The sequence below is a fragment of the Pezoporus wallicus genome, unplaced genomic scaffold (genome assembly GCF_028554395.1).
Source record: "Pezoporus wallicus isolate ANWC-B61680 ecotype Strahan unplaced genomic scaffold, APGP_CSIRO_Pwel_v1 contig_5104, whole genome shotgun sequence".
In the NCBI taxonomy this organism is placed as follows: Eukaryota; Metazoa; Chordata; class Aves; order Psittaciformes; family Psittacidae; genus Pezoporus; species Pezoporus wallicus.
In genome coordinates, this window is record NW_026637335.1 from 616,682 (window position 1) to 760,860 (window position 144,179).

Below are 144,179 nucleotides of genomic sequence, written 5' to 3' on the forward strand. Positions count from 1 at the left end.
GGGGCAAACACCAGGGGAAAACTGTGGTATTTTGACCAGTTTTCTTTATTCTTCACTTACGATACAGATTTGAGAACCCAGCCAACTGGGGAGACAACCACTTGAATCCCTTTTTCTAGTACTGTCCTTACTGCCATAACCTCCTGCCCTCTTGTGTGCTGCATCTGGCTTTCCTAGAGCCCAGCCTTGGGAAACCCATACAAGTCAGCTAGAATTCTCTTACCGAATACTTTCCTAACCCCAAAACTACTGTCACCTTTCAATTCAGATAAGTAAGCTCTGGAAAATTATCCCAAATTCAGTTTCTGGTCTTATAAGCAAGTTTAAAAACAAAACAAAGAAACAACGTGATTGGTGGTGAACAATTGTTGTGCCTTTGGACTTGACTACACTTGCACCGTATGTCAGGTAGGAGTGTTCTGAAAGCTTTTTGTGGTGGAGGAAGGTAGTTCTTGGGGGAAATATTTCCCTAAAGACTTATTTTGGTCAAATCTCATTGTGGTATACTATATAACAATGAGCCCTTGTTAGTGATGTTGTAATGAAAGCCTCTCTGAGAGCATAGCTTTAATGGCAAAGGAGAAAATCCCTCCTAGCAGGTGCCATGCCAAGGGGAGTGGGTTTTCCCCAGACTGATGGAGGCACACACAAAACTTGCACTACTGTTTAAACAGTTGCACTATTTTATCATCACAGAAACCATCTGACATCAAACACTTTCTCCCAAATGCCATCAATATGCAGCAGAAAATGCTTTTCATGTATTTGAAGGTTTCCATCCTTTTAAATGTAAAGTTAGAGAGCAAACCAGCATTAATTACTAGGATGGAAGCAAAAGCAGCGCACAAGAGAGGGGAGCAGATGAAGCTGGGGTTTGACACCAGCTTGTCCTCCCTTGGGTTCAGAGAGTTCAGTGGCCTCTCACACTCTGGTTCATGCCTTTCTTTTTCTGACAGCTTTTTCCCCTGGCTTTTCTTCCTGGCAGGTGCAGCGCAAAGTGCACTTTCAATGCAGAATTTGATTAAAAATATTAGTTAAAGCTAGTTATAAATTGCATACCAGAGATTAAGATTTTTTTCTTATATGTTTGCTATTTCCTCTTTCCTTCCCCCCCCATCCCCAACATGAGAAGAAAATTATTGCAATCTATTGGTAGGCATCAGCATGGGCTGGGAGTGATATTCTAGCATGTGTTTCTCTTGTTAAAATACATCCAAGTGCTGCTGGTTTCTGCTGTGTCAAAGATGACTGATCTTGCTGAGCAGCTCTGTGGGTTGTTTTCTCATGATGGCTTTTTCAAATGAATATAACTTCTTGGATCAGACAGAATTTCAGTGTATGTATTTGCTTCATGGTACTTTCTAATCTGTCTAGGCTGATTTGCAACTCAAATATTAAGAAAATATATTTATGAATGTACTCCTTAATGGAACCAAAAGAGATTTCAGAGGAAATATTCAGAGACAGCCAATACTTTTGCAATGTAAATGTGCTGTGTTTCTCCTTATTTTCTCTATTCATTATTACACTTGCAAACAATCCATTGTTGATAATTAATATTAATTTCATACACTTAATTGACAGTATTACCAGGGGGTGACTAGATCAGCTTCCCAGTATTAAATAATTTTTACCAATTTGTACTGCTCAGCTTGCTGCTTTGCTGATTTCCCAGTTGCTTCATCTCTTCTGCATCTACAGCCAGACACAGGGGGAATCAGAGCAGTTCAAAATCAATAGATCAGCAGCCAGAGCAAGTAGAAAGATGCGCCTTCACTGCGTGACCGTGCGTCTCCGACGGAAGAGCGATGAGCCTCGCTGTATTTGATCATCCATCCACGTGATCCATCTCACCGCTGGAACACCAGATATTTGCACAATATATCGCTCGGATACATCACATAGATGTTAAGCACCGTTAAGAAAGTACAGTTTTTGTCTAATCATAAGCTTGTGTGCTGAGCTCAACAACCCTGCATCTTCTGTATGCTCCTCATTGCCTTGGCTCATACTGGTATTTGCTGGTTTGCTATGGGAGCACATTAATACTTTCACATTTGTGTGGGATGGCAAAAGTTAATGGTCAGTCTGAATTTGTCTATGTCTCTTTGGAAGAGTTATGAGATAACACCCAAAAAATTAACAGATAAAAATATTTGTACTCTAGAATGGACATCAAATATTCTGCTTCGGACATGGGAAGGCGTTTTAGGGTTTTTTGGGAAAAAAAAAAACCAACAACTCCTACTTAGGGTTTTTTATTTATTTCTTTATTTATTAAGGAATTGAATTTGTAAAGGCTGTTTTTCTGTAACATAAGAATAATGGGTCACCCAAGGAAGTTGTGAATGCTCCATCCCTGGTGGTGTTCAAGGCCAGGCTGGACAGAGCTTTAGGTGACATGGTTTAGTGTGAGGTGTCCCTCCCCATGGCAAGGGGGTTGGAACTGGATGATCTTAAGGTCCTTTCCAACCCCAACTATTCTATGAATTACTCCTTATAGCACATTCAACATTGATGATTTTACTACACAGATGATTCTGGAGCACAAAGACCTGTGTTAGCACCACAGAAGCCCAGGAACCACCTACATTTCATGCAGCAGCTCAATAACAGCCCCAAAGCATTGCTGTCTAAAGCCAGCACTGCTGTACACCATGGAGCATCCCTATCATGCTTCAGCCCACATCCTAATTCCATCCCTCTCTTTCTCCTCTCTTGGTTTTGCAGAGCAGCAGGAACTTTCCTTGCCTGGGATATGAATCTTGCATTTCTAAGAGTTCATCTACATATTGTTTTGATATATATGATATAGTAACCATCAGTTCACTTATACTTTAATAGGACCCTGTCAGCACAGGCTGAGATGCCTCGTGTGGGGCAGTCGCCCTTGGGAAACCTGGCCCTAATGGGGAATTACATGTGTGTCATTCCTCTTGGAAGAGCTCCATTCTTTCTATCCTCTTCTCCTGTGTCAAGGAATCTCAGTCCCTGCTGGGTACCACATATTACTTAACTTGAAATTATGTATTTCTATTTCTGCGATACTAATCCTGGTTTGGTGCCTACACAACGTTTTTAATCCTTTGGAGCATTATCGTGTTTTATGTATATAGTTTTTTAATACGCTATTACAAAACAAATAAAAAATCATGTTAGTGACATAGTGGAAAGTAAAATAAGTATCAATAACACTGTATTTTATGTTTTGCTTTTACTTTTCATATACTTGTAATAACTGCCATTTTAACAACCTGTTATGTTCATTAACAACTATCAGGTCTGAAGTGACTGTAAAATGAAAAAATAGTGTAATTTTCTGAAGTAATTTGTTTGAGGTAATAGTGGGGGAAAATACAATTACTGACTTTGCATGTTTTATTTTCACAGCCATTTTTAAACAGAAGTTACTTCAAGTTCAGTCTTTGAGTAGCTCACAAGAGCACAAGGCTGCTGTTTGTTTGGGAGGCTTTACTTCCTGAAGGGATATCTTCATCATTTACAGCAAGCAGAAAGGAAAGTTATGTCTATTCTTTGGCCAGGAGAATTTATGTGTAAATATAGCAATTTGTGGTGACAATCAGAGGTTTAACAGTGGAAGGATGAGGCCTTTTTAAGGCTGGTTCACACTGACAGTTTCCTGACATGAAAATACTATTTGAGCTTTGCAAATTGGTGACTAAATCTTTTGCCCTTCACCCCATACATTGATTCGGGGCACCACTGGGGTTGTTGCTGTTTGTGAGTTCAATGTTTGTGAGTTTACCTGAATGAGGAGTGACAGTAGGGAAGTTTAATTTATTTTTTCCTTCAGTCACCAGGCATACCATGCTGTTTCCGAAGGGATACATTAGCAGAATACTGCTAATGCTTCTTTTTGGGCCCATCCTAAAGATGTTTGCTTGTAACCTGTTGACCAATTGGTTTCTGATTTTTTACCCCCTCGTTGTTCCCTTTTTGCCCAGTTTCCATCACCTTTCCAGGTCCCAGTAATCATTAGGAGGTCTGCAGTCACCCAGTACTCTTATTTCTTGGTGTAATATCAACCATGCAAACATCAGGATCTTCCAGGTAAAGCTAGTGTGTGTTGTCTTCTCATCTCCATGTTCTAACCCTGGTCTTGCATTTGTTCTAAAATGCAAGTTGGCAGTAGCAGAGGACCCTGAGTCATTTTGTAGGCAGCTTCGTACGCAAAATGAGGATCATTCCCCAGAAGAGTGGTGATGGTGTTTAAAGGCATTATGGTACGTGTAGATAAATTACACAGGTATTGGAGAAGTTGGTCTTTGTGTTCAGAGCTGGTCAGACCACAGTACAGATTTTCCTGGGGAAGAACAGGCTGTCCATTGCAGTCCCGAGAGCCATGAAGCTTGTGGCTTTCACTGATATGGGGCACTCCACAATAACACCCACTGGTGTGTCTCAGTAGCACTTCTCACCTTTCTTCTGCTGTGAGAAATGTAGACCTTCACTAACAGGGCAGAAAGGTTTGGGGTTTTCTTATTGCTTTGGGGGGTTCCTTCTCTCTCCATTAAGGTTTCTGGCTACTCCCTGGCCATCAAAACCTGGTAATCTGTGGGGTGCATTGAACTGAAGCCTGCTGGTATCCCACTTTTTGGGGGACCTTTTGAACGACCATCAGCGTCAGCTGGATGGCCTCCAAGCCCTTCCTGGCTGTGAGCTTGCTGGCTGCACTTAGGCTGGCTCCGTTGATCCTCTATGTGTTTACATGTGCCTGTCTGTCTATTTATGATTTGATATCACCATCCACTGTAGTTCAAAGAAACTTTGTTCTCCATTACTTTCTCCTGCCTTGCTCCTCATGCTGGGGAGGAATTCTCCATCACTAGCAGCAGTGTTCATCTTCAGGTTTCTTTTTAGATTCAACCCTTGTGCTGCCCAAGGAGCACTGCTGGGGACTGACCTGCTGGCATGGTACGGCTGGTGCTCATCACATCATCACATCACTCTGGCTGAGATTCGAGGACATGGGACCAGAGAACTAGTAAGTCACACTTCATCACTTCTCATGTAAAATTGCTCAGGAATAGCAAAGACCCTGTTTCACCCACCCCTTTTTGCTCATGGTAGTGTCTTCCCATGTATTCATAGGATTGTATCTATCTAGGGGATTACTAATGCAGCCTAAACTGGGGAATGTGGGGCTGTTAAGTGCCTGGCTGAAGAAGGTGTAAATTGTCCATGTTTACGGGCATTCATTAATGTACTGTAACCATCTTACAACATGCAGTGAAATTAAAAGGCGATATATTTAGAACAGATGAAAAACCCCCAAACAACCATGTTAAGTGTTTAATCAACCTATAAAACCCACTGTTCTGTATAAAAGCAAAGCAGATAGATAGCTTATGGTGGTTTGAGCAGGCATGGAGGAACTTGCTGGGAACAGGAGTGGTGTCCCCAGCAGCATGGCTCTGTGCCAGTAGTCTCCAAAAGAGTTTTATTTTTTTCAGTTTAGCTTAAAAACTCTGACAACTGATGTAGATGTTTAGTCTCTCTTTAGGTTTTCCAATATCCACTAGAGCATCCACTGCCGGTCAGTGCTGGAGATGGAAGGCTGGGTACGATGGGTGGCTGGCACCTTCTAGCTGGGCAATCTGTTGCTCTGTCATGTTAAGTGTGTTTTATGTGCATGGCATCATGTCTTCCTTTTTGACTATTCCAAAGGAGCAAATTAACACTGTGCTGGTTTTGTACTCTCACTGCAAACGTTGCCTTCGGAATGGATTTGTGCTTTGCCATTTTCTGGTCTCGTTACAGTGTTTGTTATGAGAATGAGCTATCATAATTTTAATGCCCAGTATAGCCTGTGAAAGACCATAAACATTTAATAGACTCATAAACATAGACTTTAACCTTTTCAATATTCCATAGCTGGATTGGCTCCCACTGCACTGCATCCCCACAGGTTACTGCTGTGAACACGAGGGATGGCCGCGGTGAGTGAATCAAACAGCAGAAACCAGAAAAGGTCAAAGCAGCGCAGTTTACTATTATCTTCTTTAGAATATATGAGGCGTTACAACTCTGATACTGCATTTTTGTGGCTTAGATTGGGGCAAGAGGGAGAAATGGTATGACATAAATCTCTTCTGAAGACAGTCATTGTAATGTGGATGGAAACAAGCACCCACTGAACTCATCCCTTTTAACTCTCCTACAGCCATGCTGGGTGTCTGCCCTTCTCTTGCCACATCTCCTGCTTGTCCTACCTTCAATACACACAATAGGTAGCAGCAACTCAGAATGCGGTGTTTTCAGGAGATTAGGAAACCTCAAGAATTCTCTGCTGAAATAATTGTTCCGTATTCTTTCACTGGATGTGCTTTGTTTTATATCTAATGGCAAGAAGTATTCTGTAGTCAAGGATGAACAATGTTGTAGAGCAGGAAATGTTTACAGTGAGTTTGATACTTCAGATGTGGGGTAGCTGGAGATCATCTGAAATTGCCATGCAGCAAAGTAAATGGGCAAAAAGCTCTGCAGACTTCAGTTTTCAATCTGGATTTAGAGTGAAGGTACTGTAACGGGTGCTCTCTTTAACTGAATTGGGTTTGAATTGCTCCACACCCTATTTTTGTCCAAGAAATGGTGTTTGGAAAGATTCAGTAGTGCCTGTTCCTAGGAAGGAAAAAGGGCCTGCACAGAGGGTTGAGAGCCAGCCCTGAATGTTAAATGTGCAGATTGTTGTACCTCGAATGACCAGCACCATGGAGTCAGACTCAGGAGAGCACAGATTGCAGGGAGGGGAGCCCAGGACCTGACCCCCCAGTGTGTTGCACTCATCTGAACTCAGTCTTGGGATGGCAGGAGCAGAACAGAGGCCACGGTTTTCCCAGGTCCAGCTGAGGCAGGCCCAGGTGATGCTTAGTCACAAAGGGTCTCCACCATGGGGAAGTGCAAGCTCAAAAATCAGTTTGCAACTTTCTCATATACCTTCCTGACAAATCTTTGAACTTCAGCTTTGTACTTGAAATCTAATCCTGTTATAGCTATCTTACTACATAACTGCATGGCTTTTCTGGGAAAACCATTGCCAGTCACATTACCGTGTATTCATTTCTGTACAGATCTTGTTACCAAGGCAGATTTTCTTAGGCTGTACAGCTTTACTGTGCTATGAAGAACACACAATAGTAAACCCTATACTATAACTTTTCCATTACAAAGTTATAATGGCTGTATAATTTTGGGGCCGTGTTGCATCCTCTCTCTGCTGTGGTTATGAGACCTTTTGGCTGAGCAGGGCAGGGTTTCATGTTTGTAAGGTGCTGCATGTCTCCTGCACTCTTGTTGGCTTTATCTTATGATGTCACCTACAGAGAGACTGGTCTGCTCTATTAAAAAAAAGGATTGTACAGAAGGATTTGACTCTGCAGAAGTTTAATGTGGACAGAATTCCCACTGCTAAACTGTTTCCTTCATGAAGAATCTATATGAAAGGTAATAAAGCTTTAAATCAATAGTCTAAACATATGCAGAGCTATAACCTTCCTGTGGGTTTAGTAATCCCCCATGACATTTACAGGACAGTTTCTGCAAACTCAGAATTCCAGCACTGAATTAGCATTTCTTAGGTCCACAAGATCCATTATGTCCATACAACGTGTGTGAAGCTAGGAGCAGCAAAGTATCACAAACTCAGGTTTGACAGCGTTTCCACTGATGCATCAGCAGCTCCACTTTCAGGATGCAGGGGCAGGGCGAGAAGGCTTTGGCTGATTTTCCCCGGCTCCAAGTGTTTTCTGGCAGGATTTGGGGTTTCTCCTTCCCTCCTGCTCCAGTACAGAGCCTTGGGAAGCCCCATGCAAGGCCAGCCCCAGCTTTTCCCCAGTAACTGCACAGAGTCGGACCCCCAGCACCTGCTGGGCGCCTTTCAAGCTGCTTTAACTGGATCACAAATTCCTAACTGCAGATAGATGTAACAGAGACTAATCCCGTAATCTAGACAGAAGTACAAGCTCTGGATGGGGAGCAGCTCATGTTGCCTCCATTTGCACTCCAGCCGACATGGCAGGAGGAGTTGAGTCGTTGCATTCCCCTCCCTGAGCCGTTCCCTGGTAAGTTAGATCTGCGGGCTGATTTTCTGTTATGCTATTTTTCCTTCCCAAAGGCCAAAGATAAATATGCAAAACAAAACGTCACGCTTCGGCCAAAAAGGAAAACAACTTCAGTTCAGAAATGGTGTTTCTACGTTGAATAAATATTATTTGTACTCAAGGCGCAGAACTCGAGGACTGGCATCATTTAAAATAATAAAATAAAACCCAGCAGCAGAATAATGGGGCCACATTTTCAGGTTTTTAATAGTACAAGAGGTGAGAAAGGGGCTGCTGCCCAGCTCCTCACAGTCCCTGCTTGAAATACCCACATTTTAAACCACACTTTCGCTGCAGCCGACTCCTTGGTGTGGTTTCAGCGCTGCCCTGTGCCAGCAGAACATTGATCAGGAGCCGCTGCAGAGCCAGGACCCGGCGATCGATTGCACCGCAAAAACAGAGCCAGCAGAGATGATATTTGCCATTAGCTTTTTAACTTCTTGTTGACAGGCTTTTAGCAATGACAGCTCTTCCTCGCTCTCCTCTTTCTATCCCTGTCCAAGATTTAATGCTGTTTTGCCATTTTAATTAGGGATGTGGTTCTACAAACATTTACAAGCTGGCGTAGCAGGCTGTGAATCAGCAAGCCACAGATCCACGTGCAAACCCTTCACAAGCGTGTGTAAACCATGGCACCACTCACATCACCACCTTTAAATCCTGTTGCTTGCCCTCTTTTCCCAAATCTTAAAACCTCAACAAAAAGTCCATCTGGGGCATTAGAAGTCTGGCTTTCTTTTGATGACATTAAACCAAAAGTTATTTAGTTGGGCCCCTTCCGTATCTTACAGCGCTAACAAAAATAGATGCTTATTGCTTTAATAAAGATTTTGATTTGGAAATTATTTACCATTTAGACTTTGTATGCTCTAATTGCTTTTGATTCTTCAGAATATATATAATGGAAAGCAGCTGAAATACTGGGGCTTAAAAATGGGCTCTTGCACATTTGAAGTAAATTTTATCCTGCAATCAGTTGTAAAGATCTTAACTGCAGCTATCACATATCCTAAATATGTAATTGCTGTGGAGCCTTTCCAGTCTATTGGTTACAGGACACTAGAAAAAATGGAAAGTGAGTACAAATGTAGGCCCTGATCTTTGCAAGTATATTATGGAATACTCACTGGGACTGGTCACCTGCCTAAAGTATTGGATATACATTTTTTATAGGATGGAGCCTTGGAATTAGACTGTGCAAAGACACACATGAATAATTTCATTTGCACGAAGCAGCTCACTGAATTACAAGGAAGCTGTTCTAGTGATTGAAGTGATGAATTGTAGCTGGATTTTTGAGTCAGACCCTTGGCCAAAGGGTATCCCCATGGCCCTGCATGCTCCCTGGCTCCTGGGGGAAGGACTTACATTTTAAATGGACCTCCACATGTGGATCTACCCTAAAAATCAGTGGTACATGGATGCAGGAACAATAGGGAAAGGTGCTCTAGTCCGCTTTGGCTGAACCTATGAAACTGCTGCTTAAAAACAAAGAAAAAAAGTTCAAAATACTTATTTTTGAGGGATTTGGAACACATCTTGGTCAAGTGCAGTCTAGGTATGGATTGAATGGTCCGTATTCCGAATGACTGATAAAGAATGCTATAAAGTGAAATAGCATCTCTGCTTACTTGTAGTAACTTTTGCTTTCAAGTGAAGCCCCTCCTACGGTCCTGGTTGTCTTTAGAGGGGAGGAGAACAAAGTTCAGAGAGAGAGTTCAGCTTGAGAATATTCGAAATTAAAACTTGAAGGGAAGCCTCAGGTTCTCTTCTTTCCATACAACTTAAAAAGCAAAGAAAATTCAGCCTCAAAAATTGTTTAAGATGTTTAACACTCCGTTAAAATCACAAAAATGGTGTAATTCATTGTTAAAAGATCGTGTGAGGTATTTCCATACTACATTATTACCTCCCATTAGGGTGAACGGCTGCTACGTCCACACCACAAATTCTTCATACTGGGAGACATGCACGGGCGAAGGCCGCAAAGGCAAAGCTGCTTGGGTCCTTGAGGAGAGCAGAGGGAGAAGATGCTGAAAGCCCTGAGGTTTGCAAGAGGCTGCTGAGATCAATGCTTGATCGTAGGCAGCTTACATAAAGCCTGGGTATGCTCGTTCTGGATTTATTTTATTACAACGAAGACCAAATTTGGAGTCTCTCGCTCTTATGATCATATCCCGTGCTTCTTTCCACCCCCTCTTGTTCTTTTTTTTTTTTAGATAATTTCCTAAATTCAGAAGATAACCTGATCCGTGACGGTGAAGCTGAAGTTTCTCTTCCTGCCCTTGGCTTCATTGGACTTTTGGACTCTGAGCATTCCCAGGCACCCCGCTCTGCCTGGATTAACTCAGCACCCTGAGGCCTCCCCACGCACGCCATGCACGATGGGCAGCAAAGAAGACAACAGTGATCTGTACTTAACATTAGGTGGCACAAAAGAGTTTCCTTTTGCTCACAGTAATACTGGAATATATGGGCAATAACAAACAGATTTTCTTTTCTTTAAATGAAATTTCCTTCCCTATTTTTCTTCCAGCTTTCAAGTATTCTTTGAAGTACTTCTGTTCATAAACTCACTTGATTTCGTCTCTCATTGCATTTCTTTTGTCTCTTAACATGATTTCTTTTAAAATCACGCATAACCCAGCCCCTGCTGTAGTTGTATTTACAGAACAGCCACAGGGCTTTAAAACGGGCTCATTTCAGTGAAATACCTTTTGTCCTTCCTCCAGACCAGTGCTGCCTTTAAGGGCTTCACCTCTCCACACCCTGCCTGTTCAGAGCCAGCATGACCACGCAGGGCATGTTCTACTGTGAAGCTTCTCCTCCGTGTCCTCGGCTGGGGCTATTTACAAACCGCGGCCATTTACTCCTGGTTTGGTACCCACGCTACTCGCTGCACGTTTGTTTTGTTTCTGCTGTTGACTTGAGAAATGGGATTTGGGGGGAGTTTCTCTTCTTCTCCTGCTGTCATCCTTTCTGAGGCAGTGGCAGGTTGGTGTCCCGCTGCAGAGGCAGCCAGGCTTCACTGCCCAGCACAGGGGCAGCTGCAGGCCGCTCACCCCAAGACCACGGTGTCGGCGCTGTGCTGCAGCTTGCAAAGATTTACAAGAAATAAATCAGTTTTATGGTTAAGAAATAAAGCATTGCCCACTGTGTACATCCCAACGCCTCTCACTAACAGGTACCGGGCTATGGTGGTTGCAGCCATGTGGGAAAGTGCCTGTCCACTCGTCCTCCTGCTGCTGGGTTATGGAGACAAGAGACCTCACTCTGCTCTTGGGTCGCTTCTCAGGACTCCAAAAGGTAATTCTTGCCTCCCGTACACTGTTGGCAGAAGGGTTGGTTATTGTTTTCCCCAAGGTTCCGCTTCAGAGCGGGGAAAAGGAGAAAATAACAGCCTCTCTGGCTGGTGCTGCCCTGAAGTTTGCTGTTTTCCTGCCTCTCCCCAGCAGCCCCCCCCTCCTCCCCGCGCCCTGCCCGGCTGCCGGGACTGGAGCTTCCCCGCTTCACCCCATTAGATGTGATTAACTGTTATTGTTCCTCCCGAACACTCCACGTCCCGCCCGGGGCGGGGGGGGGAGCGGGAGGCAGCCCGGGGGGATGTTGTGTAGGGGGGGGGGTCAGGAGCAGGACCCGCGGCCCCTCTGCTGCTGGGAGTGGGGAGGAAGGACGGAACAAAAGAAACTTCCATCGCGCCCCTCCTGCAGCTCGGGTTGGGGGGGACGGGGACACCCCCCCGACGCTTCCCCATAGGCCGCGGGAACTGCGGGAGGCAACAACCGGGCAGCGGCGGCTGCGCGGGCGCGCAGTACCGCGGTGCGCTGGGGCGAGGCGGGGAGGCAGCGCTGCTATACCTTCTATATATATTGATATACACACACAGATATTTACACATGCAGTATATATATACGCCACCCCCGAAAAAGCCTTTCCCACCCCAACTGCGCATTTTCCGCGGGGCCGCGCAGGTGTAACGCGGCCGCACTGCGCGGCCGGGCCCGGGTGCAGCCCCCGCTGCGCGCACCCAGCGCACAAACCACGCAGCGGAGCTGGTCAGTATAATTATTTTTTTTTTTTTTTTTTGTAAAAATGTTTATTTAAACCTTTTTTCATTTTTTTTTCCTTTTACAACAATAAAATATTGCGTCAATATAAACCCCTTGACTAAAACCTCTCGACAATCAAACGTTACAAGCGACTCGTGTGTTTCGTTATTATTTTTTCCGACACCCATTCAGGCTTTTTGCTTTCTGAAACGTCTTTTTTTTTTTTTCTTTTCTTTTTTTTTTTCTTTTCTTTTTTTTTCTTTTTTAACATAATGCGGAATTTATTGAAAATAAATAATTGTTGGCAACTGCAATAGGCAATTTTGGATAAAATAGTTGAAAAAAGCAACCTTTAATGAAAATAGCGTTTATTATACATCAGTTACTAAATGAATAAACTAAATGATCTTTCTTTAAATTAATAACTTCCAAAAAACGTTTAATATACAAAACTGTACAGTTATAAAGTTGGCAGAAATAGGCAGGTCCTCAGTGTCGAGTTTGTTTTTTTTTTTCTCTTTGTTTTTAATTTTTTTCTTTTTAATTTTTATCTTTTTTTTTTTTCTTTTTTTCTTTTTTAGCGCTTACTGAAAAATACTTGAAAAATATAAATGTTGAAAGGAAAAAATCTGAGCGCCGGGGAAGGATTGGGGCTGTGCGGGCAGCCGCGGAGAGGGAGGCGGATGCAGAGCGGGGCCGCACCGGGCCCCTGGGGGTCTTGCGGGGACCCGGGGGGTGCCCGGCCCGGTCCATACCCGGCGGCCCCGAGCCAGCCCGGCCGTGGGGAGGCTGCGGGAGCAGTGGGTTATCGCGGCCGTGCGCTCCCGCACACTCACCCGCTCAGCAATACCCCTTTGCGAGTGGGTTTGTGGGCGCTGCGCGTCCGGCCCTGTGTGCAACACAACTGGGGGGGGGGGCAGCTCCAGGTCAGCACCTCCCCGTGCCCAAAAACTGCGGTGGTTGTAGCATTTTAGTGACTTTGTTTTGTTTTTTTTCCTCCCTGTTCGTGGTTGCGGTGTTTTGTTTTTGTTTTTCTTAATAAAAGCTTTTCAACAAATCCAGCATCTCCCTGTGACGCGGAAATAAGCTCAGCGTGAACCAAATGCGGGTGTTTGCTGTCCCTCTCCCCTCCAAAAAGAAATCATGAGCCACCCCCCACCCCTCCCATTCCTCTTCACTATCGAAACAAAATACAGAGAAACCGATTTCCGAAGCCAAAGCGCAGGAGTATAAAGGTGTTTTACTACAGACCTCTCAGTCTGGCGCTGATTAAAAAGCCCAACTCATCTTCGGAAAGAAAGCGACTGGCAAATGCCACGGGTTTGTTTGCGGTGCTTAATTTCGGATAAATCTCTTTTAAATAATTACTTTTATTATTTTTCTTTTCCTCGGGAGAAGAGGGGAGAGGTCAGGATCGGAACCCGGCCGGTTTACGGTGTTGGGAAGCTCTTGGAAAAGGAAGAGAAAAGCTGCAACAAATAAGCCCGTTTTTCAGAACAGCGCGGGCAGCAGTGGGGTGCGCGGGTCTCCGCGGGCGCGGAGGGGAACCCCGTTCCTCGGGGGGGGGGGGTGGTGGTGGTGAGGGGGAAGGGCCGCAGCCGCCCTGCCCCGTCCCCACTGGGTGACATTGCCGGTGCGTGGGGAAGGGAGAAACGTTTTGCCTGCTCAATTCGATACAAATTAGGTCACAAATATTGTGTACAGTTTGTAGTAAAACACCTCAGACATTTAAAAACGCTATATAAGTCTTTAAAAATGCAAAACTAGTCTATTGTAAAACAGATTCACCTGAAATACAGCTGATATAACCAAGGCGCTGGAAGGTTATTCATAGGCACACATCTGTCTTTCCTTTTCTGTCGGTTTTCTTTTTTTTTTTTCCTTTTTCCCATGAGTTTTTTTTCTTTTTTCTTTTTTTTTTTCCCCGTTTTATGTGTGTTTTGTTTTTGTTTCTTTCCCCGTTCGTCTTAGTCGTGACCGAAACCAAACCTTGTCTGCGAGTAAACACCGTGCACTGATCAGCGGAAAGGTCGGAGAGAGAAAAAATATTGCCCAGGCGGCGGGCGGGGAGCCCCCGCTCCGCGTCTCCTGCCTCTCGGAAACCATAAGTTAAAGCCCCGGCGGAAAATCCGCGCTGCCCGCAGTCCTGCCTGCCCGGACAGCCCCGGTCAGAGGTCGTGGCAGGCCGTGTCCGTTTTCACGCCGTGGGAATAGACGTCGTGCTGCGGCTGCTCGCCCGGCGGGGTCATCCGCTTCTCCTTCTGCCGCCGGTTGCAGAACCAGACCCGCACCACCTCTTTCTCCAGCTGCAGGCTGTCTGCCAGCGAGGAGATCTCCTGGGCGGCCGGCTTGGGGCACTTGAGAAAGTGCGTCTCCAGCACGCCCTTGACACTCACCTCGATGGAGGTGCGCTTCTTCCTCTTCCTCCCCTGCGCCGCGATCTTGTCGATGCTGGTGGGGCTGCCGGTGGAGGAGTCGGCCTCCTCCAGCCACTTGTTCAGCAGCGGCTTCAGCTTGCACATGTTCTTGAAGCTGAGCTGCAGGGCCTCGAAGCGGCAGATGGTGGTCTGCGAGAAGACGTTCCCGTAGAGGGTCCCCAGGGCCAGCCCCACGTCGGCCTGGGTGAAGCCCAGCTTGATGCGCCGCTGCTTGAACTGTTTGGCGAACTGCTCCAGCTCATCCGAGGTCGGCGTCTCCTCGTCCGAGTGGTCCTGGCAGTGGTGCCCGCCCAGCTCTCCGTGATCCCCGCCGCCCTCGCCCCGCAGCCCCGGGTGCAAGCCCTGCGCGGCGGCGGGCGGCGGGGTCAGCCCGCCGTGCTCCAGCATGCCTCCCACCGCGAAGCCCGCCTGCGAGTACACGTTGAGGGGCTGCCCGGCGGCGGCGGCGGCAGCGGCTGCGGGGGGGGCCAGCGAGGCGCTGTGGGCCGGGCTGGCGCCCCAGGCGCTGGGGTGGTTGGCGTGGGGCGAGTGGTGGGAGACGTGGGGCGAGCGGTGGTGGATGATGGCGCCCAGCTGCAGGTCCTCGCGGCCCGGCTTCACGTCGGGCTGCTCCAGCGGGCCGCCGGCCAGCGCCGAGGGCCAGGGCCCGCTGTCGCTGAGGCTGGTCACCCAGTGATGCCCCAGCGGGTGCCCATTGCCCGGGACGCCCTGCAGGTACTCGCTCTGCAGCAGCTTCTGCGGGTTGCGGAAGGGGCTCCCCTGCTGCATGCCCGCGCCGTCCGCATGGGCGAGCGAGCCGGAGCCGAGCAGGCTGTAGGGGTTGGAGGCGGCTGTGGCCATGGCCGCCGCGCAGCCCCCACGAGTTATACTGTGGCGGCGCCGCCGCTTCAGCCTTTGACATCCACCGGCACGGCGGCCCGGGCAGCGGCCGACCGCCGACTGGCAGCAGCGCCGCCCAATGGGGCCGCGCCGCCGGCGGGGCCTCGCCGCACGGGCCAATGGGAGAGGCGGGGAGGCCGGCCGCGGCGGCGAAGGGGCGGGGCGAGGGCGCCCGGGGGCCGCGCGGGCCCGAGGCAGGAAGTGAATCACTCCGCCGGCACCGGGGGCCGGGCGCGAGGCGGCCCCCTCCGCTTAACTCCTTCCGCGCCGCGCTCCGCGCCGGGCGGGGAAGGGAGGGGAGGACGCGGGGCACGGCTTAAATGGGGAGCGATTAGCGCAGGGGGAGCGCGCGGCAGAGGTTAAACGGCGGCGCCCCGGCGGCAGCCCCGCGGGACCACCCCTGCGCAGCCGGTGCCGGCCTCAGCCGCGCCTCCGGGACTCTCGCTGCTTCCCCCCCCCCGCCCCCGCCCTGCCTGGCCCATCGGTCCGGGCGGGCTGCGCAGTCCGGTGCTCGGTGCCCGCGTCCACTTCCCCGCTGCGCGCATCCCCCGCCTGCCCCGGGCTGTGCGCTCCGAGGTGCTGTCGGAGAGGCAAAACCTAGGTGGAACCCCCCCACACACACACTAAAGATAATAAAAACAGCCCCAAAAGGCTCTTTCCGGTAAACCCCGGTGGTGCCTCTCCTCAAAGTTCGCAGTACGGAACGCACGGGCGCGGTGCGCTGCCGCTGCGCGCCTGGAGTGCGGTCCGCGGGGAAGGGGGTGTGTGTGGAAATTACATTAAAAATCCCCCAAAACAAACAGAGAGAAAGTGGAAAATAAAGGGGGGGGGGGAAGCGCGTGCGGTCCCCAGGCCCCACCAGGGGGGATGAGGGGTGGGTAGGTGGGGGGAGCTCTGTGCCCCCCGGCTCGCCCGGGCCCGGCGGGCAGAACCCCAGCGCCGTTCCGCACTCGCGGAATCCCGCCGGGGCGGCAGCGGGACCCTCCGCGGCGGCGGGGCGAGGCAGAGCCCTGGCACCCCCGGCCCGCTCCCGAGCTAAAAAATGACCTTTCCCTGCATAATTTTGGAGGTAACCTAGCTGCATAATTATATTTGCACTTACAGAAGACTGCATCAGAGTTCCCTTATTGGTTTGAAATTCCATTAAATATATTGCAAGAGCTCCTAGGTTAAGCTTGATTTAAATTTGCATACATTTTCATATATTTAGCAGAAATAAAAGAAGGCTTGCAGCTACCAGAAAGTCATTAAGGCATTAGTTTCTCTGAGAAGACAGATCTGAAGAAAATTCAAGAAAATGAGAAAATAGATATAAATAAGGTGAGCGCTTCTCTGATTCCTTTATAGCCGGGTAGCGTCGCTTTCCTCATTATAATAATAATAATCGCAATAATTTCTCGCCGGGGCTCGGGCAGGGCGCAGCGTGCGAGAGGGGGCAAAGACAGGGATGGCCCTCAAAGAGCAGGGGGTGCGTGGCTGGAGGCAGATCGCGATATATCGGGGAGGCGGCGGGGCCGCCGCTGCGCTGCGCACCCGCGGCAGCTCCGCGCCTGCCGCAGCCCCGGGGGCAACTTGGAAAATAAATGAAAGAGTAAAGTTTGCCGGGAGAGGGGAAGCGAAGAGGAGCGGGAGGAGGGGGGATTGGGGGCGGGAGGTGGAAAATGTCCCCGGGAGAGCTCCGCGGCGAGGGCTGGGAGCGGAGCGGCGTAGCCAGCACCGCGCCCGCGGAAGGCGGGAGGGCACAGAAAGAGTTATATCAGCAGCCCTCTTTCTTTTTTTTCTTCCCCTTTCTTTCCATTCTCCCCCCCACACACATCCCCCCCCGCCCTCCGCCTTTACAAGCTTCTCGAAATAAATATCACCGGAGCGGGTGGGAGAGAAAAAATAACATAAAAATAAAAAATGCGCACCGTATAAAAATGTAACTAAATTATTTAAAATTAATTTGCACTTTAACTTCCGAAAGCATTTTTCAAATCCCATTGCCCGTGAAAATAGATGTTCGGATCCGCCGTTTAATTAAGACGGAGTCTCTTAGCAGGGAAATAAAACCCCGAACGTCCCATTTTAATATTAGTTGCGAATGTGTCTAAGGCAGAGCCTGGCTCCGCGGCACTCCGCTCCTGAGAGCGGAGCCTCTCATCCCGCCTGTATGGTGTATTTTATAGTGTTTTTATCTGCATATAGTTAAATCTTCTTGCTGTTCTAAGTAATCTGCTGGAGAGGGTTTCTTTAGCTCTTTCCTGTCAGTCTAACTTCCCAAGTGTAACAGATGCCGCTCTCAAGCGGTCCTTTCTGCTGCTTTTCTTTATTCAGCCTCGCATATTTCTCCCCATGATCTGGGTTTCCATAGAGAGAGGAATAAAAGGGGGACCATGGCCACAAATCCCCTGCCCCATGCAGAATAAAAGAGCCTTATTCAATAGACGACCCCGTCTGGACATGGGAGAAAAATAAGTACATGCAAAGCTACTGTTGCAAGAATTTGTAACTTATTTTTCATAGACTGAAATCCATTAAAGTTTGGGTTTTTTTAAGGAAAAAAAAAAAAAAGAAAAAGAAAAAGTTTCTGGTTTGGACCGGGCGCTCCATCCCTCTGCCCCCGGGAACCTCCGCACCGGCGGGACCCGCATTTCCGCGACAAATAACTCCCTTTAATATCTATTTTTTTTTTTCTGCTAAATCTTTGGCATGGAAAAGATCGCACAATGGCTGAAGGCAGCCTACCGTCTTGGGGCATCTAGAAGTCGCTATAGAGAAAAACCCCCGCTTTGAAGTGGAGGAGCCGTGATTGTGCCGGGTCCCCCTTACCCGGAGGAGGCACAGGCGGGACCAGGGGTCCGGGGCTCCCCCGCGTCCTTTCCCCTTCGTGGGCAGCGGCCCCCAAGCGTGGAGCCGGAGGGTGGGTGCACCTCGGGGGCTTTTCCCGGAGGCAGACACACAGATGCCCCTTTAACTGAAACGCGGGGGTGCGTGTGTTGCGGGTGTATGTGTGTATGTGTTTGTGTCCCTAAGCGGCTCTATAGGCTCTTCTCCATAGGTGGGGACCTAGGAGAGAGCGAGCCCAGAGCAAGAGGAACGGGTTTATTATCGTGGCAGAGCTGATTTTATTGTATTTTTTTTTTCCCCTCATTGTTCATCTGCGGGAGGGGAAAGGAAAAAAAAAAAAGAGGGAGTCTAAAAGAGGTTCGTTTTGATTGTGTTTAATACAGCATGAAGCTCGGAGCGGTAAGCTGTGGCTCGGTGTCATGACCTCTATATTGAAAACTTCACCTTCAACACAAGTTCACTTTAGAGACAGGACGAGTTAGATTGCGCTTGGTGGGAACAAGTGCAAATTTAAACCCAGAGTCAATCAGAACTGGGGTGGGGGCTGGGAAAGGGCAATTTAAGCGGTTCTGAAGGCAGGAGTTAAGGGTTGCATTGTGTGCATCGAGGCGCTGAAGCCCAGCACCCATCACCTCGGCGAGCAGGGCTGGGAGAGCAGCTCCTGGGTCTCCGGAGATGCTCTGTGAAAACCCAGCCTGCATGGGGGACGGTTAGGAAAAGAGGAATTTGCAGGGTATTAACAGAAATTAGCCAATGCCGACACAAGCTCAATTAGTCCTTTTTTCTTTTTTTCTTTTTTGGTCTCTGTTGGCTGCTCTTGAACGTGAGTAAACGCTGTGCAGGGAGAGAGGAAGGGAGCCACGGCCAGGAGATGGACTGACAGATTGCAAATTCAAATAGTCCTAATGTAAGAATGAATGCAGCCCCCCCCCCCCCCCCCTCCCCTCTCCTACCCCCCAATCTCTCTGAGCACCACCAGCCCGTTAGTAATAAGCCCGGCACGGAGGGAGCGTGGCTGCGGCGGGGCTGGTCCTGCGCCCGGAGAAAGGCTAGGGAGGGACAATAAAGCCAGTGCCGGGCAGAGAAATCACAAGGTAAATGGCATTTGTATTCTAACTGCTGCGGTTTCTAAAGCGTCTGGGGAGGCTCCTCGCTCCCCTGCTCGAATCGCCTATTATTATGATTACCATTATTATTATTATTATTATTATTTTCCACACTGTTAATGTTTGAAAAATGTACTTGCTTGAGAAAAAAAAAAAAAAAAAAAAAGAGAAAAAAGAAAGAAAAATGTCGTTCATTTGTGCTCTACCACGTCCTGTTCAGGTCACTGTTATTTTTTAGCTGTGTTGGTTTGCATCAGGTCTTGTCTTGAACATTTGGTTGATTTGCAGTCGAGAGGGGAAAAACCCCGTAGTGTTATATATATATATTCCTGGAAGTGTCTCCAAAGTGCGTATTTTTACCGTGGGACCGGTCTTGCCGTTTATTAAATCCACGTATGGAAGCGTCGGGGTTTGTTGGGATTAATGGAGAAATGTGGCTGGCGAGCGGGGCTCCGGCACAGGGTCCCTTCCCTGGGCGGTTTTTGGCAGCTTTTAAGGTCACGTCAGGAGTTAATAGCACCGCACAACACCGCGGAGCGCTACTTCCCTTTTACGTAGGCACTTTCCTCCCCGCGCCGCTCACACGGGCGTGATGATAAGGACGCGCTCGTTTCACCCCGGCCCGAAATCCCGGGTGGGTTTTTGCGAGGGGTCCTCACCCACCCGCACCATCCCCGGCACCCACCGCCGGGCACCCACGGGCGGGCCTGGGCGTGGATCCCGCTCCCCCCCCCCATCCTCCCAAACCAGAGGCCGTTCTGTCTGTATTTTAGCAATAATCCAAACAGGGTTCCTGAAGGGACAGATTTCTGCTCAGACATATTTAAACGGCTGGATTTGGAAACGCACTAAATGGCGTGTTATCTAACCTCTGCTGGCCAACGAGACACTGAATAGCTCCATTCCTTGGATGACAAATACCTGCGCTGTTGTTTGTTAGCTTGCTGAGCAATTTCACTGCGGTCGTTTCTTTCTGTTGCTGTTTTGTTTAATTTTATTTATTTATTTCAACCATACGTTTTCGCGGCTTTAACATTCAGCATGCAAAAGCATCCAGGGATGCTCCCGATTCTGCAGGGGGGATCTAAACGCCTCCTGCATTTTGAAGCTCTTCGTCATTGCTAAGTTCACACGTATAAACACACGTTATAAACACGTAGATGGTACTGCTAACTCTTTGTTTTCTCGCAGGAGAAATTGTCACGCCTTGTTGGAAAGTTTACTCCCAGTTTCAGCCAGGTCGCGCCAGTCAGAGCTGTTATAAACCCTGAACTTTCAGGCCAGGCTGTGCTGATAAAAGGTGTTTCCTTCATGAACCGCGCTTGGGCGAAGCACAGAAGCTTTGAGGGGCCGGGACGCGGATCCAGGGCCCTGACGGGCACTGCCTGGGCCCGGCGCGCCTCGGGCGGCCGGTGATGCTGGAGCGGCCCCCCCCGCCCCGCCGCTCCCTTCTATGCCGCGGCCCCACTGTGGTCCCCAGCAGTAACCCGGCCCCGCAGAGAGAAGCTGAGGGGCTGAGCCCTCTTCAGCCGCTCCTCCCCCGGCGTGAGAGGTCCCCTGGCATCTCCTGGTACCTTTTCTCATCCCCTACTCCGCATCAAGGCACAGGCCGGTAAAAGCCTCTGGAGGCTGTAGAACCCCTTTCCCGGCCCTTCCCCTCCTTGCTTTCCCCTCCGGAGGTGTGGGGGCCGGACAATAAATAAATACACCAGCGCGGTCCCCGGGACAAATTAAAGCGCGTTCGTGAGAGTCGCCATCAAAAGGGGGAGAGGCAGCCCCTCGGCTGAGCCGCCTGTAAGGAATAAATAGAAACAATTCCAAGTCGAGGGTGCTCGGGGGTAGGGAGGGAGCCGCGCCGGGGCAGGGGTTGCCCAGTGCCGGTCCCCGTTCCGCCCAAGACGTGCACTCCGCAAACTTGTGATGAAATCACGGGCGGTATCGATTTTTGGTCCTTTTTTTATCATGCTTCAGGCACTGGAAAGTGTTCCTCTTGGGGATGGAGGAGGAGGGCGGGAAGGAGAGGTGCAACGAAGGCTCTGTTGGCCATTGGGACATTTCATAGTTTAGAATATAAACAGCGTGCCCCAGGGTCTCCCAGAGAGCACAGGGACTCCGCGAGGCTTGAGCTAACGCAGTGGAATTGAGGGTTTAGCGATGCAAGAGTTGCAGGTACCACTTTGTAGGCCCTTCGCGGACCCATCGGGGCACCCGCGGGATGGTGAACCGTGCCCGGGCCGCTGGTCCCACTCGCCCCGGGAGAGCCGGCTCCCCGCCTCGGACAGCACATTTTTGAATTGCCACTTTCAAGTGTCTCCTATTTGCTGCTCCTCCAAACTGTTTAGAAATTACTAGTAGTGGATAAGTAAATTGCAAGTAAACCTAGTGAATTAGGATGATTCTCTATCAGTTTAATTTATGTTTTATAGTTAGTTTAGCCTTCTGATTTGATTGCCTTAGTAATGTGAATTGCCTACAGCTGCTGATGATACAGCTTTAATTCTGTTTTAAAGGTCATGTAAACATGTGCCTGTAGCATAAGGAATGCAAATTCAATTCCCTTTTAATGCTTCCTCACATTCACTTCACAGCCTTCACCTAGAAAATTAGCAGGATTTAATAGAAATCCGTTTGGATGCAGGAAGAGCCCCTCACCCTCACGGGCGGGGCTCCCATGGGGCCACCCCACACCCGTGACGCCAACACCCGTGGGCTTCCCACGCCCGTTTTGGGGGAGATGGAGGCGGGACAGAGCCATAATCAATCATCATCTCGGAGCTTTATTTAGCTGCAGGTAAACAACACCAGCCTGGGGTATACCGGGGTACATTGCGAGTTGCCCTACCGAGGAGTGGGAGCACCAGGCAGGTGTAGACCCGTGCGCTGGGCTGCTGTACAGCTGCGTGTTCCCCTTACGTCACGGGGAAAGACGGTGCTTGGAAAGAGAAATTGGGTACAAATATTTGGTTTCAGGTGAGGTGGGGCGCGGAGGTTTTCCGCATTAGCGGGAGGAGAAGCTGTGCCGAGATGCCAAGGTGATAGGCTCAAATGCGAGACGCCTGCGCCTTGAAGACAGGCATTTCCAAATTAATTTTTAAACACAGGCAGCCCTGAGCTCAGGAGAGATGGCTTCACCCGCGGTACTCCAGGGGAAAAGAGGGAAAAAAGGAAAGAAAAAAAGAAAATTATATCTTCCCCCCCCCTTCCCCCTGTTTCAAAGGGTTTTAGTGAAGTTGCTGGAAGTTTGGCCGGGGGAGCCTTTGAACGGACGGGCTCTAACGAGTGGGGAAGGGCGTCAAAAAAAGACTCTGGAGACGCTTTGAACAGGGAACGATCTGTCGCTGCACAGCGGAAAGGGTGAGGCGGTTTCGGTGGCCCCTCCCGCCGCTGAGACCCGCGGGGGGTCCGCACCCGCGGAGGATCCGCACCCTCGGGGAGACTTTCTCAAGAGGTATCCCACTGCTTTTGGTAACGGGGTCTTTCCCTGCTCGCTGGGAGTGCTGTGCGGCCCCCAAACGCCTCCCGACCGCTGATGGGGTGCGGGAGGCACCCCCATCACCCCTGGCTCCCTATCATCCCTGCCTTCCCAGCCCTGCCTGTGCCCCGTTTGCCGCGGGGATGGTGTGTTCTCCCAGAGCTCTCCCCCTACACCCCCCGGAGGTTGAAGGCACCTGCCCCCCTCTCCTTTCCTTTCCAGGCTGTGCCCAGCTCATCCCTTTGCAAAAAATAAGTGTTTATTTTTTTTTTGCAAAAATCTGAATACTTGTAGTAACAGCTCATTGGTGATTCTGTTAATGTTGCACACCTCATTAAATAGCCCCAAACATAAGGAGGTTTAAATGGCTTTACTGAAGTAAAAATAGCATAGGAAACCACCTATGGTACTTTCATCAAATAATTACTGTAAACTATATACATATCGTGAGAGATTCCTTTTAAGCAATCTATTCATAGAACGCACAGGGGGTTTACTTAATGGCTGAAATAACTTAGAGCGGCACAACTTGCTTGAAACATCGAGCCACGCTCATGCACTTCCTAATACGTTCCTATATGTTTCCCTGAGTGTTTTTCTTCCTTATCTTTTTTTATATCTGAAGTTCTATTCCCCTCCTCTACTCCATGTATTTGATCATTTTTTCAAGTCCCTTGGCTGAACCAATCTCTTTTCATGCAGAGGATAAAAAGAGAAAAACTTCAAAGTAGGTTCAGGTAATTAACAGCTGAGGGGAATATAATCTAAACCATAGGCCCTGCTTTGCACCCAGGTCTGCTTTCAGAGCCAGCCGGCAAGGGAGTGCCTATTCCCTATAGCATCCAAATCTGCTTCCTCTGAACAGCTTTGCCAGGCCTCCAGTTATCACATCTGCATTTCAAACACCATGTCTCTGGCATTAATTATTAATTAGCCTACAGTCACCCCAGAGGATTTAAGTTCCAGCCTGCACATACTTATTCATTGACCTCTATCTTAGTTTTTGTTGGAAAAAACCCACTAGAATGCTTAATAATTTCCTTTCTCTCAGACCCTCTGTTCTGGTTTCATGGAGGGGAAACAGTATATTTTCAGAGATGGAAAATCACAGGGTCGTCTAGAAATTTGTTTAGAGCAAAATGCTACGTCAAGAGTTTGAACAAACCATTTCAAAAGATTTAGAAGGAATTTTGTGCAAGTATTTTTACCTTTGGCAAACGAATTTCTGGATTCCCCAGAACCAAGAGATGGTGGATGCAAATACCACACAGTTTGGCTCTGTGTGGAATATTAGTTAGTGTGCACTTTAAAAATACAAACCGGATTTAATTACCGGGTAACACATTTACATGACCAAACTAATGCAACCGTTTATTTGAAAGCTCTGGGGTTACACTGCTGTTGGCACTAGTAAGAATGAAAATAACGCGGTCACAAGGCACATGAGTACTTGGGCATTAAATCTGCATTTCGTCCTCGGGAATATGGAACTGGAGAAGTATATTTTGTAACTCTTTTGCATCATTACCAAGGTAGTTTGGAAGATGCTTTTTAGCCATTAGAATAAGAACGTATCTTAGTACTGCTTTCTTGGCCATCATGTATCTTGATATTAAGGTTCCAGAGGTAAAAACATCTCAGTAATTGGGTAGGAACTAGGTTATATGATTTTCCTTTTTGCAATGCTACATGAAGTTCAAAGTGATTGCTACCGTTTGGGCGAGCTGTGTACTGGGTACTGCCTTTTGTTAATGTATTTTAATACTGCAATGTCCCAACCCTCTGTTTGAGTCCTGTTTCAATGCTTTTTGCAATTACCCATGGATAAACTTCCTTAAATATTGCATGGTTTCTCATTTTTTATAATGCGGTAGTACTATCCCAAATAATCATTGAAACATAAAATATTCCTCTACTTTGTTTCCCAAGGAAGTGTTTAGTCTGTAATCACGAGGTCAGACTGGTTAACTTCTATGGCAGCCTACAACTGATTTTTGAAACAATTTAATCTGTGCCTCAGACTCTTTTAAATTTCTGCTTATTGAAGAATATGAAAAAGAGGTCTGGTGCACAAACATAACGCAGTTTATGGGCTATCTCAGTAACCAAGAACTCATTTTCCCAAAACTGCAGCCAAACCAGCCCCTCCTGTAAAATCCTAAGTCTTGTGTGCCTGTGCTTCAGCAAATGGTCCCCTGAAAATAGATGTAGGGACTAATGCTGTTGACTTCCATGAGGGATCTCTCTCCTTGACTTTCCTGAAAATTCTAGATTTGGCTTGTTAGTGCTCTTTCATTATTTGCACATTTTATGAGGAGATCAGGGGAGAGTTCAGCGTTAATGGTGAATATTCTTGCCTCTGCTTCAAATATTCAGAATAATCCTTACACACAATTTTAAAAGTACCTCTTTCAGAAAGAAGAGAGGAATACTTCACATTCCATTTCCAGAAAGATTATTCCTGTTTATAACATAACAGAATGTATCTTGATGGTGAAGAGGGGAGTAGATCTAGACTATTTTAATGAGATGCCCAGGACCTTTTAATCCCTTCCACAGTGATACTAATACCAGCAATAGCAGTGATAATAGGAAAAAAAAAATCCTAGTGTGAAACCAGGGCTGGAATCTGTTCTTTGTAAATGTCAGAATGTTTCTGAAATTAAAACTTAGCTGTTAATGTGGCTCTATACCCTATGAATATTAAAGAGGAATAAGGAATAAATTTCTTCCACAGCAGAGTGAGATGTTGTTTTAGAAAACAAATCACATGGCAGCTTGCTTTGCAGTGATATATCTGGTGTGTTTTTAAAGGATGGCTATGGCTAAGGGCTGCTGGGTTGGGATCTTGCTGGTTTGAGCCCTCTGATGCTGTCTTCTCTTTTTCTCCTGTTATTTTCATTTATTGACTGGGATTCCAGGTTTAGCCAGGTTCTTGAGACAGAGGTTCCATACCCCAAGATTGGAAAGCTCCCATTACCAGTGTCATTAAGTTACCTTTTTCTGTGGTTATAGTGCTAGAAATGAGGAAAGCATGAATGTACATATTACAATGGGTTTGACATGTTGTGAAATATTTGTACTGTTCTTGTTATGAGACATGAATTTCCATAAGAAGCCTATTTTATGGTTCATTTTATATATATTTGCATTTATAGTTTTCCATTAAAGTTTAAGCATTTTACAGTGCTGGTAAGACCTCACCCTTGGCAAATCTGGAAATGCTTTGACCCCTTTCATACCATACCCTTCGCTTTTTCCTTTTAAAATAACTCATGCAATAGTTTTGCAGTAGTGACTAGCATCCACCAAGGGCTGAGCTGTGACTGCATTCTGTATTTTGAATGTTTCATGTGAACATGTTTTGAATCCAGATTTGTAGGTTGCAGATCACTTTTTACTTAGAGGCGCCAAATGGGTAATTCTGATTTTCAATTACTTGGAGAGTGATTACAATAAAAGGCTGTTGATGTCTTGTGTGCTTAAAGTCCACAAACATCTCTTGATAAAGTCCTGGTTGCTGTGTTGAAGGAGTCTTACCCTGTGCAACTTACTTGTAGGTGGGGAAAACCCCTCTTACACTAACAAGAGTAGGTGAATGTAGAGATCACTGTAGATATTACTGTGTCAGCAGAGATGGGTTCTTATAAGATTAAGAAGAGTATGTGGGGCCTGACCTTCAGCTGACATAAATGGGCATTTTTGGGGAGCTAGGCTGGAGATCTGTGTAGTCTAATGAAAAGATTGTAAGAGTGATTATCAGATTTACTTTGCATAACGTCTGAAATAATCTAAGCCCTTATAAGATAGTTTGACTCCTTTGTGGTGTGGTGTAGTAACGAAGCCTGACCTCTGATGTGCAGAGTATGTAGTGTTCCGAATGCGATGGGAGCATGAACAGAGATTATCATGAGGAGTCAACAGACACCTGTGACACAGACTGTGTGACAGCAGCAAGTGAATGGTGACTTTGGCACGGTGACCATTACCTGAGGTATTCCTGCAAGTGCTGTGTGTGTGCTGGTAGCTCCAAAGTCCACCTTGAACTCTCCGTTTCCCTGAGTAAAACCATATCAGGGCTATTCCTACTCCTAAACTTTGCTTTTAGCTATCTCAGTCCTAAACCCCCCTAAACGTAATGTCCTTAGACCCCTTGCTGACCCCAGCCTGGCACTCCATCTCATAGCATGAAAGCGGTTGTGCTGTAACTCTTCCTAACGAAGCAGTGAAGTGCTCTGGGGCTGAGCCTGGCAGTGCTCCAGCCTGCAGCCCCCCTGCTTGCTGTGAGAGCAACCTGCAGCCGGGTTTTGTGATGGTTCCTGCCAGGCAGCGCCTTGGTACAGCCGAATACATCCTGTCTCTTGACCTGCCAGCTCCACCCCGAAACACCCGGTCATCGTCCCTGGTGTGCAGGGCTTCCAGGGCCATGCTGTGGCAGTCCTCTGCAGCCTTCCCCTGCCCAGAGCCTCTTTGTAAAGTTCTAAAAGACTTTATAGAGTTTCTCTTCCTCCATCATATAAGTTTTCCTCTTTCCTTTTTTTTCTTCCCTTTCTTTTATTTTCTCAGTTTCTTTTTTCCTCTCTATACATAAATCACTGGGACTCCATTGACTGCCTTTGCTGTGGGTTTGGCTTTGTCATAGGATGAGTTAATGGGGCCAGCCAGACACTTAAGGTAAATTCTCACAGTTTGGGTGACTTTCTATCAGCTGGGAATCCAGCCCACTGGTTGCAAATAACACGCTTACTGCAATTAAACACTTCATTGCCAAAATGTGAACAGCATATTTGATAATTGTTTGTATACATAAAACAGCTTGCGCAACCCAAAGAATAAGAATGATCTTTGGGATTTTTTGCCTATCATTATTATTACTGTAAGTTTTTAATCGTAAACCAGAAAGTATGTGTGTGCCATGTAGCTGCCGCCATCAAATCACATGTAATGCTCAGTGGTAATTGTGTTCATAATTATGGAGTTAATTAAATTTCTGTAATAGTAAAAACTGGTATATAAAAAGTCTCTCAAGATTAAATGTTTTACTTAGGGAGGAATACAGTTATTTGCAATATTTAATGAAAAGAAAGTAGTTCTCATATGCAGGTGAGTTTTAGATTAATAAAATAATCTTCCCAAATGAACCTTCATAAACACTATTCCAAACAGAGTATGGTCTCACACAAACCCCATGTATTCTTGGAGCACTCCTGGTTTTGCCCTCTGAAGGAAAAGCAGTGTGCATTGAGGTATTTGCAAACTGGAGGCACATCTTAAAGGAGCCTTCTGCTGCAGCTTCAGCATCTGCATCTGCCAAGCTTATAAGCTGTGAGAAATGCATTAGAAATGCACTGTGGCAAAATTAGCACTGCTACTAACAGTGTAGTGTGGTAACAACATCATGTTAGAAGTCAAATTTGGCGTTTCACCTTAAAGGAATGGTATTTTATTTGCTTTTTTATGATCCACTGGATGTTTTAATGCCACTTTAGGCTAACTTCAGGGCTGATTTACAGATCACTGATTCCACAGGGGAATCACAAGATGGAATACAATACAGAATGTGGACCTGTATGTCTACTATCTTTATCCTGTAGATTATCAACTGATCTATTTTTGGAGAGAAAAGAATAAGAGTAAAAACTCCCACTTTGTAAGGTATTGTTTGTAAGATATTATATACCCTGTATACCTCACCATGGGCAGGGTCATCCCCTTGAAAATGAGAAAGGATTGATAAAAATGTATTGGAATGCTCCTTTCTTCTCTTCTCCTCTCTTCTCCTCTCTTCTCTTCTCTTGCTACACTGTGGACAAAGGAAAAACATAAGGGAGAAAAAATTGCTTTACCCATTATAGCTCCAAGTTCAGCTGTAATTTATCATCACTAAGAAAAATAATTCCTCCTTTTTCCTAGGCAGGAAAGTATCTTTTTAAGTATACTTGTTGCAAGAACAGTTGCAGTTAAACATTTTTAACAATGCAATAGTATGTATTTTGCAAAGAAAGAGTCCTATGTCAGCTAACACAGTAATGACTCGGCCCTGTAGGAAATCGAGCTTTAGTACCCCTTTTCAAAAAGGGCACGTATTGAGTTTCATTATTTTCTACTAAGATTCACAGGAGACTGTTTCTTTTAATATCCTGTTTTTACCTACTGACAGGATTGGCTCGAACACGTAAAATATAAAATATTGAGAATTAGACCTCAGGTCCTTCATCTTTGGCAATACAGAGTTTCCGTTTGCTGTTCTTTTGGTTAAAAAGTTGCCTGTTTGTATTCAGTTACTTGACCGTATTTTCAATATTATTGATGTGAGCTGATGTAATAAAAAATGGTAAAGTCGCCCCAAACTGACCCAAAGTGCAGGGGCTTTATTTTTGTTATTTCTCCCTTCCAAGAGTGGCTCCCCTCCCCCAGCAGCCGCACTACAAAGCTTGTTGTACAGGGACTCCATTAATCCTACATTTCCTAGATGGTATCTGAGGCACAGTGGGTTTCCACAGAAATTAATTTGTCCTGACAACAGGCCTAAAGATTGGAGTCCAGGGATCACTTGGCAAATTCCCTTTAAACTGAGCACAATAATAAACAGAAAGCTGATAACGACAGTTCTGAAAGACCACACAGAGGAAGGACCCCGAGTAGAGTTGCTCGGTGTGGATCTGCGAATACCTCCGGTAACTGGCAGCCGGGAGCTTTATGCTTGATAGGAAAATGAGAGCAGTGATTTATGCACACTTTAATGTCACAGCACCGGGCAGAACTAACTTCTTCTAGTAATGTGCATGATCAACTCTTTCTGGAACAGTAATAAAAGTTAGAGACCGATCTGTTTTAGTCCATTCTTGTTTGGTATTCGTATGAATGGCTCTGTGGCCATTTTCCATGTCTTCTCTATTTTAACGTAGCTCTAATTTGCTCAGTACTTCTTACGCTTGTAAACTCTAACAGAAGCTGAACAGTGGTAACGTAACAACAGGAGGAATGAATCTGGAAAGTTTGCCATCTATTGTAAAGATTTTTTTCTTCAAGATTCTGTTAGCTTTTGGGTTCAGTCATCTTCTATGCAGTAATTCCTGATTAAGAATAGCAAAAAGCATTTTAGACAGCATTATTTCCTGTTTGCTTGTTTTCATTTGTCTTTGCCTTTGGTACATATTTAAACGCAGTTGTTTTCCTAAAGTTAAGGTATGGAAAATGGCCACGTTGGAAATACAAACTAATACAGTAAGTGAATAAAGAAACATTCACTGGATATTTTAGAGCTTGTCAAGATAAGAGCGCTTCAATCTCTGACTTTTGCCAACACAGAACTTAGAGTTTTATTGATAATTAGGATTTGTGGTGTGTCAGTAAACCTCTGCCAGCTGCATTTCTGAAAAAAGGCCTCGTAATATTGAGTTAGGAGCGATAGAGGGATGTTCAGTAAGACACATGCTGCGTAACTTTTCACTGCTTAAGTTTATAGTCTGTAATAATTTAAGTAACAAATTAAAAAAGGAGGACATTTTCAAAAGCTGTACAGAAAATGGATTTTGGTTACTGAAAGACACCTTGAGAATAAATTCTAATTTTGTTCTCGATGTCCAAAATGCATTTGGAAATAACAGCCTCTTGATACAGAGAGGTCTACGTAACCATGTTAAAAGAAGGCAGCTAGTGTGCAATGGTTGTACACCTAAACAGCATGAGTCACGTTTGATCTATTTTAATAGCCCAGATGTTTCTCCAAAGATGGAAATTCAGCACTCGATATATCCAACCTCAGCAACAATCCTTAAACGCAATGCCCCCTCCACAAACTTTTCCGTGTATAGAAACACGGAGGCTGGAGATGAGCAGCAGTACTGAAGCTGCAGATGGGCTGTGCCCAGGGAAGGCAGGAGCAGGAAGGGGACCCAGTTCCTGTCCCTCTGTCTCTGCTCCATGGTGGGGTGGCGGGATGCCAGCGGCTGGGTAGTCACGGGCCTGGAATGCTGCTGCCCTTGGCATTGGTGGTACAGAGAGCTTATATAAAAAGTTCTGCCTTGCATGCTTTTCCAGCAGAGCTCATGGCAAGACTATCCTTGACTTTGATAAGTGCAGCATCCGACTTGCTATTTAAGAGCTTAACAAGCTGAGAGGTGGGGCTCTATTATACTGTTGGAGTGGGCTGCATGTACCACACCTCCCTGCTGAAAAATAAAACCTTTTGCTCTCATTATTGGCTCTAAATTAGTTTGTACACTACAAATTAATCGATTACGGCCAACCTACTTTGGAAATGAAATTCAGGATGAGAAGCGCAATTTGTGTTTGTCACACTTAAAGAGCTCTATTGTACTGAAATGCAGAGGATTTGAAAACAACTAGTTTTAATGCTTTCTAGCTCCTCTTTCTAGAGTCTGATGCAAGAGCAAATTGGCTTGCTGTGCCTTTTAGTTCTGTAAAAGAAGAAACTGAAATACAACCCTCTGCTTTCTGTATCAGAATTGCTCAATGCATTTCAGTGTACAAGCTATTAATTTTTCTGAATTTGGATCAAATCAGACTTTTTTTCCCCCAGCAAATAGTTCTCTGGCTTGCTTTATACATTTGATTCAAAGGGCTGTGTATTATTTGATGTTCTTAGGAGATAAACAATAAACTTTTGAATATGTTTTTTCCATTTGAATACAAGCCTAGGGATGCTTCACCCTGCATCCTAAAGCCTGATTTCCCCTGGGACTCATTATCATGCAGCTCACACGTTCAGTCACCTACACTGTTGAACTTACTATCAAATAACCTTCGAAATGTTACTAGTTATTACGTGTCAGAGGGCAGATTTATGATAAACTAACTTTGAAACAAAATAATGAATTCTTAACGTTCTGTTTCCAGCAGCATTTCTGATAATTTTGTTGGATTTAAATTTTAAAACAGTAAGTTGCCTTTTTCTCTTATTCTATCTTATAAAGCAGCTCCCTCCCCTCATGAAATTTCTGCCTCCTTAAATATGGTTTATGATGATTTGAGCACTGCCTATAAAGAATAAAAATGAGAACATTCGTCTGTGAGCTACCAAACTGCCCACTGGAGTTCATTTGTGATTAAACTTTCATAGCTTTCTAACTTGGTGAAAGTTAAATTAACTTAACCCTTAGCATAGCCCACCGGTGTCCAAAATACAGCTGTGTAAGAGGTGTTTAAAAACAGAAATATTTTCTCCTTGCACTTATTACTGCCAGTATTTTGACTGGCAGTAAACTTGACAGTTTCAAGGAAGGTTCTTGTATTGGAGTGGCAAAAATCAATAGTGTCAGCTCCTCAGATAGCAGAAGCATGGTTTACAGCAGACAAGAAAGGCTGCCCAAAAAGGTTTTCCAAAAGGGTGCCCTGAATTTCAGCCCCCAAAGCCCATATTTAGGGATCAAAATAATTGGCCAGTTTTCAAGAAGGGCAAGTATGACTTCAGGGGATCTATAGGCACTTGGCCTCTTTTAAAGGGTAGCCAGAGAGATCATGACTTTTAATGAGATTGTTTCAGAGGGATGAAATTCAGGTAGATAAATACTATACAGGCATTTTTGAGGTGATCAGAGTAACAAACATCTGCAGATGAAATCTGAAAGTAGACTATGTCAAAAATTAAGTCTGGCTAATTTGGAGAAAAATCAGTGTAGCTACTCTTGTTATCAGTGGAATGGTTTTTTTTGTATTTCAGATAAGTATCAGGCAGATTAATGTCTATAGTATTTTCATCTTCTACTAGACAAAGTGTAGGCTTTGAGATACTGCTCATCTGTGATACTGCATGAAAAGTGCTTGACCTAGGGTAGCTCTGTGAAGCTGGAGGATAGAGCCACCATCTTCAGTGCACTCTCTCATCTCTTTTGCTCCACTTGCCGTGATTATGGTTCTCCAAGGGCATTACGGGCAAAAGTTCCATATCAAGCTGCCTATTAATATTTATGCAGCAATTCAGGAGGTAATGCATTGTTAAAATACAAGTTGGAAATGAACCAAATTTAATCACTTTTAGTGCTAGAAATTATCTATTTCTACATCAGATAGAAAAGGAAGGCGGGCTATCATTACAACATTTCTTTTTCACCAAGTTATTTGCAAGTTCCACCATGGCTTGTGTTAAAAAGGCGATAAATGCTACTGTGTAGATCAAGTTTATTAAAGGAATGCAAGCTCTATGTTTGAAATGTAATGCAAAGAGCTACAACACATTACAAGTAAATATATACTATGTCTGTATAGTAGTGCCATGTCAGTCTGTCCCTGTCCTCGTAGGTAAGGACTGCTCACACGCACGGAGGCCAGCGGGATTTGCCCTTTGCTATATGCAATTCCTCCTGCCTAAATGTAGAAAGAATATTTTTATCAGTGATATCACTTCATTTTTGCAGCTGTCTGCACTCATCAGGTTAGTAATATAAACTCTGTCAAAGACCAATCTCTCCCTTCCACAGGCTACAAAATCCACAATTATTATTTAGAGTTAAACTCCTAAGAAAGTGTTTCGTATTTAAACTGTTCAGCCCCAGGAAGAATTGTTAGCTATTGTTATCTGAGGACCTCTTACAGTCTTGCCTTGGTTAAATAAGACTCCTTTTGTTTTCAATAGGAGGTGTTTTTTTTTTCTAAGAACAAGTTCCTAGCTTTCATGAAAGCAAAATAAATCCAGTGAAAGTAAAACATTAATTAAAATGTATAAAAAAAATGAACCCCAAAATGTTCAAGAAAAGCATGGAGCTCAAATAGAGCACTTTTTTTTTTTCAGGTCACTTGGCTTTCTGATGTCATTTGTGGCAGATTCGTTAGTGTGGCTCCACCACGTTCTGTTCTGAACCATAACGTGATGGGAGATGATCAAAGTGAGAATGCTAAAGGCTCAGGACATTTAAAAAATGTTCTATTCTGGAAATTGTTCTAAAACTATGAACAGATTACATTAAAAATCTGTGGTTGCTCATCGCCCTTTTTTAGAAGGAGCTATTGAGGAGTTTGGGTAAACAGCCTTTAAGTCTTTATGATGGCAGGCTGAACATTTCTCCAGAATTTTAGGCAACCCAAGCCTCTCTGAAATGTAAGATAACCCATTTCTGCTGTTAGGCATGTTGTTTTAATCTTTACACTTGAAAGTGGTAAGCATATGGGTCAGATCACCCACTCCTGCTAATGGACACATTTCCGTGGACTTCAGTGTCCAATTATGCCAGCTAAAGATCTGACTGTTGCGGGATTTTATTTCCTTATTTTTCTTGTCTTCCTGACCTTTGACCTTTTATCAAAGGAATGCTGTCTATAACATGATAATAATATGGAATTCTGAGCTCAGTTCCTAACAATATATATCCCAAAGAATTGTAAAGATGCTCACCTTTATACAAAAAGCAGCTGATGAGCCATTTCAGCCTTGTGATTGTCTTTGCTTGGCACAGGGGCAAGACACAGGTAACTGCCTGGTGTTGCGGAGGAATATTAAATGTTTTTGCATTTCCATGAAACAATTGCTATGTGGGATGAATGAGTAAATAAACTCATTGGCAAGTCAACAAAATGACAGGTGGCCATTTTTCCTAATTTTAGATGCATTTTACTGCTCAGGAAAGTGAGAAATTTTTGAATTTTTAAGGGCTACACACTCTGGTGCTCTTAATCAGTGCTAGGATGTGGCTGAAGCTGGAGGCAGAAATATATAGGCAGTATAACACCTTAGGTACATAACGGAGCTACACAAGAGTATAAGAAGGATTTAGATCTATAAGCAGGATTTGACTATCTATTTTGATTTATGGGCTGAATATAAGTGTGTATTTTAAGGAGCCATTAGAGTTTGTGATTTGAAATATGCGGAGGGCAGGCTTCTCCTCAACATTGCATATGAAAGGGTGCCGCAGGCTTATTGCACAGGCATACATGCTTCCTTATAGTAGAGAAAGAGGCAGAAAATAGTCTGTAGCAAGAAACCCCTTCACATTGAGACCTTCTACACCAAATAAGTGATGGAGTGTTTAGGAATGACATGATCCATCACTCGCTGCAGCACTGGCTGAGAAAGTAGAAAAGGAAAGAGATAGGGAATACCTATGTTGTACTTCACTGTAAAACATGTAGTCCAGGTGTATTTTTAATGTAAACGAGTGTTGTTGCTGTTGGTAGGGACACACAAATGCTTGAGAAGGGCTGGGTCTTGTAGGTGCAAATAAAGAAAGGAATGAGTAACTGCTGGGGCACTCGGCCAGAGCGTGTCTAGAAACTTGGATGTACTGAATATTGCTGGAGGCATAAAGGGGCAATCACTTGAAAACTATAATGAGAGATTTTGGCACTTCCAGCCTCCCCTGTCCCCCATCCTGCTGCAGACATGTAGCTCCTCTTCTTGGGTGGCAACAGCAGTTGCAGCTGGTGACCCTCATTTGGTGCCCTCTGGCTCTGCCTTTGCTGAGGCTCTTATCATTTGGACAAATGCTGCTCTTGTTTACAATAATGTAAATTTGGAGTAACCCCTCTGCCATTTCTCCAGTGCAAATATTGCACTCTGTGTATTTCCCATCTCCTCCTTCACACAGATGGAGCCTGGGAGTCGAGGGAGGAAGGCTGTCCTTTCCGAATATCCGTGCATCAGCCTTTTCGGCTGCAAGCCCCAGGTGACTGCACCGGCCATACATTCGATCTTTGTAGATATGGGAGCTGCTGTTGGTCTTTTTACCTCCCCCTTGTCTAACAGCACTTCCCTTCCCAGCTCTAAACCCAGCTGTAATACAGGAACCATGGATGCAGCCCGCAGTTTCTTTACTGCACCTCATTACTGCTGCTCCAGCCCTGAGAACAGGCTGCCTGGCCATGACAAACCGTGTGCTGGCGCTGTGATTTGTGTAAGCTCAAATTTTCCACTAATTCACTTATATATACTAGATGGAAAACACAGCCTCGGGGCTGCTATAAACCATGCTGCTGTAGCCACAAAGGGCCGTCCTGCCAGCTGGGGAATCGCTGGAGCATGCCGAGTGCTGGGACTGGAGGAAGGAGTGGAATCGAGTTTATGCACTTGTCAGAGGAGCTGTGGCATGGGAGTGGGTCCGGCCCCTTTGTGCAGTGGTTACAGCCCTGTCAACTTGGGTCCTTGCACCGGAGCTGGCATGGGGACATGCTGGTTGCATCACGGGCGGGAGCAAATGCTGTGCCATGACCACAGTGCCGACTCTGGGTGAATGGTGACTGCCTAAAACGAGCCATTATTTTGGGAAGCTTGTTGGAAAACATTGTGACCTCCTCTCCCCTGCTTTTCTGCAGCCTCGATCCACCCTAGTGCTTTGGTTTGTGCTGCAGTGCAATTCTGCAGCTCTAATTTTCTGTATAACCCACCAATAGATAATTTAAGAGTGCTTTCTTTTAAGAACAGCAAGTGTCACATTGGTTGACTCCCCAAATGATTGCTTGTCTTGTTACAGATAGCTGTTGACCTGTTCCTTTAATGTTACAAGTCTGCATCTAACTGCTGTCTTAATCCAACCAACTTCCTTCTTTTTAATGAAATTGTCCCTTTAGCCCTTTTCCAGGCTGGCTTTTCAACAGTAACGTTAGAAACAGCCTGCTCAGTTCTTTCCTCTGCTAACATCTTGCCCAGAGCTAACTTGCAGCTTCACTCTGTCAGCTGTAAGATATAGATATACTGTTGTCTTAATTACTCATATTTCTCCTGCTGCTCATAATTCTGCTTGTTCCACCAAAGAGCTCTTCAGAGAGCTTTACTGCTTCCCTTTCCCTTTCTTTGGGGGTTTAAAGGATGTCTGCAACATCCTTGCTGCAGAGCTTTGGTGATGACAGTGTCCTTTGTGGAGAAGATTTAGGGGGATGGGAGAGCTAAATACGAATGCTTTTAGACTGCATCTCTGTTAAAAGAGAGAATACATATAGTACTACCTTGCATAACAGAGCATCAGGGAGTGTGTTTGGCAAATCCCTTCTCTAATGAGCAGCAAGGCAGCTGTTTCTTCTGCAGCTTAAAGTGTAGATGCTGACTGTCAGGGGCAGGGTTTTCTTTACTCTCTCTGCCACTGATTATCCATGTCTGTATCTGGCCAACTGCTATTCCCCTAAAAATACTGCTGAAAAGGGACTGGACACTTAAAAAAATACTGCTGTGCCATAGAGAAACTGCAGTCCTTTGTGGTTTCAGCTCTTTCTGTTATGGTTATATGCTACTGTTTCTGTTATCTAAATTAATTCATCTGTCTGCTGCTGCAAGTATTGCATGTTGAGTAACAGAGCAGACTGACGATATGATGTCCACAGCTTTTTGGCAAAGGTTTGAACAAGTTCTGTCATAGAGGTGAGCTCTCTAGTGGGGTACACTTTTGGTCAAAGTCCGTCACTCCTGACTATTTAGGGTCTACTTTCAATTCTAGCAGGCCTCAGGTCTTGCACGGTTAGATAGGTTAGTGGCAGAATGTATCTTAGTATGCAGCTGGTTGTCTTAGTTCAGCTGGCTGGCAGGTTCAGGAAGCTGTGCTGTGGGTTTATTGTTAATTGAATATATTAAGAGCCTGTCAAACTGCTGTGGTTGAGCCTTTTCCATCATAAAGCTTGTCGTGCTAGTGATATGGTGGGAGGTGAGACTGGCCAGGCTCTGCTTTCCACAAGTGGGGCTGGAATCCTCCACTCTAAGTTTTATTGTGGTTGCTTTTTAATAATTACCTGGGGAAAATGCTGTGCAAGTATATAGGAACAAATGTTTTGGCATCAGAGCAGTGAGAGATGGCAGCACCAAGGATAATGCACAACTCCTAAAGGTTTATGCTGACTTAATAGCAGTAATAGCCTAATGAACAACAAGCTGCAGTAAGTCATGCCCAAATTCTTCCAGTAGCACGGATGTGACTAAAATGTCTGTTAAAGGAAGCAAGTGGAAACAGATGAGTGAGCTCAGTGAGAGGAATTAGAAATAAAACATACTTGGGTTATGTATGGAGGAATAGCATGGAGAAAATAATTCTTTAAGTTAGCTCTCTGCTCCTGAAGAGCTGAAAGGGTTCAGAATAGCTATCTTGGACAGCAGAATGCAGGTGGCAAGTAGGTATTTCTCTCTATTTGCTCAAGGTTTCCTCTTGGAATCCCTGCACTGCGTCCTGAGAGCATCTCTGAGGGCATGGTGGTTGGGTTAAGTAGGTGGTCATGCAGCTGCTTTGGCATCTAGTCCATTCTGGCAGCTACTCCACAGTGAGCAATTTTCTGCCCAGTGCATCTTCTGCAGTCATGTTGGACAAATGACTTGACCTTGTGCCTCAGCTCTCCAAATGTAAGGATGTTTCCCTGTTAACACCTCTCTACAAACCCAAGGGCTGTTAAAAGAAGTAGGTCTCGTGACTGTGTGGTACTTGGATGCCATGGTAATGTAATTAGCTGCACAGCAATCTTGCTAAAAACGTCCTTGGTGGAGGAGAGGATGGGGTGGGAGACTTGTTTAGAGGATGGATGTTAAAGGGGAGGAAGTTTCTAGACCTGTGGCTTCACCACAGCTTCACTGGGTGATGCAAGTCCTTCGATGCAGATGTGAACCCAGAGGTTCAGAGAGTAATGTTTACTACACGTGTCCATACGAGAGATAACACAGCATAAAATATTTGGAGTGTAATAGATTATATAAGAGCTTTCCACCCCCAGCAAGCCTTTTGAAATCTTTATATGGTATCTTGGGGTACAAACTTTTTTTGTGCTGATGTATAATTTGCGGTAAACTTCAGGAAAGTGTTTCTGTTACCATTACTTTCCCTTTTTCTCCCTCTTTCCCTTCAACTTTCTATGTGGATCTAGGAACTTCTGGGCTGCTTAATCCAAAGGAGAGAGGCACAGGGTTCTGTGTGGAAATCAGACAGCCTCAGTGCAGGAAAGCTGCACTGCTCATTAGTTTATCTTTGTTACTCTGCCAAGCCCAGACTTTGGCAGCTTGGGTCTCTTTTTGCCTTTTTATATCCGTTAGGTCTTTTTCCTCCCTACCCTCAGAATGACCTCTGTAGCAATGATTGCCAAATGTTACCCATATTAAATATGAGGACATGTATCAGCATCACAAGGCACATGCTCCCTAGCTGTTAAAGCCCTTCTACTGGAGCAGCAGCCTGTGAATTGTTGAAGCATTTTGAGTTAACACTTTAACTCTGGTTAGCTGGAAGTTATTGTAGAATCCTGTAACCAAAAATCTTTTCTTAGCTTTATCCTCACTACTCCAGTGAGGAAGAAATTTGTTTCTGTCGTTTCTGGCTAACCCTACTGTACATTTAGAACAGAAATGATAGGCTATATTTACGGGTTAAATGAAGACTAACCACAGTGATAAAAGGGAAGGATTCATGGTAATATTCAGAGCATTTTAAAGAAGTAAGGTAATAATGCAGTGATGTAATGAAGGACAAACTTGGATTGGGGAGGGTTTTGGTGGATTTCTTTATTTAGGTGTTGTTCCCCTTTATTCAGATTTTATTGCATGCTAGGACAAGGCACAGCCAACCATATTTTCCATCCTGATGAATGAAACAGAGCCCAAGGAGTTTAGCTGAGATTGGCTTCCCCTACAAGAAAGATTGCTCTTTGTTGCCTGAATCATAATTTTAGGGCTTGAAAACTATTCATCAGGAAAGCAGCGTTTTAACTCCTTACATCTTGCAGGCTGATCTTTGCAGAGCAGAAAAAATCCTCATCCATTGAAGTTGATCAGAGTTTTCTTGGGGCTGAAATAAGTCTGTAAGGTCACCTTGATTACTGTACATCAATGTGGTCCTGACAGTATGTTCTTGATAAGGCAGCCCATTGCCGTGATTTAATCCAAATCTGTTTAATCATATATAATCCACATAATTCAAATATACTCACCAAGAATCCAGTTTTATAGCTGTACTGGGGGGAGGGAAATCTTGTGTTGTCACAAGTCATGCTGACATCAGTGGGGTTTCTTATTGATGTAGGACTTAGTGCTGGCAATGCAATTACAGCAAAATTTGGGGTTTAGCATATTTGCAATTTGATGCATTTTTAGGAGGCAGTTGCTTTGAGGTGAGTAAAAGAACTGTGGGCCATGTCCAACAAAATCTCTGACTGACAGTTGTGCCCAGTGGTCATTCCAGGGAAAATATGTGTACCATAATCTGAAATTATTTGGTGGGCAATTAAAAATCATAGACGTTTTGTTCATATTTTTGACTTAGAAATTTAACTTTATGCAAACTATAAAAAGAGCTTGTGCTCTTCCCAAGGCATTCTGTATTGTTTCAGAAATGTTTCAACAAAACCAAGAGAGATTTGTCAGCATAAGTAATTACATAATACACAGACATTATTGCAGTGTTTCCGGTTATACAATTTTTGTGTTCAAGATACCAGCCTCAGATCACATTCCATTTGTGTAGCCATTTGTTCATGTCATGCACATGCAGCTCTGTGGCCTAATGCCTTTTAGCCCTGAATCTAAAAGACCTGCTGAAACCCATGGGTGACTGTAAACATCTGAGTAATCCTGTTGAAGTCAGTCCAGACATCCGTTAACTGTGCAAACTAATCCTTAAAAAATTATGAAAAGGGCAAAAAGAAAGCACCATGCTTTCCAAGCCAATGAAACTCCATACGTGCTTAAAGTTAAATGCTGGGATAAATATATAAATAACACATGATCTGAAAGACTGAATCCATGCTTGTAATCACAGTTTATTTGCTATCCAGTGAAACCATAATATAAGTAGAACAATTTTCATCTTGCGTTCTGTATGACTTCAGATGCATTTCTGACTTGACCTTTTTTTTCCTTTCTGGTCATTTTGCAGATTTATATGGATATGTTTTGATTGTAAATAGGCATACACGTTAGCTAAAGCCATATAATTTCTCCTGGCCAGCTTTGCCAGTAAATCACTGAGCTATGTAATTGGGTTTGTATAAAATTATGCATTGTGAACTTGGGAATAAGTAAAACAGAAGCAAAAAGTTGATTTTTGTGAATAGTATATCTTTTGTGCAAAAATTCTGATTTGACCCTATTCTTCTGCCCCCTAACATGATAATTTTTATCATTCTTTCATTGTGGAATGAAAACAAAACTAGAGAACAAATCCAAACAAAACTGGTAATTGCTTTTGGTTTGGCTTGTAGGTGGAGCTGAATACATTCAAACCGCATTTGTGGTTACCTCCAAGCAATATGTTATGAAGATGGTGGTATTCAGATGCATACCCAAACAATTTGATTCAGATAAATTGGATAGAAGACTGACCAGCATGAGAAGAACAGGTGAGAACCCTTGAAGAGAAGCTGAAATAATAAGTATTTTATGGTCAGGGAAAATATTTCTCCAGTAACACAAAGATCTTCTATTAGAAACTCAAAATACTAATTACAATCTGCCTAAAGACTTATTATAAATGAAGTGGAGATAGAAACATGTTTATATTATGGGGAGGCTTATTTGCAGATAAGCAGGAAACCAGTCACACATCTTCACAAACATAATTTTAGCTGTTTTAATTAGCAGGTTTGCTTTGATTTAATTTAATTCAGTGATTCCTTCTATCTTTACTGACACATGTGCAAATAAAATGTGCTGACCTGACTTCTGACATCCAGTTTCCTTTTTCATTTCTGTTTTTGTTGTTGTTGATTTCATCAGTGTTTATGGTGAAATGATGGGGTCAACACTTCCTAACAGCGTGGCCAACAGATGTAGTGTGGGGATGACAACTGTACATTTGAGTGGTCTTTTGTTACCCCAGCACTGACTGATTGCTGAGGTGCTGGAAGCCAGGGTGTCAAAGGCCATCAGAAGTCCTAATAGCCTCTAGATTCCAATTCTATTAAGGGTTGGAATGACAAAAACATGCCTTTTTTTTTTGTAGTTGTGGTAAAAGTGCAGTGAGCTTTTTTTCCTAGAGAATGAGACCCTAGAAAGAAGCCCCAAGTGTGCCTTTAGCAAGTTATTGTAGCGTGTGCATCAACTTTGGGTTGAAAAGCAAGCTTTAAAAGCTGTCAGAAGTCATATATTTAACGTTTGGAGATTTGGTGGTGTTATTTAACAGTGAAAGTAGTTATTGACGGAACAAAAACACGCAGTCCAGAATAAAAATACCACATTAATGTACTGATAGAAAAAATATTCTGTGTTGACTGTGCTAGATTTTTGTTGGGCTGAGTGCTTGGAAACTGCTTTTTCTTCTCTCTGTCAGAAAACAATTGCTCGCATACCAGGTGTTGTTCTCCCTTCTCTCTCCACCGCTCCCTTTCACAGTGTCTCACAGCTGTATGATAGGTAATTAAAACAATCACTGAAATGTTTCAAAGCTGCTGTAGCCTTTAGTTGACTTTTAAAATTAGTATTTGAAGAAGAATGGCAAAATTAATTTGTATCTGGCTCAGAAAAGTGTTCCTTACTTGAGCAATGGACTTTACAACATTGCCAACAAGAAGAATTAAATTAATACTATACTTCCTTTATCTCGGGTTATTCTGTTAACTGTTTTATACTGGAAATTAATTTCAATATCATACAGATGTCTAAGAGTCATGAATGCGGCAGTTCTAGCATGCGGTCAGATAGCTCTCCTATTTCATAATCACAGTAAAAATACTAATTCAAATGGAGCAAACTTGCCAGGGCAATCAATTGATTCTGCCCCTAGATAATAGAAAGATGAAGTTTATATTCTTAGGCTGTAAAATATGCAAGATTGAAAAGTGTTATTAAAGAAGTATTATGTGGTTATTTTGAAAAGAACAGTAATTTTACAGGTTCATCTTTCTACTGAGAAAAAATACTTCAGAGACTGAGAAACAGACTTCTGAATAGGCATATTTTTGATGTTGAAATGCTCTTCTGTTTTTCTTCCCTTTGTGTTTCAGTTCCCTGCTTCAGTAGCAGGCTTTAGGAAACTTGTAATTCATTCATTATGGAATGCTTGCTGTATGGAACAGGGTTTTATTCTTAAACTTCCTTGTAATATATTCTTTTTGATCCTTAACCTACCCCCCCCTTTATTTTTACAGATGAATGTATTATGTTGGTGTAAAGTGCGTCCCTTTCGCTCTTTTTGCCCTTCTCCTTCCTTTTCTGGATTGTCCCTTTTTGGATGTTGGCACTTCCCTGGCATGGGCAGAGTGGTGGCAACTGCTGCATGCAGAAAAGGCAAGTTCAGGAATTTTCAGTATGAGTGGAATTGGTTCAGGCTTCAAAATCACTAATTCAAAAGAAAAGAAAAAAGCCATGTAGGACGAAAGGTTTTGCATATCCCTCATTGGTCTGTGGGAATCCTTGCCTGGTATGTATGTCAATATGCATATAGAGCAAGAGCTTTTACATGTGTACCTTTGAAAATCTGACAGCTTCCAGGGAAGCCAGTGCAAACCAAAAATATCAATACTGACAAATTAAAACAATGACTCATCCCCATTAAGTTTAAAAGAAATACCTATTACTATTTGTGTAAATATTTCCTGTTCATTAAAGACAGCATAATTTCTTCCTCTTTCTTTGCTCCTTTTTGAATAGTTCTAATCACACACAGGTATTGCAAACAAATTTACAGATGTGGATAAAAATAAGACTTAAAGACTCATCTGCATCTTTGTGTCAACACGACTCACTTTGACAGTATATTTTTGCCAGGTGGAACAAAGAGCAATAAATTAGTTTTGAACATTTATGATCTTGAATTATAAAGACTGCAACAGACTGTTCAAAATCAATTGTCAGAGTGACGGGGGATTAATAACTCTGGTGCTGTAACCTTTTACGTATCTGCAGACTGGGTGAGGACGCATTTCAAGATCTGCTGCCATATTTCATTATTGCAACTTATATTTGAAAGACCTTTTTGATGCTTAAAAAAAGAAACAGATTAGTTTCTAGTAGAGCTGGATGAATAACTCATAATTAATAATTCATTCGGTGAATTTTGCCTTTTATTCTGTGGGAAGAATAAAAAAAAAGTTGTCAAAAATCTTTCATGAGTTCTATTGACTTGGGGTTTTTTGTTTTGAATCAAAACTAGCAATCAGAATTCAGGGTGTGTTACCTATCTGTGATTGAGAAGTCATGTGCTACTGGTTTAATTACATAATTAATTGAGGACAAATACTAAAATAAATTTCATGATTAAATGTTTGAGGAAAGTGTATTTGGAAATACCTTTCTACATGCCTGCAAACTTAAAATCAGGCTTTGAAAGTACTATTGAAAGAAAAATCCAAGTGTGTGATACTTGTTGGGAAGGAAATGCAAATGAGGCAGGAACATGGCCAAACCAAGTTCATTACAAGACACAAATGAGTTTCTCTAGACTTCTACAGTATTTTCTAGCTGCAGTTTCACTTCATTAGTTCCAGAGCCCATTCTGGGAGAAGGCTACTAAATATTGGGGATAAATACGGAAACAATATAAATAAGGGCTTTATTGAATTTCAGTAGCTTCCCAGCTACTGTGTTTTATTTTATGTTAGTGAAATGTTTTATGATAGTTAAACCAAATGAAAAGTTGTCATCTTTTGGCTTTTTTCACCTCTCAGCTGGCAAGTTTGCATCCCACCGATGCGAGCTCTACTGGGCCAAGAAGCCCTCTGTGGATTCTTCAGTATTTTTTTCATATATGCACTTTATTTTGGTTTCTTCCTAAATAGAGCTAAAGCAGTTAAATATTTCCCAGCAAAACACACACATGTAATCTCAAGGGCAGTGCATACCATCGAACTGTCATTTCCTTTGATTAACCTTCACCTGACCTCCCTCCCTAAGGCAGTTTCAGATCCTTTTGTTCCTCCATTTACATATTGCACTCTGTCAGGTGAGTACATCTGTCATTCAAGAGCTGGCCGTTTTACTGGGGAACCCAGTGAAGATGTTGCAATGGAAAACTGTGCAGAAGCTGTCACATACTAGACAACCCGGTCTAATGTGCAAAGCTGGTACCACCCACTGTATGTACCTAGAAATGAAAAGGAAGCAGAGCTTGCATAAAAGCAGTTGAAGATAGCTGAATTTTAAGAGTTTATATTATTTTTTTTTAATAAATATTTAAGATCAGGAAAGGGTCGTGACTGAGATCAACAGGACTTTTCTGCTGCAACTTCTTCATGTTGTCAGGAAGTGCCAGTTTGTGGAGAATAAATTTGCAACAGGAGTAGATCAGAGTTAATGTGTCACCTCTTTTACAATGGTAGAATTTGCCGTGGCAGTCTACCATTTTGAAACCCAATAGGTTTGTGTCTAATCTCATTGTTTTTATCTACAGCCAGCAAGAAAATAAAAATTAAAAAGGATATATAAAAAAATATTCAAAATTATTCATTCTTTTAAGTTTCAGTTGATCCAAACTGAACTTTTTTTGGATGGCAGTTTGCAGGATGTATTGATGTTTCATGTCACAGCTTGGGACAATTTTTTACTTCTTATGTTTGAATCCTAAAAATTCATCCAAGGTGAATAATATGGAACTGAGATATTATGAGCCCTTCAGATCACATATTGGGCTTGCAGCAATGCTAAGTAAAGCTTTCATTGAATCCATAACTTCTGTTTATGTAATAGCATATATTTTTGAATGATACTAAAGGCCATGTGTGATGCAGTATCTCTTCATCCCAAAGTAAGCTGGTAGAGTGGCTCACTGTGGTTCCTAAGAGCTAAAACTATGCACCTTGAGTCTGGGCTTAATTTAACTGTTGAATCTCATATCTTTTCCTGATAGATTCTGTTATCAGAAGTCATAGCATCATATCATCATTTAAGGGTGAGGATTGACTCATCACTTAAGTCAGTCTCTGATGAACTAAATAGCTTAGACAGGGGGGTTGGAACTAGATGATCTTAAGGTCCTTTCCAACCCTAACGATTCTATGATTCTATTATTCCTTAAGATTTCATCAGGCATACTTCACAGATCTTATATGATTTTTGTAGAGTCTGAGTATGCAGCATTTAATGATTTTTACTGATCACAAGACTCACTGAAAACAGTGAGTTTTAAAATAAGAAAGAATTGTGCTATCAGGTTTCTGTGCTAACATTGAACTCTGGATCCATTCCTTCTGCAAAGAATGTATAATCTACTTTTTAAGCTTTTGTTCATGCTGGCTTTTTTCCCATTCCAGAGGGCAAGTTACATTTTATATCTCATGTGGAAGCAGACATCGTTACAGATGCAGAGCGGAGATGTCAGTGAGAACTGCCAACATGACCGGGTTGGTAAGTTTGTACTGGCCAGCGGCACCAAGGTCCTGCTCTGGTGTAAACTGGTGTGGCTTGCTCAAGTGTGTTGTGTCTAATACCTAGGGAAGGTCATTATGTACTTCCACAGGGACTGTAAGAATCCCGTTTTTGGAGTAAATGTGACCTGTTACTGTCCCTGTTAAGGTTTTTGTAAACGATTCTCCAGAGCAAGTATTTTCTGTGAAATCTTCCCCAAAACCAATCCGCTCCCCATGAATGTTCTGCAGTGATGGAGATGTGCTCACCTGGTGTACTGAAGAATTTAAATAGAAGAACAAAAAGAAGCTGAAATTGCCTTAGGGATTGAGGTCAGGTGAAGGTTAATCAAAGGAAATGACAGTAAAATGGCATTCATGGCTCTTGGTACGTTTTTAATCATTCCTTTCTCTCTCATAAAATACACAAAAGATGTACAACTTTTTTCCATTGTAATTAGTTGGGATAATTTTTATTTTTGCCTTGATTATTTAAAAATATAATTAGGTTTCTCTCATAGATTTTGCTCCTGAAAACTTGCATTGTAGTGCCTTAAAAATGTGTGTGGGAAATGAAGAATGCAAGTGGGGAAGAAGAATGTTCAGAAAAGGGAATAATTTTCCCCAGAATATCTCTCATTTCATCTTCTTTTTCGAATGTAATAGATTTTGAAGGATTTCTAGAAGTCGTGAGTGTAGGGAATAAATACTCAAAAAAGCTAAATATTCACATTATTACACAAGTGCCAGGCTAAATGAAGTCCATGACTGCAACTACTGGAAACAAGAATAGTTTCTTTCAGGTGCTGCTTATCTCCCAGTAATTAGGTTTTAAGTACAGATGTTTTATTTTAAAAAGTGTCTTAGAATAACCTTCATGATCAGAATAAGATTTGGAAGTCGTGTCTTGGTTTGTGGGCTGTGGGTTATATTCCGATTTTGTGTATGTGAAAAGGCCCCATTTAGGAACCTTTGTTTTCTAAGTTTGGAGTTGTCACTTCATGCTAGTCACCTTAGATAACTTTGACATAACTACAACAGGAACAGGAGCAACTTTATGTAACTTATAACTGCCTGAGGCAACTTTTAAAATATGTGAGCAATGCTTTTTTCTCTTCCCCAAGCCTGTTTACCTGCCTCCCTTCCCCTGTAATGCAGAGAATCCTAAGGGGTATATATTAAACCCAAACAGCTCTCATCTGGGGTGACTTGGCTATAGCAAATGTATTCTCCCTGCTCTTTAGATCAGACACTACGAAGTGTATGCATCAAGTACCTTCAGCAGTGCAGCTGGGAGCCAAGCTTAGGCGAGACCTTGTGGTATTAAGCCTTTGGAGAGAAGCGGGTGGCTTAAAGAAAACATATTACTGCAGACCCGTGCTACATTATCACCACTGTGAGCTGCAGTGAAAAGAAAAAAGCGATGCTTTACACACACGCTTTTCTCCACATCTCAGGGAGAAATGGGAATAATCTGGAAGTCATTTCTTTGTGTGTCATTGTGCCGTGATTGCTACTGGTAATGTGGCACTTTTCCTCCAGATCCCACGTAGCAAATGCTGCCACATGGATGCCAGATGGGCTGTTTGCCAGGGAGCTGGAGGAGGAGGGAAAGCCCTGCTCCACCCTGCAAACACCGCCAAGGAAAAGCCAGCCAGGAAAGTATCAGGAAAAACAGGGAATTGGTCAAAAATGGGGAAAATGTATCTGAAGTCATTGGGTGGAGGTTGAGCTGAGTTTACCTCTCAAAACCCAAGGCTCCTTAGCGATGCAGGGGAGGGAAGAGAAACACGGCTGGGAAAGCAGGGCTCCGGTAATTGGAATGTGGTACCACACAGCAACAAGTGACTGACTTTAAAGACACGGATAGATGAGTAACTTGGGTACTTTAATGTTTACAGGACTTGACTCTGACTTTATGATGCTGTAGCAATGTCAATGTTATGTTTATGGAGGGCATTTTTCAAAGGCACTCAGCATCAGCCTGAGGAGCTATCTCACCTATAACTTCCTTGTCTTGTAAAACTTCTTTATTAGTAATAGAAGTACAAATAATTTATGGTGTGTCTTTGGCAAACCAGGAACATCTCTTTAAGAGAAAGAAGAGTAAAATATGAGGAGAGAATTTTATATGAAATCTGAATACCTGAGTTGAAGATAGCGTTAACTGCTGACAAGTGGCAAACTGTTGGACTGAGAGAGTATGATTTTTCTTCCTCAATAACAATATGACCTCAGAATTTTTCTGAAGTAAATACTAAAGAATCATAGCCAAATCATATATATATATTTAAAAAGTCCAGTAAAAACATTCAGACTACTATATGCATGCATACCACAATTATTCAAGTACAGAAATTATTAAGTTGGTTTGAGCATTTTCTTCCCAACCATTTAGACTGACTTCAAAAACATAACTAGTAACTGTCTTTAAAGGTTTCTTTTTAAAAGCTGCTGAATTTTGTCAGTGTTTTTGTTTGTTTTTTTTTCAGGGTTTTTCTCTGCAACAAAGTAGAGTTGACTAGAAAAAGTACCAAGTCTAATGTTCAGTGTAGGAAACGGTGGCTGGGATGAAATCCCTGCAAATGTGGTATCTGAACACACTTAATTGTTGTGCACTTTTCCTGCCTGGACTGGCAGTCAAAATAAAGAGGGCTGAGAAGGGCTTCAGCCCTGTACCTTTGGGAGGCACAGGGAGCATCCTGTGCCTGTGGGATGGGACGACTGCTAGGACCATTGCTCCCTCTCCTGCTCATGGATCTCATCCCAGATCAGGGATGCTTGTAAGGACAAACACACTTCATCTGACTGAAGCTGGATCAGTGTTTTTGGGTGTTGTCCATGTTGCAAAATGACTGTGGGATAAAATATGTACAATTTCTCCTATGGGCAGAAAGTGGGGTCTTGTGTTCAGTCTTTGCTGAAGCTGCAGTGAAGGCAATGAAGCAGCTGAAGATGAGAGGGGAAGCTCTGCTCAGCATCTCATGGTCTTGCAGGCTGTTTTTCACACCTTGTACCGAATTAACAGCACACCTACCCTGAGGGAGGGGGAGACTTTGAGTGAGTAAGCTCATCTGGGCCTCAAAGTAACATGACAAAACAGTGATGGAGGAATAGCAATAACTGATGCTTTTGCACATCCTTTCACTCTGTTTTTGGAGAAAAAACCTACTATGCAAGTATTCTCAGGTGTTATGCTGGTTTCTGTTGGAATAAATTGGTTGTCTCCGTTTGATCACGAGTATTCTGATAAAAATAGCATGGTTTTGTACCTTATTAGAAACCTTGTCGAGTCCAAACCCTGATAGATCTTTGCTGCGTGTGAGGGATCACTGTAGGTCAGTGATGTACTGAGTACAGCAGAGGCTCTCATGTCCACTGTGTAGGTGTCCTGCTGATAAACAGAGGGGTTTGTTTCTGGTGCTCTCAGGTTTCCACCTTCATTTTCCACTCTTCCACCAAGATCCATCAGTGCTTAGGAGAAAATTCATACTGTCTAATTTTAGATATTAAATTTGTATTCAATATTTGCTTCTGCCTGTAGCAAAGCACAAGCTCTTCTTGCTGCAGGTCCAGAAGCATTTCTTCAGTTGCAGAGTCAGCTTCTTGCTTAAGCCTAACTCTAGGTGTGCTGAAAGCACAGTGAAGAGTGCAGCTCTGCCACGTTTCAGCTAGGGCTCTTCCAGGGTTCTTACAGGGCAACTGGGCTCTAACCTGAGCAACTAAATCTGAACCCCTGTGGGTGCAGAACCAGCCATTTCAGAGCAGTTCATTTTTGTAAGTATTTCTGTGATGAATCCTCAATGCAATCAAGGATTGAGAAAGAAATGAGCCAATGCCGTGGAAACATTTGTAAGTAGGCAAAGTTTCACACTGTGTTTGGGGGGAACCATAGGTTTCACAAGATGCCAAGTCAGTTGGAATCAGCTGTGTGATAACCTTCTGCCAACTGGGTCATTGCTTCTCCAGGCGTTTTGCACCGTTGGTTCTTGCAGCAGTAGTAGCCAACTCTTGTCAAATTAGGTGAGGTAGAGACCCTTCCTGAGGTTATTTGCTGTATCACATGAAGTTAATTTAATGCTTAATTCATGGCAGAATGCAGGCTAACCTTTTTTGAGAGATTTTATCCTGAAAATACACTTAGATCAGTTACTGCCTCGCATTCTCTGCTGCAGAAGAATGGGCATTATCTGACAGAGGGCATTAAAAATGGTGGCATTTCTCTATGGGGTTAGTTTAGAAACACGAATCACAGCAAGAGCTGGCTGGAAGAAGATACCTTTGCAGTGAGGGTTGTTGTCTGTATCAGTATCATCAGAAATTCAGGAGAGTCGTGGCTGCCTGGGCAGCCCTGAGAGGCTTTGGACAATTTGCTGTGGCCACCTGTGGTTATTAGTTTAGAAAATGTGTCACTATTTTACTCTGGCATCTGTTCAAAGTACTAATTCTGTGGATCAGTGTCTTTCAGATGAAGAAAGTGAAACCCTTTTTTGCCCCTGGTGTCTGAGTAAATTGATATCAAATACTCTAATGAAAAGACAACTGTTGTCAGCAGAGGCAAGCAACAAGGAAATCTGGGACAGGAGGTAACTTCATGATGGATTCTACATCCTCAGGGACTTTCTGGGCTCTGAGGATTAATTTCCTATTACATCCACGTGTGGGGCTCTTCTTAAATACACTTCCACTAACAACTTAATACTTTTTTCAATTACTATATCATAAAGCCCTACAACTTTTTGTCATTCTGCTACTTAGAAGCCAACCCTTTCATCATTGTGACGGTTGTTGCCACCTTTTACTTTTCCTTAAATGAAGCATCTTTTTGCTGCCCCCTGAAGCCGTGCTTTTGAAGAGAAAGGGTACTCTGCACAGGGAAAAAGCCCTTTGGGAATTGCACTTCTGTGGTGGCTTGCTAATGAACCCTCAATTCTATGATAGCTGGCTTGGTCTCCTCCAAGTACACCTTACGGATTTGAGAAGCCTTTGCCAGAAGTGACTTAATATTTCAGCTTAGTTGATTTAGGTTATACTATTCCATTTCTTTGTATATGTAACTATTTTATTATATTTATTTCATGTATATAACTCTAAGAATACATTCACAAAAAAAAAATGGAGCTTTGGGCATTTTTACTTGACAGAATGTCCACACACTAGACTATGGAGGGGAGTTCCCATCAGCAACCTTATGCTGCACTTAAAATGAATTGTTCAGAGTATGACAGCATATAAGCCAGTGTTTCATTAAAAAAAAAATGGATTTGGGAACAATGGGTTACAGTTTACTGTAGGAAAGTTGTCAGGAGCTCAAATATTTTGTAGTTCTCCACCTACAAGTGCAGTGGGTTGGAGAAGAAACAATACATAGAATTAGATGTCTTAAAATTACCTGTGCACTAAGGGAAGTCTAAAGCATTTGTGAGGTGTCTTCACCTTCTTGAAGATGGATCAGTGTTGCCAGCCACGCGAGATTACTTCTGGTAGAACAAGGCTTTAGAGGGCTTCTTTGCCTGGGGATTCACTGAACCGTTTGATTTTGTTGGCATCAACAAGGAAGAGATGCATTGATTTTACAGGACAGCTCAGAATTTTTTCACCTGGGAAATTTGCCCCAAAACGGGAACTTTTATTTTTTTTAATTTTTTTTTTAATGATTTTATAGCAAGCCATATTTTTAAATCCAGAACAAGATCAATTGAGAAGCTGGAGACAATGTCTGCAGAGAAGCTTGAGCAGATACGCTATTCCTCTGGGTAGAGTAGAAGTTCCTCATGCGGGCACAGGCAAGGGAGCTCTGTCACTGAGCAGGGATGAGGATGGGTCAATTGAACTGCTGGTATCCACTGAAAACCAAGACTGCCCAGCTGCTTTCCCACACATTTTCTGTCTCTTTCATGGAGGAAAACAGGTAAAATCCTTTCTGAGGCAATGCTCATAGGAAACAGCATCATCATCTGTCAGTGTGCAGAATATAAACTGATCTGAGTTAACCTTCTCTGTTTTCTTCTGTGCCTCTATTTTATAAAATAAAATTGGAAGAAAATTATGGTCACAAAACCTGATTTTTGCTTCAGTTCTGGTCTTCAGTACAGAACTACCTGACAATTAATATTTGTGTATACCTTTTGAAATATCTGACCTTTGGGGAGTTGACAGAGCTATAATATTAGTCTTTGTATGCTAGCCTGGCTTTTAAACTCCCTGCCTAGTGGATGTAAGTTCAGTGGATACAGATCTGAAACTTGATTTCCTCAGTATAGCTGCATTAGCATTCAGCTGTGGGTATGTAAGATAATAGTATTAAAAGCAACCTTCCATCCTGTTGTCATGGATGCAGCACAGCCCAATCCTGGTAGCAGTATACCACCAGTCTTTGTACAATCTCATTTTTATCTACAAATTTTAATTTAATTATACCAGAAATTCTGTAGCAGTATATATGATTTTATTTTCTCTTTTAAACATTAAAATGTAAGAATTGAGCAGCTCATGTTCTTTGTCCAGTGCTCATTTTTTTCTTGCATTCCAAGTATCTGTCAGTATTAGTTATGAGACTGTGTGAAATAAGTAGCCATGAAAGATGCCTGCTTTTATGACAGAATGAGTGGTTTCATGAATTTTAAAGGAGCACATTTGTATTTTCTGTTCTTGAACTACACGGGCTACTCACAAATATGACAGAAGATAATTGTTTGAGGAATTATGATGCCTTTCAAGATTTTGCAGGATATTACTATTTTCATAATCTTTCATTTATCAGGTTATATGGCTTTGATTTATTTATGTATGTAATTTGGAAATTAAAGTACTCCCATTCTGTCAGCATAGGTACATGTTTTCTTCGTATGGCTCATACTCCTGTTAGCAAAAATAATGAATGTGCTAATTTTTTTGTCAGTTACTAAAGAAACGTGTCAGAATTGGAGGGTAGTCAGGTATTATTCTGGGCCACGTGAGACAGTATGGAACGGTACGTACTGCTCTGTCAGTGCCTTAGGATGGCAGGAGCGCGTATTTCAATATACAGCACTAACTGTGCCACCAGGCAGTGCGTATACTGCAGTTTGTTAAGATTTAAATGAATGCATTGTTAGCACTGACTTCAACAGGGATTTTGTGTGAGTGAGTAAAGGCTTCAAGCCTTTAATTGACTAAGAAAATCTTTTTAGTTGTGATTAGAAGGACAGATACTCAGCTGGTGAGAACTGATGGTGCTCCCTTGAATCAATTTTCATACCCTGTCTGAAGTCAATGGAGCAGCCCTCATTTATAACCCGGTACCTGGCCTGTTATTATAAAAAACCCCACGTTTCAAGTCTGATATTTGAGTGGTGTGGTAACCTTTTGTCAGGGAGCTGCTTGACTTGATTTAAAAAACTTCATCAAAATCAGTGTTAAAATCCTTGGGCTAATAAATTCGGTGTCATGACTTATTTTCATTTGGTTGGGAGTTTGAGTGTAGAAACCTATGACTATGTCCTATTTGCTTGAAAGCATGGTGATGTATCTGCCATTCTTTCATATTTAGCATACGGTTGTCTTTTTAAAGACTAAAAAGAAGCATTGCTATATCTGCATGAAGCATCTTTTGAAGACTAAATGAAGCATCCGTATAGACTTTTCTGGTTTAGTCATGAAGCATTTGTATTTTTTTCTCATGTTAATTTTATCACACTTTCCATCCTGCGCTAGCTGCATAGCAGGATTTTATTTTATGGTAAAAAATTCTGAGCATCTTTATGTATTAAGCTTGTTCTTAACATCTGAATTTTGTTGCTGAAAATCCCCTCTCAAAATTCTCTGCACGCCCATAATTAAACTACTCTGAAGGTGCAGTCAGGAAAACCAGGCACCAACATTATGGAGTGAAAATTAAAGAGGCAAAACATCAGAGTTTCTACTGTATGTGCCTGCTGTTAGACACTCAAGCATGGAGAACAGGATACACCTCTATGGATGGATAGCTTTCCTTATTAAAAAAACACAGTAGGATGCACAGTAGGGGAACACACTAAAACAAGGCTTTGTAGTAATTTCCTTGAAAGAAATTTCCCAAGATAGCAACTTGAAAAGCTTTTAATCTTATGACTAGCTATATACTGAGTTTTACTGTAGGTAGTATAAAAAAGACCATTAGATTACAGCCGATCTGGTGGAGTTGGTCTAAAGCCTCTTCCCTTCCAGCCTTCCTTCTTGAGAAAAGATTAGGCTTTCCTTGCACCAAAATCAGGGCTGAATGTGACTTCTGGCATATTTAAGAACTTGTAAAAATACACGTCTCTCAAATTATGAAGTTAGACATTAGAAAACCCACCTTCACCATCTGAAATACTTGATCAAACACGCTGCTGTGCAACACTGAACCGACTCATAGATCGAGTTTTCTTCTACATATCTGAATTTGAAACCCCTGTAACTTGTATTTTTAAGGTGCTGTTTTATTTTGGGTCTCTTAGCAGTGTTTCTTACTACCCGAGAGGAGCATAAAGTGTTTTTCATAAGCTCCTGTAGAAATATCCCACATGCCCTGCAGCAGCTCGGTGCGCTGCTGTGTACCAGTAGCTTTCTCACTGGACTTTGCCTGATTTGTGCTATCTATTCCACGTGACTGTTAAACCTCAGTGTGAAAAAAACCCAGAAGTATCTGAAGAAATTCCCATGCAAATATGCTGGAAGGCTGTCACTTGTGTTATAGTTACCTGATAACCCTTAAACCAGTGTGACTGCAGGCTCCGTGCTGCGCTTGGTGCCTGCTTACATGTCAAGAGCCATACTCTGATATCCTGAAGCTTTTCCCCCATCATAGCCTCTCCCATTTTGGTGTAACAACTATGATGTGGTGTCCCCAAAGGTTGGTACAAGGAGCTGGGGGCTGTGGGTGCAGCAGGTGCTGCCTACCCTCTATTCACACCGGAGACAGCAAGGACCAGGGTACCCAGCACCCACGTGTGGGAGCATCAGAGATTTAACATCTTGTACCTATCTTGTGTCAGCCGAGAACAGGGAATGAACATGTCTGATAATGTGTTTCACATTGAAATAATTAAAGAGAATTGTTGCTGGAGGGAAACGTGCCTTTAAAAATTAACCCTGACATCTCTCTGACAATTTGGCTTGTTACAAGAGATTCTTTATTCAGGCTTTTTTCTTCGTCTTTTTTTGTTTTACTAAACTTGATATGCGTTTTTCAGCACCTTAGAAAATGTAGAGCCTTTGAAAACTTCCTCGTATGAGTAGTCTGTACTTACATGAGCAGTCCCATCTATTTTCCACTGAACTACTGGTAGGACTGATGTTTAAAGGATCGGGTCTGAAGTAAATGACACATTCTGCTATGCCCTGGAGCCTGTGCTAGTTATTATTGTTTGAATCTATCTCTTGATTGCATATATTGCAGTCTTCTATCACACAGGATGCCAGTTTTGAAATCTGAATGTTGTTCCTCAAATAGCCACTGAGCAGCTTGCTTTTTTATTTCTTCTTAAGGTGAAATAAGTCCTTGGAAATCAAAAGTAGTAATTTCTATGAAGAACTAACTTTAAAAATGTTCTTTTTGTCAGAGCCAGAGTATTTGAAAACAAATGTGAATGTCTATAGAAGTGGTGTTCTTTATTTTTAAAATTCTAGATATGGCAACAAGAAATATTTTTCACATTTTTGTGACCTGTAGAAAGTTAAATATACAGCCAGGCATTGTTATTCAGGAAGTTTGGTTTCACTATATCATGGCTGTAACACTTATTAACCAGTTCAAGACCTGCACAACTTCTTATTGGGATGAATTCCTGTGTTTTCAGTTCTCCATTTGATCAAAAATTGTTAGCCCAGGGATATGAAATTTTGGGTTTCTCTCTGTTTGTTTGATTGTTTACTAACTAATTTCAAGCTGCATTTAAAGAGTCTAAAAGTGCACACAAAGTGGCAGGACTGGGTGCCTGATGCTCAGGCGGCTTTTCATCTGTCTGGTGTTGCTTGAACTGCCTTGGACTGTGTGTGTTTAAAAGGCTCTCTTCCTTCTGTGCTCCTGCCAGTCAATGGGAGGAATTTGAGTGCATTATTCCAGCTGCAATTGCTTGGAACTGTGCAGCCCTCTGGCCTGAGGAATGGCTGAGATGAGGCTAAGGCATTTCTCACTTTCAGTTCTACAACTAAGAAAATAGATGTACACATTTTTCTTCACATACTAAAAAGATTTGTGCTTTGGTTTTGGGTTGTTTGGCGTTTCTTTCCTCTTTTGAACCTCTGACCTCATGAGGAGGAAAACACAGTAAAATACATGTGCGTGAGCACCTACTTTTAATTTGCGTTCTGCAGTTCTCAGTTTGCAGGGTGGATTCCTTGTTGACACGATCTGCATTCATTGGTACACTTCCATTTGGTGTAATGCTGTTTTACACCAGTGGAGAATGTGATTGCAGGAGCCAAATCCTCCTTGCAGGAGCCAAATCCTCCTTCCTTCCTTAGTCAAAGGGAAGAGATTCAGCCCCTTATTTCCTCTTCCACCGAACTTTTAACAATTTGGTGGTTTGGACACAATCCTTCAAGATGCTGAGTACCCCCATGGGTGCTTAAAACAGGATAGCTTGTGGCTTGTGATACTCCTTAGGGCTGGGTGCTTCATTAGCTAAAATTTAAAGCATAAAACACTTTAAAAATGCTTATCAAAAACATTTTTCTTGGCTTGGGAAGGATTTTCACCCTTTTTATAAAAACAGCAACAAAAGAAGTTTCTGTTAGTTGCTGTGACATTGCTATAAACCTTGCTGTACACAGTGTTGCTGGTACGTTCTTTCTGGCTATTAAAGGCTCATTAAAGAAATTAAAGTCTCCACAATTTACAATATTTTCCATTGAAATATCATGTTAACACATTTCTTTAATCAGTGTGTAACTGTCAAGGGAAAGAACAATTCATCTAGTATATGCATACATTAGAAAAAAAATTATCAGATTTAATTTTATTTGTTTTATATTCAGGGCTTTTTTGAAGGAATTCCTGCAGGGAAATGGTTAATCTATTTTTAACTAAAGCTTACTTTTGTAATCTATCCAGTGCTTAGAGTTCTGTCATTGATCTATGATTTATGTGATTTAAACCACCTCTTGGCTGTAACATTGGTTTCTATCCAAGATGCTGAGCTGAATACTAATTACGAGATCAAATTTATGCTGTTGGGCTAAGCAGCTGAAGGAGCTTTCCATGCAGGACTCCCTTAAACCATGCCACCGTTGAGCATTATTAGTGAAATATTTGGTAGGGGGGAGGGCGAAAAATGATGGAAAAGGGAAAAAAATATTGCTGGAAAACCGAAGTATCCTTTGAAAGCTTTATTTTCAGTTCCCTTGTACAGTGCTATATGCAGATATTCTGTGTCTATAAGCCTGTGAATATGCACATGGTTATGTTTTTACAGCGGAATCTCACTAATTCACCCTAATGATTGGGAAACCCACTGAGAAAAGCCAAATGGCACGAGTGAGCAAACAAATAAATAAGATTGAGGGTATTTTACTCCACGATGTATTTTATGCCTTTATTTTGACAAGTATCATGTTGTCAGAATGATTTATGGTATTTCATAGCATACCAGTAAATGCACTGTAGTATGGGCTTTTACAGTAAGAAAGTCTCAGTAACAATAGCTTTGCTTTACCTCTCCTTAAAGCATTTTTTGCTGAGAAAAAAAACAAGACCACCAATTTTATGGAACACATAGGTCTTAGGCTTTTCTTTGGTAACAATGAGCAACACTCTTCTATTTGCCTGCACCGCCTTGCAGAAGAGCTCAGGATGGCAGCAATTTTCTTGGGTATAGGTGGTCAAAGCATGTTCAAACAGCTCTGAATCCAAAATCCAGTTTGAGTAAAAACTAAATTTTCTGTAGGAATTTTGTTGGTTGTAATAATTTATTAGAGAATGCATTATTTGGGTTTCTTTACCGGTATAATGTTGAAGTCTTCCATTTTGATGATGTTGAAATGTGTGGATTTGTTCACGTTTCTGGTTGGTGGGTGGGGTTTTTTTTAATTTTATTTTTTATTTTTTAGTGTAGTTTTCATGTTTATTGTACAATTTGACTTCTATTTTATTACATTTGGGGAATTTTAACATTTTCAGACTACCACTGCATAATCTTAAAATGTAACATTCCCAGAAAATGTTTTCATAACTTCAGTTTTGCAGAAATCTGTTAAGATTTCACTTCACTTCTGCACTCATTAAAATATTGGAATTTCACACAGAATAGAAAATCCAGGTTGCAGCTATTTCTCCTATCTTTTTTCCTTTGGAGTGGTGTATTGTTCTACCCTCAGGGGTCTGGAGGTACAATCTCAGCCAGCAGATTAATGTATAGGATGCAGGTGGCATCATCAGATGTACACAAGGAGAAGGATTTGGATCCTCTGTTTTTTCCCCTCTGTGACATCTGTATTGCCATCAGTGAGAATTGTCTTGAGCCTCGTTTGAGGGACCATGTGTGCTCACATGCCTTCCCCGTCGCAGAGGTTACAGCGGCATTACTGGAGTCATCAGGCCAACCCGCTTCGTCTGCAGGAGGCCCTTTAGTGGGGAATTAGTTTCCTTTTATCCTTATTCTTGGTCACTTTAAAAACAAACCCCAAAGCAAATAAAAACCCAGAAACAGAAATAAAACAAACAGAAAACCTCGAAAAAGTTTCTTCCAAGGGCATTTTTAGACTAACGACTTCTGGGTATCTGTTGGTTGCTATCTTCCTCGTTTCTTATTTCTCTCGTTTTCTGATGTGGAGAAACTCATAGATTTTTTTTCCTTTTAAAAATTACATTTATTTATACTCCATATGGTATCATGTTTGCTTTTTAATGTCATTGTTATAAACAGTTTGCAATGCAAATGATACTTCATAGATTTGGGTTAAAGTTTTTGAATATATGCATGTATATGTAATACTGACGCAGGATGTGCTTGGGAACAGTGTTAATAACAGGAGCTACAGTTAATGATCCCATTTGTGCTGCCTCACCTCTACATACAGTATGCTACATACCGAAATGCTGCTGGTAGTAAACACAATGAATTGTCTTACAGTCTTATGTTTACAAAATGAAGGTTATTACAAATACCCAGATGAGCCCAGGGACACTGAAGAAACCACACATTGTGGCCTGAATCGCAATCAGGTCGCTTTGCCAGCTGACTGTAACCGCTGGCTGTGAGACACATTCCCTTACTTACACAGGGAAATAATTCGCACCATCAGCGGTGTTGTTGATCTTGAATAAGAGTAGGTAAAACAACAACAGTGAAGATGGGTCTTGAGTTAATTGCTGTCATGGTCTGAGGGACTTCAAAGGGATTGTTTTAGCGGAAGCCTCATTAAATGGATCCGATATTTCACATCACTGAACAGGTGGCTGAAATGCTCCAAAGGGAAGTGTTTGAAGAAGGGAACCACCTCCATGGCTCTCTGTACCCATGAAGCAGCCAGGGCAGAGAGGAGCTCCAGCTCCAGGGACACTCAAGGTGGCCCAAGAGGTGGCCATGTGGCAGGGAGGCTTGCAGGAGCTGCAAACCCCAAACCACCTCAGTGGGGCCCACATCCTGCACAGGTGCTTCCCCATTTTGCTGTTTCTCTGTGGTGTGGGCTCACAGGATTGATGTTGTGGATGCCACATGAGGCTTGTGTGGCTTCGGGTGGCTGTGCTGCATGGGTAGAGCTCTGGACATGATGGGAGCCTTTCTTTCCTGCACCAGGGCTTGCTCTGATTTACACTGTGACTCTTACACAGCTTTTACAGAGCAAAATGTCATTGAGAAGTGCTATATAAAATCTAATATAGTAACGTTCTAGAGGAAACATACAATATTTGAATATATGCATGCTAAATATTTGTCCTGCTTTTCCTTTTCTTTGCAGTAAACCTGTTCAATTGTTAACAATAATGTAGGGGGATTTCCACTGAAAGCACATAAACTAAACCCATGTTGATTTAACATGTACATGTGCTTTACACATGTATATTTAAAATGCCATTTATGCATGCTAGATAAATGGGTATTTTGTATACTTTCATATACAAGTATACAAATAGTACACAACAGAATTGATGGGAGGAGAGAGCATTTTGGAAAACTGTTGTGGTTTGCAGTTAATTCATGCTGCCTATTGTCTTGATGATGCTAGGAGGCTGTTACGTACTCTCAGGAGAGCCCCATTACGTCCGCGATAAAGACACTTCTCCCTGTTTGAGAAGAGAAATACTGCTGCAGCCATTCTGGGGATTCTTGCTCACTTTTGTAGCTACACCACGTGCACTCACACATGCCGGGACGTGCTTGCTGGCTGCTGTGGGGAAGTCTTGCTGATATTGGAAGTCCCATGGCTCCAGCATCCCTGTAAAATTTTAGCCTGTTCCTCTCAGTAATCTCATGTATGTGAGTTCTAATGTGTGTGCTGAGACCTTTGCTGCTCTTCCCACCAAGTACCAGTTTGTCAGCACAAAGCTGTCCAGTCCATGGTGACAGTTAAAGCTTTGCTGAGCTGCCACATTACACTATTAAAACACGGTGATTTTCTCTACCTCACCTCAGGAAAAGTTTTGGAGTGAAATTCACTGGATGGTGACAGCAATAAACTGTCCACTGGTTTTCTCTCCTTCTTTATTGTGACAAGCGAAGTTCAGATTTTCTGTACCTTTGATTATGTAGGGATGCTAACTAATCCCATAGATGTAAAGTTATTTGAAGAGGATAAAGGTTTGAAGTCAAATCAGGCTGCTGAACATCCAAAAAGAGGAAGGCCCACCATACAAATTGATTGTTAGCCCTTTGGAATGCAGTTATCAGCAACAGCAACAAAAATACTTCTCCTTAAGTTTAAATCCCAGTAAACAGAAAGAACAGAGAAATCTAAGCTACAAAGAACAAGACAAGATTTGGGATGCCCTTCTTATAGTAGTACCAGCATCAGAAGACCTAATATATCTCTAAAGCACTGGTTGGTTTTCACAGAAAATGGATATAAGTTAGGATATAATTTATAAATATGCAATAAGAGCTCTGTAATTTCTTCAAACCAGTGAAAATTACTAAAACCTGGGGGTTTAGTAATTGGATAAAACTGAGCGACAAAGTGTGTGTATCTATCTGTACAGTGGCTGACATGATGAATGATGATGGATCCAAACTCATCTGAAGTTCTTTAGGAATAATAGCAGCATAAAGTAAATTCTATAGGGTACATAAATGTGTCTGAAACACAACAGTATATTGCAGGTTGCATATTATGCTAAGAATGACAAGTATTTATGATTGGAAAGTTTCTGTGTTGGGACCATCATTTTTTGTATACCTTTTCCCTGTTCTTTAATCTTTTGACTTAAAGACCCATTCAGAGATGAAAAAAAACCCAAAACCCTAATTCCTGTGATTGTACTAGAGATACTAAATACCCTCTTGCCTCAAGAAAATCAACAGTGCCTGTACTACACAGGTGTTTTTGTTCTAGACTAATGAGCATCCTCCTTGAGGAGCAGCTGGTGCTGAGTGGCAGGCAAGAGGGTGGGCTATAGCTCAGCTCCTTCCTATGAATGGGAAGGAGAAACCCTATTGTGTAGTGCCAGTTGTGTCTAGTTAGTTTTATGTTAGTGCAATTGCACAATTGCAGGTTAATGGAGGGATTTTTTTTTTTTAAGTTTTTGTTGTTTTTCTTTAGTTTATGCTCACAGAACTTCTGGGTAAATGTGGCAGCTGAAGAAAAATGTGGATGTAAGTATACTGAGTTGACAGGGTACGAAAAATCTGTGTAATCACAAGGGGGAGGAAGTGCATTTCAGAAGTAAAATGCCCCTCCTCTAGAACTTTTGCCTTCCAGTTGTCTTTGTGTCTCTGGAGTGTTGTAGTCTTGCTCAAAAGAGAGTGAGAGTTTGGTTAGTTTCTCTAAAAGTATGACAAATACGACCTGCTTTTGTCTCAGGTTTGGAAGAGGAGAAACTTTTGTGCAATGCACAGATTGATTTGCAAGACCTTAAGGTTTTCAGCTTTGCCTAACCTTTGCTAACATACTGCAGCAGTCTGTTCTTTGAACGTGTTGACCCTCTTAGGTCTGTAAGAGCCTTTGAGACAGTTAATTTTTCCAGTGTTGACTATAGAGGCTTCTGATTTTAGATCTGAATGTCCCTTTTTCAACCCTGCTACCACTGACCCACTGCATAGTAAGTATCTCACATTATAAAGTGGTTATTCACAGAGGGCTTTGACCAACGCTATCTGGAGGGTGGGAGATGCTTTCCTGGCAGTGGGATGAGAACACTGTGAGGCAGCTCCTCAGCCAGGATAAAAATCATGCTTGGTCACTGCAACTCAATGGACGCCTGTTAATTCATCTGGAAAATTCACGACCCTGGTGAGATCACGAAGTTCAGTATCCTTGACTGAGTGCAATACTTTGGAGTCAAGATTAAAAAGTCTTTCTTCCTACAATACCCCTGAATTTTGACTTTTCTATAAGTCCTTTTATATTGTTTTGTGCTAAAAATGGCGGTATTCTCCAAGGAACCTTTGAGGAACGTTGTGTGTGTTCTTCCTTTCTCTTTTACTAGGTTATAGCATTTTCATATGAGTAGGAATATTGAGCCCTGAAAGCTCACTTGGATCCTGTGCTCATAGGCTGTGTTTCTTGTGTGCAGAAGTTAAACTCCACTGATGCTGGTATGGCCATTGACATAGCCACTTTGTTTGCTATTTGCTTATTTTATTTGTTTATTCTAGAAGACCCTTGGTCTTTTATTTTTTTATTTAGTTACATCAAGATTTTGAGGAAACTGTCTTAGCTGAAGGAGTGCACTCCAACAGCCATGTCTGGAGAACAGTCTAGGGGGGATGATTTGCCTGTGAAGGATGTGCTTTGGGCACTTTCCTCTTGCGTTTTGGTGAGGAATTGAAAGGTGGAATCTCCTTGTGCTGGAATGAGTCCTCTAAGCAGCAGATTTACAGGGCTCTTTTGCATTGCTGCAATGCAGCTAAACACTCTTCATGTGGTGCAGCTTTTCTCTGCTCCTTTTGAAAACAAGCAAGGTATTGGGAAAGATAAATTATCTGCACTTTGTGTTCAGCCTGGCACAAAATTTTTTGTTTCTACAAGAATATTTGTCTTCTCTTTGGGGACATCAGGCTGCAATTAATACTGTAGTTGTTGTACACCTCAGGAGGCAAAGGTAATTTACTTGAGTTTAAAAAACACAACAAAAAAACCCAACCCAACAAAAAAGAAAATGGAACATAAGATGCTGTTAAAGAGAGCATTAACCTGGCAACAGTAGTGACCATCAGCATCGCTTTCCACTTGGCTACACAGAAATTGGGTAATGTATATGAAGCTTTACTACTGCACCAAAATGTCTGTTTTCAGCCAGTGAATAAGCCCTTTATCCATCAGTCAGACATGTCAGCTGAGGATCTCCTTCTTCCTTTATAACCCTGAGTCCCAATCCCATCAACACTGGAGGCAAAACTGTTAATGGTGTAGGTGATGTCAGGTGTACAGAGCAGTCCCATGAGGCTCTTTGAATCCTGACTCATTAACACCTGGATTATTTCACCCTTTAATCCAGTCATCTGTACCCGAGCATGGATGTTTCACAGCTTTGCCATTTTTGGTTGACTCTGCTATTTATATATGCATCTCTCTTTTTAATTTTATTTTGTTTTTTAATATATTGCACAGATGAATGCACATGTATCTCAGAGAGCTTTCCCCTCTTCCCAGACAACTTCTCACCATTCCTTCCACTGGAAAGCTGGGCAAAGTTATCTTTAATACTGTGGATTTTATCGCCTTGAAATCTAAATAATTTAAAAATACAAAAGAAGTGTTCTCAGGCTGCAAGGTGGCCCTCGAACGCCTCAGTCAAGTTTTGAGTTTGTGCAGTGAATTTTTCCTTTACTTTTTACATTATTTTCTTCTGCTTGACACTTTTTTCAAGTCCACCTAAAAGGTGAAATGGACTGTTGAGGAGGAAATGTGAAAGCTGGTGGTACACAAAATGCTGTCAAATGCAGAAAGCAAGCAAATGGACAGAGGTTTAGTATTTCGCTGCTCAACCCTTTCAATCTCTTTTGCTAATAATGACTTTCCTTATTATAAAAGCAATTGCAGATGTACTCAACAGCAGAAAAGCGTAACTTTAGAAATGTGATTATTCAGTGTGTGAGTAAAAAAAGGTCTGTCACCCTTCATGGAAAGATTCAACTCACAAATTATATGTATTTGGAGTTCAATGTTGAAAAGGTGTTGGGAGCATGTCAGAGTCACTTGCAGTGTGCATTATAAATAGTTATAGGTAAGATGTGCGGGTGGTTGTTCATAAACAACCTATTGCTCTATTGGACCTCAGAAAAGACAATTAGAAAAAAAGGCATCTGTTCTTCTAGTGTCAGCACTATCTTTCCTCTGGTGTAGGACGTTGCTCAGCAGTGACCAGGTCTTCCCAGCTCAGCTGTGGGATTCGTGTTGTGGTGAAAAGGGAAACCTGCCCTCTGCTATTCACAGGTGAAATGTTCTGTCTGTGGTGAAGACTAATCCCTCATGTGGCACTGTCTCACCACTGTGGCATTTTCCCCCACTGCCATCTCAGCAAGTGACATGGGACATCTGCTGAGGCCATCTCCTCTGCTTGTGCTGCCCCTGTCTCATCATCAAGTCTCTGTCCTGGGTTGAATCAAGAACCTGAAAACTCAGATCTGTTTGTAGCCGTAAGCCCATCAAATATAAACCCCTGTACTTACCTGAGAGCCCTTTGTGTCATTAGCAGGATACTTAGAGCCAAGGAGTTTAGTTGTAGGCACATAACTACTCTTTTCCCAAACATGTCCCCAGAGCATGGATTCTGCAGTGTGATTCTGCTCTCTAGATCTTCCTCCTTTTCACGTGCAAAAAGCCTTAGCTCCAAGTCAATGCAACCCTGCTGTCTCTCCTAGTTTACCTTTTATGATATGTTTTCTCATTTGTGCTATTTTGATCTTCTCCAGCAGAAGGTGTGGTAGCCCTTTTGTGGAGTGCTGCAGAAGTAGCCTTGGGTCCTCCTTTCTGAGCTGACAAGTGCCCCACTTGGTATTGTCTCTTTTCTGTTGGACTAAAAATGAGAGTTACATTGCTGTATTGCAGTCACATCTCTTGGTCAGTGAACAGAGCTTCTTGAAACCAGCAGGCTATACTGTATGTTCAAGCTTCCTAGATTCCATTAACATTTTGTTAATGAAATAGTGCTTTGTCAAAGAGTCTTGAAAACTTAAAAGGGTATTTAAGCTTCTTCCATGAGTCAGTGCAATGTAATGTCAACATTACCACGAAGGGATAATTCAGAAATGTCACACAAAGCATGTGTTATGCCATTTGCAGTCTAGCAAAACAGCTCAGCATTTATGTTGTTTAATCCATTTGCAAAAATCTCTTGTTCTGCAAAAGTTTGAGATCAATCTTGTCAGCATTTACTGACACAAAGCTGATGTAAGTCGCTGTGCTCCTATTGACTTCATCTAAGTTGTAACAATTTACTCCAGCCTCAAATAGAGCCCAAATTAGGCATATGAAAAACTTGATATCAAACTTGCAAAGAATATAGAGATGAATGGCGCATCCTGCAAGTGAAAATGTGAATAGAAGTAGAGTGAAATGAATAGCTTGCAATGGTCTGGGACGGTGCAGACATACTTTGAAGACACTTAAAGAGATACAACATTATGTAAAAGCCTGCATTTATGAAATAATGTAATTTTCAGGCTAGAAATAAACAGGAAATACAGAAATAGAGAGTTCAGATCTGAGGTCTGGCAATGAGGTTGGGGACACAGGGGCTAATATCCAAAAGGTATGTGCTGTGGTGTCCTGGGTTTACATCATTGTCATAGTGAGTTTGGTCAAGGTACATGAATTTCCTGCTTCCATTCCTTTCTTCCTTTTTTTTAGTAACTCTGTAATTGTACCTACCATGTAAGGAATTTGTTTTATCCTACTGGACATTGCCGTAATGCTGTTTGTTTTACCTTTGCACTTTTTAATCCTTTTCCATTAAAGCTCTCTATAATTGATGTATTTGAATGTAATGAAAGGTAGCTTTAGCTTCCTTTGAAGAAAACAGACTGCCTTACTTCATACTTGGCTTGATCCAAAATGCTTTCCCATGTTTATTACTTAGCTGTGCTAAATCTATTTCAGTTTTGGAGTTCCCAGATATCTGGGATTACCCCTGCAATATGTAAATCGATGTGAAGTTCTTAAAAAATAATTAACATATTTTGGTGGCAAAGGTTTGCATTTCACTCACATTCAGGATTTTTCTTTCAAACCAGGCATTGTGGAGACAGGCAGCATCACAGACTGCTTGAGCAGCTCAGCAGGAGAAGAGCCAGCGCTGCACTGACAATGTGAGTGAGTGGGGCAAAAACAGTCCTAATGCCGTGTTACTGGTGGTGGGTCAGGCACGCTGAGGTAATTTGCAGGTTCTTTCCGAGTAAAGGGATACTTTCTGGCTCGACTGGACACAGCAGGAAGAAAAATAGTATGAGTCTCTTCATTTGTGCTGTTTTACAACTAGGAAACATATAGGGTATGCACCAATTGCTCTTTCTGTGAAGACCTGTGGAGGGCTTGCAGCGTCGTTGCTCCAGGTGAGGTCACTGCAAGAGCAATGAAAGTGAGAATAAAACATGGGAAAAAGAAAGCACCTTGCAAATACAGGCTGAAAACAGGTTGTATAGCATAGTGTGTGTTCTTGCTGCTTTACATTATGAAAGGCTCTCAGAATGGTTAGCTCTTCCTGAGAGACGCCTCGTAGCAAATGATGCTATGTGTGAGTACATGTAGTACATGCATAATTTTACAACTCAATTAAATTTTGTAATTATCTCCCACATCACAGTATATTTGATCAGGTTCTTTAATAATACATTTGCTAAGGAGGAAGATTTGAAAAACCACATATACATAAGAAGCAGAATCCTATCTAAAGTTTGATCCATATTGGCCTGCTGTTATAAACAAAACTTGGAATAAGCAAGCAGAATCTGAAATACCACTGCAGCAAAATGAAGCAGGAGGCAATGTTTAAACTGAGTTTAAAAGAAAAACAAAACCAGGTACTTCTAATAAACACAGAAATTTATGCAGGAGTAATGTTGCTGCATAAGTGAAGCACCATTCAGACAAAGACTGTCCCAAAGGTTTTACAGCTTTTAATAAGACAGCTACAATATAAATAAGAGGAGTCTGAGGAAGCAGTGTAGAACACTGTACATTCTAACCTAGTATTTTAAAAGAGAAAAAAACAAGTCCTTGAAGACAGTAGATGGTAGAATCTGTGTAAAGAGATGGGGTTTGTATCTGCAGCACTGAAGGTTTGAAGGAAGAGGGAGGTGGTTAGCTTCAGGTGTGTGATGGCAATCGGAGCAGGGAATAGACCCTGCTAACTCAGGGCAGTGGGACTAAATCCCATAGATGCAACTGCCCTTTCTCAGTTGCAAATATGAGACTTCCTTGCAGACACTGAGGTGCTTGCATCTTATCAAAAAACAGGCATTACCAAGATTTAATCTAAACTGTTAAAAATAAAAAAAAGGTTGGGTGCCTGATACAAATCCTGCACAGATAATCTGCAAGATTTATTCTTCTGCTTCGCTTAAAAATCCACTTTGGATTTCCTTAACCTCATCAGTGATGTTAAACATCAGTTGATCTGCTTGATGTGAACCTGCATCACTCCTTGTCTCACTTCTCCATGTATAAAATGCGAATAACACTTTCTTCCCTCCTTTTCTGTATTTCCCATGTAAATGATAAATTCTGGGGAAAGCAGTTCTGTATCACTCAGTGTTTAGACAGCACCCGTCCTGGCAGAGCCCTTATGTTACCCAGGGGCTTCCAGGTCCGACCACAAAACAGGTAATTGTAATTTCTGACCCAAGCAGAATATTTCCTTTGTATGACATTAGATTAGGTAATTAAAAGAACTCAGTGGTTTTACCACTCTATCATATATTAAGCAACTGCTTATTCTAGTTTCCTTGTTTCAGGTGGTTTGAACAGAGGTCTGTGGTGGTCCAGCTCATTGGAAACTTTTGTGCTTAAACCAGGAGGATGCTATAAATGGAGCTAACCTGTAAGTTTTCTGGAGGCTATTATGTCTCCTTGTTTGTTTTTTGTTGGTTTGTTTGGTTTTTATCCCTAAAGGAGACATGGCTCTGTATGTGTCTGTGTGTGAGGGAGAGAGAGAAAGAGCATTGCCTAGAGGGTTTCAGTTATCACACTGTCTAAATATCCCTTATTTTTAGTTGGAGTCTTCTGAATGTGAGATCCCACTACAGGTAGGTGAAGTGACCTCTTCGGTTTTAAATCTGCTCTTCTCTGGCAGATGCAAGGCTGCAGCTTTGAACAGACACCCCCTCCTGCTCCATGCAAAGCTCTTTGAATTGCCCCTGATACGCTTCTAAGGCTCCCTGGTTGTATGTGAGGCACTTTGAAGATGAATGCCCCAGCATAAGGAAAACATGAAACAAAACCTACTCCCTTATGTCAGAGTGTGCAGATTTCTCAAAGATCTTCAGTACAATGGTTGCTCTTTGGTGGGTGAGAGGAAATAGGCTGGTTCACCAGCTTGTAAAAGCAGAACAGAATTGCACAGGGCTGTCCATTGGGTGGTAGATCAGGCAAAAGAAAGGCATTTGGGGGTCTCCACAATATTCAGGTCTTGCAAAACTTATTTCAAGTTGACTTCATTGGATCTTACTTGATGAAGACAAATTTATTATTAGAAATTTTTCTTCCCCCTGAAGTTTGCTATAGTTTCAAGTCAACAGATATGCCACGTCCTGTTGAGGGGGAATGGTTTTCTCTGTCTCCATCACAACCCAGCACATTAAGGTATATGGAGCCTTCATAATTTTTTAGTGTAATTTGGACGTGTCCTGGAAGCTGAAGGACCCGTGTGTCCTTAGGACAGTGGTAGAATGGTAGGACGTTTTCTCTGTCATATTCTGAAAATTTCTGTGACAGTTGACATGAAACTGCCTGTTAATGTGTCTTTTAAACCTGATGGATCAGTTTTTCTGGCCAAGGTGAGAGGTCATCTATGGTCCAGAAATTTCTATTACCATCAGATGAATGAACTCATTTCCTTGAGGGATGAATGGGCTTCTAATGTAAAGAAAAATGAACTGATGTCCCAGAAGGGACTTGGTGAAGAAACAGAGGGAAGAGGAAGAGTAAAAGAGGTTTTCTCTAAAAAAAAACAGAAATTGATTAGTAGAGATTGGTGATACTCTTCTCACCTCTTTTGGATGACTACTACAACGCAGATGTGTGAACTCCCTGTAAAGTAAATGAGTTTTACTTTACTGCTGAGTAGAAGCAGAACCCTCTGGGCTGCAATTCTCATATGATAGATCCCTCTTCCTTCCAATCAATTAATTCCATCCTAAAAACATCTATTCCTCATCGTTGACTTTAAAGAGATTTTAGATGACTAGCTCAGATACAGCTGTCTACACAGTAAGTGATTAAAGTTGGGTTGGATGAGCTGGCAGACTACATGGTTTTTTTTCTTCCTTCATGCAAACCCTAAATCAAAAGGCATCTCATCGGAGTATTATAAAATGCAGTCTTCAGAGGGATAGTCTTCTACTTCCATATTCTGGCATCTGAAGGGAGGAGGGAGACTCCCGTCAATTTAGAGAGAGGTAAAGATTTCATCTCCCTCTAGAAATCATGGCTATAATGGGAAATTCAGACATTTATGAGATTTGCTTAGGCAAGGCATAGCTGAGCATGTAGATATTTGTTTGTCTTTATAGTATTACAGCAAAAGCAGAACAAAAGACTATTTTTATGGTTTCTTTTTGTTCTTTCCCCTCCTCTTTTTATTATGCTAATGAACCAACATGTATGGGGGGGGCAGATACAGTCTGTGTGACCTTATAAACTGAAAACCTTACCAGCCCTCTCCCTGTTGTTGCAAGATAGAATAAACTGCAGGTGTTCGTTAGTGGGAAACCTCCCAAAGGAGCATTTACCAGTTCACCAGAGGGGAATTCTCACAAAAACTCCATGTAAGCTGTGCCTGGTTTATGTTTGAATTTTAAGAACAGGTAAGGTGATTTAAGGAAGTTTGTGGTATTTGGTGACTATTTCCATTGGGTTTCAAAAGCTGGCAAACCTGACACATACTATATTTTTTCTTTCTTTTTTTTTTCTTTGAAATCAATATAAATTTCAAGAATGAGAGATGGATGACTTACTCTAGTTTTAAATCAGAAAGGGACTCACTGTGACACTGCCTATATTTGTTTCCTCTAAATGCTAGTTTCTTGACATAATGGGTAAAGTATCAAATTATGATTTAAACATACAAATAAAGCGTGTGCCTCTTTTCCTACCTGTAAGTAATGTTCTTCCCCCAGACGATAGTCATGGCTGTATGTTTTCTTAATTGAATCTGCATATCTTTTCCTCTGATAGTCCAGTGGCGAATATTGATAGTTGCAATGATTGCCTCTTTATTGGTTTTTGTGTTTTCTCTGGGATGCTCCAACTTTTTGCAGTAAACACTTTTCAGGTTTTCCTACTTCTATAGTCTGGTACTTAGAGAAGTTGATGATTCTGGTGGAACTGTAGGATTGTGAACAAGACTCAGCATTTTGATTTGTTGTGCAGGTCATGTATTGGTAGCTGGTATCTCCTTTTATCTTTTCTGGTAGAAATATATTCAATTGTTACTGATTATATTTAGCAAGCAAACTAAATATTCCTCTTCTATCTGTTTTCTTCTATTTGTCCCTAGCTTGAAGGGTTAGTGGCACTCAATGGTGGATAAATGCAAGAAAATCTAATAATGGCCTTCTAATATACCCATTTATCTGGCATCATATTTTATTTTAACTCTTAATGCAACTGTACAATCATTTCTCTATTGCTATAATTGGATTTTGAAGTATATTTGTACTATTTAACTACATCTATAGCCTTTCCATAAGCTTATTCACTGTAATTAGTAATCTTATAATTTTTAGTGAAATCATATTTTACATCAACTGCTCATTTTTCTCTTCAAATTCTTCAACACATTTGCACCAATTTTGCTTTTTACACTGGAATTTCTGGCATAAATAATCATTAAGATTTTTTTTTTTTCCCCACTGTGAATGAGAACAGTTTAATCCAGCTTTTATTGAAGTCAATGGTAATCTTTTCATTTACTTCAGTGGAAACTGGATCAAGCGAATAGGTTGCAAATTGCGTTCAAGGCAAAGTCACATCTTATCACAGAAATCATTGTGTAGCAAAGCATGGTGTATTGATGGAAGGTTCAAAATAGCTGATTGTTTCCAGATTTTCTTGCCAGATAATGTGTAGATTCTCATATCCAACTTTATTTGTTTTTAGCTCATAAATTGTGGCACTTCAACAATTTTCAAAATATTCCTTTTAACCTGATTTTTCTGACAAATTAAAAAAAAAAACCTTCCAGTGAAAGATTTTTTACAAAAGGGTCTATCTAAAACTTTGCTTACCAGACACCACGTTAGCTATTTGTTAAATTCAACAGCTTGAAATTGGGCATTTTTTCAGTTTAAGAAAAATCTTAATTTTAATTGAAAATAAACAGACATTTGATTTTTATTTTTTTTTTACCAGCTCTCTGTTGTGTTCCCCGTGTCAGTTTGTTAATGTAACTGGTCTTCTTGCTGCTCAATATTAAAATCTGCAAGCACTTCCATCTGAAAGTGGAATTCTAGCAAATTACATTCCCAAGTAGGCACAGATTTATGATGTTCACTTTTCCTAACATTTTAATTTTGTAACTGTGGGTTGCTAACTACATATATAGATAGATAGGTATAGATATGTATGTATATTAAACTATTGCAACTTGCTTGTTAAGTAGCTATTTTTCTCTTCTGCACTGCTCCCGTTCTGCTGATTAGAGGTTTGCTGCTTTGGTAATGTGTATCCCTCCTTCAGGCAGTTAATGATTACAGACAACTGTAACCTGTAATTTTGGGAGAAGGTTATTGAGAAGGTGATATGGCAACAACTGTAATTGTTTCTGTACCTTAGAAATGTCCTTAGCCTTTGCTGGGCAGGTATCAGGTCCTGGCTTTAGAGTGGAAGTGGTGCTGGTGTCCAGGATTAAAAACACTTTCCCGTCATATTTTTCCTAAATCATGCCAGTTTGTAAAGTCAGAAATAACGTTGTGAAAGATGGTGAGCTGCTATTTAATTCAATAAAATATCAGTGCAAATAGTGCCTATTCCATTCTGCACAAAAAATGACCTTTGTAGGCTTGAGAATGGAGCCCCTTGGACCTCCAAGGAGAGATGCTTATTTGGTGGAGGGGTAGCCCGTAACTCCTGGCATGATTTTAGAGCCTCAGCAGTTTGTGAGCTGGAGCATCTTCAGTATCAGATTTCAGGACAAGAATCATTAGGTTGTCCAGCCTTTTGATTGAAAAGAGATCAGTTGAACAAGCTGTACTCCTCCAGCATGGAGAAGAGTTGTTTATGAGCTTTACATGGAAAAAAACCTTAACTTTAGTTATTTCATTACTAATCATTTTAAAGGAGCAGTGTGAGCACTCACACACCTGAAATTCAAACCCTAAATACTGCAGTTATTTTTATATTGTATGTAGGCACTTCACCACTAGCACTAATGGGAGACATGTTCACATGTCATGGGGGTGCTCCTCATCATAGGCTGGATTTTTCCAGTGGATGCTTATGAGCGATTTGTACTGAAATTTTGTCACAAAATGACTAGTGTTTTGCCACTTTAAAACCATGGAAACATCACAATGTTCTTTTAGAAATGACTCCGTGAATTAATTGCAATTACTTATTAATGAAACAAATATTCAGCTGTCACTTGAACTAAACTACACGATATGCTTAATGATTATTTTTTGAGAAAACACTTTTGTGTTCGTTTGATCTGCCTAGTGTTAACAGCAGTAGAAAAAGAGGAAAGCGTTTGGTGTCGGAATGGAAACTTGAAACTGGCAAAAGGAAGGAGAGGAAAAACATCAGCCAGTAACTGCAGAATAGGTGAAAAGACCAAAGAAATAGCAGATCCATAACAATTATGTTGGGAAGCTGCTCCTGCAGGCAGCCCTAGTTAGGTAATGAGGATAAACTATGGTGACACAGGTGGGGAAATATGACAGCGAAGTTTTTCCCAGTAATATTATTCACCTGCATTCTATGTCCCTAAAATCAGCATGAAGAATTCGCCTCATATGGCTTGAGTAAATGTTTGCAAACTGCAGAAAGATTTTCAAATGAATGTGAAATATCATGTGCAGTTCTGCAAAGGATAATAAAAATAAATCCTGCTAGTTAGGGAATGCATTCCTCATGGCTGTGGCCTTAGTCTGAAACAGCAGCACCAAGCTTCCCTGCCCTGACCTTCTACCTCACACCTGGACCAGGTGAACAGCGGCGAGCTTCATGTGTGACTGTGGTACACCCCACAGGCAGCTTGCTGAAGCCATGCATTTTTCCCATGTGCTCTCCATTGCAAGGGGCAGATATAAATAGGTAACATAGTCTTTGCACTCTTTGCTATGCTACTGATGTTGTTTACAAGAGCAGGAACACGGGGCAATACAAGAGCGAGGCAGATACACCTGCATTTTGAACGCATGCCAGATGTCCTTCTTCGGGTGCTGCTAAATTATTTACCACTCAGCAAGTGTGTTCCTGCGTGAGATATTTAAAGGAGGGAATCTGAGGTGAAACCTCATCCATTTACCCAGAGCTGACACTGGAATATTCATTATCACATTAAATCTAACTGCAGTGAAGTGAAGGCTTCCATTGATTATGTGCTTGCATAAAAGACTTCTTTGGTGGCAAGCTGTGTGCCAGAAATCTGAATATAAAATCTAGTAAGTGGAAACCATTCTCTTTATGGTAAATTTGCCTTCTTGGAAGTTATGAGACTTGGCAGGTTAAAAATTATGCTTTAAATCTGCAGTGGATTATATGATTTTTCTAACTGGCCACAAGCAATACTAGATGAGCACACATCACACGTGCCCAATCCCAGCCACAGGCGTGAGTCAGGATCTCCCATGCAAAGAAAATATCAATGCAGATTTAGTATCCAGAGAGTGGGACATATTTATCTCGGCATCACGTCAGTTGTGCAGGGCTGGTACGGAGATCTTTTCTGGAGTGCTGAGGCAGAGTGAGCAGCACAGCTTGGAGGGGTGTTTGAGGAGCTCTTCAGATTTATGATTGTGGAAAAGTTCAGTGAAATGTGTGGGATTGACCCCAAAAAGACAAGAAGTATTTCTTCCCTGTCTTCATCCCTCCCTCTTTCCCTCCTTCCCTGTTGTCCTGCTCCACCACAGGTCCTGTTGAACTTAAAGACTGAATTAAGGCTTCTGCTCTGGAAGGTAGAGAAAATAATAGAAATGATGACATAAAACACTTGGAAAGGCCACCCTTTTGATGAAACAGGAGGGCTGGTTGTTCTAGTCCACCTAGGTCTGTAAATGAGCTTCAAAGAAGAATGGCATCACAAGGGCTGGGTTTGGTGGAGGTGGGCTTGTACAGAAATGTGGGACTAAAACCTATTTCTGTTCATGCTAGGAATGATGATTCACCCAAAATTAGTGATTTTTTGGAATACACAAGTGATTACATCAGCACAAATAAATTAAAAAAAGAGAAAGTCAAGCTCCTTCATCCCATAATACTCACAGCAGGCTTTCTGCTGGTAAAGACACGTGAAAAGCAGCATGATCAGAAGCCAGGCTTGCCTAGTCATAAATGGCAATTGATAAAGCTTGATTCGGACTGTGCTTGGAATGAAACCATAATCTTCCAGAAAATCATTGGCTTTTTTTCTTAGAACGCTGGAGATTATGGCACATTCTTCTCTTGATGCCTCCCTTTTTCTTCTTTAGCTGGAAATGCAGTTAGTGAATGCGAATAAAACATAAGCATACAATAGATACAGAAATGCCAAGCACCTTCAGCTTTCACTGATGCTCGCAGAGGGCATAGAAACAATGATCTGTAACTATAATTGAGAGGCAAAAAAAAATAGTCTATGTTTAATCAACATTTAAAGGAGGAATTATATGTGCCACAAATCCCCTTTTACATTGCACTTAAAATCCCATTACTTACCTTTTAGTTTTCATGTTTTTTCTTATCTTCAGTGTCACTTAAACAGGATTTGCTTCCTCACTGCCCATCTGCTCTTGCTTTCTAGTGCCACATTAATGCCAGAACACCATCCCAACAGTTTCTTTCTACCACACTTTGATGTCAGGCACCCAGGGATTTGGATTTTTTTCATTCAGGTTCAAACAGGAAAAAAAAAACACAAACCTGGTTTGAGGAAGTGACAGATACCATTTTCAAATGTAAATGTCCCAAGCTGCAGCAGGGGAATAACGGGAGGCATTGGCTCCTGTTCACATTGAGTGGTGGTCATAGGGGAGCAGCATCACATAGGAGCTGATGGCCGAGATCATGCTGCTGTCCATGGCACTGCTTCTCCTTGCCCTGGGGAAGAGGATGCAGCCAGTGCTCTCTGCATCAAGTCTATGCTAGCAGGAGGATCATCCTTGGAGGATATTAAAAATATTAATGAATGAGTGGAGAGGGCAAGGCTACGTTCTCCTCTGGATATGCACTTTGCTGGTCTGGGTTGCCCAGAATTAAAAGCCTCATTTTGAGAGTCTTTGTTGTATTAATCATAAAAGTACTGAATTAGTAGTCTTTGTATATATCTCTGCCTTATTTTCAGAGTGAAGAAGGACTCTGTGTATTGTGTCTTACTTGTTTAGGAGCATAATGGTGTGGATAAGTCTCCTTGAAAGGGGAGCATATTTTTCTTTCAGTGTTGACAGGAACTCTTCCCAAACAGTTACATGCTGCCTTCTGCACTAACAAACAAACTATCAAAAACTAAAATCCATTCCAATTTATCATGTAACTGTGCGTTAGTCCTTGGGTCACTGATCGGCAGAGGTCTGTGAGTACAGCTGGGGATATTACCCTCGCTCTCTCACATCACTATCTTTGCTGGGCATTAAGCTGTCACAATAATTTATAAGATACTGCATTTTTAAAGATATTCAATGTCAACAGTGGTTGATATTTAAATCTGTTTTTTTGATTTATTTTTTAATTCAGCATATGTTTTTTTTTCTTTTTTGTTTTTATAAAACGAAGCCCAAAGTGCAGTTAATCCAAATTCTGAGGAATTTGTACCAGCAGAAGTCAGTCTTGTTATATTCAGATAGTATTTGCATGAGATCTCCTGAAGCAGAGTGCAGAGTATCCTTGTTACAGGAATCTGGAAGGTCCTCTGTATCACAGTGCTGAGGGTCACGGGCTGTAATGGCAAAATACATCAGAAATTGCATCTGCCAAAGCAGTGCCAGGAGCTCACCCCTCGGCAGGACTTTGCCCTTCCCGTCCTGGAGGAAGACTCTTGTCTTACTTCAATCTGGTGTTGTGTGAGCTGTTTTTGGTGGGGGCTAACTGAAAGGTGATGGGTACTACTGGAGTTCAGGCAAGGGAGCGTGCACAGGGGAAGCAGGGGACAAGACAAAGGTGTGCCTGAGACAGAGTCTTTAAGGACAAGTTTAGAAAGAAATCACAGAATGGTTAGGGTTGGAAATGGTTGTTTGGAGGAAGATTAAAGAGGTCATCTTCAAAACACAGATGTGACAGTGAGAGGGAAGACTTGAGCAAAGGCTGGGAAGAAGGCAGAAGCGGATGGAGGAAGCAGGGGTTGTTGCTGAGGCTGACAGCTTGAACAATAAAGAAGAAAGGGCTTGTTCGGCTTTGAGGTGGCTAATGAATATGTGATGAAGACAGAAACGCATGGGGTGATTGCAGGGGAAGAGGCTTCAAGAGGAAACATGGGGCCAATGTCTGAAGCAGATGAGAAGCCATCACAAGGTTAGTCATGTGACCAATAGAGATGAAGGGGTTAGAAAAAGAGGGGTGGCTTTAGCAGGGGAAACAGGATTTAGGAAGAAAATGGAAAATTAAGAATGGTACTAGCTGCATGGAAAGTGTTCTTTTTCTTATTATTATTCACTAAAGACTGTCTTGCTCTGAATTTTGTAAGTTGCTTTTGTCAGAAAAGTAGAAAACATGTTTTAAATGTTAATTTTTAGTTCTACTTTATTGTAGCAAAACCTGTTAGTTTTTACTAACATCTTGTAAGTTAAACATAGTGAGGACATTCAGTGTGATAAAGATGATTAACCATTGAAATTTGGTTCCCCTCTGAGCACATAAGGAAGAAATGGATGGCAATTAATGCATTGCTGTACTAGAAACACTACTAAAGGTAGTGATAATGGTTCTTTATTATTTATGGCTAATTTTAGAAGAGAAAGAGTTCATTTTTGGCCCAAAGCAGTAGACGCAAGCATTGAAGGAGGGGAAAAACCTTTTAACCAAGTAGACATTTCAGTTGTGATCTGTGAAAGGAATTTGAACTAAATAATGAGACAAATTCAGAAAGATAAAAATTATTTCAGTTTGGTAGTTCTTCACTGGTTCTGCAGTTTGGCAGCTGTCAAAATCTCAAAATATCATCTCACCCAAACTGTTGAAAGAAAGAAACCCTTTGATTTTTCCCTCGAGACTCCCAAGCTGAAAATGGACTCTTTGTAGTCTCAGCCTCATTTCAGACTTTTTTTTTTTAAACATTCTTGCTGGCAGAAACAACTAATTCATAAATAGAGTCTCTGTTAATTAAATAAGTTTTATTGTTTTAACTTGCCTTTGAAAAAGAAAGTAAATCTCTAACATTTTCTTCTTTATTACAAATCTTAAGGGACTAAGCATCACATTTCTTGCATCATTAATAATGCTAATTAGTTTCTGTTTGGGTCTCATATAAGCTTACAGTTAGAAGTAAATATTTAATGCACAGATCTGAGAAATCAAATCATGTCTAACAGAAATTTCATAGTTACTAAAAGTCAATGTAAGAAAGATGGGAGGCACTATGGTTTCTGTTTATTTAACCTTTTTTGCTCTTGCTTTTCTTTCAGTAGAACTCTGTAACTTGTCATTAAACACTGTTATATTCCTGCAATATCTGTTTTTACTATCTTTACAGTAGCCACAGTGTTCAGCATTTAATCCTATTTTAAAGTAAAGGTTAAACATATATAGTGTGCTTAGGGCTATAAGGATTATATTTTTCCTCATTATTAGTAGGAAAACCAGGTGATTATTTACAATAATATCTAAAAATTTGTTGACTTTGCAGCATTTTTTTTAGTTTGGTTAATGAAGTAATAGTCAGATAGCCAAATAGGATTAAACTTCACTCAAGGCCTCTATATTGTGCACAGTAATGCCTCTTGAGGGTAAAATAGTTTGACTTTTTTACTTGTTAGAACAGAGGCAGACTGCAGTTTCCATATATATCCTAGAGTAGGCTTTTCTGCCCTCTGTTTTTACACATCGTTCTTGAAAGTATTGTACCTCTCTCTATGTGAAATGCTTGTAGGAATGATACCATTGAAGACAAATTACAGACGTTTCACCAAGACATCTGCGCTTTCTATAGTGGCTCATTTTGTTGTGTGTGCTGGACAACAAAAACCAGTAAGTATCCTGTTATTTTGTGCATGAAATCTGATAGTGAAAAAGACACCAGAGAGAATTCTTCACTGATAAAAATTTAAATAGACCCATTTATCAATATGACAGAGATTTGACCTGAAAGTTAAAGTGTTTGAAAGTTAAGTGGGGTTGTGTAAAGAAAGTTGAGGCTGTGCGACAAATAGACTGTAGGTTTTGTAAGTTATTAAATCAAAATAAAAGGTATTGACAAAACAATAAATTGCCTGTATCACCCCATCTAATAGCTTCTTGGAGCACTAAATACGTTCTCCACACTAAAGATGTGTGAAGCCTTTCCCTTTCTCATACTTTTGTTCTTCTACTCAAAAACATTCATGCTGTGGTTGGTTTTATAACTGACTTGGCACCAAATTGTGCCTGTGAATGCTTTGCCAGAGAACTTGCTTGGAGCAGCATCGTGGGGAGCAGGAATGATGGTGTTGCTCTGCTGTCAACAGGATTATTGAACTTTGCAGGTGGGGTCTGAATCACTCTCTTGGGAATTAAAAGAAAATAGGAATAACGGCATTAATATCTTTAGTGGGAGAAGGGAGCTCAAACCGCGGAGCTCTTTGCTCTTCTTGGGAGCTCTCAGCACCATTTCCATGCTGGAAATCTATGGAATTTGGAGGGGGATCAGTGCCTGGCAGTCCGCTTGAACACAGGTGCTTTTGGGAGCAAGGAGCCGTGTGGCATTTAGTGCCACCTGCTTAATGATGCCACATAAACCCTTCGCAGTGGCAGTCGTCTTCTTTGGAGAGGGGCTGGGTTTGCTCATGGAGGGCAGAGGCTAATGGCTGTGGGACCCACTGGGACTGGGAGGCTGGAGAGCAGGTGGGGAGCAGTTCTTCACCCCCAGATTCATTAGCTGGGACCTGCTTTTCGTCCAGCTCCTTTGACTCTGCCAGGTTGGAGGGGCATAGCCCCTACCTACAGCTTCCCCACTGAGGAGAGAATGAGGCTGGCTCTCTTTGGCTTGAAAACTACACAGATTTGAGACTATTTCCCCTCCTGCAGTTTTTTTCCACGGAGAGGAGCATAGAAGACATTACTATTTATAGTGCACAGTACGTGTACACAGCGTGACATCCAGCAGCTTTTCAAGCAAACATCCTACCAGTTAGGAGGGGGGAGGTTTTCCATTTCAGTGCCCCTGTGATGCCCTGTTCCCTTTCCTGGGGAGGTAGGAGATCACGCAGGGGTAGCACCCATCTCCCTTTGTCTATAGTTTTCTTTTGCATCTTTTTAGATAGATACTTGTGCCCACCCCACCCAGCTGTGGAGCTGATCATGAGGCTTAAAGTCAGAGCAAGTTTTCAGCACAAATAAAGTGAGTTTTAAGCAGAGGGAGAGGGACACGAAGTCATGAAGGTACAAGGGGTTGCAGAGCATCTGCAGAGTCTGGTTTGGATGGACCGCTTGTGTGTGTATGTAGAAATGAAAGTGAAAAAGTGTGTTGGTTTAACTAAAGATCTGGGGAGTTTTCAAGGAGGCAAGGACCAGCAGTGGGAATCCATTTTTCTCACTGCCTGCTCCCTGCCTGACCCCTGGAATTGCATGGCATCTCTTTGTGTTTGTGTATGGGTTTGGGAAATCAGAAGACCATCTAAGCTCAGTTCTCAATACGGAAAAGATATCTGACAATGGCAATAAAAATAACAGTAAGCAGTTGGAAAGGCCCAGCTCAAATCGTGCTCTGTCAACAGCTTTGCAATCTGTATAAATATGAGTGGAAAGACAAACAACTCTGATTTCTCTTTAAGAATGTGAGTATCCATTGTCATAGATTTAAATTAGGATGTTTTACTTGTACTGTATGTAAATTCCTTCTTGGCAGATAACCCATGTCCACTAATGTATGTGTATTTTGGGTCTCTATAGTTTTGGTCTCTGTGAAATACAATGAAATTTGATAGCACACAGAAATACTTGCATGGAATGTCAATTTTTTTGTGTGTGCTTCTCACATATCCATAAAAGAGTTTACACATTTCTAATTACTCATTCAAAAAGAGACTTTACAGCACTTTTAAAAGAGAGCCAATTTTTTCCCTACTGTGTTCTGTTTTTACAGCTTGTGGAAAGCTTATTTAACGAAAGTTTAAGTAATCAGTGAAAGTCATTTCTGAGAAAAGACTGACAGATATGAAGCCTCTTTTCACACTTCATAAGAGGTGGAGAGAGTAGCCATAAAATTTATAGCCGAAGAGTACTCTGTTTAGCTTAAATTATAGAATTATTAGTGTTTCAGGTGTATGATAGATTTTGGGGAGGTTAAGTGTTTTAGTTATATATGTCTTGTGTAGCTGAGCTGCGTGTGATACTAATAGCAACCTAGCCCTCGAAACCCAGCAACCTGCACTCTCCCATGGGGTTGATGTTGCACTAAAAATATGTGTTTGCAGCTGACTTTGCTTCATGATATATTAATAAAATATGAATTGCAGAGGCTCATGTCTGGCTATGGAAGCATGAATTCGTGGGCTATGGAAATGAACAGGTTATGTTCGTATAAGAAGGGAGTCAATAGGGAGGTCAGCACCATCAGCATCTCTGCCCCAGCTCTTGCAGAACAGGGACACACAAGTTTAATGGTATGAGAGGCCTGGCTACGGAGTGGTTGAGAATAAATGACTTCTTCTGTGGTCATGACCAATTCTGTGTTAAAAAAAGCTGAATAAAAGGGGAAGAACTTGGCTGTATTATGAACTTGAGAAATGAGAAGTCTCTATTTCTGCTCATATAAATGGGCATACCTTTTAGAGGTAGTAATAGGCGTTTGAGTGTGAATCTTTCTAAATATTATGAGATGCTCAGGTGTTACAGCAATGAGTATCACATACAAATGCTTACGGCAACATATTAATAAGCGAACAAAAGCTATTACTAAAGGCATTTCAATGTTACACTCTGTACTATCCTTAAAACCCAGCTTATTTTTGTAGGGCTTTAGATGTAACTGTTTACCCAGGAACAAACAACAGAAAGGCTTTTATAGTTCTTTAAAAATAACGCAAACTGTGTGACCTGGATTCTAGTCCCACTGCAGTTGCTTCGAGGTTTGACATTGGTTTCAGTAGAACAAGAACCAAACCAGGGCGATATCCTTCCTCCTCATTGTGGCAGCCATGGTATAACATTGACATAATGAAGTGGCTCACCATACAACTCACTTCAGTATTTGGTTTAAATATGCACAGTGTAATGTTTATATTTTTTTAATTCACTTTTATGTGAGCCTAATAGAGGCAGACTCATAAAGCTCGCTCTTGCACCAGACTAAAGCAGTGTCTTTGTAGCATTTACAAGTTGTTCAGAAATCATGGTGGCGCTTTGTTGCTGTCCACAAGCTGGTTTTCATGCTAAAGGTTTCAATCACTAAAATGCACAGTATTACCTCAGGCCCAGTTTTAGCCCTAGAGAAATTCTGTTGTGGTGCTTTTGTACTCCTGGCATTTGTGGAAAACGTGTGTGTGCAGCCTGCCGTTTGAAATACACGTGGTATTTGACACACACAGTACCATTAGCTGCTGTAGTAACACACACTCTAACTAAATATACAGAAAATTCTTTGTATGTCTACAATGCAGGAAAAGTACTTCTCATCCCAGTTTGCAAATTCCCAGTGTTTACCTCTGACGCTTATTTCAACCCAATTTAAGGTTTACTGCTTGTTGAACACTTAGACTTCAGGTAAGAATCTCAATTATAGGAGAAGTGCCTTGATTTGTCAGACCCTACAGGTTTTAGCGTTGGTTGTTAATACCAGCAATTCCCAAATCCTATTCAGTTGACTCTGAAAACTGTATTCGGGAGGCGTTCAGTGATCCTGCATTCAAATGGTTAATTTGCACTATGTTCTGTTAAAGAAAAGGAAAACTGTCACCCTGTCATTTTAGAGTCTGACACTAAGCTTGTCAAAAGAGACAGCTGTTAAACTGAATTACTGTTGACATGCAGAGAAACGGGCCTTGCCAGATGTAAAGGACATCTGCGGCAATGAAGTGGTACAGGGTGGCTTTTAAAATGTGGTCATACTGGTATTTGAATAGAGAGTCTATGGCATTAAAACGTGGCCTTGACTCAGACAGTTTAAGGCAGCGAACCAGAGCCAATGAGAAGCACAAAGAAGAGCTGATCTGTTGCTGTATCCATAACTTATGCATGAATATGAAAACAGTGCAGTGTCAAAGCTATTAAGCTCTTATCTTGTATCCAGGAGGATGTGGGTTTAAAACACAGTGGGAAATATTTTGTGTTTCTGGGTCCTTGAACGTGCGGGTAGGTGAGGTGTAAATTCATAAGGTGGATTATGTAGGGAATGAATAGAAATAAGGCTTCTTGTCTTCAGCTAACAACTGTTCAGACAAGAATTGCAAAGGGCATTAGCTTAGGAAGTGAGTGCTGGATGTGCCTCACCGATGTTTCCTATCAGGATACTGGCATGCGGAGCACATGGATGGGTGCTAGGAAGTTTTCCTTCAGAGAGGGGGGCAAATAAAAATGGGAAGAGCTGCACAGAGAGGCCTGTAGAATTTTGTATCTTAATGTGATTTTCATTAAAAAAAGTCAGGATATAAAATCCATTTTGTGAAAAAATGTAGATATTATGAATATTTTATAATTTAGCGATGGAACCAAGGGTAGGGAATTCTTCACATTATATAAGTGTGTATGTCTTTGATTCGCATGTTTTTAGGGTAGGAATGAAGCTGCTTTGGAAAAAAAAGAGGAACCAGTTAAACATTTTGCTAAATATATGAAAAATGAAATGCTATGAGATGAAGCATGTATTCATTATGAAACAAAATTGATGTTTGAAGCTAAAAAAAAAAATATTCAGGCCAAACAGAATTTTGAATATGTTAGCAGATCATATCTTGATTTATTTGTATGCTTAGTGGTGGCGGAAACCAAGGAGTTTGCCATCTGTGGGGAAGAAGGCAAATGCTATTTCTAAACCACATAGGCTAACCTGCTTGTTTCTGCAGGAAAGTAACCACCACAGCAGCAATTTGTTCTAAGCAGGCAAAATGCTGGAAGAGGTGTGTGCAAGAGGTGTTTTCTTCTCAGGAAGAAGAAAGTTTGCTTTCCAAGCACCTGGGTTTCTCTATGCAGAAAATCCAATGTCAATTGAGGTGGACTTCTTCCCCTACACTTCCTCTAAGGTGGTGGAAAGACCAGGGCCCATTTAGGTCTTGAGATGATTTGAGCTGATGCCCTGCATTGCTCTGAGGGTGTCCTTTTACCATGGAGAGCATTTAGCATCCTGTGCTGACCAAAATGCATTGCTACCTGCTGCCCACCACCGCAATGCGAAGGGGTGAATGATCTGTGCCCGTGGTCCAGCTGGACAGCCTCTGGATTGCTGGAGAGAGATGCATGGTGGTGTGTGATTTATGCATGGTAATGTGTGATTTATGGAGCTGACTCTGCGCAGTGTGTATGTGTATGGGGGGGTTCTGCAGTGCAGTGCTGCTGCCAAATCTGACCAAAGGGCCACCTACACATGTAACCAGCAGTGCTCTCACTGGTCCATATGGCCGTGGATGGCTGGGCTACCACAGGAGATGGCTTTACAAGTACAAATACCTGTGATCTAACACAGCCCATCCTGAAATTGCATTTATCAACAGCTGCCAGAGGTCTGCTGTGCATGAGGGAGGTAGTAAGTAGTGTCAGTGTTTAACCACTGTGGTATGGGCAGCAAACAGAGTAGTTGTGTTTGTGCAGTCTCCAGGAGTTAATGACTCGTGCTTTGTCCCAGCCTCTGCTGGGAGGCTTTCAGGAGGAGTAGTCAGGATGACTGTGCTCCTGTGGGGTCAGAGCACGCTGGTACATTTGGGGTTCCTGATGCTTTGAGAGTTGGTTCCTCAAGAATAACTTTTATACGGGGACAACAGAGATTCTTTACAGCAGCTCATTCCTTGCCCTGTGGGTTGCGGGATCTCAGTGACAAACACAGGAAAGGAGTCGTAAAAATAAAAAGTTTAGCTAAAAAGATTTTGAATGTATTTTAGCTCATGGATGGCAGGAGAGCTGGTAGGTGCCAAGCAGGGTCACCAATATCATATATGTATGCTCTGGAGACCGCTGGAAGCTTCCAGCCTGGTCAGGTAAGGGCAAGACAGACCTAGGAGGAAATTACAGTGATGTTCTGCCTTCCTCCTCTGCTGCTGTGTGTACTGCTGTCTGTGCTGACCCAGCAACACCAGTACTGAAGCCTCTGCAGAGGCAGTACTCGTTCAAAACCAGCCTCTTGTCTGTGCTAGAGCGGGGCTTGGGTGTCGTCCACCCTGCCAGTTTTATGGGACTTACTTGGTCAAAACATCAAATACCTCTTTAGAAGGGTGTTGTATGCTGCAAGAAAAAAGGCTGAAATCTCAGTATCCACTCTTCGCTGATTAGGTAGCGCTGCAGCTCAGTGTTGCAGGTTTTACCCAGAGCAGACTCACCTATTTACATCAGTTTAACCACGATGTAATTATTAACTTTTTACAAACAAGCACAAGATGGAACATTTAAATAAACAGGAACAAGCTTATAATTAGATATTATTATTATTATTTGTGTAATAGCTCTTATAATATCATCACTCCCTTATTAAAGATTACCATGAAAAATCTCTTTCTTCTAATCTAAACTCTTTCATACAGTTTCCGATTTTGATTGACACCAAAATAAAATAACTAACCTATAAATTATAATGTACGATTTAAGTGATGTAGAAATGCACTATCTGTAAAGCATTGCAAGGATCATCAGTGTGCAACACACAATTTTAAGGAAATAAAAAGTATTTTGCCAAGATAATAATAAGGCAGAATGCAGCTCTTTTGTGAAGATTCTCACCACGTGCTTATATTAATTGTAATAAGCAAAGAAACCTGGAAAAAAAATCCCTATGTCAATAGCCATTTGAACTTCATCAGTCCCAGGTCAAGAAGGAAAATCTATGCATTCTTCTCAGAAATGCACCCTAATTTTGTGAGCTGTCAAAGAAGCCAACCTCTGTCATTGAAGTCACCTCAGAATTCATGTTTGTAAAGATGCTCTCACTCACCTGTTTGTTTGATGTTGGGAAGGTATCTTTCTTTCTCATTTTATTCAAGCCAAGAAATGAAACTTTCTGAGTTTCATGTGTTCACTGGGAGATGCTCTCTGCCTGCTGTGCACTGACACAGCGAGCAGGGCTGAGTTACTCCAGCTGAAGAAACCCCCAAGCTTTAGTTTCCCATTTCAGTATTGCAGACAGCATGGGAACTAGGTCATTGACAAACAGAAAATAATACACAATGGCTTATTATAATCCATCCATTTGTTTGGGAAAACAGTGATCTCCAGGGAGGGAAAGGGCTCCTTGCTATGTTTAAATACTGTGCTCCAAATAGGGGGTTCTAATTCAACCTCTACATAGCCTGGTAAATGTTCATTACTGTAAGAAGGAACTCACATGGATATAAGTTATTCTACCAGTGCTCAGACTGCTTGGTAAGGCCATCTTATGGTACCAGTGCTCGGTGAATACCATTAATGTGCTTTAAATTTGACTGTGCAAGTCCCATTGTGGAAGATGTGGCTCTTGCCCCTGAAGGTTTGCAGTGTGAAATGAGTTAATAGCTCATTCCAGGTTAGATCGGAGTGCATATTATGGCTAATTTATTTCTTGAATTTAGCATTTCCCTCTGCTTAGACTCTGATTTCTATGAATATTTTCCTCTATAAAGGTATCTTCTTCTTTTCTTCTTTCTCTGCAGTATGAATTGAAGAATATATATTTGCAAACTGAGGTGGTTTTTACCTTTCCCTGCTTGGATGTTCATGGCATGTTGCTGGCAAACATCTAAAATTCAGTTTCCAAAGTTGTAGACAGCAAAGGTCATGTCTTGCAGGGACAAAATGAGACCGATGTGAACATCCTCACAATGATGGGAACCCTTCTCGATGTTAAAAACCAGCAAAGGAGCCAAGATATACACATATGCTGTAGCTCCATGTACAGTCAAAATATGAGGCAACATTTACTCTAGATTTATACAGTTTAACACTAAGGGAATTTGGGATCTTCATAAACTATAACCCCGGCATCTCCTAAATATTTTTAGTGGTGCAAAATCTTCTGTGATCCAGGCTAGTTCACAGCACGACTGGTCTCAAGGTAATGTCATGAGGAATTATATTGTTTCTTTAGGGTAGTTTTCCCCTGTGTGTAATTCTGAAAGCCAGCTGCAAACTTACTCTTTGCTGACTGCTTGGTTAATGGCTTTCTACATAAACATACTGATATGTACAAGGCTAAAGAAGAAAGGGAGATGTATCAAGGAGGAAGGTAGCTCCTTTTCCATCCTTGTTTGCACTGAGCATGTTTCTTGTTTCAATGTCTTTTTCGTTAGAGTTTAATCTTTTTGGAGCACTGTGAAAAGCCAGGTAATATCTTTAGATCTGTCCCATGCCCATAGAATAATTTTACAATTAATTTCATGGGTACCACCAGCTTCTCCAAACATCAACTTTTTCTCTTTTTAACCATAAATGGACATATTTTACTTTTACTGCTTTGTTTTCTTTTTAAAAATGCTCTTTATTATGCTGAACTGAGTGACCATGCACTGAACAGAGGTTTTTGTTGAATGGAAAAGTTATTTTTTGCATGTTCTCATGTAATTAGCTATCATCTCAACATATATATTAGAATATTATATATATTATTATATATATTCTTATAATAATATTATTATATATGTTAAAATATTATATATTCTAATTTTCAACAGAGGAACAGGTTATTGGTTATATTTGCTTTTTCTATGGGGATTTTTCATATTTTGTGAAAGCTGTAGGTATAGGTAAAGAGGAAAATGAGGAAAGAGGAGCACAGGTATTGGTAGTGCTCACTGAGTAGCTGATTTACAGAAATGGGAGTCCCCTGGGGCTGACTTGCAACCGATTGACCAACTCACTTTGCGTTTTATTTATTTATCTGGCTACTTAACACATCTTAATATTTCTCTTATATGAATTAATTTACCCTATAAAGCACTCCACGTAATAATCAATGACTCATTGCACTGAAAACCCAAAGGAAAGATTAATTGAATGAAAAGTATGTAAGAGGAATGTTAAACTTCTGTACTTCTAGTGACCCAGATACTTAGAGCTTTCTTTGTACTGAGTTCTTACAAGTTACAGCAGAGGTTTTTACCTTGAGCCACAGGGATTTCAGCTGGCTTAGAGTGTGGTGCTATTTCCCAGATGTCACCACAATCCAGTTCATTTATCATCGATATCCACAGGAAATAATAATCTGTTTATACATTAGATTTCTTTCAGCTCTGCAAGGTTCTTGTTATGAATTCCTTCCAGCTGCTTTTTTCATTCCCGCAGAAGAATTGCATGTGAAGGGTTACCGCTTACCCATCAGTTGCTCTAACAATTATTGACTGATAACCACCAGTAATTCCAACTCTCTGACAGTCTTTGATAAGGATTTTGTGTAGTCATTGTGCTCTAAAATGTCACCTCACTCATAAAAGTCTTCAACTTCAGGTTGGGTAGCTGACACAGCCACCTTTCCTGGATCCTCGAATAGAAAGAGGTTAGCAATATGGAACATGGAGCTTTTACAGCTACAGAAATGCCATGTAAAACGGAGTCAGCTCAAAACTCCTGCTCTCTGCCCCATGGGAAAGACTGCGTCCCGTTACCTTTGCAGAAGTGATACCTGCCAGTCAGCTTGGCAGACAGCAATCAAGGTTTCCTTTATTCTGACCAATGATTTTTGGAGAAAGTAAGTGAATTAAAGCCATGAACTAAAGCAATTAGAACAAGGTATAAAAAAAAGAGCTGTGGCTAAGCTCCTTTCCTTGACGTTCTTTGCACTGCTGGTGTTGCTTCACACGGTCTTGGAGTTCTGACTTTTTTTCCCCTGAATCACTGCTCACCTCTGTTAATTTCTTTGCATCTGTTGTAGATTTATATTTTCTTTAAGATCAATATGTGCCTGCATTCAGGCAGACTTGCACCATAGCAGAACAGATGAACTGCTTCCATTCTAGGTTAGCAAATGCAAGCCTGGGAGACTTCCCATCCTGGGAGGTGTCAAGCCACACACCCTGGCAATAATTACATTACCTTCAGAGTAATCTGGGGAAAAAGGGAAAATAAGAGATGAATGAATCCGTTATTTAGTTTTATGGCAGCAAAAATTTAAGTAATTCAATTTAGCTCAACATGCTAATTAATACATCCAAAATGCTGCAAAGCCTAATAATAAATAAAATGAATTCTTTAAAGTGTAGGTGACCAACAGAAAGCTAGATGAATACATGATACTGCCTCTACTTCTGGTTGTCAGCTAATAAATTGTGTTAAATATGGTGGCAACGTATTAAAGATTTGTTATACTTTGTTATCGACTGCAAGTGGTTGCAATTTCTGTAGGGATATTATACTGTGCCATAGAACAGGGAAGGCAGTACTGTAAGGGTGAATTGGGAAAAAAAAAGTCCTGATCCCAAATGGAAGAAACCTGAGCTATAAATGCATGTCTTAACACCTAACTGTGGTGTTTCAGGGAGAAAACAAACTAAATGTTATTAGTACTGTACTGAATCTATTTGTTCTGTGACTCAAAAGCTGGATATTTTCTGTGCTCCTTTGTAATTTTATTGAAGTAAAATTATAGAAAGTGTTTGCCTTAATGTTTTGGCCCAATCTTTTCAGTGCTTCAGGGGACTGATATAGGTTGCATAGCTAGCTTTCAGTCTGGTTTCTCCCCCACCAGCCTTTGCAAATCAGCAGGACTGATAGATTATAGCAGTTTGAAAATCAGGCCCTAAATTCTGATATCAACAAAACATAAAAGAGCTTGAACTGTGTATATTTTGCATCCAACCTACACTATATTCTTTGAAGACAATAGCAAAAAAATAATATCAAATGGTCTCTTTATTTGGAGGTACTTTAATATCAGAGGAGATTTGCTTCCAGCTAAGTAAACATTTGTTACAGAACTAAAAATGTTTGATATGCTGTTGTATCAGATAAACTTTGTTAGTGCTCAGTAGCACAGTGCTGATAATTTAAGAACTCACAGGATTTTCAGCAGTAAAAGATCCCAAATGAGTGCTAAGCTCAGTGGGAAAATGCAGTACGTAAATATGCGGCTAGAGGAGTGAAATAGGAGGGAAGCAGTTCTGCAGTCAATTTTGGGAACCTCAAACTACTCTTGAAGGATGTTAAAGAGAAACAAAAGTGAAGAAATTATATCTTGGGGCATAAATGTATATAAATTGTATAAAAAATATATAAATGGTACATAAATATAAATTATATCTTAGGGCATAAATTAATTTCAAAGAATTTTCATGTTAAATACAGTGTTGAACAAGAGCCCATCTGGAAATCCACCAGTCATTGGAGATTCCTGCTGCCATTTGGCATAGGAGGAGATAATCTGGTTTGACAGAGGAATCAATCTCTAGCTGCTGCATAGTCCCAAAGTCTATTCTACAACACATAGCTGTGCGCTGCAGTTAGGAACAGTGGTCATTGAATGTATCAAGAAAGATGCAAAAAAGGTCCAGGCAAGCAAAGCATGACCAGAGTTGGTGGATAAACTGGTTTCATGTGATGGAATGAAGAACTACTTGTAAAGAAGAGATGATGCTTAAGATGAATGGTTGTCACATCCAGAGTCAGCCAGCCCTGGATGATTTCAGGGGTAATTATGAAGTTGCATCGGGGAAGAGCTGGAGAGGAAACAGCAAAGCCACCAGAGAAAGGCAGCAGAGGAATTTGACAACAAACTCTATAGAGAAAACGCAGTGCCATGAAGGAGAAAGATGCTTGGGCACCTGTTGTCACAGCTGTGACTAAGCATACAATGACCAGATCAGGGTGAATAATGAGAGAATCTGCTCATTTAAGAGTGTATATACAAAACCAGCAGGGACATTAAACTGTTTTGCTTTGTTTTACTGATGATGTGTTATTGGAGTCATGCCTCTGACTGTGTCCTAGAGTGGGTTCAAAACAATTACTTATATAACACAGGATATATTTAAGTCAGGGAAGAGTGGGGACGAGAGCTGTGTGTATCTCAATTCCTGGTGAAGAAGCAAAATGAAATTATGTTTTTCTGAATAGACTTATTGATTTCTGTTTTTCCAACACGAGGATATCCATCTCAAGGGCTGGATGCCCCTTGCAAAATTGAACTGTAAAGTAATCGAAGAATGAGATTAAGCCCTGTATACATCTCTTACCAGTTGCTGGTCCACACCCCAGCCTGAACCCCACAAGTCTGAAAAGTAAACTCCTTACAAATGACATCAGCCAGTGTCGTGTCCAAAAGTTAGAGCCCAGTTAAAGCTCTAGCCTGGTCCATGGTGGCTGGGGCTTGCTCCTGCCCAGGACAGACAGGCAATACTTGGTGCAGCCTCTGGCGTGCCACCTTCTTGTAATGCTCTGCTTTACAAGTAGTCAGACATCATGTGGATCAGCTTGTGGGTTAAAGAGCTTGATTGTGAAGTGGCAAATGCATGGCTCTAGCAAAACTTAATCCATATGTGAAAGAAAATTGCATTTGCTGCTCACTTACAGAGCAGAGCAATAAGCAGGACAACATCAGGGAAAACAAAAGGAAAAACAAAACTCAGCACAGCAGTTCTTCAGGCACCAAGAAACAGCGTGTTCCGATGCAACTGCTCACATTGCAAGCCTGATTCACAAATAATGGCATTCTATGCTAGAATAACCACCACTAGTTTAATTTAAAATGAAACCCATATTGAGAAATTTTGAATATAAAGAAAAGATTTGTGGAATGTAAATACCTGGTGGGTGCAGCCAACCAGCACAAAATATATTTAGATGGAGCTGGAGCTCAGGCCCTACTAGAGTGCACTGTGCTTACAGATCATCATGTACAAGGAATAAATTACAGCAGGGTTTGTAAACTAATTTGGTGGAGGTATGAATTCTTTATCTATTAATCAATGTAGGGAAGCATGAAGCTCCTATAAACCATTCATCTCACTTTAGCTTCTTGTTTAAATTTAATTAGAGTTGCTCTGTTCGATTGGAAAAAATGGAGGTACCTTTGAATAAAGAGGTGTCAGATGGAGTATCTTGGATAGCACTTACTGCTGTAAGATCCTCAGGGCAAATGGTCAAGTAGTTTGGGCTTTTTGTCCAAAATGAGCAGCTGTAAAAATTCCTTACAGAGTAAGACCGCTCACAAGTAAATAAAAAAGATGCTCATGGTGCCAGCACCTTGAAAACGTGAATTAAGTTTGTAGCATTGTGAAGGAGTCTGTTTCTCTTTTATGCCTGCTGTGGTTTTCCCCTCTCATCAGTTTCTCCATTCCTTTATTGTTTTTTATATATATATATTTATGTATGAGGAGGATATTTAATAGGGAAACTTAATTTCTTCACCTTTTATCCTCATCCTAAATTTTGCTACTGCTGTCAGAGTTAAAATATTCATTAACTGCAGTCAGATCAATGGTTTCGTTTTGGTTTTAATTTTGAACAAAATTGTTCACCTTTTCTTCCCATAATTTCCATGGGGATTATAGATGAGGCCATAACACCTATACACAGTTATGGTATGTTTTATACCGCATATGTAGTATGTAGTACAGATAGCTGCAACTGCAAGCATAGAAAGCCAAATTGGGTCATTCGTGTTTCATTTCATTTTTGCTTGACTTTTTGTCATGGACATTTGCTTCTTGTTTTTATAACAGAATTCTTTAAAATGCTTTTATAAAATAAAAAGTCACTGCTAAGCCTCAGAGTCCTACATGTCAGACTTGAAAACTGCAGCTTCCCTAAAAAACACGCACTGTGATATACGTTGCTGCACGCTCATTGTGGGTAAATATTGTTCTTGAGGTCGTGACTAGAAATTTTAATTAATTTCAGATACACCCTATTTTTGTCCACGTATGCAGATTTCAAATCTGTGCCTTCGCCGATTTTGACACTGTGCAATGATGTATCTGAGCTTTCAGATGTCTGGCTTTTAGAGTTGTGAAATGATAAAACAAACCCAACCGTTGCAGCCTTGTCAATCTAGTTCTCGGTGGACAGATGCCCTGGTGCTAGAAAAGCATCATCCCATGCAATACCTCTTGACAATGTCTAAAACAAAGCCAGAGATCTTCTAGATGCGAAAACAAGACGGTCTTCTCATCTCAAGAAATCGTGTTTATGACCACACTGAAGCTTCTGGGTGAGGCTGTATAGGGAAACGTGCAGAACCTCAGCACGTGCTGTGCCTCTCTTGTATACGAGTAAGTGATCTCTGGTCTCTTATATAATGAATCTGACCTGCTTCTGGAGGAAGTTGCATCTGGACAGTGATGGATTAATGGATGAAGGTCCAGATTTGTGCATTGGGGTGTCTGGAATGAGTGGAGTTTATTGCTAAAGTTTGTGAATGCATAATTAATCAATTAAATAGTATAATTAATTATGGACTTAAATATTTTATCAGATGCCTTTCAGGAGGGAATTGACTAAACTCTCAAAAGAAACAGGAGAGTTTGGGTTTATGTTGGCACACAAGCTGGGACAACCCTGTCCTGCTGATATGTGATGATGGCTCTGTACCCTTGAAGGTCACTGCTGGAGGTCCCAGGTCACTGCTGGAGGTCCCAGCACAGCTTCTCTTCAGTGAAGCAGGGTGGGGATGAGGCTTCAGGCTGATCCCACATAGTCAGTCTGGTTTCAGATGAGCCCCTGGTGATGAGAAGTCCTAGTGGGGCACAGCTCCAAGACAGCCCAGCCTGGCACGGTGAGCAAAACCATCACCAAAGTCTTGCAAGATGGATTTAAAAACATGCAGAACCCAGTGAATTTATTGTATAGAAAACTATCTATGACTGAGAAAGATGGTGAATTGTTTTGATACAGATGAGGTTTTCTTTTGGCTAATGATTTGCTTTTAATGTCACACATGGTATCATAAGAAGTTGCAGCATTCAGGCATTTTTAATGAATTTGTATTGCTTGCATATTAGTAGGAATATTTCCACTGCAGCAACCACCATAAACAGTTTCCACACTGGGGTATGTTATACTGCCACCAGAATTGGTTCTTCTGATGGTTCATTTCTTTTATGCTGAGAATTCAGGACCAATTCAGCTTGGTTTTATGCATCATTAGAGATTTACAATTACTCTGCTATAGTTTCTTTCTGGAAGCCTATCTCTCATGGTTAATGCTATGGGAGTCCTGTTGTGTAGAGGCTGGTATTAGCCACCTTATAGCAATAAAGCGTTTGGGAAGGATTTAGAATTATGAGTGGCTAAATTCTCTGTGCAGCAACTGTAATACTGTTATCCCTTGCTGAGCTTGGGTTGTAACATTATTTTTCTTCTCCTCAAATTAGAAAAAAATGCTGTTTCTTCAAGAGGTTTTGAATCACTTACATGCAATTTTTTGTTGAACTGCTGCAGTCAGACATGAGGAATTGTGACAAATTCCATTTGGATTTCATGATGCTTAAAACACATTTAGATTGTATTAGTACGTAATGAAAAGGAGGCCTCCTCATTTTTTATCTCATTTTAAAAAATATTATCATTATTTGGGGCTTTCTTTTGATTTTTAGATTTTATGTGTGCTGCTAAAGTCAATAAATTTCACAGGCTTTGCCTTTGGACAATAAGAAGTGGATCTGTATGTGTAATAATCCACATAATTCACATTTTGGATAAATACACTATTGCACTGAAACAAACATGATATGCAGTGAATAATGTGGGCCTGATCTAAAGGCCATTAAAATCAATGAAAAGATTTCAAATTAACTTTTATAGCCTTTAGATCAGGCTCTAAATGAGTAAATTACAGTTCTGGTGTTTCCCATTTACATACCTGTGTGCTGCATTTAATATATTTTATGGAATTGAAATTACTTGGTACTCTTTTTCATGCTTTTTTAGGATAAGAATTTGCCAAGGGCATCAACAGCAGTTTTTCCAGGCTTCAGCACAAGGATTATGTAGTCAATCCACAAATGACTCAAATCTTTGCAAAAATGGACATGGTTATCAGAGAGGCTTTGACGACAGCAAGGAAGGGAGCGCTATCTGGCTTATTCCATCAGAGGCTCTTATTCCCTCTCATTAACATACTCAGAACATTAGCACCAGCCACCAGTCCCAGGGGAATTGCTTAAAACTTTGAAGGGAATGTGCACAAGACCTCACCCCTGCATTATTATTTCAAATAGATCAAATCAGATTTGTCTTTTGTAAGGGTAGAAGAAAAGCCAGGGCACGGTGGCATTAGGGGAGAGATTCAAAGGTTGCAGGGAATTTTCAAATCTATTGTTATAACTTGGTAATCTTTTTTCTTTTACAGGGTTCTTCAATCCTGCCGAGGAGGAACAGAGCTGATCTCTAAATCTGCTATCTGCTATCTGCTGCTGTAAGTGTGAAACAGAGATGCCTCTACCTGCTCTTTCTCAGTGCCCTGTAATGAAAAACATTTTTTGGAGCAACACTGGAAATAAGCCCTCAAAATATCTGATTAAACCTCTTAGGAAACTGTCACTAATCACCTTCTGTGCTCTTGATGGAATGTATTTATGCATTATAAATATACTTACTATGTGTTTGTGCTCCATAAATCACATTCAGCACTTGTATATGATGTATAAGCATATTCTATAGAATACACGCAAATACAGATGCCAAACTCCCACAGAGTTCATCACTGGAGAATGTTTGAAGGATCTGATCCTTAATATTTAATGAGCAAGATGCTATTTCCTTCCTCAGCTTTTATCTCTGGTTTGGCATAGTCATTAAATTTGTTGTTTCCTTGCAAGATTATATAATTTATGACCTAATTTTAGACTTTTGTATAACTGTGCTAAAATACTCATGGCATATCTGGATTTCTTTGTATGAAGTGTTTCAACATTAGGCAGCAGCTAGAACATGACTGCTCAGCTATGAGCTTCCCCTCAGTAAGGAGTTAAAAGCATTAAAGGAAAACAACCCAACAATATTCAGATAGCATTACAGGATTAGATTGTGTTAGCTTTTGTTTGGTTTGTTTTTATCCCTGTAAAAATACGATTTAGCAGCCTGCCATGTACAGCTGTTGGCAGGAATCACCAGGTAATGCAGTGATCACCCAGCAATTCCTACTACTTATAATATTTTCATGCAGCAGCGTCTGATTTTCAGACCGCTCTGGGACAAACTCATCACAGGAGGCATGTACTGAGCTGGGGAAAGCAGGTGAAGAATGGCACTTTGTGCTTTAAAGTGGCTGTCAGCCCCCTCAGCCTCTGGAGGAAGTATTTGCTCTGCAACACCAGGCTGGCCAGGGTGATTATTTTTGCTGCACAAGGTGCTGCCAGATAACTCCTAAATGAATTGTGCTAAAGCTGCAACCACATTTTCTTTGTGTCTTCCCTGTGTCCAGGGTAATTCTGAGGCGTCATAAATAGTGCCATGAGTTTCAGGTGTTTTGTCAATTTAAACCATATTGTTTAGGCCAGTCTTTCATCACACTTAATGTATCTGCTATTGCATTAATGCATTCTGAGAGCACTTTATCCTGGTGTTTAAGAGAAGAAGTGGCTTGCAGCTGATGACGAGTTTAGATGCTTGCTTTATGCCTGCAGTACAGTTATGAGGCTTTTCTGCTCTTTTTCTACCTCACTGTGAGGTATCTAACACAGACGGCACAGATGGAGTGCTGCATCCTCAGACCAGCACCCAGAACGACAGGGACCACATATATGTGTAGCTCAATGCACCCCTCTAAAGCAGCTTAATGCAGCACACAGGGTGAGGTGGGTGCCTAGGTGAAAGGAAAATATCCTTATGAAAAGGTGACATTATTTCTTGGAATAAGAAAGATTGGAGAGTGTATCTACTTGGTTTTAATGGAGCAGTTCCAGGAAAGCAGCAGCAACCTAAGTGTTTTTAGTATCACATAATTCAAGAGCAAATTAATAATTCCAATTACCATTTCAGCCATTTCTGGCCTTGGGAAACTTATGATAGTATTTATTATTATATGATTGACCTATGATTTCTTCAGCATTTACATTAGCCGCTATGATATTCATAGTAACATCCTTTAAATCACATAAGCAGATGTCAATAGTGCACGATGAAGTCACATCCTGCAGATTTTTTTATTTACTTAATCAATATTTTTCCTGGTAAAATAACATTGTGAGATGCATAATCTCACCTCCATGGGGCCTCCAGGGTCATATATAATCACAGAATGCATTTTCTATAATCTCAGAAAATGAGTCAATTCTATCTGAGTTACAAACAGTTATGCAAAGTCAGTATTTCACTTCCATCATTGCCTGACATCATCTTCCACACAGTGCAAGAAAATATTTACTCAGCTCTTTGACATAAATCGCCACAAAGCCTTTGGAACAAAAAATTGAAGAGCATGAGGAATTAAAATGGAATTACTCGATTTAAAGAATTTAGCCCCTTTTCTGGGTGCAGGATTTAGATTTCTACCTTTGTCAGATGCTTTTTGATACGTGGACTGGCTATAGACACCTCAAATCTCTGTTCTTCAGTGAAGTGCCTATGCACAAATCAATCGGAGAGTTGCCCGGAATATCCAAAGCTGGAAGCCGATCCTCTCTCTTCATAATCTAAATATTTTCTTTGCACAAGTGAGCAGTTCTCTGGGTGAATTAAGATGCTGCCTTTATTTTTTCCGGCAGCTTCCTGAGGCGCATTGTTTCTGATGCTTTTCCGTGCAAAGCGCTCCAGAGCAGGCAACGCTTGACAACAGCTTATTGTTCCATACAGGCGTTACCAGCTGTAATTCTTGTGAGCTCTAAAATCACTTTTTATTCTTTCCACCCCTCCCAGCAAATGAGAGGGCACTGACAGGCTCCTTGGTGTTGGAGTGGTGAATTCCCAGCCCAGCCCTGATACGCTGTCTGGAAAGGAAGCTGCCTTTGCACCATGCAGGTGAGGTGCCAGGGGCAGCCTGGGGCTTCTCCCTGCCTTCAAGTAGAGCTGGTATAGTTGTATTTATCCACAAAGAGACAGTAAATGTTTTTACAGATTGTTCTGCTGATGCGTCAGAAAGTTTTAGCTCTCTGTTTGTCTCCATATCCGCTTCTTGGGACCCACCAGTGCCAGAGAGGGCTGCCTCTGATTGTCTTTATCTCTCATCCATCACTGTTTTACTGAAGTTAAATCCTTCTGAACTTACATTCCCTTGAAGGATTTACCCGGCCCAGCAGTTGCCAGGCTTAGGATGTTTCAGAAAGTTTTTGGATCATTTTGGCCATATTTTTGAGGCTCATGGGCCTTGTATAAGTTGTCATGCAGATGGACTCTTTATTCTCTGGGCGTGTAGCTCTGAAACACCCTCTCATTTCTAGATGTAAGGAGAGGTTAAAAGGTCAGAATAGTTCTAGATTGTGTTTCTGAAGACTGGCGGTGTGTAATAATTATTAACAGTTTCTGTAGCAGTGCAGGGTACAGACACGGGACCAAACACCTGCAGTGAACCTCCTCAGGCGAAATTCTCCTTGGCTTCAATCACGTTTCTTCCGGAGAAGAGACTGCTGGCTGCGCTCAGGGCGATCTGCCTGTTCCTGGCTTAAGAGGCACTTATAATCTACTGCTAAGAGACTTATTAGCAATGTAAAACTGAATTTGAAGCAAGGAAAGTATTCTTCCTGGAAGAAATGTATTTTCTGTAGAATTAGTTTTGCTGACAGAAGTAATTGGGCTAACTCCTAGTGACTATGGATGTTATTTGTTGCCCCTTATCTTACAGAACCAAAGGGTGCCAAATACTTTAAACTTTGTAAATAATTGTTTCCAAAGTGGTTTGGGCTTTTTTCTCTATATAAATTCTTTAGAAAAAAGCTGGCCTCTAATCCTTTCTCTTCCAAAGCTTTTGCAGCTCAGCTTCTTCCTACTCTAGATATCTTTTATTTTCCCTGTTTGGGTCTTAATGTTTCTTAGATATTATAAATGTCTCATTTAAGGGTAAATCTAGAGCTTTTTTTTCAGACTGAAAAAGTAATTCCTAAAGCTTTAATAGTCTGGAGAGAAACAAGAAAAAACAACCCATCAAAAAACAACCCCAAACCCTCTTTATTTTCAGCTGCTGGAGATGCTGGGACTGTGGGTTGGAGACATGTACCAAGAGCCTGACCAGAGGTTTGTCTGCTTTATCTCACTCCAGATACCTGGCAAATGCACATGGCCAGGAGAGTAGTTGGTCCTTCACTGGTTGTTCATTCCTTCTGGGCTGAACTGGAGCTGGGAGTTGCTATACCTCTCCCATCCCACCCCACCAGTGCCCGCTATCCCCGTCGCCCCATGCTGAAAAGAGGGGTGCAGTTTCCTTGCAAGCACATTTTTTCTCGGTTGTATTTCACTTCTGCAACTCAGTGACAAATATTAACCCAGAAATGGGACCGCAAACCTCTCCCGGAGTGTGTGTTACTAAAGCAGTGTTAGAGGCCTGCAGGAAATCCACACTTATTATTTGCATAAACCCGAGCAAACTCAAGGATGTGGGAAAACTGAAACGCTGTAAAAGCAGGACATGACTTACTCTGTTATCCTGGAAAGCTGAGCACAAATGTTTTTAGTTACCTTTCTATCTGCTATCTGTCTGTTTACTTGTTTTGCAAAAGGCACAAGTAATAAATGTACGTCTCTAACCGGAGTAGTTACCTCACATTGGATTCTCAGAGGCTACAAGGATGGGTATGGACCTGTGTAGCCCAGAAAAATAAATGTCAGCTGCCTGTGCTCGTGTTGCCGCTGGAGCAGGGGTGGGTGTTAGATCCCAGTCTTCAGTCTAAGGCAGCAACATAAACCAGGGAGCAGGAAAGCCCAAGCATCCATGGACAGCTTCTGGAGTTGCAAGAGCTTTGTAGTGGATCCCAAAGGAAGAATCCTTGCTGAGACACCTTGTTGTGTCAGTCTCAAACCAAGCACACATAAACCCCATGCTGGGATCATCAACCCTTCATCTACTCCAGACCCATCTGCTGTCGAGGGATGCTGATGTGCTTGTGCTGTGGTGCTATTCCCCAGCTGTCATGAGGCAGGGGGGGAAAGTAATTCCTGTTCAGCCCAGTTGTGACACTTCTTGAACCTTCAAGTAAGAACCTGATAGAAGGAAGGTAGATTCCCTCCTTCCCCTCCTCCAGTGCCAGCAGATTCAGGTCTTAGTTGCCACCAGCAGATCCCCATGTGCTTGGTTGGTGGTTTGCTCCCTGACCCAGCAGAAGTTTAAGGAATGAATTTAAAATTTTAAATTTCCAGTGTATTTTTCTTAAAAAAAAAAAAAAGAAGTTTTTTGCCTTCAAGGAGGCACCTCCCAGCAGAGCCAAAATGGGAATGTTTGCATTCAGTACCATCCATCAACGCTGCGATGCTGTGGGAGCGGCTCCTCCAGCTCCTCTCATCGCAGTGGACAGAAGGAGCTGTCAGGGAGCCGCGTGTGGCTACTGTGCCGAGCAGGGCAGGAGCCATGCTGGCAGAGATCCCTTCCACAGAGGGGATTTCTGCACTGACGATTTTTGGCTCCTTTAGGTTACTTTGGAGCTGCGCAGAATATGTAATGTTCTGCTGAGGGGCTGACAGGCAACTTAAATACAGATTGCAAAGACAGATCATCCCCCAGCATCACTTTGTTTTCTGCTGCTCTGAAATCTTTTTACTTGATCCTGCAAGCTACTATAAAGCCAGAAGAGCTCTCTATATTTGCTTCCCGGATGCCTTTTTCTCCTCTGCTTACAACTATAAAAGCCGCTTTTCATGCTCCAAATCAGAGATAAATTGAAATTGCTGCTGAAGAAATAAAACACAAGGCTAATCAAATTGTAGCACAGGAAGCAGCCTTCAGCCAGTGCATTTTTTGAGAGCTATTTTTAGAATATATTTTTATTTTGTCACTCCATATGGGAAGTCAAACCCATATGGTTTGGGAGAATAGAAGGTTGTGCTTTTATAGAGATCTCACAAACCATCACTGCTCAGCCACACACTTAAACGTGTGCTTAAATCCGATTGTTTGCAATGGGACTGAAGCACATAAACTCCTCGCAACTGGAGACTCAGGTCCTGTCTGAGGTTGTAAAAGTATTATTGCCTCCTGAGATGTAAACCTATTCTATATTTGTTAAACCTGTCTCCATTTAACTTGGCTCTTCTTAATTATGACATTTCTCATTCGTACACCTTACTTTTCTTTTTCTTTTTTCATTTCTTCATTTCATCTCCATATTTCAGATGTTCTGGTGAAAGTTTGGTCCAGTACCAGACAGGATGCAAAGCTGAACACCCATAGGCATCACTCTCCTGCTCTTCACAGTAGATGTTGCTACCCTACAATTATCAAGATAGGTGTGGTCTTGGAGAATATGACTGGATTCTGCCCATAACACCAGGACACCTTCTGAGTATGCTGGTAAAGCAATGATTGGTTACAAAAGGTATCATTCTTCTGATAATGTATAAAATGAATAACATCCTCAGTGTTAAAACACTAGAATAGACATTTTACTTGTGTTTTGAGTTCTTCCATGAGACTTCACCAAATATTATGTTTCTTCTAAGGAATTCTGTGGATAGTTAAAAGCACCAACAGAAAGTTTATAGCCTGGTAAATTCCAGACAATCATTTAGTGAATATTTTCTGTTGTAATCCTGGAGTTGCTTCCCTGCGCAGTTTCTCAGAAGATGATGTTAAAAAACCCTAAACAACAAAACAATTTAAAAACATCTATTTAATTTACGATTAAATGTATTATTTATTACAATTTGAAAGTAAAAATTTACCTGAACCAGTGTTCCTTGAGCTCCCAACTCTGTCACTGGCTACAGTATTGAGGTAAATAAGGGACATTCTTATTGAAGCAAATAAGGATGCCCCTATGGCAGTAACATATGTGGTAACAGTCATGGGGGGGCTTGAGTTTTTCCATCTTACCAAGTCCTTAGAGGTGTGGGGTCCGGACCAGCCTGTTGGCTGCTGAGTGCAGCAATCTATAATTAAAAGTCATCTTTGTAATTCAAAGGGCTCCTGAGGTGCTCCATACTCAGCCTTTCCCTGCCTGGGTTTCCCTCAAGCTGGCAGCAAGCTGCAGGCAGGAGAAATGTGAATCGGGCAGGGTTTTGTCATGTTCACCCCAGCTGTACGCACCGAAAGCCAAGCAGCGCTGTGTGGCAGGCAAGAGGCAAAGACAAATTGCATGTCTGTTAGTATGAAATGCTGAAATAACTATTTTAATACGTCTGAGATGATAGCTGACTTCGTGTAGAAGTGATTTGAGAGACAGCAAAACTCAGTTGGATGCCTTCACACGTAGTATAATGAGCAGAAGCTCAAAAGTTCGGGTGGTGTGGATTTACACAGGTTTGGCAAAGCCAACGCGCTGCAGAACTGCTTTCTGACTAAAGGAGAAGTTTTCTGTGTTACTTTCAGTTCAGGAGTTGTATTCAGCCTCAACATGGAAGCACAGCTACAGAAAGAGCAGGGCATTGGCAGATATTGTTTTTATGCTGGTCTTTTTTTTTTTTTCTCTTAGGAAATAATTTTCCACTTTTTTTATAATTTTTTTTTTTTTTTCATCACATGCCATGGGAATAGGACCTACCCAGTGGAGAATTCAGTGTGACAGAAGAATGGGAAGGATGGAGATTCCTGAGACGGTTTCGATGCTGCTTCCACCAAGTAGAAGGGATGTTAAACTGAAATTGTTCATCAAGCTGTGAACTCATAGGGATTTTGTTATTGGAATGCCAAGAAAACAACCACTGATTTTATTCTTCCCCCTCCCCCTAGATATAAAGCAGAGATCTTGTGTAAGAAGAGACAATGTTGAAACAAGCAAGATTGAGAAGGGGCTAAATGGAAAAGCAAAAAGAAACTGTCAAAAGTTTTAAAAGCAATTTTATGAAGCCATATTTGTATTCAAAATCTATGACCACTTTGAAATCAAAATAGCTACTGTTAGATTATTTGCACAAAGTAGCTTTATAGTCAGAAACTCCCCCATCACTTGTATCCCACTTTAAAAAATACATTCTGTACCATTCTGAAATTCCGAAAGACCATAAAAATCACTTGGATTTATGATGTTTTGGTGTAATGGAGTTAGATACAAGTATCTGGGTTTTCCCAGAAGTATTATTCTGGAATAGTCGAATAACATAACTTTTGGACCTGAGGGGTGTGTGTGTTGTGAATACATGAGCACTATGAGGTGGTCTCGTGGTGTCACTGCATTTCCTGTGCATCACTTATGACAGCTGAACATCATGGCCCCTGTAAAGCCAAACAAGAGTTTGTCAATGACTTCAGTGGAGGCAGCATTTCATCCTAGGCCAGGAGGTGCTGACGGAGAGTGCCACAGGCTGGTGACCTGGAACAACTTCAAGTCAGTGAAGCAGAAGGGAGAGAATTCCTCATCATGTAACTGATCTCTTCAGAAACCCAGGGTACCCAAATTTCACTTCAGATTTTCTACTGAGTTTCCATTCATGTTGCTGCTATGTAGATAATAGGTTAAGGCATGATTCTTAAAGAAGTAAAGAATTAATTTCTCTGAGAGATGGGTGATATGCTGAAGACATTTGTGTAATTTTGCATTCTAAACGTGGTTTGTATTTACAAATAAATTCGCATGAAATCTCCAGCTCTCAATGTCATAATTTTATTTTATCTTTAAGTCAGATGCTTAAGAAATGTAAATTATTTTTACAGCTAAATAAAAGCTATACAAAGCTGCCAGGAAAGAATAATGGGGTATACATTGTGCCATGCAGCCATGATAAATCCAGCAGTGCCATGGTTACAGTCAAAATGTGAGGCCATCAGCAACTGTGGGGTATCAGCACATATATATTCCTCTGACTAGATTTAGCAAGCTAATTTTAACTGGGCAAGCTCATGACACGAGGTCATCAATAGAAAATATTTAGCTGGAAGATAGACAGTTGGTTTATATGTCAAGGGTTTGTTATAGATTAACATTGGCTGTAGCTAGGCAAGGCTATGTGTCAGCAATAGAGTGGCTAGCAGGACTAGGGGAGCGATCACTTCCCTGTACTGGTGCACTGGTGAAGCTGCACCTTGAATACTATGTTCAGTTTTGGGCCTCTTGCTCCAAGAAAGACATTGAGGTGCTGGAGCAGGTCCAGTGAAGGGCAACAAGTTGCACTGGGGGGGGGTAGATTGGATATTAGAAAACATTTCTTCACTGGAAGGGTTGTCAAGCACTGGAGCAGGCTGCCCAGGGAAGCGGTGGAGTCCCCATCCCTGGAGGTATTTAAAAGACATGTAGACATGACACTTAGGGACATGGTTTAGTGGTGGAGTTAGCTGTGCTGGGTTAACCATTGGACTCGATCTTAAAGGTCTTTTCCAACATAAACAACTCTATGATTCTATATATACTTTGCAGGAATAAATATCTCAGCATTCCTGTAACATGGCGAGGTTATTGGTGGATTTGCTAATGGACTAGGAAAGTATGTCATGAGGATGGCACCAGTAGGAAGGTATGTTTGCACCCTCTTAGTCGTTGTGGTAAAAGGCTCAAGTGCCATGGATCTGAATTGACTAATAGATTAAGAAAGGAGTTGCCCTCTGTAGAAATTAACTCAAACATGAGAAGGTAATTGCACCAAACAGGGGTGGGAATAGCCTCAGCTGATGGAAGTCAAGGGAAAATAAACAAGAGGTGCACAGAGCCTACAGCTTTTTTCTTGATGAGGAGGCTTAAGGGATAACTTGCCTGGATATTCAAGAGGACAAACCTTGTGTTCCATGATGTGGATTGCTGTGACTGATGCAAGTAGGTCTCCTCTCTGTGTTTCCAAGTAATATTTGGAGGCTTTTTTTGCGTGTGTTTTTGCTGCTGAAAGTGTCTTGTTCACCTTGCTCTTCCAAACTTTACCTAAAATGAGCTTATTGATATGCTGACTTGATGCTGTTCCTTGTTTGCTGAATTGCAGAGGTCTTGCTTTAATTAAACTCAATATTGCAGTCAAACAGTTCCAAGGGTGGCTTCCCAGGAGCTAGATGACTGTTCCAAAAATCTTTGCAGGACAAGGCATACCGAAGGCCAGGCAGTAATGAAGGGGTGCACTCAGTGTTTTCTGGGTGACCAACTATGTAGGATGTTTAGAGAAAGCTGTTGTGATGAGCTCTCCTGTAGTGCCTGAATTTTGATAGATTTTCTTGCTCTAGAGCTGTCATTATTGTTTGTGGCAAAGCGTGTGGGGCATATAGCAAACTTTGTGTTTCAGAATGCACTGCTTTTCCCTTTCCCTTTTTCACCTTCGGGCTTCCTCTTCCAGCTGAAAGAGAAACAACAGTTCTGTGATAAGTTTTATACTGGCACCAGACAGGACACTGCATGATGCTGAGCATGTTGTTAAGAAGGTGCTGAGCCTTTTAAGCCCTATAGGTTTAAGGAATGCTGTGTCCTCAGCATCCTGAAGAACTGAACCCTATGATGCTCAGTTTTCCCCAGCATGTGTACAACAGTTTGCAGTGAATAGGGACAGCCTAAAACTTGTGTCAAAAGCAATGCTTTGTTTTGCTCAATCAGGGCAGTGAATACATGTGCATCTCTGAGAGTGTAGACAGGCCTGTTGACTCCTAAGGGCCACTCATGTGCCTTAATTGAGTATGTGCATGAATGCTTAACTGGGTGGGATCAACATAAACAACCCTGAATGTCAAGCTCTCTTCTGGGTCTATTTTGTAAAGCTAATGACCACCAGGCATTAAAAACCTGGTTCTGGTCTTTGGAGATGCTGAGGCATCTTATTTTGTATTTTTAAAGGTGAACACCTTCACTTTAAAATAAAATGCCTTCACTTAAGAGACATTGGAGCATAAGAAATGGAGAACTGTGAACTTAATGTCCTTGGAAGTTTGAGATTTTTCTTTTTAATGTCCATAACTTGAAAAAAGGAACCAATAATGCTGCTTAGAAACATTTAAAAGCAAAAAAAAACCATGCTCAGCAGACAGCTGTTATGACAGGGCTCTGTCTAGAGTGAATTTTTATGCTTGAGTTCTAAACCCTTGAAAAATGGGGATCCTAATACAAAAGCTGACACAGCCTTAACTAAAGCAGCCCTAGTAAGTGCTGCTATAATTATTTGCTCATTAATTACAAATTTTGCAAGACACGAGAGTAACACAAATTGGAAAATAGGAATAATTATCAGTAATAATGCCACAGAAGCTGGACATATTGAAAGTATCTTCCTCTTTAAATTTAATAATAGCAAGACAGCTAGGAAACTAATAAGAAATAGCTAATTGAAAATTAACCTTGCAAATCTGCTGTTAATAAACCATGGTACTCTTGCATTACAATAATTTTACAGAGGCTTTAATTTGCATTTGAAGTGTTATTTCAGGTAATACTTTGTTCACAACAATTATGTCTTTTGAATTAAAACAAAAAATACGAAGGTAGGATTCAGTATAGCTGAAGAGTATGGAATAGTATATACTGTAGTCTTTAGCAGCTCAGAGCTCAACTGACTGGAAACGAAATGTACAATGGTGATTTTTGTGCTGGCTGTTATGCCTGAATGCTGTTTTGTTATTGTTGAATTCGAGTATTGTAGTGTTTCGTGCTTTCATCCTTTGCTTTTGTAAATACACCAGTCGGGCTGTTGGATCGCTTGTACTTTCTCATCCTCTGAGGTGCGAGGCTTGAGTACTTGGGGAGGCTTGAAAACATCCAGTGCATTGGTAACAGGCAGTGTGTGGTCCTTGAAATACTCTGCTGCAGTGCATGCTTTTACTGCTGTGTCTGAGTACTTTTAATGGATATGATGGGGGCAGGCTGCTGGAGGCGCTGGGATTTGCTGAGCAGGGTAAGTCAGCATAGCCTGTGGTTTAACAGAATGGTGATGCTTTTCTGCAGGTTGGCACCCTGGTGCCTGAGGTCTGCCCGTGGTTCTCCACTCAAAGGGAAATAGTAATTCCTTACGGACGTTTTGTATCTGTTGCCAGCTGACAGAAGTCTATCAAAATCTGTTAAATCAATCTGCAAGTAAGGATGAAGGGAATTGTTTAGTCAAGACTCGGTCTGAGTCAGCTGCTTCTGCTAAATATTTCCCCCTAATAAAGTAAACCTGATGCATATTGCTGCCTGCTCCTTGCATTCAGTCCCAGAAAACTCTCATGTTTGTATCCAAGGAGTGTTTAATAATCCTGAACCTTGTATCTACTGATCTCTGAGTGCTCAGCTGCAAAGAAAGAGGATGGACTGTAACAAAGAGGAATGCCCTTGACCGCAGGCTTGCACTTACATCACGATGTTAATGGCAATGGAGGTATATACAGGGTTTCAAAGTTGTGTATGGCCAAGCAGCTTAAAAAAAACACAAACAACAAAAAAATAACCCAGGGACCTACAGTGTTTGGCATCAGAGAGGAGGAACATTGTACACAAACAATTGGGTTAAGAGCGTGCACTCCAAGCAGTGTTTCTGCACAATTCCAAACTCCATCGAGGGCTGCATGTAAAATGTTGGCTTCTTTGTGCAAACCCACAAATCCTAGGGAAAAGGCCATTAGGGGTCAGCAATTCAGCTGTTTGTCTGCTCACTTTATGTAAGAGGTTAGCAGCAGTATGCTTTTTGTCCAAAGCCAGCAATAGCAGGAACAGCTTGTTTCTGAAAGGGCTGTGGCTCCCCTAGTAGTGATAGAAGAAGGGGTCCTGAAATAAACCTCGAATGTGGATGGTCTTTGATTTGACCTTTTGTCCATTTATTTGGCTATAAGCGAATGCTTAGCACAGCATTTGACTCCTGTTACTCCCTTCACTAATAGCCCATGTAGCTCAAGCACCACCAAAGCAGACATTTTTTCTCCTCCATTTTGGGGAATTTGGAAAACATTGTTGTGTGGGACAATAAGGTGTGCTGGCTGCCTAAGCTCTCCCTTCACAGGAGCTGGGGGTGTTGTATGGAAAAGGAAACTCTCCCTCTCCTTTCAGCCTCTGGGTGAAGTCCCAACAGCATTTCAGATATCAATGGCTTCAGCCCACAGAAGAGGCTGGTGACGTCCCCCTCCAACTGCCTTTAAAATCAGTTTGCATATTAAAAAATACAAAAATGAAAAATTACTTTAAATGTTGCTCTCAGCTTAAACCTGGTCAGGATGCAACCACTGCATTTGTGAATGTATATTAATCATGCAGAGTTAAGAGATGACCCAGTGAAGGACTGTTGAAGACCAGTTAGATGCAGCTCCCCTTCCATATGTGTCTGTAGACCCTATTGGCAGCTTCCTATAAGACCAGTGCAAGTGTTGGGGCTGCGCTGAATTTTGGGTGGGAGCTCAGAAGCTTGGTCAGCCTTCCAGCCCTGAGGTGCACCAAGCAGAGGCACGTCTTGGGTAGGGAAAGCTGACACCTGAATGGATGAAGAGGCTCAGGGGTAGACAGTCACTACTCCAACCTTAAGAAAAAGGAGATGGAAAATACTTTTTTCTTGGTCAGAAAAAGAGGAGGCTGTGGGAGAAACGTGTCTCTTAATGATGCTCCTGAGGCAGCCTCTGCTAGTGATTCCTGATCAGTATTCTGTTCACCCTTGCTTTCTCAAGGAAAGACATAAAGGAACAACTTTAGCCAAAAGGATGCTATTTTTAGAAGATGGAGAGATGAATTTTTTTTCCTAACCATGCTGCTGTTATTTATGTTGCATAGTTCTTGAGTTATTTATTTCAGTGGGAGCTGATGCAAAATGGGACAGTGTTCAACGTGTAGAAGGACGGTGAAATCTATCCTACAGTTGTCCTTGCTATTTCAGGGCTGGTTTTGATAGTTTTTCCAACCTGTAAATTTGATAGCACTTTTTGGACATTATCAAAGTGCTGCTGGTTGCGAGGGGTGTTTGTTGTCTCCAGTCCCTTTGGCTTCCAGCACATTGACCATGCTTCTGCAGTTTGTCACCGCAGTATATTTTAACCTGCCATTTAACTCGCCCATGTGCATTTTTTAACGCTAAAAAGCAACTGATAATTCAAAGTGTGCTCCAAGGTAAGAATAAAAAATGGTAACACTCACCATCGATCAAAGGTAATTTATGCAGACTGGGCTCTGCTCACAACTGCAACAAGGTACAAATGGTGACATCACTGAGCACGAGCTCTGCCAACCTGGGTTAGTGTTGGAATGACAACAGATGCAGTGATTTAGCTATTATGATCTCACTTCATATTTCATACTTAAAGTGTAGCCTAACCTGTAATTCAGGGTTATATGAAATATACATTGTAGAGCTCTTTCAGCACAGATTTAACACAAACTTTGCAGTTAAAGGGAATGTTTGACTGACATACATACTACATATGCTGCTACTCTGCTAAGGCTCGTAGAAACCCTTTCAGAAAGGGAAACTTACTGTAGAATGTTTTGTTTTATATATATATGTGTGCAAGTATATAGACACATGCACACAAAAGGGCAAAAAAGAATCTGTGATTTGTCTTAAGCTTCCTGATATGAAATCATCACAGGAGGAGAAAATCACTTGGATCAAATAAATATAGCTGCAGTTCTTAGATCCCAAAATCTGTCATCTTCACGACAAGAAAATGTTGTAGACATGATGGAGTTAGAACTTTTAATAACAATTTGCTTCCAGCCTCTTTTACAGAAACAGTGCTAAAGTAACCTCCCATTCAGCGAGCTGAGGTGTTGCAGCTGATCTGAAAAAGCATCAAGTAAAGCACCAGGAAAAGAAAACCTTGCTTTTCCTGATGCTTTGGCTCACCAGGTGTGTGGCTGATGCGGGAGGATTTGTTTCTCCTCTCCATGCCTCAGTACTAGCCTCTGCAGGTGGAAGCCTTCAGCTGGTTTGCTCATTTCACACTTTATTATTATTTTGTTTATATGACAATTGGAATAAGAAGGGTTTCCAGGTTTAGTGCATGATGAGAAGAGACAGAGCTTAGGCTGAGTGTGATGATGAACAATATCTAAGATAATAATGTCTGAGGTATTGGACAGTCTGATTATAGAGCAAATGGTGACTGATGGTCTTCAGTCAACGTTGTAGGCAAGAGACTTAAATTTCTTCAGGATGAAACAAATTAGACACAGAAAGGATTAGCTGCTAACGCTGGCCAATGCAGCAGGAGGCTGGGACAGAGGAACCAGGAGAAGGTTTTCCTGTCTGTGTGGGTTTAACCTGTTTTCTGAGCCTTGCGCCATACCTGAAGGACCTAAGGCTCCGTAGACATGAGATGGCTGAGGGGGTGACACCAAACTGGAGGAAGTAGTCAATAAATCAAAGGACAAGACTGCCCTCCAGCACAGTCTTGGCAGGCTGGAAAAGTGAGATGACAACCCTCATGAAGGCCATCATAGACAATACAAAGTCCTGCACCTGGTTTGGAGTAACTCCATGCATCTATACAGTCTGGATACTGGCTGAAAAGTAGCTTTGCAGGCAAAGACCTTGGGGTCCTGGCAGAAATGCTGACCATGTGTCACCAGTGTGTTCTTGCATTGCAGAAGTCAGTGCTCAAAGTTCGAATGCAAGGGACTCCGCCTTTGAGGTTGGCCCTGTTTTCAACAGGGGATTCAACCAGAGAGCCTTCAGAAACCCTTTCCAAATAAAATTATTCTGTGGTTAGTTAAAAGGCCCTTTAAATGATAGGAAGGAATGATTTGGGGGTAAGTTTTTCTCTAAGAATATGGTATTATTTGTACTCGCTGTTCAGTTAAGTCTAAGCTTTGCAATGATTCATTCTTCACGACCTTAAGGGTTGGTGTTGCTGCTCCTTTTTGGAGAGCAAAAGAACAATGAGTACCCCAGAAAGAATGTGGTCAAGCTTTGAGGCTGCAAACTGCCTTGCTGTCAGAGAAAATGGCCTTTTTCCCCTCTAGGACTGTCATGTGTCACGAAGCCAGGTCTGGTTGCTCGCTGGTGAAAGCCTATTTCGGTAGTTACTCAGCATGTCTGATGCTGAGACATTTCATGCTTAGGCAGGGAGGGTGGATTTCACTGGTAAAGTTTTTTGCACCCATGTTTGAAAACATTTTGCAAAGGCATTTGCTGTATCAATGGAATGACCTTGTCAATACTATAAATTTTATCAAAAGCAATCACAATTAGTTGAAGTGTTAAAATATAGTGATATAAGTACCCATCAATATATCTTTCAGTTGAATTATCATAAGAAAAGGGGGAAGTTTGCACATCCAGAATGATAGAATTTTTAGTTTATTCAAATGCTACTTCAGGATTTATTTTATTTCATTTTTTTAGTCCAGAATGAATTCCCAGTCTTCCTTACACCTAATAGAAAAATCTGTTTTTTCAATCAGAATTTTGTTTTAGCTGCTAGAAAACACCCTTTGTTCCTGTATTGATAGAAACCCAGTATTCTCCTTCCTGTTTGGCCTCCTCTGCCCTGGATGTAATGGGAGTAAACACAGTAGAAGGATTTGTATTACCAGCAAAGAAGAACAATTGCAGCAGTGTTTAAATTCACAAGGTTTGAGGTTTGTAATTGGAGTTATTTGAGGGTGGGGGAAAAACGTTTAACCCACTTAGTTTTTAGAGGCTCTCCGCTTGCGCTATCTGTGCTTATTGCAAAGAGACAAACGGTTTTCCACGTTACAGAAATAATTCTCACCCTGTTCCAGAAACAGCCTAGAAACCATGAGATCCCAGGAATAGGTTTCTCCCTCTAGTGGCAGCAGAAAGGAAGATACAGAGCTCTCGGACCAGGTAGTTCCACTTGTTTTTAGAATCCATTGAGGTAGAAGTCCTGCTGGTTTTTTACAACTTCAAAGAAAGATTCATATGGCAAAAACACATCTGAAAAACTTCTTTATGGCTCTCCTTAGTCATTGAAGTACCTGTAAAGCCAAGATACCAACACAAGGATGTTTCTCTAGTTTTTTAAATGACCTTGAGGCTCGAAGTACATCTGAGGCAACTTGATAAACACAAATGCTGAGTTCAGTCTCCTGCTCCTGCGTCGGGAAAACCATGGAACAGACACTGTACTTGAGAGTGACTGCTGAAACTAGCTCAGCATCCACCCCTGCAAATAATGCTAGGACTGGGTAGGCTGCAGACAGGAAGGGATGGGGGATCTTCAGAGAATTGTCTTGGTGAGTGTTTAAATAGGATTTGAGGCTATCATGTTAGTTTGACATATAGAATGTAAACCATGAATTTTCAATGTTTATATTACCCCTTGTGTCTTCACGCAAGAGGGGAGAATGTATTGTATATATAGGCAAAAGAGTCTGACCACTACCTGTAAGTCAAATAATAAGCACAGTAAACCAAATCTACAACTTCTGTTCTATTTCTGCTTTCCATTTCCTGTCAATGCCTTTACTAAATAAGAGCATAAACCCAGTAGTACTTGCTTTAGACTTGGGCAGCAAGGTTGATCTGTGGAGGGAGGCTGGCTGAAAACCTTGATCCCTGGTTGGCTTCTGAATATTTGTTGTCAGTGTTTTTGTCTCCATGACTCAGTCACTGTTTCTTGTGAATTTATTCCAGTAAAGTGTTATTTTAATAGAAGAGATTACGTGAATGAAAGAAAAGGTTGAAACAGCATCTTAAATTCAGGGAGAACGTGTCCTTCAAGCTCTGCAGTGCTGAAAATGCTGTTCAACTAAGGAATATAAGCTGTTATTATAAGAAAGCACAGTAAGATGCTCCTAACCCCAATGTTGCTGGGGTGCAGCTGATGGTAGATACCAGGTGATGAAGGTTACTTTGATGTGGGGCAGTAGCAGGGATGCCCTTTTGCTAGGTTGTGGGTAACGTGTGCAAGTTTACCTGTGTTCTTGGTAAGCTCCATCTGGACTCTGGGAGTGAAGAACTCTGCCTTGGGAAGGCCCAAGGAGGAAAATATGGCCAACATCTGTCGTGCACCTTATTGCATGCATGGTGTCCCTTGGGACACAGGAAATGTCTACCTGACCTGTAAGGTCATGTGCATTAATCCATGAATTTGAAAGTCTTATGTCAGGGAGGAACTTGGTGACTTCAGAGTGAAATGCAAACTCTCTTCCTTCCAGTTGGGGTTGTGAGTTGGCAAGGCAGTCTAAATGCAGCTTCTTTCTGTGAAAGCTGTCAGTATTCCTTTGCCCTTCCTGAAGGCTGTTGCTTTGGAACCTGTTTCATGTTAGGACTCTGAGGAAAGGACTTAGGAAGTCTTGACCCTGGCAGGCCCGTGTGTGCCTGCTGGATGGTTGTGACTGCCTCATGTTGGAAGACCTCTTGGAAAAGGGTCATGTTTGAGTGTCACCTTGTCCTCAGGACCAGGTCAGCTTGTTGCAGATGTTTGCCCAGAAGCCATCATAATGTTGCCTGGAAGGTTCCTTAGGACATTAATTAACAGCAGTGCTGAAAACACATTGGGACTTATTTCTTCCATGATGTCTTCTGTGAGAAGATTTAAATATTAGTTACTTTACAAATCATAAAGCAATACTTGAGTCTTTTAACATGGTCCCTTATGTGGTTAATATCTTGCCCTACCTCTGGAAGACCTGTGGACTGCTTTTCCAGCCTCTTCTTTCTGCACTGTACCTGAAAAGTTTTAATTTTATTTTACCTCTCTGTAAAGTTTCCTTTCACTCGCTGCCTTTGCTTTTCTTATCGCTTTTTATGCTTTCAACTTCATTATGCAATTGTTCCAATCCTGCTCTGCATTTGATGTTCTATAACTCATGTCAGCCTTTTTTCCCCACTGTTGATTACTTTTACATTTCTATGTTCCTTCACACTGGCTTTGAAAAAAAAAAAATAGAAAAAACAACTTGAACATTCCCTGTGCAATTACTGCGAGGTGGTATGCATAACCCTTGGGCATACATTAATTTATCTTTGAACACTTTCTATTTCCTGCGTGTCCTTTCTCTCCCCAGCTTTATCATGTTGAATTTCACCCTGCTCTTAGTCTTTCAACTTTGCTCTGCTAAAATCTAATCTAGTTCTCTAACTTTTAGTTGAACATTAACCCTAGTGAAATCCTTAAAGACTGTGGCCCTGATTCTCCCCCACACTTGCATCACCAGCCATCATTGCTGTTACAGAAGTCTTGTTCAAGAGTTACTCTTCACAAAAAGCCGTCATCTTTGCATACATACTTCAGATGATAAAAATAATACTTGCAGCCATTATCCACTATGGGACTGGGAACAGTAAAGAGATAATTTTTTCACAATATCCACAAATGTTCCTTACAGCATTTCCACCTCTCCAAATTTTAGCTTTTCACTCTGACATGGTCTCAGCTGATCATTTAATCACCTTCCTAATATTGAGTGACTAAGCAATCGCTCACAGCTATCTGCTGAAATCACTCTGCAGAAGACTAAGAAATGTCTTTGAGTGATGAAGAGAGCCAGCCTACCCATGGCAACGTCCATAACAAATCTGCCTACATTGGATAGTGCTGAGGTCACTCAGGGCTGCAGCAGGCACAGAATGATGGAGAACTTGTCATCAGGATCAAAGAGAAGGACCACCTAGAAAAAGTCACAGCAGCAGTAGAAGAAAACTGATTAGAAATGGGCAGTGATGTAAGCAATGAAGAGTATCTTATGTCCATAAGAAGAAAGGTAGTAGTATGTGCTGCGAGCAGGAACAGCAGCTGGTGGGATGAGACTAGCTGCTACCTGACTTCCTTGGGCCCAAGGTCTTTCAGTGGGTGGCTATGCACTCGGCCATGGAGGAGGTGCTTCAGGTGCACTGCAAAGACAGCTCTGCCCCAGCAGCAGTAACATGGCATTTTTAGGTCTGTTTTCCTACCGGACATCAGGGGGCTGGCAGGAGAGGACAGTGGTTTTTAGCAGGTTAGTCGCTGCTGGTCCACCACATCTGTGGTGCTGAGCCTGGAGCAGGTGAGCAGCAGCACAACAAGCACCCATGGTGGTGGAGGGAATGGCAGTGCTTACCAAAAACACTGGGACATGGTCTCAACACAAATACTGCAGTTCTGGCACTTCCATGAGTTTCCTTAAGAAGGAACCTACTTGGATTGAGGAGCATAAAATCTACATGCCAATCAACACAAAGGTCTTGAAACAGGCTTCAGATGAGCTCTGGACTTGCAGACCTGAAAAACTATTTTCTGAAAACTCCCAATGGCTACTTCCATTAACTCTACTTCTTTATAACCCCATAAAATCAACTACCAATGCATATAAAACAGGATCAATATTGAAACGTTCTGAACATATTTGTCTTGTTCTTCCATATCTTTACCTGGTCCTTGTTATCATATGTAATTAAATCATCTAATAAACACTGACCTTGAGTGACCTCACCAGTGTCATATCTCAAGATTTGCTTTTTTATATAATGTTACTTTTCATCTCTGCATATTTACTTTCATTTGTTTACCAAATTTCTGAGTACACATTTTTGAAAATAAAATTGAAATGCCAAGTGCTTTCAAGAAACACTTTCAAGCACGGTAAATGATGTATCTGAGTATTTAATTTTTTATAAAGTGCAACATGAAAACATGTCTTTACCTTCATTACTTTTCCTATCTTCCACCCACTGCATTTTTCCCCAGAATGGTAACAGGCAAAAAGAACAGCAGAGATTTCCTCTGTTAAATGAAAACAACATAAACCTTTTCTCTATTTGGCATTTAATCTCTCTGAAAAATTGCAATCAAAATACATGCTTTCAGTTCAAATTGAAAAAGTATTCTTCACAAAAAAGTATTTGTTTGGAGGGGGAGAAACCTCTAATTGTAAATGCTGGTTCTCACAATAAATATTTCTGTAGTGTGTTTGAATTGCTTAATCTGCCACATTTTTCAGTAAAGTGCAGAATCAGACCAACCCACATCTTGCTTATTTACATGGCCAGCTTTAATTCATCATTAATTATATTGAGTACTAAAGCTTTTAGTGCAAAAGATACCTCTTTCACTTAATGGATAATCATCTAGTGGAATATAATTAAAAAAAATTTATATGGTATCTCTGCCATGGCTGTAACCTAACCTCAACATGATAAAGTTTCTCCAGTAGAAGGATTAGCACTCTCTGGTGGCTTTTGCCTGGGTATTTGTTTAGTCATTAGTTCAACATTCAACTTGGCTAAAGTATCCTGTGATCTGAAATCATGTACTTGACACAGTAAAAATACTTCTGGTTTTAGCTGTACTTTCCATTAGACCTCTTTGTGTCAGGTAATTCAATGGGATTTCAATCCAGATCCCTGCAGCTCTTTAATTAGAAGATAAGAGCAAGCAATTCAAGGCAGAGTCTGAGAGAATTGGAAAGGCTGCATGCGAGACAAGGGGACAGAAGCTGCACCTGGAAAAAAGATGGCACAGTAAATGAAAACAAGTTCTGGAGCAAATTATGGGAAGAGACTGGACAGATCCTGATAAGAAATTTTAATTTGAATTGTAGCAAAGGGCCAAGAAGAAAGAGCTGATTTTTCCTCAGCAGTTACTTTTCTGGGGACTGGATCTCTATCTCCCCAGCCTCTGAAGCAAGAAGAGGAAGACAACACCAGTCTTTTTGCCAAAGAAGTACTCTTAATTAGGGATGCAAGTTTGCTATAACTTCTGTTTACACTTGGGTAAACTCAAGTGATGAATAAATCTGACTTCAACCTGTTTTCCTCCTTTCCCAATGTCATTACATTGCCGATCTGCAGCAGTCTGCGAGGTGGCAACGGTGGCATCACAAATGTTATACATGCTGAAATCAGGATGATCAATCCTCATGGCATCCCAGTACAGCATAGTGTAGGTGGGGTGACAGATTGTATGTATTAGGGACCAGGGTTTCTTACAGGAAAACCTGCAGGAAGGAGCTGAGAGCAGTGCTGTGTAGGTCCAAGCGTGCATCATAACCTTTTTTGTCGGGGTGTATGAGAGGATATTTCAATGGTGTTTGAACTGAGGTGCTGAGATGGTGATCGACAGCTGTTTAGTGAAGAAAACTGTGCTGCAAGCTTGACTTGAACTTGCTAAACAGACGTTTAAGGGCAAAAACTTCGAATTAATACAAGATTCCAAAACTGAACAAGGGCAACAATTAGCAGCAGCATGGGTTGACTGCTTTTTGGAAAAACTAGGTTCACATGGCTCTAATTCGGTTTTGTTTTGGTTAGCCTATGTCTACCTGAGTTTCAGAGCTGTCAGTGCTGTGCAGTAGAATCTCCCCAGTTCCAGCTGAAGTTCAATGTCATGTACTAGGGCACAGCTGAGGTCCATCATGGACATAACAGGAGAGTTTTGATTTTTCTTTTTTTAAACCCACTGCTTTCCTCTAACTCTTCTTTCCAAAGCCCACATTGGATTTCCTACCTGCACTCTTGATCTCTGGTGCTGCTTGAGACTTTCTTGTTGGCAAGGGGAGGCAAACTGCATATTGCAGGTGTCTTCCTCTTTTCTGCTAAAAAGAAAACCTTAAAAAACCCCCAAACAAACAGGACAACAAAAAGACCCCCAAACTAAACACACATAAAAACCTCTTCAAAACTACAGGCTGTGTTTTCAGTGAGCTCCTATGTGTTTGTGATAATCTGAGGCCATATCTAGAAGCTTCATTTTTGGAACGGAATAACACAGACTGTTTTAATATTTTTCACGTAGAAACTGCTGGAATAAAATAGCAGTCTGGAGGCATTTGTGTTTTCACTGGTGCCCAGAATTGAAATACTGGTTGATTATTCTTTTTTTCTTTGGCAACTTTTCTTCTTGAGGAAAGAACTTCTGAGTGCAATCAATTAAAGAAAGGATCTGATTTGCTTTGTAATTGTTTTTCTGTCTGTATGAATGATGTAAGGGCATATTGGAAGAATTTACTTCACTACTCTGTCTTTTCTAAAATAACAGGTTTACTGGTTGATTTATGGGTTGTTTGTTTTGTTTTTGTTGTTCTGTCTGTAGGTGAGAAAAAGGTTAATTTGCTTGAGAAATCATGTCTATGCCAGAGAAGGTCAACTTGTTCCATCATCGTGTACTGCCATTGCAAGCTGACCTGAGCCTAAACACGGTGGTGTAAGGGAAGAATTAGGCATCCTGTTTTTCTGCGTGCTTTTTCCAGCATTTGTTTTCTCCTCTTGTTTTCATAGTTTCTCAGAAAAGGCAGGAGGGTGTTTACTTGGTGCTTAGTTGCTTATATCCCACCCCAGAACTGATTCTTTTTCCCTGTAAAGTCATATTTTTGACATTCTGCTTCAAAGTTTCAAACTGTGCTGTGGCTGGGCCAAGCCCATGGCATGTCTCATCCTCTGACCGACCAAAAGCCAAAATACCAAGAAGCCCATTTGAATTGCATTAAAAGCAGTAAAGAAATGTGCAAATATAATCAGAAAAGACAAGGGTATATTGAATTTGTCAAAGAGCTGTCGATAAACATGAGACTATAGCAGCCAGTGAGGTTCTTGGGGGTGTCCTCTTGGCTGCTTCACTGAACTACTTCTGTGACTCCTAGGATATGGACCACAAATGATGAAGGAACAAGACATTATTGGAGTTTAAACCTTTTGTAAGGCCATAAAAGCTGATGAAAATAAAGGGTTTTCATATTGTATGTTTTATCTAGTAGAACAAGCGTAGCAGAACTGGGTGTTTGGCTCCTTGCTCTATCACCCATCACTCACTGCAGCTGAATGAATCATAGACTACCAGGTTGGAAGGGACCTCAAGTATCGTCTGGTCCAACCTGTCACTTTTCTTCTGCTCCTTTTTTCTTACTCTTCATATGTTTAAGTTCATGTACGCAGTATATATTTTCAATATGTCTGTTTGCCATGTGTTGGAAAGCAGAGTGTTATTGATGGAATATTTCAGGGTGATAATTTCAGAGAAATATTAAGTTTATAGAAACATTTCTATTTTACAGCTACGTCTGTATTTTTGGTGTGTTCTACGTGGTTTTCTGCAAGACCCAGCTTAAAAAACAGGAATTCAAGAATTCTTGAGGGTTTTTTCCTAGCTAGTCTCACAAAACTGGGCTCCTGTTTTGTGCTTTTGTGGGTGTGCAGTGAGTATCTAGGTACAAGCTGCAGTGGGGACTGGAAAGAACATAAGGACTCTTCCCTGTCCTGGAAAATTATGTAAAATATGATTGGAGGTTGTCAGTATGGAAACAAATATCTTAATTCACTTGCAAGGGCTCTCAAGACATCAGGATCTTCAACCTTTTCAGGCATAAAAACCCCTGAAGTAAGAAGGGCATTTACAGGATTTTACATAATTTACTTTTTTGATGAAAAATAACATCAAAGTGACACGTGAGGCACCACATCCATTACCCTTTGATAAAAGATGGAAGTTAGTCAGTCCTGCTCTTGTCATTTATTAGTACTGATTCGCAGGGTGAAAGAATGACAGTTAGGAAGAATTGGTTATATAGTAACTTCTGAACTGTAGTGACATAGCTGGTATGTAAAGGCTTTCTGATTTCCTCCAGGCTTCTCATGTATCAATACCCAGATGTGATGGTCTCTTTATAAACTTTCAAGCCAACACACTTGATATTTCTTTCTTTTTTATAGCATCTTATATGATATTTTTTTTTAAAACCACTCTTTTCCTTGAAGTATTTCTTAAAATATTTTCAGAATAAGAGATTAATTTTAAAATATTTATATTTGCATATCCACTTCAAAATTTGAGGATACATACCACAGTCCACAATGGCTCCTATTATAGCTTTTAACAACCTGCAGAATTGCTTTTTGCTTTCTCCTCCTGTAGGCAGATCATATATCGAGCCCTGTTTAAATCCTTCAAGATGCACACGAAGAAATTTCATGTATACAGAGGCAATCAGACCTCCCCCTGTCCTTGAGCCTTCACGTAAAGGATGTATGAGTTGGAATTTCCAGCTATGTATTACGGCGTTTATTGCCAGTGGAGTATGCATAGATCAATATTCAATATAGCTGTGAACATATGTCCTTCAGACATATGCTAGATGCCCTTCGTTGCATGCAGCCTGGCCAGCAGCTCACTGAAATACCAGCTTAAAGCAGCTCAGCAATAATAACAACATCTTTCTGTTTGCCCCGGCCCAGGGTTTATTAAAGCAGGTGGTCAGAGGTGAGGTTTTGCACTTTGAACCATAATGTATTTGATTCTCTTTAGGGTGAAATATTTCAGAGAGGAGAGGGTCTTTCCCTGGCAATTCACAGAGGTTTGGCATGACTGGCATCTCTCAATAGCTGGTGGTTTCTGTTTGTCAGAGGACAAAGCCAGCTAGGGTGCTACCTGCGGACCTTTTTGCTTTGCTGATAGAGACAGCACACGGATAAGCCAGTGTGCATGATCAGCTGGGTTTCATTCTGTCAATCAGCATCTTCCAAGGAAATTATCAGAAGTCTGAACTTTCCCATTTAATAAACTACAATTAAATAATGCCAACTCTTTGGGAGAACGGTTCTCCCAAACACCAAAAAAGGTCTTTATCTTGTCTCTAGCTTGAGGGTTACAAATACCTTTGGTCTAAAACTGGGGAGGGAGAGGGGGAATTGTAGTTGGCTACAAAAATTAAGGTTAAACTGCTGTGTATGGGATTTTTGTTGTAATTTTGCCATATGAGCTCTTGTTCAGTTCAAGATTGCTTTAAATTGGACAGGGGGTGTTTGTAAAGGTCTGGGCGCTGTCAGTGCTGTGAGTGTGCTTGGTTTGTTGTGGGCTTTTTTTTTGTTATGGAGAAAAGGCTTTATCCAACTGCTTATCATGGGCTAGAATGGCTGTGCATGAGAAATAATTGCCAGAGAATCAAACTGCTGGCAGTTCTCACATAACCCACTTCCATGGCACATACTTCAAGTGCCGTGCAAGCCTAAACAAGACTCAAAATAAACCAGGGATTTGTTTCCTTCTGTGTGAATTTCCCAGTTTGAGATATCTTGTCAGGCAGGCAGAAATAATTATTACTGGGAGAAGATGGGAATTCTTCCCTCAAAGATACTCATTCATTCATTCACCAGGAGAACAATTAATGACAACTCACTAATGGCTGCAACATTCTATTTTCTATTTCCAGTGGCATGTGTAGACCCAAGCTTCCGAGTGCCTTGGTACTCCCTGCCTGGCTCCAATTACTTTGGCAGGGAGACGCGGTACGCTGCAGGGACCGGTGCTTCCCCCGGCAAGCCCGTTCCCAGCCAAGAATAGGTTTGAGCTCTTGGCATTGAAGTAATGTGTATGAGTAGCACTGGGTAGTAGAAATCGCTGATTGTTTCCAGCAAAGGAATGGCAGTTGTGTTTTAACTGTGTAATTAATTATTGCAGATTTGGGGGGGGGAGGAGGGTTGAGTATTTGGGTTTCAGGGCTGAGCAGAAGTGTGGGAGACTTCCTAATCAAGCAAATATTTCCCTGCAAGAGAAAACCAAACTGAAGCATGCAAGGAAACAGAAGGATCTTAAAAAAAATATATATATATATATATATATATATATATATATATATATATATATATATATATATACAATAAAATAAAAATAAAACCTGAATTGTTCTAGTTTCCTTGTCAGGGCTTTTGCCCTGAGCCTGTGGCTAGAGCATTGGCTGTTACATGGTCAGCCTCCTCGAATGCAGCTTTCACCACTTCTGGCATGACTTCACACAGCTGTAAATGTGCACGTGAGATGTTTGGTCAAGCAAAGGTCTGAGGTGGGATGAAACAGAGGTCTGCAGCTGTGTGTGTTGTGCCTATGCAAAAGAAAAAATGCATGTGCTGTGTTTAGTACTTCAATACAAGGTACCAGTCTATAACTTACAGCTGGGAGAGATCAATGTCCCTTGGTCTTTTACTGACCTTGTGGTCTTGAAGAGGCTGTGGACCAGAGTTTGAAAATAACCACTTTGTTGGCCTGGAGCTTTTCTCCTGAGGCACCCACGAGGCCATGCCCCAGGAAGGACGAGTGAAGCAACACAACTCTGAGCAATGTCTTGTACTGCTCATGTGGTGCAGCAATGAGAAATCCAGTGACTTGGTTGGTGACAGCCCTAAAGGAGTCCAAACTTTCCTGATGATGGGGTTGTTGCAAAAGTGGCTAAGAATCTTGTCCAAGATGTTTTAAAGTAAAATCCTGTTGAACAAGTTCAGTATCTTTATATTAGAGGATGTCAATGGAGGCTGGAAGCTGAAATTTTTCACATCCACTGAAAATGTTACTTCTAACACATTACCTCGTCAGGCTTGAAAGGAGAAAAAACCCAACACTAGCTAATACTGAAGTGATAAGCTGTAATGATGTGCTGCACATTTTGAAGTGAGCAGTGTGGGTGCAGACAAACCAGGAATGCATTTATACATTAGCACGTATACAAAAGTATGGTTTATGATTTAATTCAAGTTCTAAAACCAACAATTCAGAGAAAGAACACAATGCCCTGGTGTTTGCATTGCTCTTGCACAAGGAAACAACTGAAGTCTGCTTGTGACCTATGGTAATTAGTGGCTTCTATGTAATTTATTTGTTTCTGCACTGCCTTTTCAATTACGCTGCTATGGCTGATCTTGGGAAGTGGAGGAGAGAGTCTGAGTTCAGGAAGGAATTGCTCCTCATCCAAAAAGTGCTGTCATGGCAGAAACAGCCTTTGATCCCAGGGAGATGGTTGTGAGATTTAGGACTTGCAATGTTCCCATTGCTGAATATGTAATTTAGGTCACTGAACTATGTTTTGGTAGAAGGTACTTATCTATTCCACTTCTTGCTGATGTCATGTGCTGGGAAATCAGATGTTGGAGTGCAAAAATACATGAGAGACCAGACTTAAAATGGCATTAAATATAAATGGCTCAGTGACTGGCTGCTTGCAGTTTGTGATAGTGGTTGTAGGGGATGTGAGGGTCACATTGCTTCTTCTGTAACTTCATTGTCCTGCTCTATGCGAATTCAGATAAAAAACAAGCTTATCTGTGATGTTGAATTTCAGTTTCTATATGTGCAGAAGCTGAGCAGAAGACCCAGAAGAAATATTGTCTCCTATTTGCTACGTAGAACTCATTTCTCTGTTGTAACACCCCTGTTCAATTTAGAGAAGCTGACAGCGTGTTAAATTCAGGTGTTTCCCTATGTCTCCAATGGAGATGCTCACTACCTGCAAGAAATTCAAGCCAAAATATGCCTTCTAAAGACAACAGACTTCCAGATGTATGGTAGTGGGACTTTGACCAGTGTTGCTCAGGTGGCTGATTGCATAAGTCAGGTTTATCTAATCCTCAGGATAACTGTGGGTACCTTATTCTGGACAAAATTAGTTAAATCATGTAATAATTTAACACAGTTATTGGCTGTGGGCGAGTGCTGGCATCATGGGGAAGCAGTGTTGGTGTAGGTGAGCCCTTCTTCTCCCAAGCTTTGCTGTGTGCACTGGGTCAGCTACAAAGAAATTGGTGGTTGACTCACCTGTTTTCTAGTCTACCTGGATTTATTATTTATACAGTTTCTGAACTATTTTTTTCCTTTCCCCTTCCCCCCCTCCCCGGTATTTCTTTGTAGGAAGATGTGCAGGTGATTTATCTTAGTTGCAAAAGTACTTGGAAGTTAAACTGATAATAGCAATGCAAATGTAAGTTAAAAAAAAAACCTAAACAAGCCCAAAACACCAAAAAAACCCCAACCAAACAAAAAAAGCCTCCTGCCACCCCAAACTTTGCCCTTGGGTAACAAAAGGAAAAAATCTCTCCTAGATAATTCAACAGACAGCACTCTGAAAACAATAGGAGAAAAATACTTAAAATATTTCTCGTAATTCTCTTGAATTAAAACCAGGCAGTTTTCCTCTTCCCTCTGCAAAATTCCAGCAAATAGTGATCAGTAATGCAGCTGTGAGAAATATTAACTATTTTTGCTAGCTAGCATTAGATAACCCCTGACAGCGGCAGTCAATGCCAAGGTAGCAATCTTGATTTTGCAAATCAGTCCTTGGGGTTCTAGTTGCTGAGATCTGAAGCATCAGAACTACAGAGTTCACACTTTCTGCATTTTATTCTGTCAGATTCCAACCTAAGTGCGTCTATAAACCAATTTTGTAACATTGTGGCTTTGGATGACATATTGAACAATATAATTAATATACCTGCAAATCATTAATAGCTCACACTTTCAGAATCTGGAGACTATAACAAGCTAGGAGAAGGATTTTCTTTCTTATGATATTCCCTCCCCCCCCCCCCAAAGGTATACCACTGTATGAATGTTTTTATAAGCAATGTATGTATCCATAAGCATTATATACAAATGCACATATTTATATTTATTAATACTTGAACGTATTTATTTGCGCTTTGTAATGGCTAATTAATTTGGCAAAAGCTCACAAAGCTAATGATGTATATTGTGTTAAATTGCATGCTAAATCAAAGATATCGCCCTAGAATTTACTGTGAGATGTTAATTGCTGAGGTTATCATCAAGTAGAAGGTATACGCAGCTTGGGATAATTTGTCATTTGTAACAACTCTTCTCTTACTAAAAGTTACAGGATTTACAGATGAGTTGATCCAGATCACCTTTCTACAGCAGTTAATTATTAGCTCCTTTGCTACCAGCTTCCACTTTAAAATTGCCTTCTTGCTCATTCAGTCTTGCTTTTAAAAACAGTTTAAGATTATGGAATATATTTGCCACTGAGCCTGCTGCATTTATCTTGGGCACTGGTGACTCTTAAACTCTCTGCTACACACTTTCAACATACCTCAGAGTGAAGCTGTCACTCTGAATTTGTCTCTCTCAAGAATTGATTAAAGTGATAATTCTTTAGCATAAATACTGCTGGTAAGTTCCTTCATGGACAAAAGGCACAAATAACCACTGATTTCAAATAAATTTGCAGAGTTTCTCTTCATTAGCTTGTAATTCTGAAATAAAAATTCATGTCCAAAATAATTAGCGACTGCCAGGAAGATTTCTTGTATCTGTAAGAGCGCTGCAGAAATCAAACAGCAATGCAAAACGTTCCTGTGACTCTCCAAGCACACTTCTGGCCGCATACATCCTTTTTGCATAAACATGGGTACAGTGGGGTGGAAAATAAACATTTGAGATTATTCACCCAAAAAAAATTAAGCTCGTATTCAACAAGACGAGGGTATAATTTTCCTGCCAGGGGTGGGAGGAGGTTGGAAGGGAGAGCAGACACATCCAGAGATTTTTTTAGCACTGCAACTATATTCCAAAGTTGAACATATCTGGTATCTTGCAAAGAAAATGTATTTTGGGATACTTTCTCTCTCAATCATTTTTTGTTATTTGTCCAGTGATAGTCAATTCTTATTTGCCAGTAGTTTAGTTACTTTAACAAGTAAGATATATAGAGACATAATTCAAAATGACAGGAAAGGAGTAACCAATATATAGTGCACAAATGACTCCCTGTTAACATGTCACATATTACATCCTTTATTAAAAACAGCCCCTGCTCCTGCTCCGTGTCAGCAAACAGCGCTTGCAACCATCACCCCAGCTCAGCTTTATGACCGACTGATTGTCTAAAAGCTTATTAGTATGTAAAGTAAAATATTGGCATCAATATAAACGTACAGTATTGTGTGTGTGTGTATTATACATTGTCATTGTAGGGATTTACATTCAAACACCTTTTTAATCACAGCTCATCGTTTTAAATAGGCTTCCCACGGCAGCTTGGATACCAAAATTTAGAGGTATTTCAGCATCCATCTTCTGCACAATCAATTAATTTGCAGGTTAGATCACACCTTCCAGACTGGTGTCTGTCTGTCTCAGGTCTGTAACTTCCTTGCATTCCTCTAATTACCCCATTGTACAGCTTCCCTTGCACCTGGCATAATAACTTTGCAAATAACTTTTATCTCCCAACTTTCAATTCTTAAAAAAAAGAAATAAAATGTTGTGCATAAATCCTGAATTGAGAGACGAAAGATTTAAAATTCCCCCTTGCTTTGCTCAGTTTTACCCTCTGTACCCAACTCTGTTTTCGCTTGTGCTGGAACTGGAAATCCCTGACTCTTTATTCTGCTGTTAGTGCAACAGATGTCTGAGCCCCATCCTTGGCAAACTTTTCTGAAGCAGCCAGTGAGTAGACGTACTGTTACTGGGGCATAAGGGACGACTAAGAAATACATCTATTTCTCAAATGCTGTGTATATTTTTATGGTGTGTGCATGTTTACCTCCAGATGTCAGGCATTGTTTTAAAATTGGTTGTTAGTATAAACAAGTGTATGTGCTATTATTTATTGATTATGGCTGTGCCCCTTATGCATCACAAAAGCTTTCATCAGAAAATAGTGGGTTTAAGGCATAATTTTTACAAACATCCAACTCTCAACACAACTCTGTAAGTCTATAACAGTGAGGATGGGAGGGAAAGAGCAAATCTGGTGCCACAGACTGGTTGTGGGTAGGGATCCTGGCAGCGCATGTAAGGCAAGCCCACCCTAGGGTATATCTCTGGCAGTTTTCCATCCCATGACAATACCAGCACACTGAAAAAATGCCACATCCTCTTGGTGAGAAAAGTGACGGTATGTTTATCACGCAGGGAAAGAAATAATGGTAGCCATTACGAAGGTGTATAATTCAGCAATTAGTTATTTGTTTTTTTCTGACACCCTTTGCAAACAGTTACTGCTTCAGTCAAACATAATTCGATTATCTTTTTTTTCTTCTTTTTCCCGGTACTGTACATTAGCAGGGCAAATAAAAGGGAAAATAGTGCAGTCCCTTGTAATAAAGAAAACAGCAGCAAACTATTAATGCTCTTTGAAAAGAGTAGTTTTAACAAAGTAAGCAAGAATCATTTTCTTTGGTTGAGTGTTGATTCCCTAGTGTGCTCTCAGTAAGTAATTAGAATGGCCCAGTGAATGTCAGCATCAGCTTGTTTATTCTCATTATTTTATCATTTTAAAAACCCTCTAGGTGATGAGACATGCAGTATAGAACATAATTACCATTATTAGCATACTAATTGGACACAAAAATAGGCCAACTACAAGGTAGCCAACTGAATAATTTCACATTAATCAAACACCATAGTGAATAAGCCTATTGTTAAATTGACAGCTACAATAATTGACAATATTTCTCTGCAAAGTATAAGAAATCCCTTGTAATATCTCTGCAATGTTATATAATTCAGTAATTTCCCATATTTCCAGCCTTAACTTTGTACACCTAGTTCAAGTTCAAGAAAACATCATGATAAGATTATTAGTCTATTATCAAGTGGAAGAAGTATATAAAGACCTGCTTGTTAGCATTCAGGAGTAGATTCACATGATAAGAAAACAAAAAGGCTACCAATTTGGTTACTTGTTGCTTCAGCATTGAATATGTATAAAGGCTCACGATAAGATTTTTTTTTTTTAAACTGTATATTAAAGTCCAACTCTCATCTTCAAGAAGCACAGAAAACAGTAAAGAGTTTAATAAAAGCAAGTGCTAAAAAAAATATGATAGTGGGAACTGTGACTTCCATCCTCTGAGATAATTTTATGGCTGAGGCTGGTTGGCTTTTCAGTGGTGCATTTGTCTGGTGCCATCCCTGTCTTGTTTAACAGCAAGCTAGAAAGTTGCAAAGCCACCATGAGAAGTGAGAATTCACTAAATGCTCAATTAGTAGCAGGCAGGAAGGGAAAACTGGCCCTAGCTGTGTTTCGCTTTGAAAACCTTGAGGGAAATAGCACAGGAAAGGAGTCTGTGGAAAGGCAAGGAGAAACAAAGATTGGGAAGGTGTAAGCGGAGGAAAATGAGGGTTGTGGCAGTGGGAAGGAGACCGATAAGGAGAACAGAACCAGATGGTGAAACAAGAGGAGCAGAGCTAAGAGAAGACGAGAAGAAAGAAAAACAGTGAGGAAGAAAGAAAATAGTCATCAAGAAAAGAGAGGAAGAGAAGGTAAGGTGAGAGCTGGGGAAGGGAGAGCAGATTTGGGAAAGTATGAAACAATATTCTTCTTTTAAGAATTCAAAGGCGACGGGAAACAAGCATTCACTGAAAGAAATGTTTCCTTCCCACTCCCCAGGCTTTTGGAGATGTAGAGTCTGGGAAGGAAGACAGAAAGGATTCTCTTTTAAGTTTCTGTTTATTTCAATAAGGAGAATGTTTTTGAAAATTTATGCAAAAGCTATATTTCATACAGTTGCTCCTGTGGGCATTGGGTGCTCAAAAAGGATGGGGCACATGGCAATAGCACCAGTTCTGAGCCCCTCAAATACTTCTGGATGGCTTCTTCATTATAAGTGCGCTGATGAAAGCCAAAACCACGTGGGAAAATTTGATTGATGGCATGTAACTTTAAAGAAATGTAAGGGAAGGAAGGTCAGAAAGAGAAAAAAATATTGGTGTAGCTTTTACGAAGTGCCTGTTTTCACAGCATCAGACCTGGCACCCACTGTAGGCACTGCAAGTCTTTGTATTAGCACCAGGTCTGGCCTTTCTTGCGGCATTTGGAGAATGGAGACAGCATTGAGCATGGGCCAGCAACAGTCTGAAATATCATTATTTCAGTTAACTGAATTATTTCAATTTCAGTTGCCAAAGAGGTAATTTTGGACACTGAGTGGTTTTGGTAGATGTGGCTCTTGAGACTCTCTGCTGATTTAATTAAGAGCAGAAGCAGCATTGCTGTAGGAAGTGACTTCTAAATTTCTATTGAAATTTGGCTGCCTTATTTTGAACAAAGCTGTAAGAAAGAGAAGGACTGCCTTACAAACAACAACAACAACATATTTTTTCCAGCTATTCTTTACTTATTAATCTGATACTGGGTAATTCTGTGCTAATAATCAGGGATGCCTGTGAATGCATCACAATGTATTGTGATTATTGATTACTGTTTTATTTCCCTTTGCGTAGCCAGTCTCTTCAAGTAGGGAACACACAGTAAAAAATACTGTAATTCAGATATCTTGTGGTACAGAGATGAATTGCAGTGGGAAATGTCAGAGTGTATTAATATGATCTAATATGTGCAGTATGGGCTCAGACTTTGTTTTAAGCATGAGTATACAAGCTACGTCTTTGATTTACTCACTGAACTCAAAAATACATCTTGGGGCACTCCCTGTCAGAAAACCTCTTTCCTTTAGCTAACTTGGTAAAATAAATGACCATAATACCTGGTTTGGGAGAGTTTTGAATTACCACTGGAAAAGTGATATAATCCACCTTTTATAGAGGAAAACTTACAGCAGGAAGAAGGAAGTGTCCTGTGCCGGGTTTACAGCCGAGTTAGGGATAACAGCCGAGGCCATATTTTTGCTAATACATTAGGATAGCTCCGAAATGTGCCAACCTCATAGCCTGGAATAAAGAAAACGACAAACCTGAAAATATTCTTGACAAGACATCTCTCTTAACACATTAAGAGGCTGTCCAAACTGTGAAAAAAATCCTCAGCAGTTCCTCTCCTTCTGTCGCAGAGTCTGTGCTTTGGTGGTTGAAGTTGCAGGGCTCCACCAAAATGCTTCATGTAAGATTATATGTGAGCAACAGCTCACAGATAGCATGTTTAACATACATCGTGTCTCACCTGCTCCTTTATGTGCCAGCCACTGAGGGCATTGCAGAACCCTGAAAAATCACCCTGGTTAATATACCAGCTAGATCTGGGCAGGGTGTTTGCTATAGGCACACTCGTGTTAAAAAGACATTGCAAATCTGATGTTTTCTCATCCCTTAAATACATGTGGGTGACTAATGAAAGAAACTCCCCACCATCTAACACCTCCCAACCCCAAACCAAGCTCCACATCTGAATGCAAAAGGAAAGAAGAATACTGTGCACATTCAGGCACAATAAACACAGAAGAAAAACGTTGCAAAGGATAGTTTTTGAATACATTTGAATAACAAACACATTTGAGGAAATCCCAGTCTGCTTAGGGGGCAGAGGAAAGGAAAATAAATTCATCACATTATTCATCAGAAATTATTTGTTCAACCCAGTTCCTTAATGTGTCAGCTAAAGATGATTTTGAAGAGTGAAGATTTTCTTTTCTTGCTTAAAATGACTCAAAAGAAATGAATATTCCAGCCACCAAGTGAGGTTAATATATGAGTTTCATAGCCATTTACTCAACACTGCTGTTCCCTGCAGAGTAATGGCACTCAGATGCATTCTGGGATTGCCAGGGGTGAAACAGTAGTAGATGTTCTTGAATAATTTAGCAGTGTATGAAAGCTTATTTCATCATCATCAACACAGTAATACCTTGCACCAATGGAGTGCTTTACATTTCTGGTGTCCAAAGCTGTGCAAGTATTCTCATTCCCATTTTTCAGTTAGGGAAACTTAAGAATAGAGAGACAAAAATAATTTTCCAAAGGCAGACTTATGAGAGAGATCCTGGTCCCTAGGAAGGGGCATCCATAATGCCTAAGTGTGGGTGAAGATGCTGCAGTTTAGACCTGTTTATGCTTAAAAGAAAAAGAGAACTCTAATAAAAAAATCTTTTTATCTTTTCTGGTAAAGTAAGAATTAAATGAAGTATTAAATTTCCAGCATAAACTAAATCTAAATATATTATTAGTATCTGTGCACTGGTTATACTAAAGTGGCAGAGCAGATTTACATGCAATTCTTTCAATGACAGGCGACTACACTTCTGTTACAGTGATTATTACCATTAGGCTAAAGGAGCAGAGAAACTCTTGTGACTCTCTATGGACTGCTTACATGTGCATGCAACTGGTAACTTTTTTGTGTGTTTGAAGAGTCTAACAGCTCATCAATCTTATTCTTCCCTGAATGTAGATTGGTCTTTAATAGGATCAATGAATTGTGTTGGTACTTCTCTGGCCAAAATTGTAAATGTGCTGTTACATTTCCTATTTACCCTGTAGCACAGGGATTTTGGCATGTTACTGCTAATGTGTTTTGCATTCTATTGCTCTCCTGCAAAATTTATGGCCAGAGAGAGCCTGCAGAAACAGTATGGGCAGACAGAACTAGGTTGTTTTCTCTGTACTGCGTTCAGATTTTATTAAAAGATATGGTTTTGAAATAACTGAAGGAAGGAAAAGTGAAATACTGAGCAAAAAGGGAGTTGGGAATGGGAAAGAACTTCAGATTAGTTTCATAAAACCAGAACTTTGGTTAACAAGACATGTCAGAGGTGGAAAAAAATGTAGCTTAAGAAAAATTATCGTAGCAGTGAGATGCAATGGAAGCGCCTTTAGTTAGCCCCGACAAAAGGTGGAAGGAAAGAGGAGGCTGTTGGGCAGGGAAATTATCAGTGGAATACTACATTGTTAATTATAACTCAGGAGTAGCCTGAAATGACTAGCGCTCTTCTAGTCCAATCCCTTCTCTTCACTGTCCTTTTTAGCACTGTGCTTGGTCCTGTTCCAGCTGTGCATTAATCTCTATGACTAGCACCCTACATATCATAGGTTTCGTTTCTCTAATGTGGCTCCTATGGTGAGAGCCATATGTACACTCCAGAGGTCTGACAGGGTGGGAGTTTCTCTTTGTGCATGGTGATGCAGGTCGATGTTGAAGATGCATATCTAGTACTTTGACTATAAAGTGGCAATTTCTGAATTTTATTTTTCTTTTTTTTGGAGCTTTTGTTCATGACCTATCATCCTGAAGCAGCTCCCAAGGAAGTTGTGTGTGCCACAGAGATAGAGCTAGAAAACCTTACCATTCTGGGGAAAGAAATTGTTACTGGGCATCCTTTGAATATAAATCTTTTTTTTGGTGGGTGATGTTCCAAAGCCAGGTAGATGCTATAGTCCAAGGCCTTCATCTGACAATGTGTTATCTAGGAAATCAATGCAGAGCTGAGGCAAGCTTGACACATTTCCTATGACTGACTGCTTTGCCCCTGGGTGTGTTCAGGGGAGCAGTCAGAAAGAGTAGGCATTGCAGAGGATTTAATTCAAACGGATGAGTTGGTCTCTTCAGAGGGAATGTGAAGTGTCTGAAGCAAGTTGTGGATAAGAGCCAAAAAAGGTGAAAGAAGAAGAAGCAGTATGTATAGCAAAATCTTAGTAATGTAAGCAATATCCCACAGATGAGCAACAGGAATTGTATGTGTCAGTGATGAGTTAGAGACTTTGCATGCAGATGTATATGCCAGCTGTGCTTGTGCTACCGTTGGATGCTCTCCTGAGCTTGCCCTTGGAGTGTGCTGTTCATCAACCTGATCACCTGTATTTCTGGTGTTTTCTAGCTCTATGCCATCTCTAAACATCATTAGCCTCACCGTTATTGTACTATTGCCAGTGATGTTGCATGTGAAATAGAACCAAACAGGTGGTAGTAAGGCCAGATAGGCTGTTTGATTAATTCAGTGAAATAATTTCTGGAGCCCCTGCCTTCCAGATGAAATACAGCATGGATGTTCAGGGACCCTACACACATGGGTGGCAAGCATGGTATTGCTAACCCATGCCACATTGTGTATATTAAATCTGAAAGACGGTGAGGATCCTCTTTCTTTGGAAGCCAGGCAAATATTCAACCACATAAAAATTAACTTGAGAAATTTGACTGTGGTGTTGTATGTGTTATCTGTCAGAAGAAGTGATATTGTTCTGAAAAGGACAAAACCGTGGAGGAAAAATGACTCTGCAGGTCCCAAAGCCTGGAGTGATTACGGTTAAATGCAGCCACAAAAATCGAACACCCTGTTGAAACCATTCAGCTGTGCCTGATGGTGCCAAGCCTCTATAAAGCCAGTGAGATGGTTTGCTGGGAAATCCTTTAGTAAGGGGGAATTACTCAGTAACAAAGAGCAGACTGGTATGTGTTCATACCTTGGATTTGGCAAAGAGTGTGTGGCTGGATTTAAAGGACAAAGTACAGGACAAGTTACAAAAAGGGCTTCTGCATCTTCCTGCTTATTAGAAGTTGTACAATGGCAAGTGGGAAGATGCCATTTACAGGAGCTTTGACTTCTTCCCTTACACCAGGGCCAAAGTTAGCCAAAGATCAGCGTTTCCTTTGCTTGATGCAAATTTGCCAGGTCAGCAAAGTTGTGCTCCAGACCATGTCATTTCATGAGTCAAGGGGAATAAAGTAGGTAGTAACAGCAGAGAGAAGGCAGATAAAAATGTGAACAGCTTTTCTGGGGAGGTGGCCCAAATTATGTTGTTTTTTTTTACTGTGATATAAATATGGAATAATTTTCTTTGGATCAATGGATTTCACAGAGTTCATAGTAATCTTGATTGTACTATTTAGTGTTCATGCTCTGAATAATACCGTTTTCCATGCACTTCTTCTGTGCTAGTCATGTATTTTATATCTTATGCTCTTACTCAAGTTGCCTCTGCAAAGAGCAAATTTTTCCTCTGTTGCTTTATCCAGAATTTAAATGAACATCCTCCCTTTAATTCTGCACACGTCTTTTAACAGTCTGTCTTTCCATCCTTAAGTATCACTGAGATGCCAGATGAAAGTTATTGTTCATATTACTAGAAGATTGTAATGGATTTATATAAAACTCGGTGCCGTTGTTCTTGAAGTCCATTTTGTTGTAATGAAGTTCCACTCTTAATATTCCATGATCTTCAATGTCCTTTACAAGTAACTTTTTATAAATTAATCTATAATAATCTAATTTAAGTCAGTTAAAGTGGATAACAATACTCCAATTACGATACTGGGAAGAATTTTTACATAATGGGGGCTTTTATATAAATGGTTAACGCTAATACTTTAGTTTACAACATACTGTATGAATCACTAATTAAATGCCTAAGTAGCAATAATGGAAGTGGAACTATCAATACAGAGAGGATATCGATGATGTAAGGCATTAATAAAACTTTATGGCACCATTTAATCTTTTTTTATAGGTACTCCATTATGTCTGTGAAAGAAAAGGCAGAAAAACAAGAAAGTGAAAAAGAGTGAAATTAAAGGGACCAGGAAATGGAACCTAAAATTTACTTTCCCCTATATCTTCCCCCAAAAATGGGCCCAATAGAAAAGTAATGAGAAATACCTTTATCATATTTCTAAAAATATGGCTGTTCGTTGTAGCTGAATGGTTTGAATGCTACTTAAATAACCTGTATTCTGTGACATAAATGAAGGGCAGCAGAAGTAGTATCTTCAAAAGAGTTTAGTAAGGCACTGACCAAAAAAGAACAGCTAAACTGTTGTTTTCTTGCTATTGGCCAGCAGAGATGACTAGCAGTGTAAATATATAAACATTTATATTGGAAGGAAAAACTATTAACAAAGGTATTTTATTTTTAAGCCAAAGCACAAGCTTGGCTCTCAGTGCTGCCCAAGGACCGTTCGAGGCGGCCGGGCTGCTCTCCTGACAGGACATCTCCTCTGTGTTCCTTGGATGCTGTCCAGTGTCCCCTGCAGGAAAGCAAGCTGCCTATTTGCATATCAAAGCAGGGTAATACGCCAACCCCAGTAGATCTCTAAAGGGAAATGAGAGTATATGGGAATTTTTAGTTTTAACAACTCTCGATAAAAAAAAGACCACCTCCATTCCTTTCATGCAACAGTCGCTTCAAAAGTTTTGCAACACATTTGAGCAGAAACAAGTATTTAACCCTTCAATTACCCTTGCAGGGTGTTTCAGTCCTGGCTGTGCTTTGACAAAATAAGGGGAGAGAGTTCTTGTCCTGAAAAATGCACTTGATATCAGCACTCCGAGAAGTATTGCGCTGAGACCTCCTACATACTTTGATGTGTATTAGAAGTGTGCTGGAGTCAGGCTAGTGTTTCATGCTCACTGTTGTTGAGATGACATGTTTGTTTAGCACAAGATTTTTAGCCTTGTGCCTTGTTGAGCCTCACAGGTGGTATTTGACATCTGCGTGGGACATGGCTGTTGAGGTTTGGCTCTGAACTCCACCTTTCCTGGATGTCCATTGCTGAGCAAGCTGGAGCAGACAACCTTCCTCACAGCTTTAATAAAAATAAATCTTTCTGTATTATGTTAAAACTAAGACTTCAATATGAGTAGATGAAGATGCTATGAAAATTCTTTGCCAATATCAGTGAAGATTACATCCAAGAAATAACTTCTCTCTGTGATAAGAAATTCATTATTCCTTTTGCCCATCAAATGAGGCTGTTGGCAACTCTTCTGCCTTGAGTACACGGGAGCTGAGGACATCAATAATCCTGCAAATCTGCAACTGAAACCAAACCTTTGTGCAGACTCCACTTTCCTCCCCTGTATTGCTTCCTTTCGCAGCCACCACGTCTTCTCTCTTCAAATACCTTTGAAGAACTGCCGGAGTTTAACTTAACTATTACATTTCTGGTGTTTGAAGTTAATCCTATTTCCACTGGGGTTTGCTGTATTTTGCTGAATGACAAATTCAGCTGAAATGCTTGAACAAATACAGCCTTGTCTCTCTGTACAACCAAACAAATCCTGGACACATCATTAGTAATTTGATCAAACTTAAACAGTAATTAAAAGGTACCTACAAAAGGATGTGGGGTTTCCCACAAGTACAACCTTATCCTGCATCATGGTTATCACATGAGCAGAGCTCATCGTGGTCACTTGCTTTTCTTCTGATGTTATTCTGATTTATCAGCAGTTGCTCTACTACTCTTACAATCAGCCATGGAATAAACTTCTTATTAGAGCAATAAATATAATTCACATGCTTTGAAGTGCCCATAGGATTTTCCAGACTTACACAGGACACCGTGATTGTCCTATTTGTTCTGGAGTTCAATGACAGATATTCTGTCACAAAGCTTCAAGTCTTTCAACCTTTTCCAGTGTTTCATTAGTTCTTATTTTTTCACAGGTCTCTTGGTAGCATGTAAAGAAAAAGGGAGAAAAGATCAATGAAAGTTCGCCCTGGTTTAATAGTTTTAGCCATACAGTCCTCTCTCTTCCGGTGTTCTTGCCCCTTGTAACAGCTGAGCACTGTATTGCTTAATGTGCTGTAAACCTGGGACCCCATCAGAGCTTGTTTCAGAAATCTAGAAATGGCACTAAGGGACAATTAAAAAAAATAATAAAAATCAATGAGAGGCATGAAGGCTCATCCGTGTCAGCAAGAATGGCTGGAGACTGGGCTGAGGGTAGGGACCACAGCAGGACATGGCCCTGCTTTCCTCTGCACCAAATTGTGTAAGTAAAACCATAGCATGCGCCTACTCCGAGGTAAGCTGACAGGCTCACACTTAAGCAAACTGTGGCTGTGACCTAACTTTTATCTGCAATTTTTTATGTGATTTCTTCTTTTTGGTGTTGCGTGGTGACTTTCATCCTTCTCTCTGCCTGGGATGGGCTGCAGGCTGTGCAGAGGGTGACGGTTTCTGTAGGTACAACACGGTCAAATTTTTAAATCCTTTTTAATTTTAAAGGGTGTTTGGATATACATTGAAACTCTCAAAGCTGCATATAATGCAGCATCCCTGTTTCCTTTGAACATCCCTACACATTCAGTGCCAACTCCATTTGGTTTATCATGCAATAAGACGTCATGTTTCATTTTATTTATGGGCTTAATATTCAAGTTTTTCACAAGTTATTCTTCCCATATGTGCCTTTAGAAATATGTTAGAAAAATCATTATGTACTGCTGCTAGGAGTAACGCATTAATAAGCAGATTAGCGTCCCGCTGATGGACAAAAATCTGCTTTTAGCACTAGGTGATGGCACTTGGTCCAAAATGAGCCATGAACCAAAGAGTTTACAGGTTATGGATGACTGGAGCATTATAATACTTTGTGCACTATCAAGTGCAATGCTCCCTCCTGTTTTAAAATTAAAATATCCTCTTAAACATGCATCATTGTGTCTCCCTGCCTCTGTTAACAGACCTTGCAACCTGGTTTCTCTCCCCAAGAGGTCCTGTGCTCTTGACTTCAGCCTCTGGAATGAAGCAGGAGGATTCTGGAGTTTGAGTGATCCCTTTGCACAAGTATGAATGAATGAAGCTTGCCTGGTACTGTATTTCTTGCGTTAATTCATCAAGAAGCAAAACTGGCACAAGCACCTAGTGATGACAAAAATCAGTTTTCTGTGCTGATCCCTTCACTGGCAGCCTGTGATATCTCTGTTGGCTGGTAGAGTTGGTGCTGTCCTTTGAAGGGTTGCTGTTAAACTTCTCACATTGCTTGTACGTGGCCGTGTGTGTAGAAAGCACCACTTTTGGAGCACTTTAGGCCCTTCCTAAATGAAACCTGTTGCAAGTTTGAGACTGGGATTGACAGGATAAGGGGAACAGCTGTGATGTTCCTCTAAAGCTAAATGTTGCTGGTTTTGCATAATCTGCAAAAATATGTTGTCAGGACGAGAGATCCAGCTGGCTCCCCGCCACCTTCCCCCTCCGCAGGGTATGCTGTGGGAGCGGGTGTATCATCTGGAGAGTGGAAGGTTTATCTCTGACACCAAGATGTCAACCTGGTACAGGAAAAAAATAGATATATATGTGTATTTTGTAATGTGGCCTCTAAAAAAAGAAACAAAGGGAGATGCAGTTTCCAGTTCTGTGATGCTGCAGGGTTACATGTAACCGTGATGCAAATAGAGGGGCTACACACTTGCTGCATGCTGCAGTGTTTGCATATGCACACCACAATCTTCTTAATACCCATGGTAAATCCTGCTGTCTGCTACAAGCTCTGTTTTGAATGTTAGGCTTGTTTGCCTTCTGTTTTTTTAAGCTTATAAACACTTTGGGGCTGGAATTCCCACAGAAGGTAACAAGAGCTATGTTAACCCTCTGCAATGGTCTATTTAAATGAGATTATCTTGGCCAAGTGGGGCAAAAGGACTGAGCAAGCAAACTGGCAGCTGAGTGGGTCAGGTTTGGGACTGCAGTTGCTCCAGATTCACATTTTCAACAGCACATCCGCATTGAATTTGGTGGGGATTTACAGCAAGCACATGAGTAGAAGATTACAACAATTTTCAGTGATTGATAGGTTGATGTTGCTCATCTGCTTAGACCCAGGGCTCAAGAACTGTTGTTTACACCTGATCTCTTATGTTAAGCATGTTGCTGCTACTGCTTGTGGAGGCTGACAGAGACACAGGGTTTGATGTGCGTCTTCCAGAATTATGTTTATTAGTGTCCGTATATAAGGTTTTGTGATGTTATAAAATGCTCCTGTGCTTTGAGAAAATAAAATTCTGGTGAATTTTGAAACTAAGGAAATTATTTGGTGTGGCTCTTCGCTCCTGGTGCTCTGCCAGAAATCTGGCTTTGGTGGCATGAATAAGGAATCAAAAACCCCCACTTGAAACCCTTGCTACTGTTTTTTGAACAGTCTATACAAAGGTAGCACTTGGTTTGTTTTTTTCTTTAATTATCATAAAATGAAAGATGAGGATTTCAATATCCACATCTAATTTACATCTTAAACCAAAATGCTATTGCCCTCAAAAGATGTTAGATAAAACTGAGAAGAGTATGAGGGAGTAGGTATGCTGATCTAGCCAGAGTGTAAAGGAGGCAGGTTTGACTTACGGTGAGATTCATGGAGAGTAGTGGTTGTAAATCCTATAGAAAGGATTCAGGAGTGGCTAAGCTCTGAATTTGGTCTAGAATTCGTTTTACTGTTGGTAACCTCTATTAATATTCAGAATTAATGAAAGGGGGTGAGTTTGGTGGTTGGTGTGTAGAAGCTGTGATTTTATGTATGTGTGTGTGCAAACGTTAGGTCCATGGCTTGAAAAAGAGGAGGGAACAGGTGCAACAGGCTGTTTCCTAAGACATGGCAGGAAATTGCCTTTCCTTTGTCTGTGGGTCTCTTGTCAAGGTGTTCCCACCTCTAACTCTTCCCAGTTCGTGCCTGTGGACACATTGCTGAAGATAAGATGCTCTGAGAAAAGATGTTAAGTGCTAAAATACTATGAGACTATATAAACACCAAAGGTGGGTTCCATTTTACCTAACATAATAGCAAACCCCTAGTTTTATTTATAACCCTGTATATATAGAATATGCATATATATATATATATTCTGGAGTCTAGTGAGGAGGCTGCTTAGAGATTGCTTGCCCTGTGTTGTGAGCAGACTAATAGCAAAAAATCCCCCAAATATGTGTATTTTTCTTTTGGTGATTCTTGAAGTCTCTTTTATTTGCTACCAACATATGTACTTAATCTTATGGAAACCTGCATGGCATTTTTTTTCACCTGATTGATTTCCCTCTTTTGGGTTGTTTATCCTTCAAATGTGTATTAAAGGTATGAGGAAAATATTTACTGAGCTCTTAAAGAATGATCCATAATCTAGAAGACATTTTAAATGAAAAATTAAAAAATTCAAAATTCACCACTATCTCAAAACACTTGTAGAATCCCCCATGATGCTTTAGTAGAACGATCTGAAACAAAAGATTTTAAAAACATCCTTCACCATCTCCAAGTAAAATAGTACTTTTTTTATCAATTCTTCCGCCTACCGACTAAATTGCCCACAAAATTGTTATTAAATTAAGTAATGAAGGATTGAAATGTTAGAGGAAGAAAAAGCTACATCCACTATTGTTCCTTCCACCATACCAAGCGTGGTTAAGTAACTTCAGCCTTTTCACTCTTTTAATATATCTCAGATTGGTATCTGCTTAAATCATAACAGCTTACCCCTGCCAATAGTAAAATGCAGGCATGCTTCACGTAGCCTTAATTTGTTTTGAGATCCCATCTATTATCTATGGAAGCCTGCTCTCTCAGCAGGATGAACTTCTCTGTGAGAAAGTAAATTGGTTGTAACGTGGCTTGGGTCCCAGCATGCAACGCTTATTACAGCTCTCCCTTCTGAAGCTTCGCAGAAATGGGTGGAAGAAAGAGTTAAATCAGCCTTTAGCATCTCCCATAATTATTCCTGGCCAATTGTATCCAACTGGAAACTCACAATTTGTTACCACTTAGTTGGTTTCGGAGAATGAAGAGGATTCATTGCTTTTTGCAGGCGTTCAGATCTTTTGTTCACAGTTTCGAGAAAATTGCAATCTCTTTTCTTGCTACTGTTCCAGCTTTAGCCATGCTTGGCTAAGTCAATGCTCAGGTTTCTCTGGATTCACATGTGCTAATCTGGTAGCATGCAGGGTTTTTTTTTCCTTTTACTGCTTTTTCTTGAGTGCTTTGTTTCTCAAACTGACGCTAGCAGAGCATTTATTTTTACAATCTGAATATTGTTATGGTGACTCCACTTTCAAAATTTTGCCTGTATTTATGGGGTGAGCATTTACCTGAACCATATCTTAGTGTTTTCTGAGCTTCACAAGAGAATAAGACACTCGCATAGGCATACGGTAATAAAATTCATGTGGCAACGTTATATAAACTAGCATCCGTGTGCTTGCTTATAGATTAGTCAACTCTTGCAAGAGGTGTCTGTAGCTCCTATGGGATAAGCATGGCTTGTGTCTTCATGGAAAAGAGTCCGGAAAATTTAGTAACTGAAGGGCTGTTCTTTAATAGAAAGAGAATGAGTTACAGGATGCTGATTCTGATTAACCAACTGTGACAGATGGTAATTCTTCTCTCTAAATGTGGCTTAGAGAAATTAAATTCAAGGTGATTTCAGAACTCTTTAAGAACTGCTGAACCCAACTTAAAGAAAAAACAAAAAGCAGAGCAGAGCACCTTGAAGTTTGCTTTGTTTGCTCTTGCATAGGCATCTCTGAAGACAGGGAGCCAGCTTCATTCCCAGGGAGTCACAGGGACCTTTCCACTCAAGTGTGGTTTCCAGGGTCTTTTTTATTGCGCTGTGGTATTGGCCTGGGAAATTTGTCTAGTTGTGCAACCTCTTTTAACCTAAAGAATAGTCATTTATTATTATCTCAGGAAATCATGCTACTCAAGATAAATGTTTTGGGGCCAGGGGAGTGAATTATTACACTTTTTCTAGGAGATTGGTTAGCTGAGTTCTGCAAAACTTGTACCATATGTCTTTTGAAGGCCTGTTTGTGGGGTTGGATCAATACAGAAGGTCTGAGACCTTCCCATTGTAATTCTCAAAGCATTGATTTGTATTTGAGATTTAAAGGGATTCAATTTGCCAAGACAAAACCAGCTGCGTTCATCTGGTTTTATACTAACAATCTACGAATAGCAGAATATTCCTCTTCATTGAATTGAGTCATCATAAAGTATAAACACATTGTCTCAAAACTGGACTCAATTTCACTCTAAAAATATCTTAATCTTACTGTACAGCCCAATTATTTGTCTTAAAAGAGGGTATGAAACTTCAGACTGTGCAAAGTTTAAATTTCTTTTTATGATGGGTATATCTCTGCATGATTTACACATGAAACTAAAATGTAAACCTTTATGGTGTTTTTAATAGTCATGTCTCTAGAAATAACACACAAAAAGAAATAACAGTGTTCATAGTTCTGATTTTTGAAATAATGAGAAAGCAACTTTTAAGAGGTGTGGGAGTTTTCTGAACCTAACTGGTAGGATAGTGTTTCACTGGTTTTTCCCTAATAGATCAAATACAAGATTGTACTTTGGCAGGAGCAATACCTGTGGCAAGACTGAGCCTTAATATTATCAAGTCTTGTATAAGGGATGCATCCCAGTGGGGACATAGAAGTGAATCCCTGCGCTGGAACATATACTCCTGTCCCAGTACTTTAGTTGATACACATGTGAAGAAGAAAGTGAGTCAACTGCAATGGTGCGACGTTCCAAGCTTTAAAGGTTTCCCAACATCCAACAGGATGGCTCTCTTCAGCTATTACTCTTAATGTAACTGAGCTATTCTAGCACAAACATAAATCTCTTTATTTATAAAACATAGTGTTTCAGCTATTTTGTGTTATCTTGAAGTCAGTGGTTTAAATACGAGCTCTTGAAATTGCTTTTGTCAGCTGTGGAATAACTGTGAGTTGGAAATACGTACCTATTTATGCGTATACCTTTATATTTCACTCTAGACATGTGTATGTGCACATAGGTATTTATGCCAAATTCTGTGTTCAGTTAAATTTTAGTCCAATTCTTGCACTGATTCTGTCAATTATTAGAAAAGTATGCACTATGCAAAATTATCCATGGAAGTTTTTTAGGATAATTTTTGGCTTCATTGTTGGTTTTGGAGTTTGAAGCACAGGTTGCTTTGCTTGGATGCAAATGATGTGTTATTTTTCTTTTTCTGGTTGGATGAGTTTATCCCTCTGGAGAGGTTTCTAGGGTGCATGTTCCCAAGTATTAGCTGAAAATATGAATTTTCTGTAGGTTTTCTCTAATATGCACATACGCTGCCGGTTGCTTAAACAAACCTGCCACTAAAAGCAGCCTTATGGGAAGGGAATGAATTCTCTTTCTGTTCTGATAGTAGCTTTTTTTCTGTAAGACTTGTGCCTGTGCAGTCTTGCAGAGCAATCCCAAACAGTCTCTTTTTGGACATATTTACCTGATTCCCAGGGACTAGACCTGAGAGCTGTGACCCTGCTGATTATCCATTCATGAAAAAGATTAGAGTTGAACAAATTGAAGCAACTTCATTAAAAATGTGAAGAAATATTTCCAGGTTGTTGGCAGGTGTTATTTAATGCTGCTGTTTGTTAGCAGTAATGCTTTGTGTTTTGGAATAATTCCTTGTACTCAGGAATCTGAATCCCCAGCAGATATCGATTCATTTTGTTTCAGGGTAGAAGGTGAAAATTATTGTATTTAATGGGCAAGTATAATCATAGCATGTTGTGTTAATCACTGTGTGAAGCTGAGGTATGGCATACAGCCCTAGCTGGAAAACAAGCACTGAGCCACTGATGCATCCTCTCCCTACTGCACCCATACCAGTGGGTTTCCAGTCTCCTGCTCTTCAGGTCCAATGGACATGGGAGGCCCACTCACCAGCACACATACCCATCCTTCTGCTTTGGGCGCCAGCATCACACATCCTGTTCCCACCTTCTTTCTCCACCTGCCTGCAAAAGCTACCCTGCAGCAAGGAGCTTGGTCCCGCAGTTGGGAGCATCCTCTCTTTGTCCAGCCACAGGCAATCAATGTGCTCTGTCAGACTGGAAGAAGCATGCTCTGATTGACTGCATGGTTTTGGCATCCTGTAACCTAGTAACAGCAAAGCTGGCTGCCTTTCATTATTTTTAATGCTTGCAGAATGATTTATGAATACATATTTTATATATATTCTAACATCTCATGTGCATCATGGAAGAGTATTACAACTGTTATCCGGCAAATCAAACAGCCAGTGCTGAGTACATTTAAAGTAGTACAGCACAGTGTAGTGGTTGCATTAATGACAATTGATAGCGTTTGCAGTCTGAAATTTAAATATATGATCATTTGTATGAAATTGTATTCTGTGTTTTGCGTATTTTTAGGAAGAAATTAGAGACTTAAATTAACATTTGGTCATTATTCTTCTATCATGTGCTCTTATTACTTCATGAGGATTAGTGAGATGATGGTCATATATCTGTAGTCATGTGTGCCAATTCAACATTATCGGTATTTACCCTGCTGTAGAAAATACTTTACATTATCACCAAATGGTCTTAAGTGGGAAGATTTTCCTACAAAGGCCAGTAGTGCTAATCTGATGAGATGTTGTGAAGAGTTAATATGTTCAACAATCAATATTTAATAAGAAATATGGAAATAGATCTTCTTCATGAAAGGTATTTAGTGATTTTATTTGATTTGGATAATTGCTTGCTAAGTGTATTGGATTATTTGTTTTCTCTTCTGTACTGAATGAAGTTTCCAGGGGAGAGTAAAAAACTCCCATACCTCAAATCTTGATGAATAGTTCTTCAAATCAGATTAACAGTCTTCTCTCTGCACTGTGTTAATTCTGATAGGTTTATACAGTTCTTAATTTTTTTTCTTTCATCTTTTGCACTTTTTTAATTTGCTGTAGAGAAAAGATGTTGGAAGTCATGTTTCTCCCCTTTAGAGTGGCATTTATTGGTGGTGAGTGACTGAAAGAGATGGCTGTGTAACAAAGTTCAGCTTTATTTGTCTTCTACCTGCAAAGCAGATGATAAGTGCTACTGAGAGATGGAAAAGTTCATTCTCTTTAGCAAGGTTACTCTTCTTGATGAGCATTAAAAGATAGCTTTAAGCCATTCACAATTATGACCTTGACTAGGAAAATGTAAGTTAATAAGGCTTCAACAAATTATGGTCTTTTTGGTCGATTTGCCTAGTGAACTGTTAATTGTAAAACTGAAAGACATTATGTTCAGCTTTCTCTATCACATCTTTTGTGTTTTAACAGTGACACTTCATTGAGTGCAATTAACAAAGCCTAGGAGATTTATTAACACACTTCTTCATGGCCAATGATCCATTCCACTTAAGACATAACACTGTAAAATGCACATTATCTCCTTTTGGCACTTACAATAATGCTTCATGAACTAGGAAGGCATATGTTAAAGCAGATAAAATAGCATTATTAGCTGACAAATCTTACAATTTATTAGACAGTTAATTTATCAGCTTAAAAGACACTTAAAACAGCTGTGCATTTAATGTCTTTTTAATGTATCCAGTAAAACTTG

General features: G+C 41.2%; 1 protein-coding gene and 1 long non-coding RNA gene across 3 annotated transcripts; one reads left to right on the top strand and one right to left on the bottom strand.

Moving 5' to 3' along the window:
• Positions 1-14,107: 14,107 nt before the first annotated feature.
• POU3F4 (POU class 3 homeobox 4) lies at positions 14,108-15,548 on the bottom strand. The gene has a single exon (XM_057404737.1). The coding sequence runs from the start codon at positions 15,445-15,447 to the stop codon at positions 14,338-14,340; it is 1,110 nt and encodes a 369-aa protein (XP_057260720.1). The 5' UTR covers positions 15,448-15,548; the 3' UTR covers positions 14,108-14,337.
• A 781-nt stretch (positions 15,549-16,329) lies between these two features.
• LOC130596799 (uncharacterized) lies at positions 16,330-86,600 on the top strand. 2 transcript variants are annotated; one of them, XR_008971615.1, is made up of 3 exons: positions 16,330-16,806; positions 45,991-46,084; positions 86,490-86,600. It is a non-coding gene; the product is annotated as an uncharacterized LOC130596799 (long non-coding RNA). The 2 variants fall into 2 exon arrangements; XR_008971616.1 differs by lacking the exon at positions 86,490-86,600 and adding an exon at positions 66,417-66,510.
• Positions 86,601-144,179: the final 57,579 nt, after the last annotated feature.

Excerpts from the sequence above, each read along its gene's own strand:
- POU3F4 (XM_057404737.1), bottom strand. The coding sequence starts at position 15,447 with ATGGCCACAGCCGCCTCCAACCCCTACAGCCTGCTCGGCTCCGGCTCG.